The 132,270-nt window shown below is 39.3% G+C and overlaps 12 protein-coding genes, 3 long non-coding RNA genes and 1 pseudogene across 15 annotated transcripts; 8 read left to right on the top strand and 8 right to left on the bottom strand.

Moving 5' to 3' along the window:
- Positions 1 to 4,157: 4,157 nt before the first annotated feature.
- LOC143883957 (alpha-terpineol synthase, chloroplastic-like) lies at positions 4,158 to 8,531 on the top strand. The gene is made up of 7 exons (XM_077387290.1): positions 4,158 to 4,388; positions 6,023 to 6,281; positions 6,370 to 6,742; positions 6,872 to 7,090; positions 7,257 to 7,395; positions 7,505 to 7,753; positions 7,875 to 8,531. Exons 1-7 carry the CDS (start codon positions 4,245 to 4,247, stop codon positions 8,175 to 8,177), a joined length of 1,686 nt encoding a protein of 561 aa, XP_077243405.1. The 5' UTR covers positions 4,158 to 4,244; the 3' UTR covers positions 8,178 to 8,531.
- Positions 8,532 to 10,952: 2,421 nt separating this feature from the next.
- LOC143883958 (small ribosomal subunit protein mS78 (rPPR3a)-like) lies at positions 10,953 to 12,345 on the bottom strand. The gene has a single exon (XM_077387291.1). The coding sequence runs from the start codon at positions 12,247 to 12,249 to the stop codon at positions 11,095 to 11,097; it is 1,155 nt and encodes a 384-aa protein (XP_077243406.1). The 5' UTR covers positions 12,250 to 12,345; the 3' UTR covers positions 10,953 to 11,094.
- Positions 12,346 to 12,904: 559 nt separating this feature from the next.
- Positions 12,905 to 13,858, bottom strand: LOC143882449 (uncharacterized). Its single transcript, XM_077385939.1, has one exon. The coding sequence runs from the start codon at positions 13,856 to 13,858 to the stop codon at positions 12,905 to 12,907; it is 954 nt and encodes a 317-aa protein (XP_077242054.1).
- A 40-nt stretch (positions 13,859 to 13,898) lies between these two features.
- On the top strand, positions 13,899 to 22,322 carry LOC143882448 (transcription factor ABORTED MICROSPORES-like). Its single transcript, XM_077385938.1, has 5 exons — positions 13,899 to 13,938; positions 14,066 to 14,241; positions 15,933 to 16,115; positions 21,986 to 22,162; positions 22,245 to 22,322. Exons 1-5 carry the CDS (start codon positions 13,899 to 13,901, stop codon positions 22,320 to 22,322), a joined length of 654 nt encoding a protein of 217 aa, XP_077242053.1.
- A 9,743-nt stretch (positions 22,323 to 32,065) lies between these two features.
- LOC143882554 (uncharacterized) lies at positions 32,066 to 32,998 on the bottom strand. Its single transcript, XR_013252265.1, has 2 exons — positions 32,461 to 32,998; positions 32,066 to 32,311 (listed from the first exon to the last, which is right to left on the bottom strand). It is a non-coding gene; the product is annotated as an uncharacterized LOC143882554 (long non-coding RNA).
- A 14,797-nt stretch (positions 32,999 to 47,795) lies between these two features.
- Positions 47,796 to 48,999, bottom strand: LOC143882447 (protein FAR1-RELATED SEQUENCE 9-like). Its single transcript, XM_077385937.1, has 2 exons — positions 47,938 to 48,999; positions 47,796 to 47,846 (listed from the first exon to the last, which is right to left on the bottom strand). The coding sequence occupies exons 1-2, from the start codon at positions 48,997 to 48,999 to the stop codon at positions 47,796 to 47,798; spliced, it is 1,113 nt and encodes a 370-aa protein (XP_077242052.1).
- A 60-nt stretch (positions 49,000 to 49,059) lies between these two features.
- Positions 49,060 to 50,332, bottom strand: LOC143882446 (protein FAR1-RELATED SEQUENCE 5-like). Its single transcript, XM_077385936.1, has 2 exons — positions 49,266 to 50,332; positions 49,060 to 49,177 (listed from the first exon to the last, which is right to left on the bottom strand). The coding sequence occupies exons 1-2, from the start codon at positions 50,330 to 50,332 to the stop codon at positions 49,060 to 49,062; spliced, it is 1,185 nt and encodes a 394-aa protein (XP_077242051.1).
- Positions 50,333 to 54,191: 3,859 nt separating this feature from the next.
- LOC143882553 (putative terpene synthase 11) lies at positions 54,192 to 61,409 on the top strand. The gene is made up of 8 exons (XM_077386027.1): positions 54,192 to 54,382; positions 57,056 to 57,326; positions 58,596 to 58,968; positions 59,780 to 59,998; positions 60,087 to 60,225; positions 60,318 to 60,566; positions 60,947 to 61,238; positions 61,273 to 61,409. Exons 1-8 carry the CDS (start codon positions 54,206 to 54,208, stop codon positions 61,311 to 61,313), a joined length of 1,761 nt encoding a protein of 586 aa, XP_077242142.1. The 5' UTR covers positions 54,192 to 54,205; the 3' UTR covers positions 61,314 to 61,409.
- A 459-nt stretch (positions 61,410 to 61,868) lies between these two features.
- Positions 61,869 to 62,507, top strand: LOC143882445 (fasciclin-like arabinogalactan protein 21; annotated as a pseudogene).
- Positions 62,508 to 64,350: 1,843 nt separating this feature from the next.
- LOC143883955 (uncharacterized) lies at positions 64,351 to 66,574 on the top strand. The gene is made up of 2 exons (XR_013252613.1): positions 64,351 to 66,096; positions 66,183 to 66,574. It is a non-coding gene; the product is annotated as an uncharacterized LOC143883955 (long non-coding RNA).
- Positions 66,575 to 71,565: 4,991 nt separating this feature from the next.
- LOC143882552 (uncharacterized) lies at positions 71,566 to 73,186 on the bottom strand. The gene is made up of 2 exons (XR_013252264.1): positions 72,565 to 73,186; positions 71,566 to 71,900 (listed from the first exon to the last, which is right to left on the bottom strand). It is a non-coding gene; the product is annotated as an uncharacterized LOC143882552 (long non-coding RNA).
- A 13,347-nt stretch (positions 73,187 to 86,533) lies between these two features.
- Positions 86,534 to 94,575, bottom strand: LOC143883953 (multiple organellar RNA editing factor 9, chloroplastic-like). Its single transcript, XM_077387288.1, has 5 exons — positions 94,094 to 94,575; positions 87,337 to 87,434; positions 87,178 to 87,243; positions 86,907 to 87,074; positions 86,534 to 86,811 (listed from the first exon to the last, which is right to left on the bottom strand). The coding sequence occupies exons 1-4, from the start codon at positions 94,471 to 94,473 to the stop codon at positions 86,938 to 86,940; spliced, it is 681 nt and encodes a 226-aa protein (XP_077243403.1). The 5' UTR covers positions 94,474 to 94,575; the 3' UTR covers positions 86,534 to 86,811; positions 86,907 to 86,937.
- A 2,764-nt stretch (positions 94,576 to 97,339) lies between these two features.
- LOC143883952 (uncharacterized) lies at positions 97,340 to 116,652 on the bottom strand. The gene is made up of 13 exons (XM_077387287.1): positions 116,455 to 116,652; positions 116,187 to 116,314; positions 112,741 to 115,477; positions 112,530 to 112,637; positions 112,343 to 112,443; positions 112,133 to 112,223; positions 111,786 to 111,896; positions 111,575 to 111,640; positions 100,146 to 100,205; positions 99,505 to 100,062; positions 98,750 to 98,869; positions 98,528 to 98,647; positions 97,340 to 97,873 (listed from the first exon to the last, which is right to left on the bottom strand). The coding sequence occupies exons 3-13, from the start codon at positions 115,411 to 115,413 to the stop codon at positions 97,808 to 97,810; spliced, it is 4,074 nt and encodes a 1,357-aa protein (XP_077243402.1). The 5' UTR covers positions 115,414 to 115,477; positions 116,187 to 116,314; positions 116,455 to 116,652; the 3' UTR covers positions 97,340 to 97,807.
- Positions 116,653 to 120,166: 3,514 nt separating this feature from the next.
- LOC143882443 (F-box/FBD/LRR-repeat protein At2g04230-like) lies at positions 120,167 to 120,994 on the top strand. The gene has a single exon (XM_077385935.1). The coding sequence runs from the start codon at positions 120,167 to 120,169 to the stop codon at positions 120,992 to 120,994; it is 828 nt and encodes a 275-aa protein (XP_077242050.1).
- Positions 120,995 to 122,113: 1,119 nt separating this feature from the next.
- Positions 122,114 to 124,268, top strand: LOC143882442 (uncharacterized). Its single transcript, XM_077385934.1, has 3 exons — positions 122,114 to 122,344; positions 123,587 to 123,763; positions 123,903 to 124,268. The coding sequence occupies exons 1-3, from the start codon at positions 122,114 to 122,116 to the stop codon at positions 124,266 to 124,268; spliced, it is 774 nt and encodes a 257-aa protein (XP_077242049.1).
- A 1,800-nt stretch (positions 124,269 to 126,068) lies between these two features.
- LOC143882551 (putative F-box protein At1g49610) lies at positions 126,069 to 130,981 on the top strand. The gene is made up of 4 exons (XM_077386026.1): positions 126,069 to 126,217; positions 127,429 to 128,360; positions 130,181 to 130,354; positions 130,488 to 130,981. The coding sequence occupies exons 1-4, from the start codon at positions 126,151 to 126,153 to the stop codon at positions 130,848 to 130,850; spliced, it is 1,536 nt and encodes a 511-aa protein (XP_077242141.1). The 5' UTR covers positions 126,069 to 126,150; the 3' UTR covers positions 130,851 to 130,981.
- Positions 130,982 to 132,270: the final 1,289 nt, after the last annotated feature.

Genomic DNA, 132,270 nt, shown 5'->3' with positions numbered 1-132,270 from the left:
ACCCATTGGGACATCTTATAAAAACTCCAGAACGGCCTTTCATCTTTTCCTTCTGTCCCATTTCTTCCCGTCACACTCACCATATATATTCACATGAGTAACATTTGGCCTCTCAACGGACCCAGACTGATCCGTTGGATCACACTTTATATGAGTGGGCCATCTAAAGATGATGTGGGTCCATTGCACTGTCTCATTGGAGCAAGACCCAATCCTCAATCCGATGAGACTCACATTGTCGAAAAGTCTGATGGAGTGTGTCTTGCATCTGAATACATTTTTGCCTTTGTTTTTTTTAGTAAAGATGATAAAAATACCCTGAACCAGACTGACCATTGTCCCCTTAAGATGATTGTGTTGTGTTTGGCCTCTTCTTTCTCTTATCGGTCAGAGCAATAATTCAATAATGAAACTAAAAAAAAATCTAATTGGACTGAATCAAGAACAATGAATTACCCATCACGTAAGCTGATTTAACACAGGTTGAAGAGATTTAATACTAGAATGGTGAGATTATGATGTTGTGAATATTGCGTTGACTATAAACTGCATGTACTCAAACACGCAAACTCGTAACCCCCTTTACATGATCTTGGTCCTGTGCCACATGAATGCCTCCTTTGCAAGATCAATTCTACCAAAAATCAATCATTTAACTTTTTCTTTTTATGATGTAAGGTATCCCCACCCCAATTTTTCGCACGGGACTATTCCCTACGGATGCATGCAATCACCCGTAAACCACGCCCATCTGGTGAGCCCCGGGGATTCAAACTCGCGTCAATGGGGAGCATACCCATGACTTTAAGCCAAAGAGCCACACCCGTACGGGTTAATGATTTAAGCTAAAGACGACCTATTGATCAAGATTCTAGATCATTAAGGACCAACTGTAACAGGCTAAAGTTGGGGTTGTCTTGCCGATAAAAAAATTCGAGCAAGTACATTTGACATGTATGGGTCTAGATCAAGCACTTGATATGTATGGGTCAAGAGCTATGTACCACTTTTAACTCTCTTTGTTTTTGTTGTGGCCACAAGTTCTTGGATTCAGACTACAGGATGGTTGTAGTGGATCCTTTTTTTTTTGGCCTTTAGTGAGGATTCGAGCACTCATCCTTGTTTTAGTGAATCCTTTTTTTTTTGTTACCAAACAGATTTCTAAGTTGGCTCTGTTTCTCCGAAGTAAAAATGGACATCAATTTTTACGTTGAAAGAAATGGAGTTACGTAAACTATACACTTGTTACATTAATTTAGGAAAAAATAAGCCAAATAAAAGAAGAAGATAAGAAACAAAACCTGCAAAGATTCTTGCATTGTATGTGATTCATGTGAATAAGTGGTCCTGGTGATTGGTTTGCCGTCAACATCTCTCTCTCTCTCTCTCTCTCTCTCTCTCAACCTTAACACTTATTCGCCACAGGATCAAAATAAGGTAAATATAGCATAATGATTTCAGCACAACCATGTTTTGATAACATGTGCTCATGTATCTTGTCTTTTAGCAGAATGGACATAAATATAGCAGAATGATTTCAGCACAACCCTAGCCCAACACTAGATCCCATTATCTCGGCCCTAACCCGCCCTGACCCTGAGTCAGGGCTGGAAAACCTCAACCCATTACCCACCCTACAGGATATTGTGCTGGCCCTGGCCCGCCTTGATTGGCCCTGATTGGGCAGGGCAGGGCCGGGCCGGCCCTAATTGACCCTAGTGCAAATACCGGTTAAGAGTGCCAAAAATAAAGCAACAACTTATCTTATGGAACAAATGATCAATAAACAGAGAAATGGAACAAAATAAGACAATTTGAATTCAACATGCAGGCAACAGAGACAATTAATAATAATAATCTAAAGAAACATCAATCCAAGATAATATAAAACATTGGCAAAAGAAACATGCACAGATGCCGAGCCATCGCGGTCGCCCGCCCTTATCGGGCGCCTTTTTTATTTTCAAATTTCTTACCGTCGCGATCGACCGGCCCATGGCGGTCGCCCGACGAGGGTTACCTGTTCGCTCAAAAATTCGGCTCAAAAACCTATCCGCGGTAGACTGACCCACGGCGGGTCAGGGTACCGGAGGCATTAACCCAAAACCCACCCGACCTGAGTCAGGGTAAAAAAAAAATGAACCCTGACCCGCCCTCAAGGTTAGAAAATCCAGCCCTGACCCTGTTCGGGCTCAGGACGGATAGGGCTAACAGGGCCAAACTTGCACCCCTAGTTAATTGGATATCTTGTACGCTTCGTCATCCTCTTTCCAAATATCCCTATTAATAGCAGTTATGGTACTCGTACTATGCCATTGTCAGAGCAGCTTGCAAAACGAGTAACCCGTTTTAAACTTCAAATATTCATAGCCAATGTTCATACTCATAAGTTATGCCTAGACAGTGGGATGGTCCTCTAATTTTTTATGACTTTAAATATTATTTCCAGGGTATTTTAGTAAAATTAATTTATATATATGTATTTTTTGAACGATTCTGATTTTTAGTATATTTTTAATTCATCTCTCTCTCTCTCTCTCAAGTTTTCGCTCACCCTACTGGTGACACTGGAACTCACCCTCTTCATCACTCTTTTCTAAAATTTTAACTGTATAAAATGTAAGTAGGACCTACTAGGACACTCTGATGGACGGTCCGATTTGAAATGGACCGTGCTCAAGACACGAGAAGTAGAATCCAAAGAACACTCCAAATTAGATCCGACCGATAAAATATTTGAATGGATCGTCATTAAGACATAGGTGGATCCGATCTGAAGTGGATCCATTGACACCACTTGTCCACTACTAGCGACCCTCTATTACAAGAATGAGCCCATTCAATGGCTTAAAGATAGGGCGCTGATATCCCAACCCCCCCTCCCCCGGACGCTAACGCTAAACGTTAGGCTTTAACAGCTAACTCTAAACAGAGGTTATATTCCTTTTTTTTTTTTTTTTAACTTTTATGACGTAGTGTGTCCCCACCCCCTTGAATCATGTAGTGCACGTTTCCCACCTCTAGACCTCTCTCTCTCTCTCTCTCTCTCTCTCTCTCTCTCCACAACAGGAACAGTTGATGGGCCCCAAAGTTCTCCTCCTTGGTGCCCAAATCAAACCCACTATGACAGTGTACCGTCCAGACCATAGGATGATCCAAGCTGTCCATTTGATAGGCCACATCGTAAATAGGTTGTGTCCCAAAAAACCATTTCCATATGATGATCCTAGCCCTCAGATATAACGAGAAATTGCTTATTATGGAAACCTCTATAGATTGGAGGGTTGTGATCATCCTATGCAAATGCTTTTTGGGGCACAACCCATTTACTTTATGGCCCATCAAATGGACGGCTCGGATCATCCTATGGTCCGGACGGTACACTTCATTTTCAAAAATATGGGTGGGGCCTAAATTGGGCCCCATAGGATGATCCAAGCCATGGACAGCTTGGATCATCCTATGTTGTGGATGGTACGCTTCAATTTGAAAAAATCAGTGGGGCCTACGATTGGGCCTTAATGTTACTGTATGACTAACTCTATAGGATTATCCAAACCATGGACGGCTTGGATCACAACCCTACAATCTATAGAGGTTGCATAAGATGTAGTTTCTATTTAGATCGGAGGGCTAGGATCGTATGGAAATGATATTTTGGGACGCAACCTATTTACGTTTATGGCCCATCAAATGGACGGAACTCTCTTCAGAAAATGATCCTTGTTTTACTGCGCTCGTGTCACAATTGAAGATGCTGTTTTTTGTTACAAAATGGATTACCGTTTTGCTAGCTGTCCTCTCATATCAATTTCATGTCATTATTTCTTCATATTTAAGAAAACAACATGGTAGGCACAGGGAACAGGGAACACCTTCATCGTGTTTCACGAATGGATGGTGCCATGAAAGGAGCACATCTGGTGCACAGTGATCAAAAGGGGCTGCCTATATCTTACGCGAGAAATTTGAACTTAGATTCATAACAAAAATTACAAATAGGCACAGGGAACAGGGAACACCTTCATCGTGTTTCACGTCCCTCTTTAGTCATTGATGCACATACAGTGGGGTGTTCCTGGTGATCAAAAGGGGCGGATATATCATTTCCCATGTTCAAATGATAAACTGTATTTTTTTTTCAAAAAGTATCTCTCTCTCTGCATGTGCCTATAAATTCTCGGCTTTAAGGTCTTTACGTTGCCTAGAATAAAAATAGGATATAGAACTCCCTCCACGTACTCATGGATGTTTTGAGTTGCATTTCTGGTTGCCCTCCCACTCTCACTTCATTCGATAACGGAAAACCAGAGGTTGCCCGAAGGTCAGCAGATTATCTACCTAGCATTTGGGGTGATCACTTCCTTACACTCTCTCAAAATACTGAGGTAACTTTGTTTTTTTTTCTCTCCTCTTTGAAAAATGGCAACTCAGAATGCGGGCTCTGCCTTTACTTGATGGGGTTTGACACGGTAATGAAGCATGTAGTTGTTGAAGTAGAGGGAGAAATTATAATAAAGAATCCCTATAATTACTCAGCATCAAATAGGCTTAAACTGTACCAAACCTGAATTCTAATGAAATCTTGACACTTTAAAATCCCTAAGCAAGATGGTATGAATAGTAAATTTTGACTTGAAACATAATTTTGACCCTCTAAAGGGCTTATTTTTAGGGAAAAAACTTCGCTCCAGTACGGTTAGGATTAGGGATGGCAAAATTGGCCGAACTGAACCGGAACCGAGCTGAAACCGAATCGAAAATTCGGTTTCTTTTTGGTTAACCAAACAGATTCAAATTTCGGTTTAGGGATCAAACCGAACCGAAACCCAATATTTCCAATGATTATGAGACGAGCTTTGGATTTACCATCAACTTAAATGGGAGAATAATGGTATATAGTGTTTGGATGTCAACCCTAGAGAGAATAGCGGTAGGGGGTACATTACGAATACAGAGAGAAGAGAGAGGAAAGACAGAGAAAGACATTGAAAGTGAGAGAAAATCATCATTTCTGAGAAATTCAAGCAAATTTCCTCCTTTCTTGTTGATTTTGGCTTGAATTTTTTGAGGTGACAAGGGTTGACAAAACCTCTAATTTTGTGTTGATTTTCTTTGGGTTATTGTATTTTTCTGTTTGGCCCAAGGTGAACCCGAAACAACGCGACTCTACCCGACCAGATTCAGGTTAGATGGGTTGGGATAGGGTTGAGAGATTTAGAGGCGGGTTGGGTTAGAGTTGACCATCTTAACCTGAGGCTCGGGTTAGGGTTGGCCTCAACCAGATCCAACCCGTCCCGAATTGCACCCCTATGTTTTTCTCTGCCTTTAAAACTTAACGAAAACATGAGGAGAGAGAGAGAGAGAGAGAGAGAGAGAGAGAGAGAGAGAGAGAGAGAGAGGGGAGGTATCATTTCCCAAAATAAAGTGAAGTAAAAGTCTAAATTACTATTTCATCTCTATTGACTTGGGAGGAAACTTAAAAGGCTATTATTTGAAAAAATTCCTTGTAGGCAAGGAAATTATAATGAATAGTGCATGACAACCAAACACCTGGGAAAAGAAAAATGACATCATTTTACTTTTCTTTCTCAGACAAATACTGTTTCAGTGGCAACCACCCCTTGGGAATAAGATTATATAATGTCAAATAAAATAATTATGCGGTTGGCTTTAATTACAACCCCAAATCCGTGCAATAAAGGGATCTAATCTCCTTACCCTTCGTGTTCTTAGTTCTTAGTTCTTACATATACGGCCCTTCATTATTAAGCTTCTTCCATTGATTCTAACTACTTGTCTTGAATTGTAACACCAAGTGAAATTGGTTTATGTTGGAAGTGATTCAAGGTTTAAAGATTAATTGATCGATGTGTTCATTATTTCCAATAGTTTAGACTATAAATGATAGTTCCCACTCCGATACTAGTTCATGCATCATCGTGTGCTATGATCTTACTAACTTGTGTGTTGTTGGGCAGTGTCGTGCTTTGATCTACCTAACTTGTGTGTTGTTGGGCAGTGTGATGCAAATGTGATTCGAATTGAGAAGCTAAAGAGAGATGTGACGGAATTGCTCCAAGAAACAAACAATTCATTGGCTCTACTCGAGTTAATCAATGCCATTCAACGTCTAGGGGTGGGATACCTCTTCGACAAGGAGATCAAAGGTGCCCTACACACCATATTTGTTACTACCAACAAGGGCTTAGAGGAAGATCTCTATGCCACCTCTCTCCACTTTAGGCTCCTTAGGAAACATGGTTATGGCATCTCACAAGGTAAATCTTTGTCCTAACTTCCCAATACTCGTAAACATTTAATTCGTTTGATAGTTTGGCCTAACTTTGAAACTTTTCTGAGTTATAGATGTTTTTAAAAGATTCAAGGACGAGATGGGTGGTTTCAAGGCAAGCCTTCGCCAAGACGTGAAGGGAATGTTGAGCTTGTACGAAGCTTCGTACCATGCTTTCGAAGGAGAAATCATCTTGGATGATGCTAAAGAATTCACAATTAGGCATCTCAAGGACCTTAAAGGGAAGATTGACCCAAAACTTTCCAATCAAGTAGAACATGCTTTAGAACTTCCCTTGCATTGGAGGATGGTAAGGCTAGAAGCTAAGTGGTACATAGAGGCATACGAGAAAGAAGAGCTTCCAAATTCTATTTTACTTGAATTGGCAAAGTTGGATTTCAACATTGTACAGACAATACATCAAAGTGATCTGAAGGAGACATCAAGGTAAGGACTGAATCTATGATTGCAATATAGAGCTTTTATGTTTGATCCAATCTTATAGAGAAAATACATATTGTTACAAAGTTATAAAAAATTTTGGGATAGTAAATTTGTTCTTCCATGTCTTTTAAGGTGGTGGAGGAACCTTCGTCTCCGAGATAAGATGTCATTCTCTAGGGATAGAGTGGTGGAGTGTTTCTTTTGGTCTCTAGGAGTGATGTTTGAGCCACAATACCAATATTGCAGGAAGGTGCTTACAAAAATCTTCCAACTAATAGCAATTTTGGATGATATTTATGATGTCTATGGTTCTTTGGATGAGCTTGAGCTCTTTACGGATGCGATCGATAGGTTAGTCTTGATCACAACATTCTATTTTTTTTATTTTTTATTTTTGGATGAGGATAGATCAAGTGGCAAGGTTAAATGACTCAGTGATGTTGAACTAAAATCCCTTATAATTTTTCAATTTCAAAGCAATAGGGTTGAATTATTTTTTTGATTGAATTGCTTTCAGATGGGATGTTAACGCAATAGAACAGCTTCCAGATTATATGAAGATATGTTTTCTGGCAGTCTTCAACACTGTTAATGAAATAGCATATGACACCCTAAAAGAAAATGAGTGGGATATCATTCCATACTTGAAGAAAGGGGTAAATTCATCTGTCCTTCCTGGTTTATTTTATTTCAATCTTAATTCCATATCACCAATTTCTTGTCCAAAATATTTAAACTTATCTAGAAACTGTATGTTTATTGTAGTGGGCAGATTTATGTAAATCATTCTTGGTGGAGGCTAAATGGTGTAGAAACAGATACACGCCCACATTTGAGGAGTATCTCAACAATGCATGGATTTCAGTATCAGCACCACTTGGACTAGTCCATATTTATTTTTTACTTGAACAGAAGATTCAAATAGAAGCACTACAATCCTTAGCAAACTATCCAAATTTCATACGTTGGTCATCTATGATATGTCGACTCTGTAATGATTTGGTTAGTTCGGAGGTATTCAATCTACACTTTCCCTACAAATTTACAAATTCATTATGTATACACTTTTTAATTCGAATTGAACATTAAATTGGTCAAATTGTTCATTTCATTTTGTATCTTTTGATGAATATAGGTAGAGATGGAGAGAGGTGATGTTTCATCATCTATCCAATGTTACATGCACCAAACTGGAGTTTCAGAAGAAACTGCTCGCAAGCATGTAAGAGCAATGATTAGTGAACTATGGAAGAAGATGAACAGAGACTGTGTTGCTCTTTCTTTGTTTCCCCAAACTTTTACTGATGCAGTTTTGAATCTTACACGGACGGCCCAGTGCATATACCAATATGGGGATGGCTTTAGTGATCCAAACTGCAAGACAAAAGATCATATCAGATCATTGCTTGTTCAATCCATTCCTTTGAAAGAGAGGTAGCTTTTCCATTGAAGGAGAAACAGCTTTGGTTTGGTTTGTGTTGAAGATGGGGCTCGAGGACTTAGTATAATCGGGGTTCTGCCTCCCCATAGATGTGAATGTGAATCTGCAATCTCTTTTTGCTTTGAATAAAATTATTTTTCTTGTTCAATCCATTCCTTTGAAGGAGAGGTAGCTTTTCCATTGAAGGAGAAACAGCTTTGGTTTGGTTTGTGTTGAAGATGAGGCTCGAGGGACTTAGTATAATCAGGGTTCTGCCTCCCCATAGATGTGAATGTGAATCTGCAATCTCTTTTTGCTTTGAATAAAATTATCTTTCTTAAAAAAAAGTGTGGAAGATGGGTTAGCTATCAACACATGTTTATGGACGTGGACATTTTTTTTATTTGAAAAGTTTTTTTTAATGGTTTTTATTTGAAAAGTTACCATTAATTAAGAGAAGATTACAGGTGCACTTCAGGGAGTAGACTCCCTCACTCTGCCACATCTAATTTGGTTAATCTACAGGTGTACTAAGGGTGAGCCTTGGCGCAATGGTAAGGTTGCTCCATTGAGACATGGTGGTCACAGGTTCGAGTCACGGAAACAGCCTCTCTGCAAAGCAAGGGTAAGGCTGCGTACATCTAGCCCTCCCCAGTCCCCGCAATGGCGGGAGCCTCGAGCACTGGGCCGCCCCTTTTTTTCACTGCAGTACTAAGCACCAATAAGCGACATAGATCTAAACAGTTGACCAGTGAAAGAATTCATTTTCAAACATTAGCTCAATTTTCATTAATCTCTATTTCATCCATTCTGTAAAAAAAAAATTAAGACCACTAAGAATCATAAAATTTGTGCAATTCATTCGCAGATCATAAAATTTGTTATGAGGGCAAGAAATTTCAAAGTTGCCACATAAATTATTCAATTTTGAAGCATACTCATAAGGAATAGTTATAACTGATCAAAGATGATAAGACCCGCAATATAGTTAATGTGACTAAGAATTCCACAAGTAAACATGGACTATTCAATAGCTAGACCATCATTCAGATAATATATATGCAGACCAGAGATTTTATATGACGAACGAGCGGGCATGCTCGTATTCATCATCCCACCCTTGATATTTGATCTGCTAGACCCGTCAAAATTGATCTGATACACTACTGTCCGATCTGATATTCCCAGATAAAAATACAATTACATGATAAACAACTAAAAACACGACTGAGATTTTAAAAAACACTAGATTGTTATCAAGCTGTGCCTTATGTCCTGAAAGGTGTTGGATGAAGTTGTGCTATGAGAAAAGTAAATAGAAGTTAGTAAAATAATAAATCATTTTAATAAAATAAGTACAAATAGTGAGCTTACACTAGCCTTAGCGAGTGCCGAAACAGGGGACTGCTGATTTACCCTGATATTTTGCCAATGTAACTCGATTTTTCCCAATTTACTTGGATTTTTGCTAATTTATCACTTTCTGCAGCTAAACTCAAAAAAAGTTAGTGGTAAATTTGTGTTATTGGTGAACAAATGAATGCGTAAAGCTATCTTTCATTAATGGTGGTTAATGATAGTCGACGAGACAGGAGGGTGGAAGGGGTGCACTGACTAGTGAAGGCAACCGCGGACAGCGACAACAACGAGGGAAAGGGCGGCGAAGGGCGGAGTGAAGAGTAAAGGAGTTTCTAAACAATCGAGTAACAATCAGGCCCTATTAAATTTGTTGCATCCATCAAAGAATATGAAAATCGAACTGATACATGAACTACTGAGTAGGGAAAAGAATTAATAATGAGGCTATATAATGTCAAGAAGTGACAATTATTTCAAATGGATCACTCAAAAGTCAAATAACACTATGCATATTGAGAGATCATAGTTACTATGCAACACCACCTCGGTTTTGGTTCAGATTCCAATAAATGATGCAAATTGTGGCTATGATACGCATTTTCCAAGAAGTTTAAGGAACATTTTTCACAAAATGAGAAAGGTGGTGCCCTTGTACATAAAATGTGATTCTCAATCTAAGGCATTTTATACTTGAGAAATGTTGATCAACATTAGCAGCTCATCATCTCGGGGATACAAACAAGATATATATGGGTTGGAGTTAACCAAAGCAGATAATCAATACGTCAACATTGATGTATATTTCACTAATTTGAAACAAAAAAGAGCTCGAGCATGCAGCATGACTATATATACTCTCCAACAAACTCAACCAATGTAACATGCACACAAACCTTTTCATAGCATACAGGCTCCAACATAAAGACTCAAAACAAACACAACAGTAGTAGCATTAGATTATACTCTCCAACAGTATCAACATAAACTCATAGTTGTACACAAGCATACATAATCTCCAATATAAGAACACAGAGACAGCACTATTATTGGATATGATCATGCTAGATGAAACTTAAAAAATATCTTGGGTTTGAGATCAGGTACCTTTATTAATAAAGATAAACAATGCTCTGCCTTCCATTGTCAGTGATAGTAGATCCCTTCGAAAATTTTCTTGCAAACATGAAATGCATTCATAATTCATATACACCCTACAATTTATAAGCATCAAACCTAACTGAAATAGTAAATTACATTAATTAAACCTGCAAAACAAATGATAGTCCGATACAAAAGACTTGATTTCATAAACTAATCTGATATTCCCACTATCAAGAGTAACAAACCCATGTTCTTCAACATATTTTGCAGATATGAAATGAAATGCAATGTGAAGTCATCTAGTGCTGCAGGTAATATAGAAAGCCCCACACCAACAAGAAAGGAAAATGTAACATTGAAAACCTCTTGGAAGATGGCAACTGCAAATGCATTAACCAAACAAAATTATAAGCACAAGTAGACAATTTTTACTGATCAGAATAGTTTAGATACGAGATCATAGAAGAAAACAATCTCATTCTGCTCCAGAAGGCACTTTTAAGCGAGAACGATACTGGCTCATTGACAACCCGAGCTCAACAAGCGCCTTAGCCTCTTCAATCCTCGACTCTTTGGCCAACCCATCAATCACACCTTGCAAGACCTCCACACTGACGAAAGGGTGGCGATTTAAACATTCCTTGCACAACTTAACAGCCATATCAAACTCCGCTTTCTCCCAAAGACAAGGAATGAGGGTCTCAAATGTGAATTTATTCGGGGCGCACTCATTTACCTTTAATTCACTATAAATCCTCTTTGCTTCCTCTAAATTCCCATCATCGCAAAACACTTTAATCAAAGCATTATAACTAAACGTATCAGGTTTCGGCCCTTCGCTCTTCAATCCATCCACTAATTTCACAGCCTCTTCTATCTTCCTTTCAGAAACCAATGCTTGCAATTTATAATTAAAACTAACAATATCAGGATTACAATTACACTCTCCCATTTTAGCCCAAATCTTCTCAGCATCGGAAAACCGACTCTCCACATAAAACCCTTTCAAAAGCGTATTAAACGTAACCAAATTAGGTCTTACCCCATTCTTCTCCATCAATTCCAGCACCGAAAACGCATTATCCAAAGAACCCATCTTCCATAAAGATTGAACTAAAATATTATACGAAATAACATTAGGATCAACAGATAATTCTGAGGGCAATTTGTGGAAAATCTCACCTACTTTCTCAAAATTTTTCGAATCTAAAGCTGCGGTGAGAAGGGCATTGAAGGATTTTACCGTCCGAGGACATTTGAATCCACCCAATTCATAAAACATCTTTGAAGCGTGATCGAACATTCCGGATTTTCCATAGAGTGAGATTAGACGGGATGCAAAACCCTCTGAAGAATTGTCTAAATATTTTTTCTGGTATTCGAGGATTTCTTCAATCAATGAGAATTCCTTCGCGAAAGAAAGGCGTTTGATTGCCACATCGTAGAGATAGCGAGTGGCTCTGAATCTTTCATCAGAAGAGGATTCCTTGAATTTTTCTACTAGGGTTTCTAAGTTTTTTTCGCGTATAATGGGAGACCAGAAGCTTGTGTGAATAGATGGAGAGGATGAGAATCCTCGAGAGAGAAGAAGAAAATTAGGGTTTCGCATAAGGCGAGAGAAAGACGACATTTTTTTTTTTTTTTGCTCAGAGAGAAATGAGGGTTCTGAGATGGTGGGCTGGGTTAGGAACTTAGGGTTTAAGGAGGGTTTTTAGGGTTTTGGTGAGTACATGCCTACATGAGTACATGGATAGAGATAAAATACAAAACTTGTAGTGCCGTTATAAAATTAGGGTACTGCGGATATTAGCTGACAAAATGTAACGTGCGCTGAGTTTGGCCATCCAGGGATTCAAAGTGGGTCCAGGTGTGTTGCCGAACGGCAAGATTGAGGCATGCAGAAGGGCTTCTTTTTAATCTTGTTTGATCAATGGTTTAGAATCGGCCTATCAGAGTGGGGTCAAGGATAATAGGGTAGATTTGTGATTGAAGGACTCAATTACCATACATGTGGTAGATGTTGGTTTCCTTCTTAAATGGCATTCATTGGGCCCCACTTCTGCCTCATTTTTATATGATTGGATCGGTTGATCCTAATGACAACCAATAGGATGGCTAAATGCAGTAGGCTGGCCCATAGTTAGCAAAACTCCGTTTTAAACTCCCTTTTTTTCTTTTTTTTCTCTTTTTTGAAAAAACGAGTTTTATTGGTGTGCCGTTTAAAACTTTCACAACGAATAAAACTCCGTTATAGGATGGGACCATCGCTTTACACCTCATATTTTTTATGGGGTGGGGCCAATCATTTTACACCTAAGGTCTTGATGGAGTAGGCCCACCATTTTCCAGCTCGTGAATGGCAGCAGGTGGGCTACAAAGAGAGTAGCATCCCAGGGATCCCCTGAACTGCTTCGTATAATGCCCCCCACGGATCTTCCATCGGAGCTTAGAGACGCATCACAATTCAGCTTCTGATGGAGCCCATCCGGCGGAATCCATATGCAGAATTTGGTGAGCTTTTGTTTATGAAAAAGAGGGAGGTTAAAATGTGATGCGATCTTGATCGCAAGATCACTCGAACTATCTTGAAGCTTCAGGTGCAGCACTTTGATACGCGTGGACAGAAGAATGCTACTGAGAATATCTTGCTTGTGGGAGGCCTTACCTTCAAACACTCTTTGGTTTCTTTCAAGCCAAATAAAGTAGATGGTAGCAGAGAATGCAATTTTTGCAGTGGTAGCAACTTGAGTGTTTCCTTTAAATTTCTTCCGTATCCACTCCTCTTCTGCAATGAGGGAGGTGAATTGCTTTTTTCTATTAGAAATCCCTCGAAGGAGGGAACACCATACCAATGCCGAGAAAGAACAAGAGAAAAAAAGGTGATCCCTCTTTTCCCGGTCAGATTTACAGAGAAGACATCGGGAATCAACAAAGGAAGAAAGAAAATGAAGTCTATCTTTTGTTGACAGTTTGTTCTGGATCGCTTGCCATGAAATGAATCTGTGCCTAGGAATGTTGCCTAGAAACCAGATTGAAGAGAACCATTCAACCTTTGGGAGATGAGGGCGAAGAGAATTCCAGGCACTTTTTACTGTAAAGATCCCATCATTTGTTTCTTTCCAAATCAGCTTATCTGAACTATTTGGGGTGAGAATTGCAGATGAGAGTTTGTCCTTCATCTCTTTTAAATGTGCTTTGTTTTGGATATCTGCCCAGTAACCTCTTTGAATCACCTCCATAACAGTAGCGTTGTTTGGGATACGGTTTCTGATGGTCCCAATGGACAAGGATGGGCATATAATTCCCGATGGGAGCCATGGTTGGTGCCAGAAGTTAACATTTGATCATCCCCAATGGCCTAGCAAATGAAATTTTGAAGGGATTCTCGGGCTTTGAACATGCTTCTCAGTGCCCACGAAGGTTTGCTTGGCATTTTTATTAACCAGAAGTTTCTGTTTCTTACGTATTTGACGAGAAACCAGTGGTTCCAGGGAGTGTCTCTGTTTTGAAGAAGGTTCCACACATGCTTCATTTGGAAGGCACGGTGCTCAACACCAGAGTAAAACTGGCCACAGTGCTCAACACCAGACATATATGGATTGAATCTGATTCCGTTCATGTTGTGCGTGTTGCAAGGCATCCAAAAATGTCCGTGGAGGAGCTTAGGGACTATGGATTCAATCACCTCGATCCTTCAACATTTTGACTCTTGGGATATATCTCACTCATGGAGAGAGGCAAACAAAGCTGCATATATTCTCTCCAAATTCGATTATCAATGTAAGGGTATATCGATCCTCCCCAACTTTAGGTCCCCCCCCCCCCTTGAATGATGTAATCCTCTCCGATGCATTAGGAGTTGATTATGCTAGAATGTAATCTTTTTCTTTTTTAATATATCTGGTCGGGGTCCGCCTCAACCCCAGCTTACCTACCAAAAAAAAGAGTAGGCCCACCATCTCTACCCAAAGTCCCAAATCCATGGTGAGGACCACCGCTTTACTCCAAATGTTAATGATGTGTGTGGGGCTAACCATTTTACATCCATCCATAGCATTAGGCCGCAGTATACCACAAAATTCGCATTGATCAAGTAACCCTAATAGCTAATGAAGCTATTTCGTGAAATATACATTGGTCGTTTTTGTTTTCTACCATCCATTAAAATCGGACGCTTAGTATCAAATCATTGCACGTAGATTGGGGAAGAGTTGACCCAAACTTTTTAACTGGTACCTATGGTTTCAACCATGGTTTTAAATTTCGACCGAAATCCGAAATTTCGGTGGAGGCTGATAACGAAATTTGCCGAAATTCCGGATTTTGCGAAATACAAAATTTCGGTTCGAAATTTCAAGAAAATGTCTTTTTTAAAATAAAAAAATTGTTACAAAATTTCAGCCGAAATTTCGGTCCTTAATTTCAAATCGAAATACCAAATTTCGCCCCGAAATTTCGGATTTCGGTGGGGTCCGAAATGAGTACCGAAATCGAAATTTAAAACCTTGGTTTCAACTAAACACAATGTTTTATTTTCCTTTAGGGCCCATTTGGATTGCACAAGAAAAACATTTCTTGCGCAATAATTTTCTCTGGATTTTTTTTCTTTGTACAATTTAGAGCCAGAAAAACATTTCCCTAATCATGCTTATTAAGAGGCAGATACTCTCCAAAAGAGTACTCTATATAAGCACATCTTTAGCATGATTGTAATCAATTCAAGATTAGTGGAAATCCTAAATGCTACAAGATTAGTGGAAATCAATTCACGATTGATTTCATTCTATGTTTATCATGTAAATACTCTATATAAGCACATCTTTAGATTGATTGTAATCAATTCAAGATTAGTGGAAATCCTAAATTCTACAAGAATAGTGGAAGTCAATTCAAGATTGATTTCATTCTATGTTTATCATGTAAATGCTGTACATAAGCACATCTTTAGATTGATTTTAATCAATTCAAGATTAGTGGAAATCCTAAATTCTAAAATATGTCCAAGAAATCAATAGATGAGAGGAATAGAAGAACTGAGCTCAACAACAGGCTCCTTGCCCTGCATGCTTTAGTTCCAACTACCACCAAGGGAATCACAGGCCCATTTAGAGAACTGATTTTAAGTCCAAACCGATTATTGGACTCAAAATTGAGTTTAATTCTGAATCCAAAAGTTGGTTTTATCAATTCTCAGAATCCAAAACGAACAGGGCCTATATTCCCAAGACTGATTATTTTTGGGCTTTTATTTTTGTGTTTTCATCTTGAATTCCTTTCGGCATTCACTCATCATCCTTGACTTATTTGATTTAGAAGAATAAAGAGACGATACTTGACGATGCATCCAATTATATCAAGGAGTTGGAGAACCAAGTGAAAACCCTACAGGAAGAACTGTTGGAAATTTCAGATGAAGATATAGGCAAGCAAAAGACTGCTAACAAAGAGATTGCTAAATGTACAATTAATCAGGGACCTGGGATGGAAGAGAACAAGGTACACCGGATATGAAAACCTTGTTCCAATTAAAGAATTGTTAATTTTCTAATAATTTCACTAAACTTGGATGTTTTACAATGAAGCAATGAGGGTTTAAATAGAACACTCAAAAGGATAAACATAGAAAGATATAATCTCAATCTAATCTACTTTTCTAACAAACCTACCTACATCATTTTGCCACCAAACCAAATCAAACCTAATATTCTAATTTATTTAGCTTGCCCCATCTAACCTACTTACTAATTTGATCTAATTGCCTCATCAAACCAGATTACCACATTTAACCAACATGCCTTTTGAGGGTACTGTTGATGATAGAAAACAGAAACTTGTTGCTTCAAGGCGTGATATCACTTTCCTTAAGACAAGATTCGCCCCCACTAGTAGTGTGCAAAGGGGATCCGCGAATTGCCTCCAAGATACAATGAAGCCTAGTAGGGAAGCCCTACTAATGTTTGATGACGCGTAGTACTAGCGGAATCAAACCCGAAATGCCCTTCCGAAATTTCAAGCCTTAGAGAAATCTCTAGATTCTGTTTCTGCAGAAAAACAGTATCTAGAACAGTAAACAAAAGAAAAACAGTATGTAGAAATACTTGGGGATTTTTGTAGGAGTGTAGAAGAGAGTGTAAAGTCTGTCAGAATTGCCAATTCGATTTTTATGTGAAATGACTGAAGTTTGCACATTTTTATAGACCATCTGGTGTCTTTTCAGTGTGAAAAACACCTCTACAGGGTACCTTTCCAGAATGTTTGAAATCTGACCGTTAGATCGCACCCATTGATATTGAATGGTCCTGATTGATTCTAGAGGTGACTGTTGGTTTGAGTAAAACCTCTCTCCAACCCAGTCATCGTTAGATCAACCATCTATGGTGTGGATCACACCCCCTTGGCACATGACCGTTGGGGGAAGGGACACAACCCATTTGATCACACCCTTTGACCGTTGGAGTCATGGGCCCGTTGGGCCGACCGTTAGGCCCGAACCGAAGCCCAACCCAACTGAACCATTTCAGCTTGATGGGCCTGCGAACCATTTGACCCACGCATCCGACCGGTCCACCTTCATCTTGATCCAACGGTGCAGATCAAATCTGGAAAAATTAAAGGCTCCAATCGCTCCTCGCGAAGTTGCGTACGTGCGAAGTGCGCCTAAAAAAGCGCCAATAAAGCGCCACTATGCGCCCTATAGCCCATTGCCCACGCCGCGCGCGCGCGTGCGAACGGTGCGTTGCACCGTCCCGCGGGTCCAACCATGGGTTCAACCCAATGTGCAATCAACAAGATTTAGAAAAGGTAGTGCTTTATAAGCCATTCTCTTTCTTTTCTCTCATCCGATACGGGACTATCTTTTCAACTACACTTCTACATCCTTTTGTAAAAGCAAATATTTCCAAGAAAATATTTTCTTTTTCCCAAACGCTTTTGATAAAACATTTTCCAAAACACTAAAACATGTAATATACATGATTTTGAAAATGCAAAATCACTAACAATCCCCCACCATTTTCAAAATCAAAGAAAATTTTCTCATCAGGCTTGGAAATCTTATACATAGATGAAGGTATCTCTCGATTTGAACCTTCACTTAGTGAGGACATATCAAAGTTAACCAGAATTGCATAGTAGACGTATCTTTGAACTAGCTATTCTATTTGGTTAACCGGATACGTCTCACACATAAGATTTCACCTCTTTGGGCAATTTCTAAAACCGACACATGTACTGGCCTTGTGTCTATATCTTGGTTTCATGAGTGCTCTAGAGACTAGCCAGGTCTCATAGGAAGCGGCACCACTTCCACACTCACATAGGTAGGCTTATCAAGAGTGCCCCTGTAACTAAAACACTCCAACACTATGTTATAAGCCTATTAAGAGTTTAAATACTCAGCCTTCTCCTTTTAAACATTACAGGTACCAAGCACTTTACCTTGGGATGGCAAATAATACAGATTATAGTGCTTGCAATCACTCCATATGATGTACTTGGACTCATTGAACTCAAGACTTGATGTTTATTCAAGTGTTGAGTTGATATTCCATCATTGGTGACTATTGGTTAATGGCTTTAACCCCATCTCTAATGATGTTTTACACACCAGATCTCTTGCAAGAGCTTTAGTGAATGGATCGGCCAAGTTTTGGCTCGATCTCACAAAATCAATAGTTACTACTCCATTAGTAAGTAATTCTCTTATAGCACTATGTCTAAGTCCTATATGTCTGGACTTACCATTATAAACATGATTATATGCCCTTGATAGTGTGACATGACTATCACAATGGACATAAATCGATGGCATTGGTTTAGACCATAACGGAATTTCTAATAACAAATTCCGAAGCCATTCCGCCTCTTTACAGCATGCTGCCAGAGCTATAAACTCTGCTTCCATAGTTGAAGTTGTTATGCATGTCTGTTTCTTAGAGGCCCAGGAGACTGCTCCCCCACCAAGGGTGAAAATCCACCCACTGGTTGATAAATGGTCTATACGCTCAGTTATCCAACTAGCATCAGAGTATCCTTCTATTACAGTTGGATACCCACTATAACATAAACCATAGTCTATAGTTTTCTTTAAATATTTTAAAACTCTATAGACTGCATTCCAATGAGAAAAACTAGGATTACTGGTAAACCTACTAAGTTTACCTACAGCATATGCTATGTCTGGCCTAGTACAAGTCATAGCATACATAAGACTACCAATTACACTAGCATACCCTAGTTGAGAGATAGTCCTGCCAGTATTAAGATACAACTTTATATTTGGGTCAAAAGGTGTTGAAATGGGTGAACATTCAAAATGGTTAAACTTTTTGAGAACTTTCTCAATATAATGTGATTGTGTTAGAATAAGACCATTATCCTGTCTTATGATTCTAATACCCAAAATCACATCAGCTTCACCCATATCTTTCATATCAAAGTTTTGAGAAAGATATGATTTAGTACTTTGAATGCTTTCAATATCGGTACTAAAAATTAACATGTCATCAACATATAAACAAATAACAACACCTTTGCCACCCTTAAATTTACTGTATATACATTTATCTGACTCATGTATCTTATAACCATTTGACACTAAGACTTTATCAAATCTTTCATGCCATTGTTTAAGGGCTTGCTTAAGCCCATACAAAGATTTGATAAGCTTACATACTTTATGCTCTTGGCCTGGCAGAATAAATCCCTCAGGTTGTTCCATATACACTTCTTCATCAAGTTCACCATTTAAGAATGCGGTTTTAACATCCATCTGGTGAATGTGAAGTTTGTATATGGAAGCAAGGGCAATCAACACTCTAATGGTAGAAATCCTAGCAACAGGTGCATGTGTCAAAGTAATCAATACCGGGTTTTTGAGTAAACCCTTTGGCAACTAACCTTGCCTTAAACTTTTCTATGGTCCCATCTACTTTGATCTTCTTCTTGAAGATCCATTTACATCCTATAGGTTTAGACCCAGGTGGTAGGTCAACCAAAATCCAAGTTTTATTACCCATGATAGAATTCATTTCGTCATTAATTGCTTCTTTCCAAAAAGCAACATATTATGACTTTATGGCTTCTCCATAGGTTTGAGGGTCACTTTCTATGCTTAAGTTTAACAAGACAGAACCTTGGAGTTTTTCCCTTGTCCCTTCTACCAGGTAGGTTACAAAGTCAGGGCCAAAACTCCTATCCCTTCTATCTTTTGAACTTCTTCTTATTTTACTAGGTTGTACACTAGGTTCACCAACTTCTGTTTGTGATTCTAAAAGATGATCTACAAAAGTTATAGGTTCAATTTCTTTAGGAATTGAAGTGAACCTATTTTCATAGAAAAATGCATCTCTAGATTCAATTATGGTATTGACATCTATGAAATCATTAGGTTCTATAACTAAGAACCTATAGGCCTTATTGTGACTAGCATATCCCAAAAAGATACACTCAATACCCTTTTCACCTAATTTTCTTAACTTAGGTTTAGGGACTTTAACTATAGATCTACAACCCCAAACTTTAAGGTAATTTAAGTTTGGTTTCCTTTTCTTCCACAATTCATAAGGGGTTATATCAAATTTCTTACTTGGTACCCTATTCAAAATGTGACAAGCTGTAAGTAAGGCTTCACCCCAAAAACTTTTATTTAAACCAGAATTAACAAGCATAGCATTAATCATTTCAGTAAGTGTCCTATTCTTCCTTTCTGCTACACCATTTTGTTGTGGTGTATAAGGGGCAGAAGTTTCATGGACTATGCCTACTGATTCACAGAAATGAGGAAAGTGATATTCACCACCTCTATCTGATCTGAGACATTTAATGCTTGTTATACATTGGTTTTCTACTTCAGTTTTATAAATCTTAAATTTTTCTAAAACCTCATCTTTATGACTAAGTAGATAAACATAACAGTACTTAGAATAATCATCAATAAATGTAACAAAGTACTTTTTACCTCCCTTCGTGGGAACACTATGTATGTCACATACATCACTATGAATTAAATCTAACAAGTTAGAAGTTCTATCTACTTTAGGAAATGACTTAGTGATTATCTTGGTTTGCATGCATGTTTTACATCTATCTACTAAGTCATTTTCATATTTAGGAATTAAGGTTAACTTAACCATATCATTCATTTTCCTAGTATTTACATGTCCTAAACGATTATGCCATAAAGATAAAGAAGAATCCAAAACATAAGCAAAGACATTCACTTTATTGATATTAAGTTTGAACATCCCTTCATACATCGCCTAAAAAAGCGCCACTATGCGCCCTATAGCCCATTGCCCACGCCGCGCGCGCGCGTGTGCGAACGGTGCGTTGCACCGTCCCGCGGGTCCAACCATGGGTTCAACCCAATGTGCAATCAACAAGAGTTAGAAAAGGTAGTGCTTTATAAGCCATTCTCTTTCTTTTCTCTCATCCGGTACGGGACTATCTTTTCAACTACACTTCTACATCCTTTTGTAAAAGCAAATATTTCCAAGAAAACATTTTCTTTTTCCCAAACGCTTTTGATAAAACATTTTCCAAAACACTAAAACATGTAATATACATGATTTTGAAAATGCAAAATCACTAACATAATCTACCACCATGATTATCCAACGGTCTAATTTCAACTCAATCCAACGATGAGATCCCCGATATTCTAACAAGAATAGTCATGTTACAGAATTAATTTACACCCAAACTAGGTGGATAAAGCATCATCCATGTCAGGTCCTCCTTGGCCAAAACCCGAGAATGGGGCCGAATGATCCTATTAAAGACTCCACATTTTGGGTGAATTGCATAAATGATAAACCCTAATTAGGTCTAGCAACTTTTTACTTATGCTAACAGTAATTGGATTCTGAAATGACTGTAAAAGCCTGCACCAAACATATTTACAAAAAATTGGGTGTTAATTGTGCCTTTTACTACCATCAAATTTTCTTTGAACAGAGGCCGTTCTATAGGAAACAAGTTCACAAACAAAATGGTACCCCACCTCGGTATGTTTTGTGTAGGGGTGCAACTGGGGGCGATTTTTGGGAATTCGAATGAGCTTTTACTATAAATTCAGGTTGGGTTTGGGTTGATTCCAATTCATTTTCTTGCAAAGGCTCAACTGGGCCCGACTCAAATTGCACCCTTAGTTTGGTGAGTGCATGAAAAACAGGGTTAATGCTCTGCTTATTGTAATTAAAATGCTTGGTCAAATGGATCTTTGAGAGCTTTAGATCACAGCTAATCCAAAAAGTTTAGCCCATTACTTAGATGGTTATAGATGTTTTGTGCATGTGGTTTCATTGCATAATCATAGACATTCTAATTCGTCAAGATATAAGTTAATTTGTTGTTCATTTGTACAGGTAGAGGTTGAGGTGAATCCTATAAATGCTAGTAAGGTGGTCATAAAGGTTCTTTTTGAGAATAAGAGAGGGGTGTTTCTAAAACTGATAGAGGCCATGAGTGTTCTTGGCTTGGAAGTGACCAACATCAATGTCACACCGCATGAAGGTTTCCTTTTGAGCATGATTTGGGCAGAGGTGAGTTATAATACTAATAGAAAAAAGATTTCATGTGCTAAACCCTTTACTAAATCTATTTTTGTTTTCTTGTGTGTTTCAGGATATGGATGGTAAAATGGTTCAAAAAGAACGTATGAAGGAATGGTTGCTGGCAGCTGTTCATTGTTTCAATGTTTAGACATTTAATTAAAATCTCAAATATTGATGATGATAAATACTATTATGAAAATGAAAAATGGAAAAACTTCCCATGACCAAATTATATTGAAATATCAGAAAAATGATAGTCTTATATCTACTTCTCTAAATATACATAAATTTGAACAGTATGTGTGCAGTGATTTTCCAGTTTTTGATATTATTGCTTTCTTAGGGTTTTTTTTACTCCTTTGAATTATATTCTCTTCCTTTGAGAATGGTATTTGCACCTGGCACTCCCACTTTATTGAAATTTTTTAAAGGAAAATGATATGGTAACCGAGAGTAGGACCAATGGGAGAGACCAACAATGAGAATGTGCCATGTGTGTACAAAAAACACCTATTAGGTGATATAATGGCCATGACCCATATGTTCAGTTCCTGCTAGATTGTAAAACCGGTTTTCCTAATTACTCTTTCTGGTAACTATGGCTAGAACCGAAATTACGAGACACATAAATCTTGGTTGGCCTACAAGTGTAATATATGGTACTCTAAAATATGAATATGTATAAATGAGAGAAATTACTAGGTGAGAGATTGAGAATCATCTTCAAAGGTTTGTCTAAATCTCTTATACTCCTTGTTTTTGTTCCATAGTGGAAGATTAGATATTGCCTCTGACATAGGAATCCTTGTCTAACCACCTAAATCTCTTTGTTCTTGGTTGTGTATGCTGTGTTTTTATTTTTTATTTTTTATCCTGTGTCGTTTTATTTCTTGTTATGTGTGTAAAAAGATATTCGTAAAATCACAACATTCTTAAGCTATCCTTTTTGTATGAGGTCACAAGTGTCCATCATCTCCATTTTGAAATGATCGAGAAAAATAGTAAGAAAAATTGCCCATGTCAATCCTAAAAAGTAAACTGATTTTTGTGGTGCTCTGTCACGAGGAAGGCTAGATGATCTCAATTCTATGAATCAAAGGACTAGGCATAAATTATCACATATGCACATCTAATGCTCCCATAATTGGCTTCTTGCATTAATTACATTTATCCGTAAATTGTGGAAATCTTCGTATAATTGAAAAATTCGCCAATAATCGAAAATTCGATGACCGAGCTGAAATTTCTAAAATCCGAACCGAAACCGAACCAATTAAAAATTCGGTTATTCGGTTATAACCGAATAGTGGGAGAAAAAGAGGGAAGAAGCAAAATCTCGGTTTGGATCGGAGGGCTAGGATCATCCTATTTGAAATGATTTTTTGAGCACAACCTAATTAAGTTGTGATCAATCAATGGACGGTTTTGATCATCCTACGGAGTGCCCATATAACACTTTTTTTTGAAAAAATAATGGTTTTTGTCATAATTTCGAGTATTCGGTTAACCGAATTTTTCTTGAGATAACCGAAACTGAAACTGAATAACCGAATTTCCAAAAAAAAAAATAACCGAAACCAAACCGAAAAGGAAAAAAACTGAACCGAACCACCAAACCAATTCGGTTCGGTTCGGTTATAACCAAATAATGAACACCCCTAAAATCAGGTGGGGTTGAGCCCGGTTGGCTCGGGTTCACCTTGAGCCAAACAGTAAAATACAAGAACCCAAAGAAAATCAAGATAAAATTAGTGGACAGAAGTTGGGTTCGGATCAGGTCGGGTTGCCAAGCCCTCAACCCTAACCCAACCTGAAATTAAAACTGGGTTGGCTTTTGCCATTCCTAACCCAACCCAACCCAACCCAACCTGAGGAAATGCCAACCCAACTCGTGCCAAATCGGGCTGAACCCGTCGGGTTCGGGTTGAGCCCGACACAAGGTACACCCCTATTTTCCATAGTCAAATCTTGGATAAAAGGGCTAGATCATCTGATCAAGTTGTTAGTTGCCCCTCAGATCAACGGATCTGATTGCAAAAGCGAGGAAGACGTTGCACCCCATAAATATCTTTTGGGTAGAAGTTTCCTTTTTAGCACGGGTGCTTAGATAGATCGTGTCATCCATGTGGTAAGAAGTTTCCTTTCATCAGAAGTTTCCTTTTCCTAAGTCGACCGTTGCAGAACAGACGGAATAAGTGGCTCTTCCCGCTTAAACACTTTGAATATTGTAACCCCCTATTTTTACTTAGACACCCCTATATGCGGTCAGTGATCTCGCCTCTTTTTATCCCTCCCTCAGGACCCTCACGCGTCCATTTCCCCGCTGCCTCTCTCACCCCTATATGCGGTCACTGATCTCGCCTCTTTTTATCCCTCCCTCAGGACCCTCATACGTCCATTTCCCCGCTGCCTCTCTCTCTCTCTCTCTCTCTCTCTCTGATTTTTTATCATTCCTCAGAAAACTCGAAAAATGGGAAAACCCTAAAATCTCGCTCCTAGCTTTTTTCTCTTTGGCCCGATGAAGATTTCCCTCGCCTTCTCTCTCCTCTTTATTCCTCTCTCTCTCTCTCTCTCTCTCTCTCTCTCTCTCTCTCTCTCTCTCTCTCTCTCTCTCTCTCTCTCTGCTTTGTATACCCAGGAAATCGATCTCTCCTCACAAATACTATCTCGGATGATGAGGGTGGATGAGATCAATGAAGAACCCTACAGCTCGTCTCCGGTGTATAGCCCCTTGTTCTAAGATTACAACTTACTCAAACACCTCTCTCAACAACACCCGGTATCTCTCTATCTTTCACTTTTGCTATGAAAAATGAGGGTTGAATTTTCAAGCAATTGCAAAGCACTCAATTCGGTATCTAGAAATCGATAGATTTTATTTCGCAAAATTTAGCTTCTTTAGCTTTGTGAATGAGAAGAGGAAAAAGGGGGCCTTCGCGCATGAGCCACCAAGTGGACCCGGTAGGCTTTTGGCTATAGCACACATGCGCATTGGCCGGCCTGGTGCGGCCGGCCGCGCATGAGTCAAGGTTTTTTCTTGCCCTATATTTTAATTTTTTGTTTCAGTCCGTTAAAACATTACCTTTACCTTCGCCGTTCTTAAAAAAGAACGCCGACGAATAACTGGGTAAATAACGCCGCCATTATTTTACGAATAACTGCGCCGTTCCTAAACGTTGTGGCTGTTGGGATGCGACATTTCGCATCTGTAACGTCTTTTGAACGGCTCTTTTATTAAAGGGCGTCTTTACTACATTAAAGGGTGTGTTGAACGGACACGTTTTAATTTATAAAAGAGAGGGTTCTCTGTGTTTTCTTTAACAATAGACCGAAAAACCATTACAGAAGTTTACTGTTTCTTCGTGTTTATAAACGGAGTTTTCTTTCTTCCTCTTTCTATTTTACATATTTTGTTGGGCAATTGGAGTGTTCGGGTGGTTCGAATCTCTTAGATTGTACAGTTCTTAGAGATCGACAGTGCGTCGGGCTGTTGTATCATGGGGGTGATTACGTCAGTAATTTGCTGCATCGGAATTAGTTTCCGCAGAGGCACAAATTCACATTAAAGAGAGCGACATAGTCCGTGCCTTATCTCGCCGCATCGGAAAAGGTTTCACTAACATTGTTTGTTTGTTTTTCTGTTCCTCAACAGAAATCTGGTGAGCCGTATTATTCCCTAAATCCTCAACACTATAGAAAGTCATATATAGTCTTTACTACGCTCCCTGCATCTAGTTTCAGAAATTTGGACTTTCTTCTTCACATTGAATCCATCTAATACCATCATCGTTCTTCACCTTTATGCAGATGGAATCATGCTCACAGGCATCGTTTTAAATTTTGGTCAAGACTGGAACTGAAATTGGCGAAACGTGCCAAATTTTGGGCCGAAATATCAGAAATTTTGTCAATTTCTGCGAAATTTGAAAAAAAAAATTTATTTTTATATTCCTTTCCCAAATTTCATCCGAAATTATCAAAATTTCAGCCCAAAAAATCGACATTTCGTGTCTTTCCTGAAATTTCGGGATTTCGGCTGAAATTTCGGTTTCGACTAGGTTCGAAATGTATGCCGAAACCGAAATTTCAAACCATGCTCACATGTGACATCCACTGCCTTCTCTATCAATTTATTCCCTGTCTTGGAGGTCAATTTGCTACAGAGGACCTTGGTAAGAGTTGATGCTTACTGTACCCCTTCAGCAATGCAGCTCTTCATCTCTTTTTTAATGCAACCCAAGTACGAGCTTGATTTATTATACATGGACATACTTGGTCGCGAGCCATGTTCCACTATAGTTCATAGCAAAGTTTTGAATTTCGGTTTTAGTAGCCTCAGCAATAAAAACAATTTTGGTTTTAGTTGGAAATTTTGATGAAGTTTCCGTAAAATTGCGAAAACATATAAAAACATATGCAAATAATAGAAATTATAGATTTTCATTCAACCAAAAATAATAGAATTTAAAGATGAAACTTTGGAAAATGCTTGAATATACACAAATACACACTTAGAAATCATCATATAAGCAAGATAACCATCCATAATAGTTTAACAATATCGAATATCTAGTGACTTGCACAGATGTTCATATTTACATACCAAATTTCTCATATGTATTATATAAATATTTAAACATATTACAGGAGCCACTATTATTCATATGCAATGTATATAAATCTAATTATGTAATATGTACTGATATAGTATCCCACTATTATACTTATGATTTTGGTTTGTGTATTTCAATCATTTCGATTTCAGTTTCAGTGGGGATTGAAACATAAACATCTGGGTCGTTTCATGTCGATGTCAGTGAAAATTTAAAAACACATGGTTCATAGTAGATTGACGGATATCCATTTTCGGAGGAAATTCCTCTTGCAGTGCCTAACACTGGCACCACCTAACATACACTATGTATTAGGGGTAAAATCCATCCATTCAATAAGCACTGGACACATGGCACCTAGCCTAATTAGACAACTAAATTTGCCTCTTCGATGACAAGGGCAAGATGGTCTCTCCATCCCAACAAATAGCAACCCCGAATAAATCAGGAAAGTGCCCTAGGGAACAAACCGAACCAAGCACGGCAGCTATCCTAAAAGATCAGTGATTAAGATAGAAACTGGTTCCCATAAGGAAACCTGTACTTGTAAAGATAAACATGGAAGCTAATTCCATGGGGAAGTCGACCAATAAGGAAAGACTCCCACAAGGGCAAATATCTCAAACTTCCTAGGATTCCTCCTCTACAATTAAGACCCCCACTCGTTCACATAAGCAAAGACTGTTACTCTGCTTCATTACTGCTTAGATCTCCTTCTTGTTGCTGATTTCTAACATGAGCGTCAGAGTGGCCTCCTGGAGTCCAAACTCCGGTACCCCTAACACATGTTCTCTAAGTGCAGGATGAGCACATATTGAAGTTATTCTGGAGCACGTTTCGACCGGAGCAGATTTCGGCATCAACACTATGTAGTAAGTCAAACCTGTCAATTCATGCATGTTCATGAGCAGTTTGTCAAATGTACCATGCGGTAGCTTAAGTGCGCCCCAGGTTTTAGTCTCAGGTAAACGACTTACCCTTTGTCTCTTATGACTACATACTCACATGTTTACTGGCTTTTGTGTCTATATTAGTTTTAATCTTCTTTCTTGAGGATCCAAGAAATAGTAAGACCGGGGAGGGGCACCAAACAAATGGGTTCTCGCCACAGCATCACAAGTGACGTAACCCAGGCCCTATGTATAGGGAAATTAAAAAAAGTAGATTTTTTTTGCTTGCACACATGACACATTCCCATTGTTGGCCTCTCCCATATGTCTTACTCTCTGTTTCCTATATACTCCACTTGTTTGTCGTTTCCTATGTACTCCCTATATATATATATATATATATATATATATATATATTTTTTTTCCTACATTATAGCAGAAGAGAAATTAGAGAATTTTTTGAATATTTCCAAAATTCTGTGAGATTTACACGTCACAGTTTTTGACTTTTTTGAACAAATGCACCCATTCAACTATATAATTTCAATCTTACCTCATATACATGTAGCTTCTGTGTATACCTCCTCTTAAAGAGAAAGATATACACTGTAGATGTTTGACTTTTTTCCAGTAATTGTCATAAATTACTACATGTTGTTCGTATTTTTTTGGTAATTTAAAAACTTTGTAACCATTTATTGGTAATTTGTCATTGAAAACTTTATAACTTTAGCTTATTTTATTTTTTTTGTCATGATTACTTTTTTTTTTTGCTACCAACATTTGCCATGACATGCGCATCTTTGCACGAGGATCTTTTATTTGTAATTACTACTTTTTTTTTGTGTTTGCTAGCAACAGTTGCCATTCGCATCTTTTCACCGAGAAAATTTCAATCCTACCCCCCTTGATGCTTTTAACAAAGGCACCCATTATATCAAATAATTTCAATCCTACCCCTCCTTTATGCTTTAACAAAGGCACCTATTAAAGCCATATAATTTCGATCTTACCCCCTCCTTTATGATTTTTTCATTCAAACCATAAAGGGTGATCTTGACCATCGGATTTAAGATAAGAGGAATTATGGAAACATCTATAGATTGGGGGGCTAGGATCGGCCTACGGAAATGATTTTTGGGGCACAACCTATTTATCTTGTGTTCCATCACATGGACGGTTTGGATCAACCTATGACGTGGTCCGTACAGTTCTTTGTCGGCCCGTGCATCGCACGGGGTTTTTTACTAGTATATATATATATATACTTTGGATCACCAAAACAATGTGGGCCCACTGTATTTTAAGCCGTCGGTGTAGCTAACTTAGCTACACCGACGACTTAAAATACAGTGGGCCCACATTGTTTTGGTGATCCAAACCATTCATTTGATAGGCCCTCACATTGATAGGGTGTGCCCAAAAAATCAGCTCCATAGGATCATCCCAGCCCTTCAAACTGTGAAGGCAAAAATTGATAGATTTGTGAAGGTTTTTACACGTCCAATTTTGCCTCCACAAATCGTAGGGTTGGGATGATCCTATGGAGCTGATTTTTTGGGCACACCCTATCTATGTGAGGGCCTATCAAATGAATGGTTTGCATCACCCAAACAATGTGGGGCCCAGTGTATTTTAAGCCATCAGTGTAGCTAAGTTAGCTACACGTATGTGTAGCTACACTTTTCTCTCTCTCTCTCTCTTTATATATATATATATATATATATATATATATATATATAGAGAGAGAGAGAGAGAGAGAGAGAGAGAGAGAGAGAGAGAGAGAGAGAGAATGGTTTCTACACACAAGTGTAGGTAAGTTAAAGTTATCTATCTACACACTAGTTTAAACTACTGTGGAGGCCTACATTGTTTGGGTGATTCAAACCATTCATTTGATTGGCCCTCACATAGATAGGGTGTCCACAAAAAATCAGCTCCATAGGATCATCCTAACCCTTCGAACCATGGAGGCAAAAAAATGGACAGATTTGTGTAGATAACTTATCTACACTTGTGTGTAGAAACCGTTTTCTCGTGTGTGTGTGTATTGTTTGGGTGATCCAAACCATTCATTTGATTGGCTGTCACTAGTGTAGATATATAAACGTCAATTAAATTGTATTTTTTTCCACTGATTTTGCTTCATATATTATAGGCATTATAGTTCTTGTGAAATACACAAATATGTAAATGTGACTCGTAAAAATACCATTATAAAACCTGGAATCACCTCGTTAATGTAAAGAGCTTTCATTTCCATTATTTGAAACAGGTGTTTATTGTTCTGTGATGATTCTTTTGAAGTCTTTTTCCAGAGATCACACGGGAGTTGAAATGTCTCCTTCAAAAGGAATAGAAGCATAACGCTTTGGGCGAAATAATTATTGTTTCCTTCCAGCAATTCAAATGCGCATGATGAGGGCTATTGGATTCGTTCGCATCACATGAAAATTATCTAAGATATCAAAGACCCCTTATTTCCACGGAAATTTCGGAGACACATCAAATATGTCGGCCACGATCCTAGCTAAATTTGTTGGTGGAGCAGCATGCACACGACCATTTTTATTTTTATTTTGTTGTCATAGGTAAGCTGGGGATTGGCGGGGACCCCCCTACCAGTTTATTAATGAAAAGAAAGGTGGTACATTTAAGAATGAAAGGCACCATTCCTATCCTAGGGGTGCAACTCGGGTCGGGTTCAAACTGAAAAAGGTCTCGAGTCGGGTTGAGTTCGGGTCAGGTCGGGTTGAGTTTTCCAATGCGGGTTGAGTTCGGGTTCAGGTTGAGGGGTTGGGCAACCCGACCCAAGAGAAACCCGACATTTTTTTCTCGTTTTTTATTTAAGTAAGCTTAAAAAGTCAGGTTGAACTCCGTTTGGGTTGGAAAATTGGGTTCTTCGGGTTGGGTCAGGTTGATCCTCATCGGGTTAGAGCTCGGGTTGGACAAATGGGTTCCTCGAGTCGGGTCGGGTTGGCCTCAACTCGACCGAACCCGACCCGAGTTGCACCCCTACCCTATCCTTGAGATACACTCATAGGGAAAACAAATGATTCAAATGATCCAAAAATACTAGGAACCTATGAGCAAACCTAAGGCGAAAAACAGATTTCATGTTCATCAAGATTAACTTCATGAATGATTCTGATGCAAATGCTAGTATGGGTAGATAGCTTGAGCGAATTTGATGGCCCTAATGATCTGGAGGTCTTTCACAAGACTTCAATGAATGGGGAAATGAAATCGGCATGACCATATTTTATAATTGCACAAACTGAGCATGATTTTTCCTTTTTAATTGGCTTGTCGGAGCATTGTGGGAACTGTATTAAACTTTGTGGGAACTGTATTAACCTTTGACGGCTCTTTAAGTAACAAAAGATAAAAAGATTTCGTGCAATTATTAAAACATGGCTGTGCTGATATCATTTCCCTAAATTTAACTTCTAAAGGGCAAGTTTGGTAATCATAAAATTATTTTTCATGAAATATTTGTTTATAATGCAGTGTGTGTGTGTGTGTGAGAGAGAGAGAGAGAGAGAGAGAGAGAGAGATGCTAAATATTAGAGGGGGAAATAAAAACTGAGGAATATTTTTGGGAAAATTTTGTCTTTCCACAATTTAGAGGGAAATAATATGATTATTGTTAATTTGGGTCATGTTCATTTAAGATCATGGCAATCGATTGTGAGTACAAAAGCAATTATTGGACTAAAAAAATCATAAATTGAACAGGGCCTTAGAGGGATATTATAATAAATTGAAGGTCCCTAAGGAAAATTGAACAGGGTCAGTTTCAGTTATCATTTTCAGTATGTTAAAAAAAAAGTAAGAACATTTAGAAATATTTCCCCCATTTTTTAGACTTTACCAATCTATTCCACTCCAGATCTACAGAAATAGCTGCTTTGGCTTTCCCTCTGCCATCATTTGTTCTGGAAGATTTCCTTTTGCCGTGATTGTTGATTTATACCACGCAAATTGAATTTGCAACAGAATGATGGATTTATTCAAGAAAAGTTGAATCAATATCTTGCAGGTTGTTTTTAATGTTTTAATTTTGTTTTGCTTATAATATCCTTAAACTTTCTAAACAGCAGCTTCATCTTGAGGAAGTAATCTCATCGGGGAAAAGGAAAGAAAATAATTGAAAGTATAGAAAAGAGGGGGAAAGAGATCCAGACGTTGATTCCCACAGGTTCTGATGCTTACCAAACATCAGAATTGGAATGGAGATTCCATTTAACAAAAGAATCAGAATATGAAAGGAATGTAATGTCTATCCCCATTTTTTATTCCTGCAATCCAAACGCAAGGGAAGGGATAAACACAAACACGTACAGTCCTCTTCAAAACTGAGAAAAAACTACTTACACAAACTTGGATAAAGAAAGATCTCTTGGCAAGCTTTCATGTACGATTCTCAAAAAAGAAAACAAAGAAGAAAATTCTACTAGCCTTTCCTATCCCTAATCTTGTTAGATTACCTAATTCAAAGCTTCAATTTACACACCAACCATCTTCAAAAGAGAAAAACAGAAGACTATTAAAAAATATAAAAGCAAACAAATCATCTCTTTATCGTGACTCTTGAGATCCCTTCTCATCCACATTCTTTAATGAGAACTCTCCTGCATGCCAAATAAATTTTCAGTTAAACAAAAGATCCAAAACACCATTATAGCAATTAAACACTAAAAAAAAAAAAAATCGAAATGGAAATTAGCAAAAAAAAAAGAAAGATAGAAGAACGCTGTTCTCAATTGGGGGAAAATTATACAGTAAATCAGTTATCGACATGAATCAAGACTCCTTCGCCTTCCGGCCGACAATCAGGCGGATCTTCGAAAAGAGAGAGCGAGAACTGTTTGTGAACAACACCAATGTCAAAAAGAATGAGACCTGAAGAAGGGTCATCAAGGATGATGTCTTTGACAGGGAGCCACAAGAAAAGCTCTTCCTGAGCAACACCCATAACGCCGTTAAGTTTGCCGTAGCTCAGATTTCCCTTTGTAACGCTCTCGAAGAAGACTCTGTCCTCGAATTTCGTCATACAAGGGGTTTCGAGAAAGACCTCTAAGTTTCCTTTTTCATCGAGGGTGAATGATTTAACGGGCTTTGGGAAAAGGCCTGTGGGCAATCCATTGGCACGGAGGATATCGTGGATTGAATCGGAACTGGAGATTGGGATGAGGGTGACGAGGAGAAACCTAGAGCATAGTTGCCTGAAAACTGCTTGGGCGGGTGGGAAACTCGTTTCCCCTAAAACGTGGGAAACACGTTTCAGAAATGTTTCCGAAATATGATAAATAATTGGAGAAATGTTTCCGAAATGCATAGGAACATATGAGAAACAGAAACTTAAGTAAATCATGTGTGAAACGCACGATAAAAGTATGCAACACTTGTAGAAAACGCATGTGAAACGTGTAGAAAACATATGTAGAACTTACGAAAATCATTTTAGAAAAAACACATCAAAAATTGTGGAATAAATATTAAAAAAGAAAACAATAGCATATATTGTAAGCAAAATAAAAATAAGAAAACTTCAAATAGAAATTTGAAATTAATTAAAATCTAGAAAAACACATATTTCGTGTTTTTTCTCGTTTCTCGTTTCCCTTAATATTTTTTTCAAGCGTTTCATGTTTCGTTTCCCACCCTGGTAACTATGTCCTAGACGGTGTGAAATGGGGGACAGTTGAAAAGGAAAAGGGGATTTTGGCATGGTTGTTGAGAAGGAGAAAAATAAGGGGAGGAAGGTTTAAGGCGGGTTTAAAAGGGAGGAGTTCTTATCGTCAAATTCGGGAGTGACGCATTCCCTCACCCTCTTCTAATGGGATTCTCACGATTGTTTAGGTTTCTACTAGTATTCTTATGACTTCTAGGGCTTCATTGAGATTCTTAGCATTTCTAGGTGTGGACCCCTATCCGAGAGGACGGGTGAGGGAACGAGTCTCTACATCCTCAAAGATCTCCACATGTGAAGGAGAGCTCTACCAGGGAACTCTCAAAATAGGTGCCACTCTCACAGCATAGCATGAGTGGCGATACAAAACGAATGAGATACATCCTGATCAGGAGCCAAGGCTTGAAACCGAGATGTACCTAAAAATAACTCAGAGTCGTCATCCATGGATACGCCATGGAACCAAAACAAATGCTCTGTTTGCAATAGATAACCAGAGATACAAAAGGTCCGTGCCTGGTGACGAATGGAGAAGGTCTGAAGAGCACCCCCAATTCGCCCGAGTGCGAACACTTGGTCTCTTATGCCATTTATTATTAACTTCGAAGAATTTTGGACGAAAATCATGTGAAATGGGAATAAATATGAAAGAAGTGTGTCACCTAAGCATGACTCGGGGACGAGATAATAATCATACACAACATAAATGAAAGAAGTGTGTCACCTAAGCATCGCTAGGTTATGTGTGACATGCCTAATGGGTGTCTAAGTTCTGGTGAACAAACACATGCATGCTACAGCTAAAGGTATAAGGTCTGCGCATGAAAGTAAGAAAACATAGCAAAAAACACATTACATAACAAAACAACAAATCCTAAGACTCTAAAACGATTTAGCCCGAGTCCTCGGATAGTCTGATATTCATCCAAAGAAGCCTACGTATCCCCGCCTTCACGAGAATCAGAGCAACGTAGTTCTTCGCGCCTATTCTAAGCTAGGATGCCTAAGACACCTAGACCTCTAACATATACTCGACCTAAAAAATCGGCTAGTTCTTAAAGCTTCTTGAACGATCATTTAGATTTCAGTGAATTGTAGATTTTAGGACACCCTATATGCCTTAAATAAATGTAAGTTAGCCTTAAGCTAATGCAGGTGGTTCCTACAACCTATGTGTAACTAGGCTGTGCGTCCTAAGGAAAATATTAGGATCACTAACGCATCTTAGACCTAGTCATCAGTCGGCGATGTGAATCGCCAACTGACCGGACGAAGGTGCTCCTATAACTCTAGGACGAACCCCTAACTCTAAAACAAACACACACAAGCACACAACAAATCAAAGACAAATCCCTAACTCTAAAAGAAACTCTCTATCTAGGAGAAACTCCTAACTCTAGAGGAAGAGCTTTTGAAATCAAGGCTGTAAAGTTGTTTATTCAAAAAGGTTTAAAATGCTATTTACAAAAGTTTGGTTGGACTTGGGATATAAATCCCAAGCTGCACTACGTACCTCGTGGAAGAGGATCAAGCCAACGTAGTTCAAAACGAACTCTCCTAACACTTCAAATGATTTGACGGTTTTAATGTTTTTCAAATGTTTTTGATATTTTTTAAAGTTTTCAAATGTTTTTGAGTTTCAAATTTCTAATGTTTTTGAGTTTTCAAATATTCCAATACTTTTGGACCTTAAAATGCTTTCACTCTTAAAGGGATCACGCAAGTAATACCATAAACTAGGGCAAAACCCTAAATCTAAAGGGGAAATCCCGAACAAGCAACTAGCGTCTCAAAGAGACAAACCACAACACGTAAAGAAGTGTCCCAAGAACAGAGAAAACGAATCTAAGATCTCAAACGAGCAAAGCTCTAATAAGACTGAGTTAGTCTCTAATAAAAAAAATTCCTAACTAATAACACTAGGGAGGGAGTACAAATGAATCAGAGACTCTCTAATAACACTACAAAGTCAAAGACTCGCTCTAAAAGAGGAGGCCACTCTTACATGAGGCTAGGTAAGCCTCCTAAAGGGGGAACTCTCTATATGAGACAAGGCTTGTCTCTGAGACACAAATGACGTAAACAAGGGTTCTGATGAGACTAGGCAAGTCTCCTATATACAAAGGAGGGCTCAAAGTATCCCTATCATCGCCCCCACTATGAGGGAACTGCCATAGGGTTTCACATACGACTACAGGACCAAGGGAAATTCAACATGTACCTTCTTGACTTGGGGAACCGACATGAAGACAAGGACTGAAAATTAGCAAATCAATTTGGGTCCTCGTCCCAAGATTTTGAAGAAGAGAGTATTGACACAACTCTCCAAGCCCTAACAGAGGAGACTTCATGTTGTAGCACCGAGGTCGACTATAACACAAGTAGATTTGGAATAGAATGAACGAGAACCATACTATTGTGAAATCATGCAAGACCGATTTTAATGTCTTGATCAAAACTATGTTACATTGATCATTCCAAAAACTACCAGATTCCAAGTTTCTACAAATCAGCAGACTATTTTTATAGATTTCAAGAAGAGATTATACAAATCCACCATGGAAGAGAAAACATTTTGATTCTTGTATCATTCAAAGCGAGATTAGGCCCAAAATCATTTTCTACAAAGCCACTGATCAAAAGCTATTCATGAATTGCATACAACACATGACTGAAAATATCTAAAGGAGGAAAAGTACACCCAAATTGCATAATTCAGAATCTGTCTCAGAATCAAATCTCCAAAATGTTAATGAATGGTAACCTTATCAAGGAAATCACCACGATAAATGCAACAGCATGTAACTTTAATAGACCAAACATACTCTAGGATCATCAAAAGATCGAGCCACAAAACAATTCAACTGAACCCTCGACATGGGTCTCCTGTGAAAGCAGATGATACTTGTATCATCTGATTTCCTACATCAAATAGGCATACATCACCTCTTAGCATTTACAAACCTAGCAAAGTGCCACAATGTTTCCAAGGCATTCAAAACCCAATTGAACAGAAAAAAAATGGAAGGTGGAGCTGATATTAACTTCAAGAGACTTAGAGAGGATACTTGACAGAGGAGAATGTGAACTATGACCATGAAAAATGTGGTGGCAAATGACAAATAGCTAATCAATATGCATGAGTCAATCTTCAAATGAACATTACCAAATGGCAGATGGGCAGTCCACACAACTCTGAAATGCATGGAACCAAAATGACTACTCAAACGCGGCAATTGAACCTCATTCGAAACCAATCGAGCATTTACCTTGAGCTAATCATGAATCAGATACATATGTAGAAATCAAAACTTGAGTAAAACTGAAATCACAACCATATATACTCCAAGAGGATCTAAAAACATTTTATGGAGTAATCTGTACTCGAATGGGGAATTTTCAAAACTACCTATATCAGCATCTTGAACCGAACGACAAAGGAGCGAAAATATCAAATTTTATACCTAGATCACCTCGGGCGAGGATCAAAATTGGGTGAAAACCAGTTTCTAAAATTAAAACCTGTATGCTGCACTCCCAAAATTCCATAAAAATTAATCATAAGAAGCCCAAATCATACTTCAAATTCAAGGCCAAGTCTAAGATCATGATAACTCCCTTTTTTTTTTTATCAAAAACATCAAAGGCACAAGCCACCCATAACAATCACACAAAATTCATGGTATAGAATTCAGAGAAGCGTAAAACAAAAATTCCTGAACATAACAAACATCAAAGGCACGATTACACACACAAGATTAGACATGGAATGAAATTGCAGGGAGAATAGAAAACTGATATTACCTCTTGGTTATGCCCTCTCTTCTTGCCTCCGTAATCACCGAATCGAGCGATATTGCCGAGATTGTGAAAATTGGTGGCTGCTATGGGGAAGAAGATGGGAGCAGATTTGAGGTGGCTGCTATGGGGGAGAAGATGGGAAATGGGAGAAATATAGGTTGATGGTGGTAGAGGTGGTGAGGATTGGAGGAGGTGATGGCCGGAGAAGGAGATGACAAAAATGGGTTTTGAAGAAGATGGGGTAGTGGCTGTAAATAGGGGGTTAAGAAGAGGGTTTCGAATTCTTTTGGGGAGAGGGGTTGGTCGGATTGCAGAAATGGGTGGAGATTGGAGATGGAGGGATTGGGTTTGGGTGGCAGAGGGGGTGGAAAATGGGGTTCTTGATGGAGGGTTTGAGGGTAATAATGGAGGGAGATAGAGGAGATGGGTTTGGGTGGTCGAATTAGATGGAGGATATGGTCAAAGAAAATGGAGTTGGTGGAGGTGGAGATGGGGTTAAAAATGGAGGAGGGTTTGGATGGGGTTTGATGGGGTTTTGGTGGAGGTGGAGATGGGGTTAGTAGCGGTAATGGTGGGTGATGCGAAGAAGATGGGTAGCTTTTCCGGATTCCGACGAGGTGTGGTTGGAGAAAAGAAGATGGGTAGGGTTGGGGAAATGGAAGACGGCCAGCGAAAATGGAGGAGGCTTGCCAGATTCCGGCAAAGTTGGCGAAGAATCCCCTTCTTCCACCCTCTCTTGCAGCTGGAAATGAGGTGGATTAAAGGGGTGATGGCTGGCTGGTGGGCGGCTTGCCGGAGATGAGGCCGGAGGTGGAGGCGACTCTCTCTCCCTCTCTCTCTCTCTCTGTTTTCTTTTCTCCCACGAAGATGAATAAAAAAAAATCCTTCTCTAAACCCTAGCTCGAGAGAATATAAAAGGGAAATGATAAATTTACCTCCCCCCAATCCTCCATGGACAACCACTATATAGTGCATTCCTCACAACTTTTAACCTAAGTGGGGGGGTTGTCCAAGCAAAAGCAGGGGGAAATATTTTTGAGAAAATATCTTCTCCTCCCTTTTGATCCTAGACTTTAAATCAACTTTTTGTTTAAGGGCTGGGATCAAAGGAAGCGTAACCACCTAGGAAGCTTCCAAAGATTCTCCCCTAACTAATTTTGTTACACACTAATCCGTATACCCCCCCGTATCTCCCTGGACAACCCATTACAAAAAAAATTGAACTGGTTTTCTAGGTTCCAGTGCACCCCTATTTCTGGCTAAATCGCCACCCTTATTCCTACACTACGGTACACCACAAACATCGCCCGTCTGCTAGGCAAACAGCGACGAATTCGGATGAAATTTTACGAAAACTTTAGTGGGACCCTATCCTACCTTAGGAACAAATTGGGGGCGCTAAAACACTAGTTTGATAGGGTTCCTGTCCTGACCGGGCTTTTAGAGTTCGGTCAAAATGGGGTGTCTACACTAGTATTTTCATAACTTTCAGCCTCTTTTCTGATTTTTTATATCCGAGCACATGATCAACACCACTCATCATTGGTCTTCACTCCAAAGCGACAAGTGTCAGGTTAGTTAAGGGCAAAACATTTTTTTAGCCCGGAAATTTATCTAGGAACGCACGGCATCACCTTAAAATTTTACTGATATGAAAAAATAGTTACAAGCAAGGTTTTAAATTTCGGTCCTTCCGAGAACCAAAATTTCGGCCAAAATCATGAAATTTCGGTCGAAATTGGGTAAAAGCCCTCGAAATATCTTTTTTTTTAAACTGAAATTTCAGTCATTTCTGTCAAAATTTGGTAAATGATTAAAATAATATCAATTTATCTATTATTTCGCCGTAATTCCGACCGAAATTTGATACATTTCGGTTTCGGTGAAATTTCGTTTTGGTCCTGGTCGAAATTTAAAACCATGGTTACAAGAGGAGGACATAGAACCTTGCCTTTAACCCATCATGATGCAAGAAAAAAGGGGGGGAAACCCTTTTAACCCCTGTACAATAAACAAGCAGCGACATTTATTAAGTACAAATATAAGGAATACATAACTGGTCGCATCTAACAGTTCTAGAGTTCTTGGGGAGGATGTGCTAAATGGATAAGGTTGCAAATAGTTTAATAGTTCTCAGTTATTTGACAGTAATTGAAGGGCGATGATAAATTCGCTCCACCTGTAGGATAATTTGCACCCCTTTAAACGTCACAAAGCATTAAAAGTCTGCCACATAATTCAAGTTAGAGGGGTGCGAATTATCCTATAGGGGGTGTGGATTTTTCATCGCCCTAATTGACGTGCCACAATACTGATCGCCAAATCCAGGAAGTGTAAGAGCAAGAGAAAAATAGATGGTCATGTTTTGCTAAGTCCACCCATGCACTTTTTGTTGGATTTGTCATCTGCATTCGGCTTCCATATCACTTTGTTTTGTCTTATTTTGTTCCCTTTCTCTGTTTATTGATCATTTTGTTCTATATGATAAGTTGTTGCTTCATTTTTGGCACTCTTAACAGGTATTTGCACTAGGGTCAATTAGGGCCAATCAGGGTGGGCCAGGGCCAGCACTAAGCCCTGTAGGGCGGGCAATGGGTTGAGGTTTTTCGGCCCTGACTTGGGGTCAGGGTCGATATATTGGGATCCAGGGTTGGGCTAGGGTTTTGAAAAACCCGACCCTGTTGCAGCCCTAATTTGGGTACTTAAAACGGTTGTGGCATTCTGATAAATAATGAGAGTAGCTCGACTGTTCTGCTAGGGTTTTAAAAGGACATGGTTGTAATGTAGAATGTTTTGGGTCTTTTCAAAACTGGTTGCCAGAACAGAAAGAAAAGTCACATGCTAGAAATAAAAATACTCTCCTTAAGACAAGCAAACACAAACCTAGAAAAGGTTTTAAAACAGGCACACAGGTAAAATCGTTATCTGGGATTTACACGTCAGCATTACTCTTTGGGAAATGTTATCAGCACTACTATATTTTGATGAGGACACTCCTCACTTTATTAAAAGTACGGTATGGCCCGCACCATAGGATGATCCAAACCGTCCATTAAATGGGCCACAACCTAAATACTAGGGGTGCAAGTTTGGCCCTGTCAGCCCTGACCCGCCCTGAGCCCGAACAGGGTCAGGGCTGAATTTTCCAATCCTGAGGGCGGGTCAGGGTTCATTTTTTTGGACCCTGACTCAGGTCGGGTCGGGTTCTGGGTTAATGCCTCGGGTACCCTGATCCGACCCGACCCTAAGTTTTCTATTATAGAATTGAACCATCTATGCATATTTCTTTTGCTAATGTTTTCTATTATCTTGGATTGATGTTTCTTTAGATTATTATTATTAATTGTCTCTGTTGCCCGTCATGTTGAATTCATATTGTCTTATTTTGTTCCCTTTCTCTATTTATTGATCATTTTGTTCTATATGATAAGTGGTTGCTTTATTTTTGGCACTCAAGTTAACAGGTATTTGCACTAGGGTCAATTAGGGCTAGCCCGGCCCGGCCCTGCCCAATCAGGGCCAATCAGGGCAGGCCAGGGCCAGCACTGAGCCCTGTAGGGCGGGCCATGGGTTGAGGTTCTTTGGCCCTGAATCAGGGTCAAGGCGGGTTAGGGCCGAGATAATGGGATCCAAGGTTGGGCTAGGGTTTTGAAAAACCCGACCCTGTTGCAGCCCTACTAAATACGTTGTGCCCCAAAAATCGTTTCCATAGGTTGATCCTAACCCTCCGATCTATAGAGGGTTAGGATCAACCGTCTAACATTCGGATCGGAGGGTTAGGATCAACGTATGGAAATGATTTTTGAGGCACAACCTATTTAGGCTGTGGCCCATCTAATGGACGGTTTGGATCATCCTATGGTGCGGGCCATACCGTACTTTTAATAAAGTGAGGAGTGCCCTCATCAAAATATGGTAGTGCTGATAACATTTCCCTACTCTTTTACCATTAACCCCTTTGCTGATATCTAACATCTATCTCTGTGAGAAATTATTTGAGGGTAAAATCGTAATCTACATACAAAAAGTACCGACACGGGTACCTGTCTATGACAATTACGGAAGAAAACTACCAAGAAGAGCTAAAGACATATGACAATTACAAAAGAACTACTCTATATTACGCATGCAGGCCCTTGCAAAATATTAACGGATTCCGGGCACCTGAAGAGGAACAACAATTATGGAAACCTCTATCGATTGGAGGGCTAGGATCAACCTATGAAAATAATTTTACGGGCACAACCGATTGATATTGTGTTCCATCACATGGACAGTTTGGATCAACCTATAACCCTCTATAGATTGGAGGGTTCGGATCAACCTATGAAAATTATTTTTGGGGCACAACCTATGTAGGTAGTGGCCTGCCATCTAATGGACGGTTTGGATCATCCTATGGTGCGGGGCCATACCGTACATTTTAATAAAGTGAGGAGTGTGATCATCAAAATACGGTGAGTAGTGCCATTATAAAATTTGGTAGTGAGGACATTAGCACTATATATAATTTGAAACCATCGTTATTACTTGGATGTTCCCACGCGGGTCGGGTTCAACCCGAATTTGGGTTGGGTCGGGTTAAGCTTTTTCGCAAATCGGGTTGGGTTGGGTTGGGAAAAATCAACTCGAATTGGAAATCGGGTCGGGTCGGGTTGGGCTGTCGGGCAACCCGACCCGACCCGAAACCCGAATTTGGGTTCCATTTGAAGAAGTTCTGTATATGTGTTTTTCTTTTTCAACATTGAAATAGTCTCCACAGTCCACAATGGACGATTTGGATAATCCTATGGTGCGGGCCATACCGTACTTTAATAAAGTGAGGAGTGTGATCATAAGAATATAGTAGTGCGGATAACATTTTCCTTTGTTAATTGTTAGTCCCTGTTTGGTTTGGATTTTAAGAACCAATTGTGAGTTAAAAACTGATTATTGGTGACTCACTATTGGTTCTCAAAATCCATAACAATCCGGCGTGAGTTGAGGTGGTCAACAATTGGTACCATATCAAATCGGGTCAACCCGACCCGACCCGACCCAACCCGAATTGAAAATCAGGTTGGGTCGGGTTGAACCCAGTCGGGTTGGAAATCGGGTTGGGTCGGGTTGAGACCCAAGTTGCACCCCTAACGATGACGAAAAAACAACTTTTCCTTATTCACTATGTGCGGGTCAAATTACGGAAAGTTTGATATTATGAATGCAGGACACCTGTAAAAATATTGACGAATTATGGGCACCTTAAGAGGAACAACAATTATGGAAACCTCTATAGATTGGAGGGCTAGGATTAGCCTATGGAAATTATTTTACGGGCACAACCTATTTGTGTTGCGTTCCATCACATGGATGGTTTAGATCAACCTATAATGTGGTCTGTACAATTCTTTGTCGGCACGTGTATAGCACGGGGTTTTTTGTAGGGCTGGCAATTTCACCCGGAAAAGTGGGGATCCGCCCCGCTTGGGGAGGGGATTCCCCGATTTGAGTGGGGAAGGGGAAGGGGAAGGGGATTTAAAAAATTCCCCGATGCGGGGAAGGGGAGGAGAAGGGGATGGAATTCGCCCCGCCCCACGCCGCCCCGCATTAATGCCATTTTTTTCTTGTAATTTTTTAAGTGTTTTTTTTTTTTTTTGGGAAAACTACTAAAAACCCCTTGGATCAAAACTTATCTATAAGATTCCCCAAAATTTTCATAATTTCCATTAATACAGTTTTGTCCCTGAAATAGCTTTTTATGTTTTCTTTTACCCATAATCCATTGGGCATTGTCCCTCATTATATTAGTATATTACCCTTGGAAATCCCTAAAATCTCTCCATCGAACCATCAATGTAAGGCAACATTAAATTCTTTGAAAATCTCCCTCCCCTAAATAAAGGCAACATCTCTCTGATGAGTGATGAGATTTTATATGGTGTGCGCTCGTATAGTCCATTATTTTTCAAAAAGTAATGTATGGGCTACACCATAGGATGATCCAAACCGTTCATTTGATAGGCTACAATTTAAAAGTACTTTACAGGCCACGCCATAGATAATCCAAACCGTCCATTTGATGGGCCACAGCGTAAATTGATTGTGGCCCAAAAATCATTTCCATAGGATGATTGCAACCCTTTGATCTATAGAAGGTACCATAATAGGCAATTCCTCTATAGATCAGAGGGTTGGGATTATCCTATGGAAATGATTTTTGGGCCACAACCTATTTACGTTGTGGCCCATCAAATGGACAGTTTGGATTATCCTACAATGTGCCCATCAAGTGGAAGGTTTGGATCATCTTATGCCTATGGTAGTATGGTGTGCCCATCAAATGGACGGTTTGGATCTTCCTATGGTGTGGCATGTACAATACTTTTTGGCAAGTGGGATTGGGAATTAGGGATCTGCTAGGGACTATTGATCAATTAAATGAATCTGAGAGCAACCACCTTTGTCCCCATGTTAATAAAATGAATAAGACAAAAGATAGCCTATGTGGGTTGTGTGGCTACTCTCACATGCAACAACCAAGCCGCAACATGCCTGAAGTGATTGTCCCTAGCAAATCTTTAGTTTTAAACCTAACATTTAACAAAGTAAAGTGAGAAAGTAAAGTGATTGTCCCCGAAGGATGCGGGGCGCGGAAGGGGAGGGGATGGGGATTAGATATTCCCCGTGGGGAGGGGAGGGGGATTCCCCACCATCCCCGCAGTGGGGAGGGGCAAAATTCCCCGCATAGGGGAAGGAGTAGGGGACCCCAACATCCGGCCCCGACCCGCCCCGTTGTCGGCCTTAGTTTTTTGCTAGTATATATACATATATTTATATACATATATATATGAGGAAAAAGAGTATGCGCTCGACCGTTTTCTCATTTCATGAGGTTGAAGAGAGAGGGTTTGTCTCATTGGCTGTTGAAGTGGGCCCATGCGTATGAGGAGAAAGAGTTTTTTTTTTGTTAAAGCTGCTGAAGCAAAGAAACCCAAATCGATTCCGACGATTCATGCGGTTTCTCCTCCCACAGGTTAGCAAAAAACCCCAAATCATTTCCATAGGCTGATCCATGCGTATGAGGAGAAAGAGTATATCTTGTTAAAGCTGCTGCAGCAAAGAAACCCAAATCGATTTTGACGATTCCGACGGCTTCTCCTCCACAGGAATCGTCGGCTTCTCCTCCACAGGTTAGCAAAAAAACCCCAAATCGATTCCGACGGCTTCTCCTCCCACAGGTTAGCAAAAAAACCGAAATCGTCGAGCAGCAGCACCAAAGGAAAAAAACCCAAATCGAAGCCGACGGCTTCTCCTCCCATAGGTTACCAAAAAAACCCAAATCGAAGCACCAGCAGCAAAGAAAAAAAACCCAAATCGAAGCCGACGATCCATCCGACGGAAACGCTCGAACGATCTTCTCCTCCCACAGGTTAGTGCCTTCTTCCTCTTTTCCTCCTTTTTTTTATTTTTTCTCCCTACGGATTTCTCTGTAAAGAAGAGGGTTTTTCCTTTTCTTTTTTTTTTGCCTAAGGATTTCTCTGTAAAGAAGAAATTTCTTTGCTACGGTTTCAGCTTTATTTTAACTTCTCTCTCATTTTCTATCTCTTTGCTGCAAAAATCTTGCAGAAATTTTTGATTTTTGATTTTTGATTTTTTCAGCAGGAAAAACCCAAATCCTCGAGGTCTCGAAGCCGACGATCGTCCCTACCCAGCCGGAAAACCCAAAACTCCCGTCCCCTCCGACGATGGGTTTTTTCAATTCTGCTCAGTTTGTATGATTATAGGATCAGATAAACTATTTGTGACGGGCCCTACCATGGATGGGCTTTCACACAAAATTAACAATGATCCAACAGCTATTATTCATCAAATTAATGATTTTTTTTCTCATTTGAACGTTCGAAAATGAGCCAGACATTTGACAAGTTGGATTGTTTTTTGGGATTAATTTGCTATCGTTCTTTAGGAGCGAATATTAAATTTTAATGAAAACGTGAGAAGTGCCTATCATTTCCATTTTTAACTTTCTATTTGTGGGGCAGTCGAGTGTTCACATGTATAGTGATGGGCTCAGATTGGTCCCACTGAATTTGAGAACCGATTGCAAGTCCAAAAGTGATTATTGGACTAGAAAGTAAACACATATTTGTGTGTGATGATCAGTTTTGGGCTCACAATCGATTCTCAAAATCCAAAAGTAACAGGGCTTTGGTTCACGAGCTTGGAAATATTTGATTTCCTTTCTCCTTTCACTCAACTCTTCACTACTTAGTCAGTTCAAAGTATAGAAGTAGCCAAAAGATGCCCCTGCAACGTTTCCAGTCTACTAGCTTGTTTTGCTCAGGAATTGCTCCACACTCAATGGGGGCAATTAGATTGAATTTGTACTCTGATGCCACTTCTTATTCTCAAGTAGGATCTGAAGAACACTCCGACATCAATCTGACCAATCAGAAATTTGAATGGACCGCGACTATCAGATAGTTGGATCCAATCAGAAGTCGACCTGTTGACAGCAGAACCCTGTAGGGAGCCAAATTACAAATATATAATTTCCTTTAATTGGGGTTGTGGATTTGAGGGGCCACTACTACTTTATGGGAGTCGATTTATCACTGCCCAGTTATTTTTAGTTTCTCTTTTGTGTAATCTCCATCTTGTGTTGGGTTGGCTGCATCACTGTATGTCCATTATAGATCATTGATCAAATGTGATGAAAATGATGTCTTTTAAGCCATTGATTCTTGTGGGCCTCATTGTATTCCGTTTGGAAAATAATGACAGGACTTAAATCACCCTTGATTTGACCCTTTTAAATGTGTATTTATTACCTTTATAGGCGATTTAAGCTCCTTACATTTGTCTTTTAGTGGACGTGGCTCTAATGGTTAAAGCCAATCCCGTTTCCTAGCAGTGCCCCTCTCTTAAATAAGATCTCTCTTTTGCATCAGGGTACAACTTGAGTCCGGTCAAGTTGAGCTCTTGCTAAAAAAAAATGAATTGGATTCAAAACAGTCACTTATTGAGATGGGAGATAAAATTCCTAAATTTGTACATTCATTAAAAACAATGTGATAACATTGAGGCCATGTTTGGCAACCATGGATTCCCCCCCCCCCCCTATGTTGAGAGAGCGCTACACCCTACAAATAGAAATTTTATTTTCCTTGTTTTCTGCCTTTTCTTGCCCTCTCCCTACTTTTCCTCCTCCCATCCTCACTAGCCCTCTCTCGCCACTTGTTAAACTAATTTTCAATGAGAGAGAATGCAATCACATGGAATTAAATATAATCAGATTAGGCCCTGTATTGGATTCTAGGAAAAACACATTTCTTAGGAAACTTTTCTGTTTCCACATTTTAAAAGCATATGATAAATTTTAGCAATATCATTATAATTTTTTTCATGTGTAAACAAGCAAGGGAAAAGCATGGAATTTTGGACAAAATTCTTTCTTCAAAGCATTGCAGAAAATTCCAGCAATCCAGACAGGGCCTTATTACACTTCAAATTGGATCCCTTGAAAGAGAAATGTGAATGTCATTTGCCCAAAGGAAAATGATTTCAGCGCTCCAACCACCTCGTGCATCAGTGCCCTGTTAAGTATTTGTTCATGTTTGTCAATTTTTGAACAGCAAGAAAGAACATGAAAGAAAATCCAAGACCCATTTTTAGAACACTACATTCTGTTAGCAAGAAAGGAAGTTTCGCATTTTTGTTGCCATGATTCATAGAAAACTGATAATGGCACACCTCCCATCTCCATGGATTGAAGGCAAGTGGATCTTCATAAGTTGCAGGATTCAAGTGGACGGCTGGAGGACACACCATAATCGCCCATCCTGCTGGAATTGTATATCCATCTGTAAACATTACTCACGTAGGTAAAACAGTCCATTATAGTTACAAAAATATTCATGTGTTGTGCATGATTTAGACTTTTGAGAATCTAGATTATAGTTACAAACATAGTCATAACGGATTTGATGATTGATCACCATGTGGGCTATGTCCACTAAAACACAATCCGAACCAAATTTACAGCCAATAGACATGTCTAGTAAAATCAAAAGAAAACCAAACATAAGAACCATATCTAAGTAGAAGAGGAAGTTGACCCGGCAGAAGTTGTTGACGCTAGTGAATATCCGTGAGAGCTGGTCTCCTCTTCCCCTTTTTGTACGCACCCAGTACTGCCATGTAAATAGGCATGAAGGACAACATCTGCCTCCTGCCTAGTCCCATATGATTGATAACAAGCTCCACTGAACTTGTTGACCTGAAGATGGCAATCCTGCCAATTTTCAAATACACCAATCTGCCTTCCCTTGAAAACAACGTAGAACTTTTGTTTTGCCATTCACCTGCAGGAACGCAAATTCAAACAATAGCTATATGGATAAAAAGAAAACAAATGCGATATGTGGAAGACCTAGAAAAGAGAAACAGAAAGCCCAATTAAAGGCTAATCAAGGTAATAAGTAGTGGACCTATAACAATTATTGCTATGACAAAGAAGAACATTTAAAAAAAAATCCAACCATTATACTAATATCAGCAACAGGGGGAAGGGTTGGTATCTCATACCATAAAGAAGCGTACAACAACAGTAGTACAACAGCAAGAGTCTAACTTTCTTCATCTTACTCATTTCCATCTTGGGTATCGGCATTTTGCTGCTCATTTGCAGCCACCTATTAGCAAGCACAGTAGTAGAGATTTAAATCAATAAGGAAAAAAACGGAGCATAATAAATTGACAAGACCAATAATAACGTTTCCAAACCTTAGTCCTCTTTTGACAGCTTGTTCTGTAATGTCCATATCCCCCACATTTTGAGCACTGGCGTTGCTGTTTTTGTGCTTGAGTGGCCTCTATGCCAGATACATGACGCGTTGCACGCTTTGGCCTGCCCTTCGTCCTTACAACTTCAGGGTCGCGAATTGTAAACCCAAGTATTTGACTGGAATCAAAGTTTGACAGAGGTATTTCACTGGGACCAATGTTTGACTGAGGTATTTCACTAGGACCAATGTTTGACTGCACTTGGCTACCAACTGTTACCAAGTCACTCTGCGGAGAGACAATCTCCTTCTCCTTCTTTTCAACTTCTACAGCAAGCTCTGTACAAAAATCAGTCATCTTCTTGAAGAGAATCTCGTCATTACCAACTTTTTCAATCAGTTGCTGCCATGTTGACATTAGACACCACCTCTTCAGTCCATTCACGCCACTAGTATCTCCTTGGGTTATAGATGTTGTGCCTCCAGCTCGATACCTTGCATCAATTGACCACCTCTTTAATAAATAGCGTTTGGGGATAGTAGGTACTTGCTTTCTATCCATAACGTGAAGGATATGTCTGCATAATATTCCTTCCCTCTCAAACTTAGCACATTGACATGTCGCAGTTACATCGTTGGAACTGTCAAACAGAACCCTAAGGTATTTCTTCTTGTCATCTGTCCTGATTCCTACATTGTATTCCACAACATTGCCGTTCTTTCCCAACTTGTCTTTCCATAAGGCAAAATTACCCATAATCTCATCTTGGAATATGGTGAACATCTTCTTTGTATAGAATTCCCCAGCCTTTAGTTCCAATGGGCTGGTTGTGTTCATTTTGGCAATTGTATTTTTAGACTTAAAATCTTCTTCCAATTCGGCTTTACGCCGCTCAACCAGTGCCTTGTCGTATTGACCCAAGAATTCAACTAAGGAGGTGTTCTGGTTAACATAACCATCAAAGAAGGAATTTATGCTTTCACTCCGTTGACTAGATGTCATTCCTGCTGTGAATGTGTCTCTCCAATAAGTGGGAACCCAATGCTCGCGGATATCCCACATTTTTCCTAACCAATGACTTTCACCAATGTCATATTTATCAACCAGAGATTTCCATTCTGTCTAAGAATCCTCTATTTCCCTCCTGTAAAACCAGTGATTGTAATCCTTGTAGAAATCAGTGTCGACATCTCTCATGTCCTCAAGATGCTTCTTTATGTGCCACGAACAAAACCGATGCCTGGTATGTGGAAATACTTTTCGAATTGCATTTCGCATAGCCCCGTCCATATAAGTTATTATAGCACCTAGAGCTTTACGAAACATACACGAGCCACTGCTCAAATAACCAGGTGAAAGTCTCCTCTGTCTCGTCCGCAAGAAGTGCACATCCAAAAAGAGTCGACTCCCTGTGATGGTTAACCCCAGTGACTGCAAACGGCATTTTAAACCTGTTCGTTTTATAAGTCATATCAAATACGATCACATCACTAAACGTAAGGTATGCTTGTCTTGCCCTGGAATCAGCCCAGAACATCGAACGCAAAGTTCCATTCGCGTCTAACTCCAACTCAAAATAGAAGTTCGGGTCTTCAGACTTTCTCTTTTGAAAATGGTTCGCCACTATCACCGCTTCTTTACCCATATTATTCTCCCTAACTGCTCTCAAATGGGCAATAACTTGATTTGTTGAGACCACGGGAGCATTGGAAGTAGAGTTAATGGCATTCTTTATCTGAGCAGGCTTGAAATTGCTTCCACTGAGTTGTTCAATCAAATTCTTACAGCCTTTGTTTTTACGGAACTGACTATGTGAACGATGCATTTGCGTTTTAAGTGGTGAAGTAAGGTCATGAGAATGGACGTCGTCAAATGTTGTAACTTTCCACTCTTTATCTCTCAATTTGATGATCATCCTTGCTTTACAATTCATTCTGGCAAGGCAACGCTCCCTCAAGTCCTTAACATCATCTCTCTTTTCCTTATCCTTTTTCTCTCCCTCTTTATTACATACAAACGTTCTCGATATCACCGTCTTTGTTAAATTTGATATGGTAGTACTAGATTTTCGTAGTCCAAAACCAGTAGCATACGCATAAGCATTGTAGAACTCATATGCAGCTTCCCAAGTTTGAAAAACCTGATCCTCAAACGGCATATTCGCAATACTATCTTCACCGACAACCTTGTTGGGAGTAGTAACTGTATGACTACAACCCTCATCTCCGTCTTTTCCATCAGTAGCCTCCCATTGTAGATCATCATCATTGACATTCACCCCATCATTAATGTCAATTATATTCCCATCCCATACTAAAGTATCATCGTTCAGATTAAACCCATTGTCACACTCAATTAAACCATTTGCATGTACGTCGTCAATAGAGGGGTCCATATTTTATACCTAAAAAACCAACATATACATGGCCCATTAGCATAATAAGAAATGGTAAAATATTACAGATATTTTCTACTGTGTGTCTTAAAGTAGGGTTATAGGGGTACATTGAAAGTAGGGTTGCAGGGGTACGTTCAGGTGTAGGGTCAGGGTTGGGTATCCCGTGCGCAGTGTCGAATCTATTGGATTATCCAACAGACCGTCTTACGTGGGAATTCCCGAGGGTATTTTGCATTCGACGAGTACGCTCAGTAAGTTAACAACTCATTACATAAGCAGAATAATTGAACAATCCGTAAAAACACTGATTCATCAAAAAACCCTAGCAGAACCTCAAAAAGATAAAAAATAACTGAGAATTGAGTATGACAATAAGCTATGAGCATAAGAGAAAACCTAAAATAGAGAGAAAATAAAAAAGTCCTGCAACATTCATGATTTTTGCAGGAAAAAAGGAGAAAAAGAGAGAGAAAATCAAAAATTTGTGCAACATTCATGATTTTTGCAGCAATAAGCTTCTATGTTAAAATTTTAAACAGGATTTAGGGTTTAAAGTGGAAGGAGGTTTCATGAAAAAAAATGCCCTAAATCGATTAGCTTTTACCAACCCACTGTACAAAAAAAAAAAAAAAAAACAGAGAGAACCGTTAGAAATTAAGCATCAACAGAAGAAAAAATTTAAAATATAGAACCCAAAGGGGGTTTCATGGATTTATGGTTTCCAGTCGAAGGGGGTTTCATGAGAAAGAACCCTAAATCGATTAGCTTCTCAGCAGAAAAATAAAAAAGAGAGAAAATCAAAAATCAAAAATTTCTGCAAGATTTTTACAGCAAAGAAATAGAAAATGAGAGAGAAGTTAAAATAAAGCTGCAATCGGAGCAAAGAAAATTATCTCACAGAGGATTTGGGTTTTTCCTTTCTCCTTTCCTTTCTCCTTTTTCCGGCTGGGTAGGGACGATCGTCGGCTTCGAGACCTCGAGGATTTGGGTTTTTCCTGCTGAAAAAATCAAAAATTTCTGCAAGATTTTTGCAGCAAAGAGATAGAAAATGAGAGAGAAGTTAAAATAAAGCTGAAACCGTAGCAAAGAAATTTCTTCTTTACAGAGAAATCCTTAGGCAAAAAAAAAAGAAAAGGAAAAACCCTCTTCTTTACAGAGAAATTCGTAGGGAGAAAAAATAAAAAAAAGGAGGAAAAGAGGAAGAAGGCACTAACCTGTGGGAGGAGAAGATCGTTCGAGCGTTTCCGTCGGATGGATCGTCGGCTTCGATTTGGGTTTTTTTTCTTTGCTGCTGGTGCTTCGATTTGGGTTTTTTTGGTAACCTGTGGGAGGAGAAGCCGTCGGCTTCGATTTGGGTTTTTTTTCCTTTGGTGCTGCTGCTCGACGATTTCGGTTTTTTTGCTAACCTGTGGGAGGAGAAGCCGTCGGAATCGATTTGGGTTTTTTTTGCTAACCTGTGGAGGAGAAGCCGACGATTCCTGTGGAGGAGAAGCCGTCGGAATCGTCAAAATCGATTTGGGTTTCTTTGCTGCAGCAGCTTTAACAAGATATACTCTTTCTCATCATACGCATGGATCAGCCTATGGAAATGATTTGGGGTTTTTTGCTAACCTGTGGGAGGAGAAACCGCATGAATCGTCGGAATCAATTTGGGTTTCTTTGCTTCAGCAGCTTTAACAACATATACTCTTTCTCCTCATACGCATGGGCCCACTTCAACAGCCAATGAGACAAACCCTCTCTCTTCAACCGCATGAAATGAGAAAACGGTCGAGCGCATACTCTTTTTCCTCTCTCTCTCTCTCTCTATATATATATATATATATATATATATATATATATATATAGAGAGAGAGAGAGAGAGAGAGAGGAAAAGGAGTGTGCGGTCGCCCGCACCAAGCTTAGGTACGGTCGAGGGCCCCCAACTCATGTGGGTCCACTTTGTTAGGATGATCCAAAGCATTCATTTGAAAGGCCCTTACATAGATGGGGTATGTACAAAAAATCAGCTCCATAGGATCATCCTAACCCAACCAAAAGTAGAGGGGAAAATGGACAGACACTGTTTGCCACAAATATGCCCATTTTTTCCCTCCACTTTTGGAGGGGCTAGGATGATCCAATGGACCTGATTTTTTGTACACACCCTATCTATGATGGGGCCTTGCAAATGAATGGTTTTGATCAGCACAAAAATGTGGGACCCATGCGTTTGGGCCCTCGACCGCACAATCTTATTCCTCATATATATATATATATATATATATATATATATATATATATATATATATATATATATATATATATGGACATTGAAGGGTCGACCGCACATTAGCTACACGTATGTGTAGCTTCACTTAACTCTCTCTCTCTCTATATATATAGAGAGAGAGAGTAAGGACATTGAAGAGAGAGAAAGAAAAATAAAAATAATTGAGTGAGCTGCTGATTAAAGCAACCGGATCCATATGTGTCTTAGTCTCTTGGATTCGTATCCACATGTGACCTGTGTCTTAGTCTCTTATCTTGGATGATTCTGAGTGTTCTTACTTACTCTTTTTAAGTAAATCGGATCCTTCGGTTTTTGTTTGTTTCCTCTAGTGCTGGGACTGGGACCATGTTGGTGCTGGGACTTTTCCTCTTTCTTCGATTAACAAAATCCTCATTCGGAAAAAAAAAATTGTTCTAATTGAATGATACAAATCTTAGGAACCCACGTTGATACCTACGTCCTACTAACCTGCCATATCATCAAAGAAACAAAGAAAATGAGTGGAGAGAAATGCACAAACTCAAGGACAATGTGGGAGTATGAAACCTTTTTTTGGTGATGTTTCTAAACTTTTTTCTTATTTATTTTAAAAAGAGGTGACCAAAATATGATCCACAAAGAGAAATGTCACGAGGTTATAACCATTCTCAATGAGAGAGAGATTGTTATGGAAACTGAAATGTAACTTCTAAAAAAAGGCACAAAGTTCCCAGATTGCATACGATTAAAGAAGGAAAATGGAAATAAAAAACCAGAGAAGTTCATATTTAATTTGATCAGTGTTGTACAAAGAGATATATGAAAAGAGTACCTAAGAAAGTCGATTTCTTTTGGACACTAACGGTGTAGGTAACTTTGGCACATTGAGGAGTGTGGGAAGGAATATTTCGGACTGGAAGATATGTTTTCCTAGAGATAGCAACCTTGGATTTCAATATGATTCATTTAAATGTCTATACCATAACATGTTAGGGGTAGCTAAGCATGTCAAGATGAGTCCCATTAGGGATTGTTGGGTTGGTCTAGCTGAGGATCCCGCCTGTTGGGATGAATCGGTACAATGAATGATCAAATTGTGGAGATTTAAATGATCAAGGCAGGAAACACAATTAAGGAGACAATAAACTAAAGTGAAAATAGGAATTAGGCAATGCGAACCAATTAATGCTTTATCTTAAAAACTTATTTTTCCACTTATGCAGTTGGCTACATGAAAATAAAGTCCCAAAAATACAATGACAACAACTATAGATCTAGGGTTGCACCCAAGTTCAATAGTGAATTGGTACGCTGGCACTTGCCACGAAAAATATCCAACATGGCCTCCCTTTGTCGGTGCAACGTTAACATTTCTTATAAATAAAATAAATAATCTGTTGAGCTATCCCATTGAACTCTTTATATTATTTCAAGTTGGGTCCTATCCTTTGCTCTCCATGGGAAACGTGATAGTCATTCCATAAAATAATATTGTTATAGGATACCCTGTTGGAAAGGTGATGTTGCAAGCGTAATCACGTGGAAAGGCTTTGTTAATATATAGTACGCAAAACTAACAAGAAAAATACTCAAAACTCATTTACTAAGTAGAGGAAACAATGGCTGGGTTGAAAGGGTGCTATATTTCTTCTCCCTCTCTGTTACAACAACTCCGTGTTTGTAGAAGGAAAGGCTTTTCAAATTCATGGAGAAACCTCTCAATGCGTGCTCACGAGGGTTATATCCCCCTGTTCCAAGATTACAACTTACTCAAACACCCCTCTCAACAACACACGGTATCTCTCTATCTGTCACGCTTGCTATGAAAACCGAGGGTTGAATTTTCAAACAATTGCAAGTACCAGCTGACGCTGGTCAATCCGGCATCTAGAAATTGGTAGATATTATTATGAAAATTTAGTGGGATTTTGGTCATTTTGTCATTTTCCTGTTAATTAAGATCAAGAGGAAAATGCAAAATAAAGAGATAGAGTTACCACTTCCAAAGCTTCATTCAAAAGAAGTCTTTCTTATACTCTGTAGATAAATGTTTCAAATTTCAGTGAAAAGGAAAAAGTTACCTTTTAAAATGACAAAAATGCCGATGTTGCTCGATGATATGTTTTGATTGGGTGGGTTCCACCAATTCAACCCAAATTAGGATCCAATTAATGTTAAAGAATATTAATAATAATAAGAAAATGACAAGACGTGAAAGAGAATACATGATTTACGATGGTTCAATTAGACTATCTAATTATGTGTCTTACACTCTTATTACCTCATGTGGGTTACGAAACCCTTCTCAATTACCGCAACAATCCTATCTAATCCAACGGCTCAAAAACAGAGCCACAACTCAACAATAAGAAATATCTTTTTGGGACTCATCTCTCTACCGTTGGGTAGGGCTGCAACTCGGGACGGGTTGAGGCCAACCGGACCAAGCCTAAGGAACCCATTTTCCCAACCCAACCCGACCCGACCCAACCCGATTTGCAATTTCCTCAACCCGATTTCCAATTCGGGTTGGGTTGGGTCAGGTTGACCCGATTGGATATGGTACCAACAGTTGACCACCCCAACTCAAGCCGGGTTGTTTTGGATTTTGAGAACCAATCGTGAGTCACCAATAATCAGTTTTTGACTCACAATCTGTTCTCAAAATCCAAAACAAACAGGGACTAACAATTAACAAAGGGAAATGTTATCCGCACTACTATATTTTGATGATCACACTCCTCACTTTATTAAAGTAAGGTATGGCCCGCACCATACGATTATCCAAACCGTCCATTGAGGACTGTGGAGACTATTTCAATGTTGAAAAAGAAAAACACGTACAAAACTTCTTCAGATGGAATACAGTAATATTAATATAAACTAGGATCATATGTATATTTTGGAATTAACATCACTACTAAATGGGAATTTGAAATTTCCAATTCGGGTTGAACCCGACCGGAGTTGCACCCCAACCGTTGGGTCCCATTAGATTCTCCAAGAATACGTGATTTACCCAATTCAAGTGCCTCTTACTCTTCTTAGCTCATGTGGGGTCGGGAACCCACAGTGTGTGTGTGTGAGAGAGAGAGAGAGAGAGAGAGAGAGAGAGAGAGAGAGAGAGAGAGCGCACGTTATTTTCCTCCTTCAATTAGATAATCCTTACCATTTATTTATTTTGGTTAGGTAAGCTGAGGTTTGTCGGGCTACTCTTCTTACCTTATGTAAGAGGTAAACACTTCTTGTGGGGAAGTTGCTTTGTTTGCTAAAATATGGGCCAGGATACCTCTACAAAATATTTAGGAAAACACTTCTAAAATCGGATTCGGGGTTAAAAAGAGGGCAGTGATAAATTCACCCCTGAAAAAAAGACGTGAAAATGACCGGAGGATTTGGCCATTCTCACCGATTTTTTTTCAGTTGTTGGGATACGTGCTGTCATTGTTTGCCTTTTTCGTTCCTTGTCTAGGAACCCGTGCTCTGTTTTTTCCTTTTTTGGGTAAATTGCCGACGGGGACACAAACAACTGGAATTGCCAAAGACGACCCAATTTTGAAATTTTGTTAAAGAGGGTTGATAACCCCTTTTGAGAGTTTGATAACCCCATTTTAGAGACTTGATAACCCCCATGTCGTTCCCCTCTAACAATTTTTCAAAATTGTGTCCCCTATTGGCAATTCTAGTTTTTTTTTTCCTCCCCCGTCGGCAATTTTCCCTTCTTCTTTTTTATATTTGATATAACCCCTTCTGAGAGTTTGATAACCACTTTTAGAGACTTGATAACCCCCATTCCGTCCCTCTCTAACAGTTTTTCAAAATTTTGTCCCCCATTGGCAATTCTAGGTTTTTTTTTCCAGCACGTCCGTTTTCCTAGAAACACTCGAATATTTACATACATTCTCATTGGCAAGAAATTATTGGTTTCAGCGTGCACGGTCGTCTAAGAGGTTTTCAAACCCAAATCGCAATCTTTAGAATAGTAATTCACAAAGAAGCAAATGTACATTATCTGAATTCAAAACAGCTCTATAAATCATGTGGCATGTCTCAATTCAAAATTCCCAAATTCAATCACTAACTTAGCAGAGCTGACTTGGCATTAGTTTTACAAAGTCAATCAAAAACTCATTTGATTCACCTGAGTCCATAGAAAACTCATCGCGTCAATCAGACTGTTTCGAGTCGACTTGGTTTTAACTAAGGCGAGTTCTTGTCCGAATACGAGTTTTGAAATACATGTTACCAGGTCTAATCCTTATTCTTAATTTGCTTGAGGACCTTGATATTTGATGTTGGATCAAATGTCAAGGTCGGTGCTTCCGAGCATGCCCGCTCGGGCACCATTTAATTTGAAGCAAAGTAATATTTTATTTATAAATAATGTTTATAATATTTTTAATTAAAGCTGTGTATATTAGTTACATCTCTCTCTTTATATCTCTGATGATCTTTTTTCACTGTTTAAGATGTTAGCACCAGGACCTGATTACTGCACAAAAGGAGTAGAAGAACTAAAAGAAGAAGCCAAAAGGAAATTAACTAGAGAAAATAATCCAACGGATATCATGAAGCTGATAGACAACCTTCAACGGCTAGGAATTGCTTATCATTTCGAAGAAGAGATTGATGCTATTTTGGATGAGTTTTCTGTTAGAAAAGATGACGACAACGACGATCTCTTCCTCACCTCTCTTCGGTTTAGATTGCTCAGACAACATGGCTACAATGTAAGGCCTGGTAAGTGATAGTTTTCCCTTCCATTTTAACTACAATAAACAGATTAATTTTTAAGTGGTACGCATTTAACCCATCAAGGTGATAAAAGCAAGCTAGCAGCTAGGTAATTAAGATTATAAGTGTTAAGATTAGCTTTGCATTTAGACAAATGCCAAGAGCAAGTTTTTCTGGTAGCTAGATAATTAAGATTACAAGTGTTAATATTAGCTTTGTATTTAGATAAAACGCTCTGATTAGATGGCTCAGATTGTCTGATCAATGTGGTTTTTGCTTCATAATCCATTCACAGGAGACACTTGATGGATGGTCCATATCGCTGATCCTCAATCTTTTATGCCCTGTTTTAAACATAAGGCTGTTTGGTGGTAAGAAGGAAAAATCTCGAAGGAAAATTATTTTTTCTGGATTTTAGATAAATGCAGGAAAAAAAGGGAGATGATATTTTCACTCCCCGGGGAAGTACGCATGCGCTTCCCTTATAACAGTAATTTGACGTCAAAAAGCGTTAAAGTTGCCCACTGTTCACGTCAAATCACGTTATAAGGGGGCGCATGCGTACTGCAGATGGGGTGAAAATATCATCTCCCAAAAAAAATTCCAAAAATAAAAAATTTTCCCTGTTTTACCATTCAAAAAAAAATTCCCTGTTTTCAAGAAAAAAATTGCAAACAATTTTCCCATGCAATATTACTTTCTATGGTAAACAGGTTTTCCATAATTTTTTTTCCCTAAATACCCCCTTAAAGAATCCCAAATAACTCAAAAATCTTGCATTTTTAAAAGAGTAGTGCTAGGGAAACCGAGAGTAGTAGGACCTAAAAGGGGACCGAACAAATTGTTTCACGCCACAACATCAGTAGTGAAGTGAGCAATCCCTTAAGTTTAGGAAAATCATCAAAAAGTAAATTTTTCTTTAACACATGGCATATTTTCATTACAGGTCCCGTTTTAGGTCCTACTCTAGGTCTCCATATCATTTTCCTTTTTAAAATAAGTTCAAATTTACCTAGTTTAACAAAAAAAATCCCAATTTAAGGCGAATTTAACAAATAATCCATCAATTTTAAATATTTTTATGTTTCATCTGAAATTCAAAATGATTGAAAATGAAATTGTCTTGAGAATTGAAGTCAGAGTCACATCCTAATCAAGCAATTCATGCACTTACCAATCATTCCATGAACATCATTTGCCTTGCCAAACAAGTCCCGAATCACGACTTTGTAACTATGCTAACCACTACATCGGCTTTGGGTTATTATTAAACAGACGTATTCCACAAATTCATGGACAAGAAGGGGAAATTCAAGGAATCCTTGATCAGAGACACACTGGGGATGCTAACTTTATATGAAGCTTCTTACTTGGGGGCAACCGGAGAAGATATACTACAACACGCCATGGAATTCTCCACAAATCACCTTAAAAAACTACTACAAAGTTCCGATTGTCTTCTTGTTAGAGATATCAGCCGTGCCTTAGAGCTTCCAAGGCACATGAGGATGGTGAGGTTGGAAGCTAAGAAGTACATTCAGGAATGTGGCAAGGAAAATTCAAGCTGCTCTGTTCTCCTCGAGCTAGCAACCTTGGATTTTAACGTGGTTCAATCCCTGCACCAAAGAGAGATGGTGGAGATCTTAAGGTGAGTCATTTATAAGTATTTGTTAGGCGTGCAACTTGGATCAGGTTGGGTTAGAGTTGGGAAAAGCCAGAAAAGCCAACCCGATTTAATTTCGGGTTGGGTTAAGGTTAAGGCCTTGGGAGACCGAATCCAACCTCCTTCCTTTAATTTTATCGTGATTATTAAAAATCTTAAGGTTATGTTTTTCTTTGGTATTTTTTCTGTTTTTGTCAACTCGACCCTGTTAAAGTATAAAAGAATAAATAACGCCTTCTTCAAGGCTTAAGCTTTTTGAGTAACTAGTCGTTTCACATGATATCAGAGGAAAGGTCCTGTGTTCAAACCTCCTTGAGGTTAAAAATTCGTATCCAATGGTCAATTCAAAAGTGGGGCCACATTTGCCACGTGTAGGCTAACCCAAAGAAAGAGGAGCCACATGTGAGGGGGAGTGTTAAAGTATAAAAGAATAAATAATGCCTTCTTCAAGTCTTAAGCTTTTGGAGTAGCTGGTCGTTTCACAGACCCAAGGCCTGAGTAGGGTGGGTTTAGGGCTGAGGGAATGCTATCTTGGGTTGGGCTAGGGTTGGTTTCAACCCGACCAAACCAGGCCCAAGTTGCATCCCCAGTATTTATCCTATAATCACAAGGTTTATTTCTTCGCTATGCTATTTCAAATGAAGAGAAATTATATGGTGCCTGATCGGGCACGTACAAGGGCAGGGCATCTGCCCTTGGCACCGTATAAAATCTCTCAAATGAATGTCTTGAGTGTCTTGTGCTTGAAATTTTGCATTTGATTTTATGAGTTTGGCTACGGTATTTGACAATTTAGGTGGTGGAAAGAAATGGGTCTTGCTGAGAAGCTTAGCTTTGCTCGAGATGAGCCATTAGAGTGCTACTTGTGGACTGTTGGGGTATTTTGGGAGCCTTGCTTCTCACAGTGCCGGATTGAACTCACCAAAGCCATTGCTCTTTTAACTGTCGTTGATGATATCTTCGATAAGTATGGATCGTTGGATGAACTTGTCCTCTTTACCAAAGCAATTCAAAGGTGTGTTTAAGGACGCTCTTTTATTGTGGGAAATAATAGAATGATTTGCTTGAACTGTTGTACACAACTAGTCTGACTCAATTTACAGTTGGGAGCTTGGTGCAATGGAGCAACTTCCAGAATACATGAAGATTTGCTACATGGCTTTATACAACACCATCAATGAAATCAGTTACAAAGTCTTCAAAGAACATGGTTGGAATATAATCCCCCCTCTAAAGAGAACGGTATTTAAAGTTTACATTTTTTTTTCTCTTATTTTGTTGGAGCCATGCAAAAGTAATCTAAAACTTAATGGTTTAATTCATTTTGGTTGCAGTGGGTAGATTTAATTGAATCCTATTTAGTTGAAGCGAAATGGTTTCGCCAAGGATACGTTCCAAGTCTCGACGGTTATCTCAGTAATGGTGTTACTTCCGGAGGAACATACATGGCTCTTGTTCATGCTTTCTTTCTTACGGGACGGAAAATCACAAACGAAACTATAGGATTCTTAGAACCTTATCCCAGGCTCTTCTCTTGTACGGGAGAAATTCTTCGACTCTGGGATGATCTGGGGACATCCAAGGTATGTTAACCCTAAAAGATTTTAAAATTGTAAGAAAAATATGAAGAGAACCAGTTAATATATTAGGTGCTTTGCATTCTATTTATAGATGCTTTTATACGAAAGTCATGAAATACATGTGCAAAATTAAGTAACTACTAAGGGGAATTGCTAGCGTCCATTGCAAATCCCATATTTGAAATTCAAAACTAAAGACAAACTACTCGGTTGCCTAATCTATCACCCTAATGATCCAACAGTCATATCTTTGAAGATTTGATATATTTTAACAAATCACACATCTTATTTATTCTAACAAATCACACACACTAGCTTATTCGCCATAATTTATGGAAGGAATTAAACAACCAATATGAAGTTGTTTTGATGAAATGTTGCAGGAAGAAATGGAAAGAGGAGATGTAGCTTCAAGCATAGAATGCTACATGAGAGAAAATGGAATTTCCTCGGAGGAAGATGCAAGACACCATATAAAGCAACTCATTAGTAGCTTGTGGAAGGAGCTAAACAGCGAACTGATTTCTTCGTCTCCATTGCCCCCTGCTATCGTCAACGCTTCTTTGAACCTTGCAAGAACTGTTCAAGTCATTTATCAACATGGTGATGATGAAAAGGTTGCAGGGGTTGATGATCATGTGCAGTCGTTGCTCATCAAACCCATCATCCATGAAGGTGAGAGGCTTCCACGCCCTCAGCATCCATGAAGGTGAGAGGCTTCCACGCCCTCAGCTTCCTCTCCTGGTTTAGAGTTAGGAAGGACTCAATATACTTCAATTGGAACTTCCAGTTGTGCTTGCGATGATTTTTCTTCTAGATGGGGAGGTCTTTTCTTTGATTTGTTAACTAGATGATGCTAGCTCGTAACTACTCTGGAAGGACAAACCCTCTCGGAAGCTACTTCAAATAGAACTTGAAGATTTCTAATTTAAAATGTTTAGCAGTGGTGTAAATGCTATGTTTAAAACAATGCATAGCATTAGTAATGTATTAGACCCGCTTCATGAATTTATAAACAGGCTATCTATTGAGATTTTATTTATTTATTCATGAATTTATAAATGCTCTTGGTAACAACTGGTGGTTGGCAATAGAGGGCAACGTGGGTCGTCGGGTTCAACCCAATTTAGGGAAATGATATTCACACCAACCCCCCCCCCCCCCCCCCCCCCCAACGGATAAAATCCCCCCTCTTAAACGGTTTCTGTGGGAATGGTTCACAGCTTGAGGATAAATTCACCCCCTTTGACGTTTTTCTTTGCCTTAAAACTCAACGAATAACGTTCAAAAAGAGAGAGGAGGGGGATGGAATTTACAAATTCAAACAGGAAAGAAAGATTGTTGGAGATTAATGGGGTCTTGATTGCCCACCCCATTAGATTCATTGAAGGAACTTACGCAATTCATGGAGTGCTTGCACCGTTCTTTTCGCGCGAGAATCTCATTCTATAGCCCATTTGCAATGCGACTTCGAGTGGATTTTTGAATTCCACAGAGGTAAGAAACAGAGTACCCTGGACCCAGATTATCAGATTACTGGGGTATAATGGGTTTATCTCTTTTTCGATCGGATTGCATTTAGTTCTTGATGGGATTCTTCAAATTTTCATGAATTTGAGCTCTGTTACTATCTTTGCTCCACAAGATAATGGGTTCACATATGTTGCTTCACCAACACCGCTGCTTGAAGGGATTGTCAGGTTTCATATACTGCCTCAGAGATTTTCTTATCGAGAATTGGCTCTAATGAAGGAAAAAACAGTTCTTTCAACTCTTGTTCCTAATCAAGATCTAAGAATAACTAACGGGTTGAATTTCAGTGGAATTCTTTCAATTGATGGAGTCGAGGTCGTGGAGGGGGATATCTTCTTATCTAAGGGGTTTGTGATTCATGATATTTCTCGACCTTTCAAGATATTGAAGCTTTCATCAAAACCCAGCTAGATGAGTTTCAGATTGATGGGTCCTTTGAAATTGCCTTTTAATTTTTGTTGTTCTTGACACTCCAGTTTTCTGTGATCTTGATCTTTCTTTTTTTTCAACCGTTATCAGTCGTCTTCTAGTGCCAGTTACATTTTTCGCGTCACCAAATGTTTGAAGTCTTCAAGTCCCTTTGGATCCTTTTTCTGAATTGCTATACTAAATTGATTCATTTGACATGTAATTAATACTGAATTAATTCATTTTACATGTAATTAACAAATCTCTCTCTCTCTCTCATAACCATATGCCCACCCTAGAGGCATATTTTTTTGGAGATTCTTACTTTTTTCCAAATTTCAAATGTACAAATGTACAATATAGGTAGGACATAGGACACTCCCAAGGCATAGGACTCTCCCAAGGGTGGTCCAATTCGAAAGGGAGCGTGACCCAAACTCTGAAAGGGATCCGAATTGGAATGGTTGACACCCACAAAAATGCCTTTTTGCGTGGCTGCCTACAAGAGGACTACAGGGAGCAACCATCGGGCTTCATGGACCATGTTTGGCTTAAACATGTCTGCTAGCTATACAAAGCCATATAAAGTCTTCACTAGGCTTCCTACGACTGGTTTCACAGATTTGTACTTTCTGTTTTTCACATTGAGTTTGGTCAAAGTGAAGCTGATACATCCTTATCTGTAGTGAATTCATCTAAAAGTAACAGCACCCTCATTGTTCTCCTTCATGTAGATGGAATCATGCTCACAGGTGACAACCATTACCTTCTCTATCAATTTATTCATTGTTTTGGAGATCAATTTGTCATAAAGGACCTTGGTAAGTTCAGTTACTTTCTCGGAGTTAAGGCTCAGTGTACCCTTCACCTCTTTAATAATGCAGCCCAAGTACAAGCTTGTTTATGATACAAGGACATACTTGGTCGTGAGCCATGTTCCATTATAGGTCATAGGGAAATTTTAAATTTCGGTTTAAGTCGGAAATTTCGATGGAAATCCTGTAAAATCGTGGGAACATATAAACATATGTAAATAATTGAATTTATAGATTTCATTTCAAACATTAAAGATGAAACTTCAGAAAATGCTAGAATATGCACAAATAAACACTTAGAAATCATCACATAAGCATGACAACTATCCATACATAATAGTTTAAAATATTGAACATCTAGTGACATGCACAGATGTTAACATATACATACCAAATTTCACACACACACAAATATATATATATATATATATATATATATACTATAATAAGCCGGCTGGGAAGTCAGGCTTTTTTTATTATCTTATTTCCTACGTGGAATTTTGTAGGCATTTTTGGTCACCGCTTTCCGGTCAAACCCTCACAACAAATTCTGATTTCCTTCTGTACCCGCAGAAGTTTTTTTCATTTTCCAAAAAATCGCATTTAACACGTCGATCACTTTCTCTCCCTCTATTCCCTTAGTTGCAATCTCTATCCATTCGTGTATGCATGGGTAAAACTGTCCTTTAATGTAGCATCCAGACTTGGGACAAACTCTATCTAATACGTGTCCTCTCTCTCTCTCTAATACATCAGATATATTTTTCTATTTATACTACTTTCTATCTAATACGTCTCTCTTCCCCAATTGTCTCTCTGGCTGAAGGTTGTCGCAGACCCTCTCTCACCACGCGAAATTCCGTTTCCCACTCGATCTCGATTCTTCTACCCCAAATAGCATTCCACCTACGATTTCAGGCTTGGAAATCCCTCTCAATCGAGGTACGAAAATCCGTGATTCGAGGGTTCAGATCTAAAATTTCACGAAATTTTGGGTTTTGAAAGTTTTTTTTGCTATTTTTTTTGCTTTTAGATTTTGAAACTGAGACCGACGAAGGTACAGTCGGTGATACTAAGAAATAAAGGATTTCAGTTCACTTCAGATGGGACTTGAAGTTTTCTCATTAAAAAAAAAAGTACTGTAAGTTTAAGGTTTGATTCTTATGATTTTGCTGTGAACTTACATTTTGCTTCCACACTACAAGTTCGACTATGCTTTGTCAAGTGATTTTTAGGTCTCTCACACTATGTGTTGGATCATCTTATATAATGTTTCTTGCTTTCAAAGTAGAGAGGGTTGGGCTACTTATTTGTAAATAATATTATTTTATGTTAATTGCATTTTGTAAATAGAGGCGTTAATGAGGCCACTTTCTAAGCCATTAACTATATCTTTTCTAAAACTGTTTGGGCATTAGTCGGATTAATTTTAGGATTTATTTGGAGGTTATTTTAGGAATGTATGAAAACCTCACTCTATTGTACACACATTCATTCTTTAATAGGAAATCCATTATGATGCCTTAATTCATATAATCTTTCACATTTTAGTCACCAAATACTATCTATATAATGAATATGCTTCCTCCAAGCCATCAATGTAGTGGTGGTGTTCTGAACACCGGGCAAATACTTGCATCTGCTACCCACCATTGGTATGATGAAATGCCTGAGTGAGATGAAATGATATGGACGACTATAATTACTGTGTATATAATCTCAGGGGTTCAAATGGTTCGCTTCTTACATGCACTTAATCTAATTTATTGTTTGTTTTGCCTTTGATTTGAGTTTCGATGATGGAATTTTGCGAGACTCAATAGTTTTTTGGGAGTTATGTGTATTGTAAAGGGTTGCACTCTCTTTCAATGTTGGTTTAGCATGTGTTGTCTTCTCATTTATATTCTAATAGCCGTACATTTACAAATAATCCATCCTAATTTTACACATGTCCAAATGTTATTTCTCCCTTCTCTTTGCAGAAGGTTTTGGGTTTTTAGTTTCTTTTATAATTTTAAAGATTTTTTTTATTCCATGGTGCTCTGTTGCTTGAAAGTCAGTTTGGCTGTTGGAATACTTTTTGTTCGTTTGAATTATTTCCTTTTGTCTAATATCCGTTTCCCCCTTGGTTTGGTTGGAATTTTTGGTAGTTAGTCGCATTTGTACTTGGAATTTGGTAATCATTTGGTTTACTCTCTGTTTCAACGAAGAAATTTTGCTTTTATGCGTTACTCTCTTCTCCATTTTGGGGGCTGATATGGTTTCCTAGAGTAATTGATTGAGGGGAGACTGGCACAAGATATATATATATTTTTTAAATAATACTTGCTCACCAGTCACACTTGGGTAGGCTATATAATACCAGTTGAGCTTTTCTTTACCATTGGCATAACTTTCAATCTATATGATTTCCTATTTTATGGACTACTGAGATTATATATCGCGTACTTCCATCTTTTTTAATGATTACACCTGATTTTGGATTTGTCTGTATTGTTATCTATATACTACTTGCATTTTTTTTCAAAAATTTACTAGCTTTATCCTTTGTACTAATATTTGTTTTACCTATTGGACTAATAACTGATTTACCTCTCAATGACTGGGCAAACTGATTGTGTTTTAGAACCAATTGTTTCAATTTAAGTAAGCTTTGTGTCTATTAAATATTGATATTTGCAAGGATTTTGGAAAGCCTTCCTTTGGCTATTGGATTGATTTTCCTTTCAATGGCAGGGTAGTTTGGTTAGATTTTGGATGCAATTGTTTCAACTTGGGTAAGCTCCAACTATTAGATTCTTATATTTGCCAGAATTTTGAGAAATCTTATTTTGTGAATTGGACTGTGTTGATCCATCTTTAGTGGCCAACTATCAGCCAAAAACTTGGACTGTCAATTGCTTTCTTTATATTGGAGGAGAAAAATATCTGTCTTATGTTCTTCCCCAACTTTAAAGGCCAAGTTGGGAATTAATCTTTGGGCTTAGGTTTGACTCTAAATACCTTCCAAATGAACTACAAGTGCCAATGAAGTAAATTGCGATGAAGTTGGACATCTTCAGCTCCCACGATATACTAATTTCTAGATCTACATGATGAAGGCTTTTTTGAACTTAATTTTTATTTGTAAGTAACTTCCAATGCAGAAAAGCTCCTACTATGTCTACTGATATAATAACCTCTACAGACCAACACAACAAATATTGGTGTATGCTGTTAAGAATGAGTTGAAGATGCAACATTAGCTTGGATTGATGGTCAAGTCATCACACATAAAAATAAAAACATAAATTGAGTTGACATGTCACTCATTTCAAATGTTTAATTTTGACACTTTGCTCGTCTACTACTATAAGCTGGGAGGAAAAGAGGTGAATTTTTTCCATTTTTTTGAAAATTATATGAGAATTACACATCACTTATTTTGACTTTTTTTAACAAATGCACCCATTCAACCCACATATTTTCAATCCTACCCCCTCCTTTATGCTTTTTAATCTAACTACTACATATCTATCTACTACTATAAGCTGGGAGGAAAAGAGGTGAATTTTTTCCATTTTTTTGAAAATTATATGAGAATTACACATCACTTATTTTGACTTTTTTTAACAAATGCACCCATTCAACCCACATATTTTCAATCCTACGCCCTCCTTTATGCTTTTAACAAAGGCACCCATTAAAGCCATATAATTTCAATCTTACCCCCCTCCTTTATGGTTTTTTAATAAAAAAATCTATAGGGTGATCTTAACCATCCGATTTAAGAGGAATTATGGAAACATCTATAGATTGGAGGGCTAGGATCAGCCTATGGAAATGATTTTTGGGGCACAACCTATTTATGTTGTGTTCTATCACATGGACGGTTTGGATCAACCTATGACGTGGTCCGTATATACTATATAGCAAAAGAGAAAAGAAGAGAATTTTTTGAAAATTCTATGAGAATTACACATCACTTTTTTTGACTTTTTTTTAATAAAGGCACCCATTCAACCCACATATTTTCAATCCTACCCACTCCTTTATGCTTTTTAACAAAGGCACCCATTAAAGCCACATAATTTCAATCTTACCCCTCTCCTTTATGCATTTTTAATAAAAAAATCTATAGGGTGATCTTAACCATCTGATTTAAGAGGAATTATGGAAACCTCTATAGATTGGAGGACTAGGATCAGCCTATGGAAATGATTTTTGGGGCACAACCTATTTATATTGTGTTCCATCACATGGACGGTTTGGATCAACCTATGATGTGATCCGTACAATTCTTTGTCAGCCCGTGCATCGCACGGGGTTTTTTACTAGTATATATATATATATATATATGAGAAAAGTATTTATAAGCTCGTGCTTAGATAAACTTATCTAAGCACATGCTAAAAAACACATGTGGCCCACATTTTTTGGGGGATCCAAAGCATTCATTTGGAAGGCCCTTCCATGGATAGAGTGTGTACCAAAAAAGTGGAGGGCAAAAATGGGTAGATTTGTTGACAAACAGTGTCTGTCCATTTTCTCCTCCACTTTTGGATGGGTTAGGATGATCCTTTGGACCTGATTTTTGGTACACACCATATCTATGTAAAGTCTTTCTAAATGAATGCTTTGGATCACCCCAAAAAATGTGGGACCCATGCTTTGTGGCACTCTAGCTCATATAGGCTATATGAGCTCAAGCTCACAAACAAATCTGCCCATTTTTGCCCTCCACTTTTGAAGAGGTTAGGATGATCTTATGGACTTGATTTTTGGTACACACCCTATCTATGATTGGACCTTGCAAATGAATGGTTTGAATCACCACAAAAAATGTGGGACCCATGTGTTTGGGCACTCAAGCTCATATAAGCTTATATGAGCTCACGCTCAGGAACAGTTTCCCAATAATAATAAATATTTAGACATATTACATGCACCGCATAAAATAAATAGAGGACGAGCCTTGGCGCAATAGCAAGGTTGCTCCATTGTGACCAGGTGGTCACGGGTTCGAGTCACGAAAACAACCTCTCTGCAAAGCAGGGGTAAGACTGCGTACATCTAGCCCTCCCCAGACCCCCACAATGGCGGCTCTGAGCAGCCCTATTACATGCACCACATTTCTAACACAATTTAGAGAAATTATATGGTGGCCAACCATGAAGTCCCTTGAAGGCGGTACGTCAAACGTACCACCCTTGATATTGGATCCAACAGCAGCACACCCAAAAAAGTGCACTGTTGTTGGATCATATATCAAGGGTGGTACCGCTGTCACGGTACTTGATGGTCAGGCACCATATGAAAACTTATGCAATTTATATAAATATAATTATATAGTACATACTGATATAGTATACCACTATTATACTCACGATTTTGGTTTCTGCTTTTTGGTTATTTCGATTTCATTACTCTCCTTTCCTATACATAAACGTCAATTATGTTGTTTTTTTCCCCACTGATTTTGCCTCGCATACTATAGGCATTATAGTTTAAAACCTGGACTCACCTCCTTCTCTCCGAAATGTAAAGTGCTTTCATTTCCATTATTTGAAAGAGGTGTTTATTGTTCTGTGATCATTCTTTGGAAAAGTCTTTTTTATAGAGATCACACGGGAGTTGAAATGTCTCCCTCAAAAGGAAAAGAAGCATCACGCTTTGGGCGGAATAATTAATGTTTCCTTCAATCAATTCAAATGAGCATGATGGTGGAGATATCAAAGACCCTTTATTTCCACGGGAATTTCGGAGACACATCAAATATGTTGGCCACCATCCTAGCTAGATTGGTTGGACTGTTGGAGGAGCAGCATGCACACGACTTCAATGAATGGAGAAATGATATCAGCACGACAATGTTTTATAATTGCACTAACTGAGCATGTCTTTTCCTTTTTAATTGACTTGTTGGAGCATTTTGGGAACCGTAAGAACCTTTGACGGATCTTTAAGTAATAAAAGACAGATTTCATGCAATTATTAAAGCATGGTTGTGCCAATATCATTTCCCTAAATTTAACTTAGGGAAGTAATATATCCACCCCTTTTGATCACTAGGAACACCCCCCTATCAGTGTTTGTGGCAATCGGTCCGAGAAAAATCTCAGAGATCCAAGAAGCCTATAAACAGCAGGTTATTCCTGTTTTTAGTGTTGTTTTGTTTTAGGCTTTTGGAACTCAATTTTATCATGTTAAATGAAATGTCATGAGGGTTCCACAATGATGGAACAAAAACAGAACTTGCTATTTTTAAATTAACTAAAACATGCATAACAATACTTGTATATGACCATTCAAAAAAAAAAAAAAAAAGACTGAGTTAGTCTCTAAAGAAAAAGAGAAAACAACTAAATGGAAAGATAAACTCTCTAACTAAAAGACAAATTCCTAACAAGTAACACCAAAGAGGGGGTGCAACTACATGTAAGACTTGGATAATCCCCTATGGATGAGGCTAGGATCAGGCCAAAGGCTTTCATTAATACACACTTGGGGTTACAAAGTTTTTTGATGAACACTCGGGCTTATAAAGCTTTTCAAAAGTACAAGAACATGGTTCTGCTCAAAATCTTCTGCTTCATTTCTACCATGTTCCTACATAGAAAATTAGGGACCCGTCCCCACTTCCCAAAAATCTTTGGTTTTAGACTGGTTCTTGAAACCGGGTCTTCAGCAAAGATACCTCGTCAATCAACTCCAGAGCCATCCGTAAAATGATTAGATCCGATAAATGATAAAGAGATGTACTTGGTAAGACAATTAGATCCGTAAAATTGGAAAAATGTCCTGATTGGTGACTTTAGAGTATTAAATTCATGTAAAAGTCCCTCTATCATGGATTTATATGTTTTAGGTAAACTAACTCAAGAAATGGAACAGATGAAAGTGCAGAGGCCTAAGATGTTCGACGTCTTTGAGCTAATGATCTTCTCGTATGAACTTTTAGAGCCCTCTTTAGGAATCCTTACGTCACGATCTAGGTTTTAGGATGTTCTAAAGTTATGAGTCCAACCTCATCACGGCCGATTGATTGAAATGCACGTTTAGTGCGAAGCCTCTTAAGTTTCGGTTCGGATGTATTTATTTTCTTCCGGATGATGAATTCAAATACGTCCGGTCTTTATTATGGCGGGGGGCATTGAATTCTTCTGACATAAGAACAACAGTTTAGTCATTGATACACTGACAGAGGGGGTGTTCCTGGTGATCAAAAGGGGTGGATATATCACTTCCCTTAACTCATAAAGGCCAAGTTTCACAATCTTAAAATTATTTTTCATGAAATATTTTTTATAATGCGGTGAGAGAGTAGGAAGGTGGGAAAGAGAAACTTCGGAGGCCATGACTGATGATAGAGTGGGAAATGCTAAAATGTCAGGGGGAAAAAATAAAGAATAATGATATTCACTCTACCATGTTTTGATAATGAGGCAAACTCACCTTGTCTTTTATTATTTAATCAGCTATCAAAGGCTATTACAGGTCCCAAAAAGCTCTCTGCGGCCAATTAAAAAAGTATAGACAAGGCTAGCTTGCCCATTATCAAAACATGGTAGTGCCAACATCAGTGGCCAAAATAAATAATTTTTTGAATGTGTTTTTGTCTTCTTTTTCAGCTCTTCCCTCAACCTCTTCTCATCGACAGCCTCGCAGGCCTCTCCCCCTCCCGCCCTTCGTCACAGTTGAGTACTAATATTCCATGGAAAAAATATTCTTGTGGCAATGATAAATCAGCACGCCTTCTAGGATAATTCACACCACTCAAACTTGAATTAACGTTAAAAAGCTGCCACATACCCTCCTTTAAAGGGGTGCGAATTTAACATCACCCTAATCATGGTAGGCCTACAACTTAGCTCGATTTTTGGGAAAATTTTGTCTTTCCACATTTTAGAGGGAAAAGATATGATTGTGGTTAATTCAGGCCATGTTCATTTAAGATTATGGCAACAGATTGTGAGTCCAAAACCAATTATTAGACTCAAAATCATAAATTGAACAGGGGCTCAGAGGGATATTATCATAAATTCTAAGGAAAATTGAATAGGGTCGGTTCCAGTTATCACTTTAGTATGTAAAAAAAAAAAAAAATGTAAGAACATTTAGAAATATTTTTCACCATATTTTAGACTTCACCATTCTCTTCCACTCCAGATCTAAAAAAAGAGTTCTTTAGTCTTTACTCTTTACTATGTCATCATTTGTTCTGATAGATTTTCTTTTGTCATCATTGTTGATTTATACAAGGCAAATGCAGCAAAATGCTGGATTTATTGAAGAAAACAAATATCAAACGCAAAGGAAGAGATAAACACAAACATACATATATACTCTTCAAAACTGAGAAAAAACCTACAAACATGGATAAAGAAAGATCTCTAAGCTTATTATCAAAAAAGAAAAAACTAAAAGAAAATTCGACTAGCCTTTCCCATCCCTAATCTGTTAGATTACCTGGTTCAAAGCTTCAATTTACAGACCAAGCATCTTCAAAAGAGAAAAAAACAAAAAAAAAACAAGCAAATCATCTCTCTTTATCATGACTCTTGAGACCCCTTCTCATCCACATTCTTTAATGAGAACTCTCCTGCATGCCACATAATTTTTTTAGTTAAACAAAAGATCCAAAACACCCATTAAACAAAAGATCCAAAACACCCATTATAGCAATTAAACACTCAAAAAGAAATCCAAATGGAAATTAGCAAAAAAAAAAAAAAAGGAAAAAGATAGAAGAAAGATGTTCTCAATTGGGGAAATATCATACAGAAAATCAGTTATCGACATGAATCGAGACAAACCCAAAATAAAAGAATAAAGTAAAAACCTGAATCGATTATATTAATGCACATCCATAAATACAATGCAAGCATCATTAAAATCCCAAACGCAGCTTTAGAAAAACGAAGAAAACCAACTTTTTTTCTGGAAAAAAAAAGAAGAAAAAAATAGAACAAAAATCCTGATCGATCATTAACAAGAACCCAAATAGAAATAGGAAATAAAGACCGGTTTTTCAGAGAACCCAAATCAGTTGGATCAATATAAAAAACAAAAACGAAAAAGAGAAAACAGAAACCCTAAAAACCCTAGTAAAAACGGATCTTGACGGACTAGGAAACCCTAGAAGAACCAGAAAATTGGCAATCTTGAAGAATTCATAATAAAATTCTCATCTTAATACCATCAAAACCCCCAAAATTCAAAACTATTTCAACTGATCGGATCAACCAAAACCAAAACCCCTTCACCTGAATTGAGAATCGAAACCCCTTCGCCTTCCGGCCGACAATCAGGCGGATCTTCAAAAAGAGAGAGCGAGAACTGTTTGTGAACAACACCAATGTCAAAAAGAATGAGACCTGAAGAAGGATCATCGAGGATAATGTCTTTGACAGGGAGCCACAAGAAAAGTTCTTCCTGAGCAACACCCATAACGCCATTAAGTTTGCCGTAGCTCAGATTACCCTTTATAACGCTCTCGAAGAAGACTCTGTCTTCGAATTTCGTCATACAAGGGGTTTCGAGAAAGACTTCTAAGTTTCCTTTTTCATCGAGGGTGAATGATTTTACGGCCTTGGGGAAAAGGCCTGCGGGTAATCCGTTGGTAAGGAGGATATCGTGGATTGAATCGGAATTGGAGATTGGAATGAGGGTGAAGAGAAGAAATCCTAAAAACCCTAACCCTAGATGGTGTGAAAAGGGGGACTGTAGAAAAGGGAAAGGAGATTTTGGCATGGTTGTGGAGAAGGAGAAAAACACGGGAAGAAAGGTCTAAGGCGGGTTTGAGGTAAAGAAAAGGCGTTTAAAAGAGCGGGGTTCTTAGATGAATTTACTGAAACACCCTTTCTTGGTCGGATCCGATAAGTTTAGTTAATGACATAAAAAGCCGTCATTCCATTTGGTTAATGAAACTACTCAAATATGATAAGGGGAGTCATAAATCGACTCCTAAATATGATAAATCCACTCCCATGTGTCTTTCTCTCTCCTCATGGTTAGAAAAAGAAAGAGGAGAGAGAAAGACACATGGGGAGTCGATTTATCATTTTGGGGGGTCGATTTATCCCATATGATAAATGTACAGCTTTCTTTTATTGTTAGACAGCTTTTACCTTACGATTTTCTTGATAACTATTAAGTATATAACTTATTATATAGACGTAAATTTCTGTTTAGGAATTAAATATATTAAAATTTTAAGCCCTAGCTCTATTTTTACCTCATAAATGTTTAGTAATAAAAGCACAAGTTTGGGACAAAGGCTTAGTTGAGTTGAGAAAAGCACAAGTTTGGGACAAAGGCTTAGTTGAATTGAGAAAAGCACAAGTTTTTAAAATGAATAGTGCATATTAAATAAAGGGAATTGTTATCAGCACTATTATATTTTGATTATCACACTCCTCACTTATTAAAAGTACGGTATGGCCCGCACCATAGGATGATTCAAACTGTCCATTAGATGGGGCCATAGCCTAAATAGGTTGTGCCCCAAAAATCATTTCCATACGTTGATCCTAACCCTCCGATATATAGAGGGTTAGGATCAACCTATGGAAGTGGATCCCTCTACAAATCGAAGGGTTAGGATGAACATATGTAAATGATTTTTTGGGCACAGTCTATTTAGGCTATAGCCCATCTAATGGACAGTTTGGATCATCCTATAGTGCGGGGCCTACAGTACTTTTAATAAAGTGAGGAGTGTGATCATCAAAATACAGTAGTGATGATAAATATAGATTATTAGAGTAGGAAGATGAGGAGCCCCATTCAAACGTAAATTATACATGGAGCAAATGATGAGGTGCCCCACTACGGCAATTGCCTTAATGGCCAAGGATAGTCTGGTAAATTCGCTCAAAGGGAAAAGGTTGGAGGTTTTCTTCGGATTCCTGATAAGGCCAAGGACAAATTCGTAATTTTAATAAAAAATGCTTTGGTAGAGGGAATCGTGGCAGATAGTCAGCGAGAAAAAGCGGAGCAAATGAAGGAAATTTCCAAATAAAATACAGCGAGAGGCTCATATCATTCTGTCCTTTTGCGCCCTCGTCGTAGAGAAATTACGCACGCTACCTTGTTTTAATAATTGCACAAACTAAGCTCGTCTTTCCTTTTTAAATTGATGAATTGGAGCTTTTCGGGAACTATATTATAGTAACATTTGGCAGCTGTCGTTATATTATAGCAGGATGGGGGTTTCACTGTTCACGCCCAAAATCAGGCAAAAAAAAATCAGGAGGCAAAAAATCAGGGTGCAGATCTCCTAAAATCTCTGAGTAACTAACCAACTTCTCCAAAAACTTAAGCTAATGGAGAAAGGTGTTATTTATTGATGGGGTCCAAAATCTGCAACCACTCGGCTGTTGACACGTGGCCCTCACAGGGACCACTGCAAAGCCAACACCTGTCCCTGCTAGGTATGACACCTGGACCAATCAGGGACTTCCACCTGCCCCTCCTAGGTATGAAACCTGGTCCATACAGGGGCTACCACCTGTCCTGGACAGGTGGCTCAGAATCACTATAAATAGCCTTCACTTGTGCTAAGGTGAGGGATCTGAGACCAAAAACCATAAGCTTTCTGCTCTGACATTGCTCTGCACTCTTGCTCATACTGACTTGAATGTCGAAGCGCCCGTCCGGAGCAACACTCCGGTTTGGTCTTCTGACCCTTTGTCTTCTTGTCTGTGCCCTTGTGCAGCGCAGGACTCCACTAGCCCTTCAGCTGTGGCTTGTCAGATCAGCCCTTCCGGCCCTACCATAACCTGTTACCAATTTTAGACCTAACAGATTTGGCGTCATCCGTGGGACCCCGGAACAAAAAGATGTGCGTAACCTCACTCAAGCAATGGTAGGGAAGACCGGAAAGCATGTGCCAACCTCCCGGACAACCCGGGCTACGGCCCCCCGCGAAGGAAGAAGCGAGCGACTGGCCTCGCAGATAGAGGTCGAGGCGGTACGTGAGCAAAGTCCGACTCGCTCGGACCGCTCAGACCCTACCCCGACCCCAAGGGAGATGCGGGCCTTTTTCCAAGAAATGACCGTTGTTATTGCGCAGTTCAGGAATCCGGCCCCCGCACTCCAGCAGCACCCAGTCGAGGCTTCTCAGCCCACCCAGAGGAGGGGAAGCTCCCACAGAGAGCACACGCCTCTGCCCCGGGAACAGACTCGTCATTCCACAAGACGAGATCACCTCTCCCGGGACAAGCATGTGCGCCCCAAGCCTCGCCTACATCACCGGTCACGATCTCCCTCCGTACAAAAGCATGGCAGCATGAGAGTCCCCATATACGGAGAGGGATCGCGACACCGGCGAAGGAGTCCGGCCAGCCAGTCCGGCTCTGCCATGAGCCCGCCAGCAAGAAGAGAGAGGCCCGTCCACCGGGCTGAGAAGAGGGACGACCCGATGTTATTAAGGATCCAGCAGATGGACCACCGGATTGAAGAGCTCGCCAGAGAGCAAGGCCGGCCTGCCTCCCGGATCTTCACAAGCGCTCCCCCATTCACGGACAGAGTGCTCAGCGCGGCAGCCCCCGCGGGCTGGAAGATGCCGCAGATTTCGCAGTATGACGGGACCACCGACCCCGTGGACCATTTGGAGACTTTCAGGACTACAATGCTCCTCCACGGGGCGTCGGATGGATTCCTTTGCCGGGCATTCCTCACCACATTGACGGGGGCCGCGAGGGACTGGTACTCGCGGCTCAAACCCAGGTTCGTGGACAACTTTGATGACTTTGGGGACGACCTGGCCCGTCACTTCATGAGCAGCAGAAGACCCAGGAAGACGACGGCTTCGCTGATGGCCCTCAGGCAAGGAGATGATGAGGCCTTGAAAGTGTTCGTTGGTCGCTTTAATAGGGAAGCGCTTCAGGTTCCCAACCTGGATCCCTCCGCGGCCACGAACGCCCTTTTGACTGGCGCCCGATCAACTGACTTCAGGTGGGCAGTGGCCCGGCGCAATCCGCAATCCCTCGCAGACCTGATGGCCGGGGCGGAGGAGTACATCTCGGTGGAGGAAACTCTTGCCGCCCTGGACTCTGCTAGCAAGAGAAGGCCTGAGGAGAAGAACCCTACCAAGCAGCGTAGGGATGATAAGTCTCAGAAGAAGGAGAGAAGCCCTTCCCGCAGGGAGAGAAGCCCTTCTCGCAAGGAGAGAAGCCCTTCTCGCAAGGGGAGAAGCCCCCACCCGAGAGAGCATTACACGCAGCTGACCGCGTCCAGAGCACAGATCCTGGCAGCCATTCGGGAAGAGGACTTCATCCGGTGGCCGGAGAGGCAGACCTCGTCGGCAAAAAGAAACATGACCCAGTACTACAGGTTCCACAAGGACCACGGTCATGACACCAACGCGTGCCCTCATTTGAAGGAGGAGATCGAGCAACTGATCAGCAGAGGGTACCTCGGAAGGTACTTGAAAAATGATGACAACAAAAGAGAGCGCAAGGACAAGCCGAGGCCCAGAGGCAAAAGCCCCCGGAGCGCTCAACCTCTGGGCGACCGCATTCAAGCTCCGGCCCCGGCCAGCCCCCCTCCTCAGGTACCTCAACCTCAACCTCATGGTGTTATTGGTACCATTTCAGGAGGGCCGGCCGCAGGAGGGACCTCTTCATCAGCCCGCAGGAGTTATGCCCGGCAGGTCAACGCCGTCCATACCTGCAGCAAGAAGGCCAGGCTAGAGAACGAGATATCCTTTTCAGATGCAGATCTCGACGGCCTGATCCTCCCGCATGATGATGCCCTGGTCATCACCATGCTGGTGGCGAACTGGGAAATGAAGAAGATCTTGGTTGACAACGGGAGCCGCCCTGCCAGTCCTTCGCCATGGTGAACTTCTTGGTGGTAAGGCCCCATTTTGACCAAGCCCTAAAAACAAAAACAAGACAAAAAAAAAATGAAAAATGCCTGAGCAGCTGGACCCGGATAAGTCCTCGAGAAAAGAAAAGAAATAAATAAATAATAATAACCTATGAATTAGCAACTTAAGGCTCCCGCGTTAAATCTTGGGTAGTTCGAGACCGTAAGTGGGCCTCGCGAGGTTTCGTCGAAAATCCGCCGGAATTTATCCGTATAATAGGGTTCATTTCGAAAAATAGTGCAGAAGGGGGTCTAATTAGTCAAGTCAGGGGGTGCCCTAGGCAGAAGAAAAGCAGTGGAGATAAACCAAAAGAGGGTTGTCCCTGGGAAAAAGAAGGAGCGAAATTCGTGCGCTCATCAAGGTTGGGTTTTGGTGCTCTTAGAGGATATTGGTGTGCCAATATCTCCCCCCAAAACCTAACTATATATGGCAAAGAGAGGGGAGAGAAGCCCTAATTTTCCTTTCACCCTCATCATAAAATATAAAAAAAAGAGGGAGAGAGGGAAAAAGCTTGAGCCGCTGCCTCCACCACCGCCTCTCCCAACTCCGGCCACCCTCCATCTCCTCCCCTCATCTGCCACAACCTCCACCACCACCTCAAACCCATCACCATCCTCCTTCCCCGGCAAGCTTGCCGGAATCCGGCAAGCCTACTCCCACTCCATCTTCTTCCTCCACTCATCTGTCATTTCCCCATTCTCACCTTCACCTCCAAATCTCACAACCACCACCACCCACCGCCAGCCCGAATCCAGCAAGCCCCCATCCACAAACCTTCTTCTTCCTCTCTACCCCCATCCATCCACTCCAGTCGGCCGGCCACCGCTCGACCAAACCCACATCTTCAACCTCCACACGGATTTTTTGCAAAACCCAAAACCCACGTTCACCTTCTTCTCCGGCGAGCTTGCCGGAATCCGGCAAGCCCCCAGCCTTACCTCCTTTTTCTTCCCTCCACCCAAATCACCACCGAACTCCACCCAAACCACCACCGAACTCCAAACCCAAAACCCAAACCACCCTCCTCCACAGCCACCACATCAAAACCCATTTCAAAAAAAACCACCACCACCACCCAACCCTTCGAAAATCCTCCACCATCCTCCACCTTCACCTTCCTCAACCCCCAAAGCCGAACCCACTTTCTGCATCTCCCAAAAACCGAAACCCATATCCTCCATCCCACCATCTTCGCCGGCAAAACCCATCCTCGGCCATCTCCGACCAACCACCGCCTCCACTCAAATCCGTTTTCCCCTTTTCACCCACAACCTCTGCAACCACCGAGCCACCACCTCCACCAACCCCAACCTCTGCGAATCCGGCCGATTCCGACCCAAGCCCATTTTCCCCATTCCCTCCTCTTCATTCAACAGATAGAGAGAGAGAGAGAGAGAGAGAGAAAGAGGGAGGAGCTCCGCCACCATCAACCTCCTTCTTCGTCGGCCACCCTCTCTTCCACGGCAGCCACACCCCAAACCCCTTTTAGCTTTCTTTCTCTTTCTCTTTCTATTTCTCAACCTTCTCCTCTGTTTCATCAAACCCCCACCCCCTAAAAAAAAGAAAAATCAGAGAAAGAGCTACAAAAGGGAATTGAGGTTTTCAAGAGGGGAGGTCTTTTTCCATTTTGCTGAAATTACAGAGGGAGAAAGGGGAGTTGCAGAGGGAGAAAGAAATCGTCCATGCTATGCTGGTATGTTCTTGTTGACTGTGTATGATGCTCCCCCTTTGTCATTTTAAAGAAGCATATGGCTTGGGCCGTTGATTTCATTTATACATTTATATCTCCTTTGCATTCTCTTCTACAAGCTGATTCTGTTCAATTAAAGCTTGACCTATTTCATCTGTTTTGCAAAACCAGCCATCGTGCTCCTCCTTGGTCTTTTCTTCGGTTGGTTGGTTCAGCTCCTCCTAGGGGAATCATAATGGTCCCTTGGTAGTAAAGGGGAATATGGGGTTTTGTTTTGGGAATTAGTTTTCTTGCTTAGGTTTGTGATCTCAAGCCCCCACCGGTTTCCTTTCGTTCCTCCTCCCGACTATGCTTCAGTGTTCAAGATTTTGTAGGATTTCTGTGATCTTCATCTGCTCATGTTTCCTTAGGAATTTCAGAATCATCTTGTCTTTCGAGATCTACACCAGTTCTTCGAGATTACTCTCTTACTCTCTTTTTTTCTATGATCTTCTTCGAGTCTAGGGCGATCCACTGATTTTAGGAGCATTCTGCCGGGTTTAGGCTATGACGGAATGCTTCTTGAGCCAACCCCTTCCCTTCCTGCCTTAGAGTTTTCGCAGGTTAAGGGATTTCTTCCTCTTTAGAGTCAGTCATAGAGAGTTTAGGAGTCTGTCCTACCATCCTAGGGTTTGGGAGTCTGTCCTACCCTTGTAGAGTTTAGGATTCTGTCCTTCCATCTTTCGGAGTCAGTCTTCAGCATAGGAGTCAGTCATTCAGTCTTTCAGGAGTCTGTCCTATCATCATAGGGGTTAGGATTCTGTCCATCCTCTCATCAAGTCGCGTAAGTTTTATCCGCTCTTGCAAGGTATAGGATGCTGTCCAACCCTTGCAGAGTCGTGATTCTGTTCATTCCCCCCGCAAAGCATGGGATACTGTCTAACCTTTGCGGGATATCAGGAGTCTGTCCTCCCCTTGTGATGATAGGATTCTGTCCTCTTGTGTCGAAAAAAATCAAAAACATCTGAAAAATCAAAAATCTCAAAAATCTCGAGTCATTAGAGTGTAGTTAGGAAAATCTCGTCCGAACTACGGATGGCTTGATCCCTAGCTGAGGGGTACGTAGGCAGCTCAGGCGTGCAGCTGGCATCTTGAGTTCAGTCACAATTTCCGTCACTTCACCATTTTTGTAAATATTTCTCACATTTCCGTCCGAACTACGGATGGCTTGATCCCTAGCTGAGAGGTACGTAGGCAGCTCAGGCGTGCTGCTGGCATCCTGAGTTCAGTCACCATTTCTTTTAAATCGCCATTTTACAAATATTTCTCACCTTTTCGTCCACTCAAGTTCAGTCAAACCTTTTTAATAAATATTTTCAAACATTTCAAAACAAAAGCAAAAATGGGCAAGGATGGTGATTGTCAGGTCACTCGGAGCCCTCTTTTTATTCCATTTTCGGTTTTCATCGTGATTTTCCGGTTTCCATCGGTTTTCTGACGTTTTATCGGGTTTTGGGACGGGCGATGACGTAGCATGGCCCCTTTACAGGGATTGCCCTCGCTGAGCCCAACGATAGGTCATGACGATCGCGAGACTTTTCCAATCTTCAGCAGATTAGGATCGCTGGGCTTGATTCCTTTTGAATCGCCCTCTGAGCCTATCGTGTGCTCCATCTTCTTTCCCCTGGCATTTTTTGTTCTCACATGCCGTTGATTTGCCGATTTCTTTCTTTTTCTTACACCTTTTAGCTTGCTGTATGCTTATCTTAGATTTCTCATGCATTCTAGTTTGTTTGTTCTTTTAGCGTGCGGTCGATTGCCATTTTCTTAGTCTTATCTCTTGCATAGGCTCGCATGCTAGTGTGTTTATCTTACTGTTTTGATTGCTTAGCTATAGCGTTTATCCATTCGTCTTAGCTTGATTATCTGTCTAAACTTAGATATTTGCTTTCCTTATCTCATTATATCTGTCATTATCTGTTTAGCTGTAGCTATGCATGCGATTGTTTATTGCTTTCTTAGATATGATGAGTTAGGATTAGATGCGATGAGTTAGGATTTGGATGTTCACTTTCTTTGCCCATCCCCGGGTCATGCATGCTTAGATAGACGTTATCTCGGGGATGATGGTTCCCATTTCACATGATTTTTGCCCAAAACTCTTCAAAGTTAATAATAAATGGCATAAGAGACCAGGTGCTTGCACTTAGGCGAATTGGGGGCGCCTAACCCCTTCCCCATTCGTCATCAGGCACGGACCCTTTGTATCTCTGGTTATCTGTTGCGACAGAGCACAGCATGGGATCCAGGGCCCACTTCCTTGGATGGCGACTCTTTCTTTGTTTAAGGTGCGTCTCGAATCCGGGCTAGTCCCCGAATCGAGAGGTATCTCACTTCACATCGCCGCTCATGCTGTGAGGGGCACTCTTTCGAGAGTTCCTTGGTGGAGCTCTCCTTCACGTGGATGATCCCGAGACTCGCGTGGGGGCTCGTCCCCCCGCCCCTCTCGGATCGGGGTCCACACCTGCATTGGTGGTTCACCTCGGTTCGCCTCTAAATGGCTGTGAGCCAACTCCCGGCCAGGAGAGTACGGGGGCCAAAAACCACCCACAATGAAATCCAAGTTCTTAAACTGGGGTTAAGGAGCCGCTTGGTTCACTCCGGTACAATACTATGGCCGGACAGGATATTTTTCCTGGTCATCACAGGCCGACCAGAAAATGAGGTCATCACAGGTCGACCAGAAAATGAGGTCATTTTAGGCCGACCAGAAAATGAGGTCATCACAGGCCGACCAGAAAATGAGGTCATCTCAGGCCGACCAGAAAATGAGGTCATCTCAGGCCGACCAGAAAATCTGGTCATCTGAAGAAGACAGAAGACCCCGGCCGAGCCGCCCAGAAGGCTTAGCCGGACAGGATATGACGCGTTCGCTAGAAGACAAAATTCTGCCCGGCCGAGCTGCCCAGAAGGCTTAGCCGGACAGGATATGACGCTTTCGTTAGAAGACAAAATTCTGCCCGGCCGAGCCGCCCAGAAGGCTTAGCCGGACAGGATATGACGCGTTCGCTAGAAGACAAAATTCTGCCCGGCCGAGCTGCCCAGAAGGCTTAGCCGGACAGGATATGACGCGTTCGCTAGAAGACCCCGGCCGAGCCGGACAGGATATGACGCGTTCGCTAGAAGACAAAATTCTGCCCAGCCGAGCCGCCCAGAAGGCTTAGCCGGACAGGATATGACGCGTTCGCTAGAAGACAAAATTCTGCTCGGCCGAGCCGCCCAGAAGGGCTCGCCCGGACAGACCTCCAGTGCAAATTCTGCCCGGCCGAGCCGCCCAGAAGGCTTAGACGGACAGACCTCCAGTGCAAATTCTGCCCGGCCGAGTCGCCCAGAAGGCTTAGCCGGACAGGATATGACGCGTTCGCTAGAAGACAAAATTCTGCCCGGCCGAGCCGCCCAGAAGGGCTCGCCCGGACAGACCTCCAGTGCAAATTCTGTCCGGCCGAGCCACCCAGAAGGGCTCGGCCAGACAAACCTCCAGTGCAAATTCTGCCCTGCCGAGCCGCCCAGAAGGCTTAGACGGACAGACCTCCAGTGCAAATTCTGCCCGGCCGAGCCGCCCAGAAGGGCTCGGTCGGACAGACCTCCAGTGCAAATTCTGCCTGGCTGAGCCGCCCAGAAGGCTTAGACGGACAGACCTCCAGTGCAAATTCTGCCCGGCCGAGCCGCCCAGAAGGCCTAGACGGACAGACCTCCAGCGAAATTTCTGCCCTTCCAGGCCGCCCAGAAGGGCTTCGATTTATGGCAGTAAGCTTTCTTGCTTCTCCAAGCCGTCATAAATGGCTCGGAGAACCAGGGGGCAACTTATGGGGTCCAAAATCTGCAACCACTCGGCTGTTGACACGTGGCCCTCACAGGGACCACTACAAAGCCAACACCTGTCCCTGCTAGGTATGACACCTGGACCAATCAGGGACTTCCACCTGCCCCTCCTAGGTATGAAACCTGGTCCATACAGGGGCTACCACCTGTCCTGGACAGGTGGCTCAGAATCACTATAAATAGCCTTCACTTGTGCTAAGGTGAGGGATCTGAGACCAAAAACCCTAAGCTTTCTGCTCTGACATTGCTCTGCACTCCTGCTCATACTGACTTGAGTGTCGAAGCGCCCGTCCGGAGCAACACTCCGGGTTGGTCTTCTGACCCTTTGTCTTCTTGTCTGTGCCCTTGTGCAGCGCAGGACTCCACTAGCCCTTCAGCTGTGGCTTGTCAGATCAGCCCTTCCGGCCCTACCATAACCTGTTACCAATTTTAGACCTAACATTTATCTTTTATACTTTGACACTACGGACCACACTATAGAATGATCTAAACCGTCCATAGAGGTTTCCAATCCTTCCATTTCTATTGTTGCAATTCTTTCTAATTCAACGCACCTTAATCTCTTAATATCATCAACCCTTCCCGTTCCAATGCCCCAAAATCTTCTCTTTCTCAGCCTACATCAAAATCCCTTAAAATCAGCACTAAATGCCTTTCCCCTCAAAATTCCTCTCCTATAACTATTTGCCCGTCATACATTCCTCTATAATTACTCATTCGACATTAATGTTTCCTTCTCCCTCTTTGGTGCAAACTCTGTGATAGGTACCCAAAAGTAGACTAGAAGAAGGTGAAATAATGGTTCGTTTGGGAAACCATTCCCTCGTACAATAGCACGAAATTAAGTTGAATTCTTCTCCACCTTTTCCATTAGGAGATAAGAAAATATAAACGTCTACAATGATCTCAAGTTTCAACACACTAGGACTCTACAACCAATCAAAATAAAGGATAAATAAAAGAAAACTAAAGGAAAAAGTACACATAGACCCCCTGTAGTTTCAACTTGTATAAGGTAGGCCCCCTCAGTTGACGGTTCATCCACAGATTGAAGGGTTAGGATGATCCGATGGAGCTGATTTTTTGGGCACACCCTATCTATGTCTGGGCCCATCAAATGAACGCTTTGGATCATCAAACAATGAGCGCGGGGGGTGAATGCGTACTGCAGGAGGGTGAAAATATCGTCGCCCCTTTTGTTTTTTGTATTTTTCTGTTTTTGTCCTAGGAGCCCAACTCGACCCACGGCTTGAGTTGGGTGGGTTTAGGGCTGAGGGAAAGCTATCTTGGATTGGGCTAGGGTTGGTTTCAATCCAACCAAACCAAACCATGCCGGTTGGAAACCAAACCATGCCAACAATTTCAAGGAATGCTATAATCACAAGGTTTAATTCTAGCTATGATATTTCAAATGAACAGAACTTATACGGGGCCTCATCGGGCACGTACAAGGGCGGGGCATCTGTCCTTGGCACCGTATAAAACCTCTCAACTGAATGTCTTGAGCATCTTTTGCTTGAAAATTTGCATTTGATTTTATGACTTTGGCTACGGTATTTGACAATTTAGGTGGTGGAAGGAAGTGGGTCTTGCTGAGAAGCTAAGCTTTGCTCGAGAAAAGCCATTAGAGTGCTAGTTGTGGACGGTTGGGATATTTTGGGAGCCTTGCTTCTCACAGTGCAGGATTGAACTCACCAAAGCCATTGTTCTTTTAACTGTCGTTGATGATATCTTCGATAAGTATGGATCGTTGGATGAACTTGTCCTCTTTACCAAAGCAATTCAAAGGTGTGTTATTTTATTGAAAGTCTTTTGTCATGGGAAATAATAGAATGATTTGCTTTACACCTTGTCTTCTTTATATATGTGTGACTGTCGATGTGGTGGTGGACCACCACCTGGATAGGCTATTCTAGAAATTTGTGCAAAAAATATGTACTTTTGTGGATTTTCCCGTTCCTAAGGGTGAGCTAACACACACTTTGATGTTGTGGCTAAAACCCATTTGTTCGGTCCCATAGCAATACACTTTTAACACAATTGTCACCATAGTGGCAGGGCGACTGTAGTCTGTTTGCCCAACCAACGTTTGGGGAAGGATAATCCAGTCGGGGAAAGTTAAAGCGTGAATGCCCTTTCGAACCAAAAATGCATGTTAGATTATGGGGGCAGCCCCCTCTCTCTGATACACAACTAGTTTGATGCAATCTACAGATGGGACCTCGGTGCAATGGAGCAGCTTCCTGAATACATGAAGATATGCTACATGGCTTTATACAACACCATCAATGAGATCAGTTACAAGGTCCTCAAAGAACATGGTTGGATGCGCTGTCCGGCACCATACAAAAATCTCCTATTTGTAGAGGCTTTTACATGAAATACGTGTGTAAAATAATGTAGGCAAAACTACTAAAACTGCTTATATTTGAAATTCAAAGCATAAATAAAGAAATTAGAAATTAAATAGCTACTAAGTTGCCTAATCCAACGGTCATATCTTTCCAGATCTGATTTGATATATTCTAACAGATCTCACACTTGTTCTTCAATGTTGCAGGAAGAAATAGAAAGAGGAGATGTAGCTTCAAGCATAGAATGCTGCATGAGAGAAAATGGAATTTCTTCTGAGGAAGATGCAAGACACCATATAAAGCAACTCGCTCGTACCTCGTGAAAGGAGCTAAATGGCGAAATACTTGCTTCATCTCCACTGCCCCCAGCTATCATCAGGGCTTCTTTGAACCCGGCAAGAACTGTCCAAGTAATTTATCAACATGGAGATGATGAAAAAGTTGCAGGGGTTGATGATAATGTCGTTGCTCATCAAACCCATCATCCATGAAGATGAGAGGCTTCCACAGCCTCAGCTTCCTCTCCTGGTTTAGAATTAGGTAGGACTCGATACTTCAATTGGAACTTGAATATTTCTATTTGCCCATGTTCCCAGGAGTGCCAACAATCTATCTCTATCTTAGAGACAGATTGTCCAAAATCAGGGGCCTTGCGGGATTCCTTGTACGTTGGGCAAGCATTGCCCACCACATATTGTAATCTTTTCTCACTTTTAAAATAGTTATCTTTTGCTCAGAACCTTAAGATTTCAATTTTGAGGTAATCAAAGGGGTTTGTGGTTCCCGGCCTTTCAAAATATTGAAGCTATTATCAAAAGAAGCCAGCTAGATGAGTGATACGCATATAAGTGCATAGTATCCCGAGGACATAATGGGGGCGACCTTGTAGCTTTTTTTTGCAAGGTGGCCCTTCATTTTATCATTCCTCAAATAACTTTATACTGAAAACAGACATTGATTCACGCATAAAAGTATCATATCCTAATCTCTGGTCAGTTTATCGTCAACACAGGCATGTGAATTCAACAACTTGGTGAGTTAGAAACATAACCACTTATAGCTAACATTGTAACCTGGTTACAGTCCCATGTAAATAAAATCGACACTTTCAACCCGAGAAAGTAGACCATTGTAATCAAAATATACAGAACATTGTAATCAGCAGGTTAGCAGAACATTTTAGCGAATACATGTAGTCTTTGGAAAACTTATAAAAAAGGGGTAAATTTTCTGAGGAAAATATGAGCAATGATAGATACAAGGGAGCCCTTGCATAAAGAGCCGCAAAAGGGCTCTTCATTGGATCCGCATCATTTTCAGTTACATTTTAAAATCGGTTGAAAAGGTAAAATCAGTTACATTTGATGATGTGATCCAATCAAAAGCCCTTTTTGGATCTTTATGCATGGGCTCTCTTGTATCTATCATTGCTCCATAATGTAACTACAAAAAAATGGTTAATCAAATATTCCTTGTGTAGCAGAAACCAGTCTCACAAACTTACTCATACACAACATTTTTCTCCAAATGGAAACTACACTGAGCACCATAGTAGACAAACATCGACATGCAATTAACCATGGCATCATCAATAGAGCATGTCTTTATCTATGTTTCAACCATTATGTATGACAGTCTCTCTAACAAACTTAAATCACATTAACTAGCAGTGAGTCATGCTAGATACAAGTTCACAATGTACCATCGCACTCAAGAGCAAAATATCATTTACCTGCAAAAGAACAGAAGATGAGAAAGAAAATCAAAATTTTAACTCGCAGAATAAATGTAAAATTAAAGCATGATAGAAAATGAAACTCAGGTCACCTCGTCCAGAGGAAGTGGCAGACTCAGACCCCTACTGTCTGGATTTTGATGGAGGGGCATCCCTCCGCCTTTCATATCTTCTGCTCTCGTATTTTGAACTATTGCGCTGCTTTGGTTGGTAAGTTGGATATTTACATGGGATTATTTCCCCATTTATGTATTTATCTCCTGAAAGAATAAAAAAAGAAAAGGGAAACAGAAAAAATTCCATTAATCAAGAGGGAAAAAAGAAAAGAGAATAAGTTCTAAGTATGTATGGAAAATAGGGAACCTCCGTAATCCTTATTTTTAACATCGATGTACGAATCTGGCAAAACCCAAAGAACTCCAGGCAATCCTGTGAAAAAATGAGCATAACTTCACCCTCAGATACCGATGAAAAATGTAAAGCAAGAAATTTAAGAGAACCCAAAACCTATGGATCACTTACCCTTGAATTTCTCTGATGTTTCTTCATCTACAGTGCATTGGAATCCAGTGTAAGTAGTAGTGCTAAAAGCATACATGTTCTTCTTGGCTTCTTCCATACTGCAAAAAGGAAAGCCCATGAAAGACGAAAGCCAGCGAAGTGAAAACCAACTCATAGTTACCCAAAAGTCAATTTGCGTAGAACATGGTTTAAAATTTCGGTTTCGGACCCCACCAAATTTCCGCAAAATCCGAAATTTTGGTCCGAAATTTGGTAATTTGGTCCGAAATTCTGGACCGAAATTCCGAAATGGCATTTGATCGAAATTTCGGTCAGAAATTCGGTAAATGGCGAAAAATGAAATTTTGGTTTCGGTCCTTGCCGAAATCCGAGATTTCGGTCGAAATTTAAAACCATGGCGTAGAAGTACCCGCTTCCAAAAAGTCCGAACCTGGGACAGGTACGACACGCGTTCACATATTGTAAACCAGTTCCTAATAATTACACCAAAATGCATTTCCCTCTTTGGCTCACTGCTTACACTGTCAGGTGATGCATGAGAAGTTTGAGATAGAGAAGGGAGAAAACCCAAGTAGAAATCACAAACATGGCATCAAATGTCAGGAGTCTTGATTGTCCATCGCTTTCTCATCAAATGTCCATGCATGCATATATGATTGTGGCATTTCCTCATACCACTGGATATATGTAGAAAAGTAGAGATATGATGACTTGAGAGAATATAAAGGCGTTCTTGCCTTGAAGCAGCAGCTGTCTTGTTACGTCGAGGCACTCCCCAAGTAAGAAACATGTGTCGTTTTCGACCATGGATGGCTTGATTCTACATATCGCTTATTGAATTGAATATTTCCTTCTTTTTTTTGAATGGTAAATTTCATTAAAAAAGACGGAGGCGGCCAGTATGTACAACTGAATATTTCCTATTGTCCTCTTGTTACTGCGAAACAGCAGTGACAATAAGTCAAAGGAAGCAAAATGGCTGATATCAAGGATTAGGGAAATGAAGCCTGGCTGGAATGCCCCTAGACATGCGCAGTCAATGAGACTGATTTTTAAGGCATGCCTGCATTAAGTCTATAGCCATGTCCTATTTGGTGTGAGCTTTTATGATAAGAGAAGGGGGGGGTTGTACATGGAATGGAAAGAGGTGTGGTGACATCTTCTCGCCAACCCAATATTTTTTTTTAAAGATGACAATTTTCATTAATCAGAAAGTAATTACATAGATTGAAGACCAGTAGTCCCCCATACATAATATTTGGAAGGTCAAAGGATATTAATCCAATGACCTAAGGAATTCTAACCAAAACTATCTCAAAAAAACTTCCCCTGGTATTCATTCCAATACAAAAAAACCTAATTCGTTTTCACCCTCGGCCACTTCTCAGCACCCTAGATTAAAACCCAATATTCAATTGGACTGTACCTTTGTATTTTATAAAGTTACCTTTTTCTAAAAAAAAATAATGGGGGTGGTTGTCTAATGAAAATATGCTAAAAAGAAGGCACGTAGTAGAAAATGGACAGGTGGAACAAAGAAATGGACCTAAAATATACACAAGAAGGTTTTCATGGATCACATACACGAGTAGTATGCTCATATTATGAGCACTAAAATGGATGGAGTGGAAAAAAATATTGTGATTAGTAAAATCAACTAGGAAAAAGGCAAATTGAGATCAAGAATGAAGTAGAAACTGCTCAAGTTATAGAAAGTAGTAGTGGTAGTGATACAATGTTAAAGAAGTCGACATTAATGAAGCAAGTCCATTTTCTACTTCAACTACAACATTTTAGCCCAAGTGGCATTGAGTTCACTATTGGTGGACAGGAAAAATTGGAGATTCTTTACGCCATGTTCGTTTTAGATTGTGGGCTCCAAACCGATTTGGACTCAGAATTAAGGGCCCGTTTGGATACCTCATATTTTGTATTTGGATTTGGAATTGAGTTTTGAATACAAAATGAATAGATCCGCCAGCTCATGTTGAGGGAGACAGAGAGGGAGGGGGGGGGAGGGGAGAGGTTGAGGAGCAAAGAGAGTGAAGGAAACTGCCAGATCTGTGGATTTCTAATTACTTGTCTCTGCAGCATATTTGGAAATCTGATTTTTTCAATGTGAGTAGCTGATTTCGAAATCCAAGGATTTGACCGGATCCAAATCACAACACAAAATGGGCAGCAAATGTGAGAAATCCAAATCAAAATCTTCTCGGCATCCAAACAGGCCCTAAACGTAATTTTGAGTCCAATAATCGGTTTGGGGCCACAATCCGAGTCACAATCTGAAACGAACAGGGCCTTAGCATGGTGTTCTATTCTTTATGGCTCTGTTTGGTTGCAAAATACATAGAAGACGGCTGGGCATTCTTGGGAATATGAAACACCAAATGTTGTTTGGTTGTCAAATTTTAGCACAAATTCCATTGGACTTCTAGACATGGAGGAGACATCATTATTAGCTTTTTGCTTAGGTGGCGCCTATGTGGCGAGATTGTCCCCTCTCCTAATTTTCCAATGCAAAACCTTCATTTTGGTGGATTTTAGAGGGGAGAAGAGTAGAATATATCTGTCATGTGTAATCATTACTTTTTTCTCTCTTTCTCTCTCTTCCCTTTCTCTCTCTTCTACTATTTATTTTGTTAATGACACCCCTCCATTCTCCACATGCTTTGACATCCAACCAAACACACTACCAATATTCCCCTAATCTTCTCTAGACAACTCTACACATCTCCCATCCTTGTCACCTCCTTGTTGACTACTACTTCCACTAAAATCCCAGCTAACCAAACAGAGCCTATATGCCAAGAGGATTCCACCTTATTAAGAGCCCTGTAAAGCTGTCTCCATCATTCTAGAGGACAATTAGTTGAGCTGGTTGAAGCATTATAAAGAGACCTAAAAAACTGTCTCCATCATTGAAGAAGACAATAACAAGTTAATTAGATTGTAAGAATCAAAGAGTTGCGGCTGCTATGGAACACATAAGAGCACAATGACCTACCTATGGTGTTTCTAATAAATCTTATGAACGGATGAATGTGAATTATAAGCCTTTGGTAAATATTTTGGCTTCAAATATGAATGGATTTATCTTATTCAATGCTCATATTTTTCAGACTACATAAGTCAGGAAAGAATATTACTGAATATTTTTTAATAGAAACAAAGTTATAAATGTAGTGGGGATCAAGGTTTAAAATTTCAGTTTCGGTACCGGTTTCGGACCTTGAAATTTCAAATTTTCAAAGTTTCGATCGAAATCTGGTACAAAAAAAAACAATATTTTTTTCATTATTAAATTTCGGTCGAAATTTCGGTGAAATATTAAATTAATATTAGAAAAAAAACAGATTTTTTATGTCAAATTTCAGAAAAACCGAAATTTCGACCGAAATTCCAAAATTTCAGCCGAAATAAATGACCATTTCGGTTTTGTGTGGTTTCGGTGTCGGTCTCCACCGAACGAAATTTAAAACCATGGTGGGGATAATACCACCAATTGTAAAGCAATCTTGGTCAAGAAATTATGGGTGTGTATCTGCACATTTTGTGGTCTTCATGTGTCATTATACACTAGACTTGGTATTCAAAGATATACCAAGAGCACGGCGATGGTTAGATGTGACATATAGTAAATCAAAAGCACTGCCTTGACTGCTTTCGTATCAAAGTCAAAGTTTAAAATTTTAAAGGAAGCAAAGACAAGCTTCACTCTGCATTGAATTGCTTGGAAGCAACTTGTCGATGTTAAGATATCTCTAACATTCATTGTTGCACGTGATGCTTAGAAAGCAAAGGTGCCTGACCCTGATAACAAAATTCGAGGGATTTATAGAAGGATTGGATTAGATATTTGGTTACATAGTTTTTGGGATTCCTTAAACCTTAAGTTGAAATTTATGAATCCAATCTACTAGATGATAAAGTTCACATATCAGAGGGCGGGGGGCGCACTAAAAAAGGTTTACAAAGAGATGAACAATATGACAAGGCATATCAAAGATGGTTTGTTTGAAAAATCAAAGACTTAGCAAGCAATAGAAGGGATCGACCGATCGAATTAATGTCTGGCTTTACTTGCATATGCCCTCACGCCAAACTTTTATGATCCCTCATATCTTGCTCTTCCAGCTCCAGGAGGCAGGCAGAAAGTGTTTTTTTATCATGATGACGTTGTTATGAATGATCTCACGAAAGCATTGAGTAAATTAGCAAGAAATGATGAAGCTTTTGACATTTTACACCGAATTTATGAACTTTGCAACCAAAAAAGGGAAGATTCCCTACTTTAATTGGTCAACGAGATGCAAAAAATCCAAGAAATTCAGTTTTAGAGTGATAGAGGTACTCTTGTGCTAAGAGATGTGGCTAGTAAAGTTCCTTTTCAACCCATTAGCACCTCATTAGCAAAAACGAGTTGGAGTGTCATTGATGATTGTGCGCATTGTTTTGAAACTCTTACGATTTACGGTTCGATTTACGATTCGTAGGCAAAACGACTTGAATCCCATGAATGAATCTTAATTTGTATGAATCTTACGATTTTTTATTGAATCTTACGATTCGATCGTAAATCGTACGATTCATACGATTTATGCGATTTATCCAAATTAAGTTTTGTATAAAAGAATATATGTATTTCTTTCAAAATACCTCATTTCCTTTCTCTATTACAAGAAGCCTATGAAATCCCTCTCATTAGAAGGAAGAAGACAGAGGAGGAGTAGGACTTCGAACGAATTAAACCAGTTGAGCACAAAGCATTTGTTGAGAGCATTACTCACAGCGAGGTGGGAGTCGACGTGGGAGACTACCATAATAAGGACAACATCGATTCCCATCTTTTATGATTGATATTTGTCATTTGATGTTTGAGACTTTGAGAATTGATATGATCTTATGTCCTTTTTTAAAGATTATTAACCAAGATGCATGGGTTTGGATGAGAATTGGTTGATTAGTATGTGTCAAGTTTGTCAGCAAACAATTCATATTACGATATTGAATGCTAATCATGGTAGTTTCTGTTTGAGTTAATGAATTTGGATGAAAAATGAATAATTGGCTATTTTTATTCTTTAATTTATTTATGATTTTTTATTATGCATGTTTTTTTTATATTTTTGAATGAATCTTACGATTTACAATCCGATACGATTCGACCCCGATTACGATTTACGATTCGATTCTGATTTTCAAAACATTGATTGTGCGGTTTAGTTGGAGAATAGTACATCGCCAGACATCAATGACGAGGATGACCCATTTTGACAAGCATGCCGACAAATTTTGACACCGTCATATATTGGTCTTGTTATGGTTATGTCGATAGATTTTACGCATCCTGCTCTTCCACCACAATGTGGCATCCATAACACGTTGGCTTTTTTGTATTTGCTTTCTGAAAAAGGAATGTGAGAGGTTGGTGAAGGCGGCCTTGATCAGAGACCTAATGAGAGACAATGGAACGGTGGCAACAATGAGATCCTCTTAGGTCTTCTCTAGACATGGGGCGTAGCCAGAGTTGAGCGTGCATCAAGGCTGGTGAGGCGGATGATGTTGGTCTCACTGTTGACGACCATGACAGAGATAAAGCCGATTTCTGGGAAAAGGGCCAACAAGAGGCGATCCAGGCAAGTATTCCATTGATGCCGACAAGGAGGTGGGCAACATCCAAACCCTCTTATTGAAGGTAATGTAGGGTTCGATCTGAAGGGTCGATAGCTTCTGCTTCGCATAGAATGATGTGGCTGACTTCTGTAGGTAAGCATGAGGACGATTGCCTCAAAAAAGAAAACGAGCTATTTCGGCCAACAATCCCAAAGGGAGGGGAGACATGCAGTAACAAGAGTTTGCAGTTGATTTCCGTGCCGTTGAACCTGCCGCCATTCTGCCGATCCCCGAAGAAAATAGTGATCCACTGGCCATCAATGTTGGTAAGTTGGTTGTGTCTGCCAAGCAAAGTCTGTTGCCTCAAGATGGAGTGCAACCAATGGCAGAGAGAAGAGGCAGACTTGCAGTTATTGTGATTCCTGGCGGTGTCGGAGGTAGGGATTAGGGAAAAAACGTAGCCGGTACGGAAGGAGGCACTGGTGGTGTTAGAGGGGATTGCATTTTCAGTGGACAGTGGGAAGAGATGGTGGCCGAGCAGACGGAGAATGGAGCTTGAAGGGTTATGCTCAAGGCGAGGTCGGATCGACCCGCTCGGATAGATTGTAAGCGAGATGATTTCACTAATCTTGGATGCTTTACAATTAGCCACCCAAATGAGTGTTTATACAAAACACTCAACGAGATAAAACATCAAAGGAAATTACCATCATAGGAAGTGATTAGCACAACCATAGGGAGTGACAAAGATAGAATTCCTAATCTAACCTAACTACTAAATCTAGTTTAGTTTCCTAACCTTATACCCAAATAATTCAATGGTCAGATCTAAATGGATCTAATATATTCTAACAATGATGATAAACATGTTTCTTTTCTGTAACACAGAAATTGAACAATTGCAGTCACAAAAAAGACACTTTTGTTCAGTCAAGAAAAAATTAAAAAGAAGCAATATAATAAAAAACAACAACATGAACTCCAAGAGCACAATTTTCCATGATAGAATTTACATCAACTCACAGATTACTTGACTCACATCAAGTGACAATTACAATAGAAAATTTTGCATTTATAAAGGAGAAAAAAAAAACAGAAGAAAGAAAGAGAAGGAAAAGCCCTAGAAAGATGCATTATTTACCTTCCCAAAACAGTAGCAAGGGTATTTAGATAGGTGTCAATCATCTGCTCTCTCGTTGGGACGGGATCTTTGGGGAATTCCATGACGATGAGCCAGTGATTGTAATCGCATCCAGGCAGTAAGATCGTCTCTCTCGGCTCGTTACTGCTGCTCCGGCGAGAAGAATAATCTCTGTCGATCGCGGCTCGAATCACCGGCCGAGAACGGTGACCGGAGAAAGAGGAAGAAGAAGGGGAGAGGGAGAGGAATCTGAAGGGGTTTGCGAGGGAAAAACGAGGAACTGAAGAAGAAGAAGAAGGTCTAGGGTTTTGATCTCGAAGGTTGGAACGGATGGAGGAGATTAGGGTTTTGGGGAGAACGGAGGCGTTGATTGTCGCCATTTCCGACGAGAGAAAGAGAAAGAGAAAGAGAGAGTGAGCAGTGGATAAGATGGAAACAGTAAAATATTTGGGGCGGATATTTTCTAGGTTAGGGTTTTTGTCTTTGGAGATTCTGGAGAGAAATAGGGGTGTGAATGGATCCAGACAGTCCGATGGACTATCCGAACTGATAGTATGTAGACACACGAAGGATCCATGGACATATTTTCTTTTTAGTGATTTGCTAGGGACCATCCCAGAAGGCATTCCACAGACCAGCTGTTGCGTGAGAGAGCAGCCACATAGGCTCACTTCTTGTCTTATTTATTTAATTCATCCAATGTGGCTGCCCTCTCATGCAAATGCCCATAGGACAGTCCTAAATCTGATTTTATTATATTATTTTATAAAACTACACTTTAATTTTTACAAGTCACCCATTTTTATTTTTATTTTTGAAATAGCTTGAAAATAGTGTAAAAGAGGGTTCATGATCAAGGCTGTTGCATGTTGTTTCTTAGATTTTAAGTAAGAAATCCATGTTTTAGAAATCTCTTCCCCATCGTGAGATTTCTAAAAACCTGAAAACTAGGGCTGCAACTCGAGCCGGGTTTTACCCGACCCGAAAATAGCCTGGGTTGGGTTCAGGTTTCATGGGTTTCGGGTCGAGCCGGGTTCAGCATTCAAAAGCCCGCATAAATCTCGGGTCGAGCCGGGTTTGAAGGAGCCCGACCCGACCCGACCCGAGTTACATAAGTTATAGTATGTACATTTTTTTCTATTGTTAGTTAAAAGTTAAAAGTGAAAACCCACGCACCCACTGTTATTGTATGTGAGTGTAATTTCTGCTTCTATGAGTTGAGTTGATTCAAGTGTTTGATTCAGCATTGTTTGATTGTAATTACAACATTGTTTGATTAGAGCATTGTTTGATTCAAGTGTAATGTGAGTGTAATTACATCATTGTTTGATTCAAGTATAATGTGAGTGTAATTTCTGCTTCTATGAGTTGAGTTGCCTTGCCAAACAAGAATTTTCCTTAAAAAATTGCGTCAACGTGAAAAAACCCGACCCGACCTGAACCGACCCGAGATTTATCATGGGTAGGGTCGGGTTTGGGAATCGTGGGTTTTCCGAAAAAAAAACCCAACCCGACCCGACCCGAGTTGCAGCCCTACTGAAAACATAGGACAATCTCCTGCAATCCTGCTCTCGATGTCGGAAAGAAGGGCTAAAAAACATAATAGGACAGTTGGTCTCTTTCTCCTCTCATCTCCCATCTACAATTTAGGAAATCCAAGATTCTAAACATAGGACAATCTCCTAAGTCTCTAATTCATTGCCTCTACCAGTGCGGCTGGCTATATCGCCTTCATCTTCTTATGAGAAGTTTAGCAGTTTAAAATGTAAGTTGGACATGCTAGGACACTCCGATAGACTGTCCAATTTGAAATATATCATGACTGAGACATGAGAAATAGGATCCAAAGAACACTCGATAAGGGATTTGAATGGATCGTGACTAAGATATAGATTGGATCCAATCCAAAGTGGATCTGTTGACATCCTTTAAGTGAAACACTGAAAAGAACATCACCCTTGATTCTTTCATAATGATCGAATTTTGGCGAGTGTGCCACGTGGATGGGATCAGTCCCGTTGATTTGGTTGTCGAAAATTAGCCAAGCCCCTGCCATCGATCTCACATTGATCGGATGATCCCATCCCTTTGATCTATTAGACCTCATTTAGGATGCTGCTAAGAGAATCTAAGCCATTAGATTTTATAGGCCTCAATCTTACTAATGAGATGTTCGTGTATGGCATGGGACCAGACCATTTGGGTTACCTTTTATGATCGTCGACCAGATCAATGGTCCGGTCCATATTACAAAGATCTAATGTTGATGTTAGAGATTAATCATAATAATGATCTGCTGTGTAGTGAGACTTCAATCATAAGAATTGCAACATTTTATTAGGGGAATCTACTTCAATCGGATCCACCTATGTCTTAGCGGGTCCCTTATTGGTCGGAGGGTCCTTTTTAGTGTACTTTTCATATTCATATCATACTTTTTGTGCCTAGTTTACAATCCATTTCAAATTGGACAGCTAGTTCATCAGTGTCCTAGGTCCTACTTATATTGTGCACAATTTAGGCTTAGGGTTAGAGCAGGGAAGGGAAGGAGTAAGCTATAGGCAGAGAGAGGGGATGGTCATCAAAACAAAAAGAAATGAAACATTATCTGATGTTTTGAGTAAGGTTTTTACTCCCATTTTTTTTTTTCCAACATAATATAAGAATTAAAATGGGTCTCTCTATAGAAAATGGGCATAAAACAAAATTTACTCCCATTTTTTTTTGCAACATAAAATTCATTTTACGCACGCCCATTTTACACGGTAAAATGGGCGTAAAATGGGCGTGTAAAACAAATTTATGCTAAATTTTTCACTTAAAATGTGAGTAAAAAAATTTTTAAGCTCATTTTATTATGTCGGAAGGCTTAGAGAAAATGTAAAATGGGCGTAAAACAAATTTATGCTAAATTTTTCACTTAAAATGTGAGTAAAAAAAATTTTAAGCTCATTTTATTACGTCGGAAGGCTTAGTGAAAATGCTTAAAGAGTCCAATGACTAATTCAAAAATAAATCCTCAAAGGCTCTTGACGACTAATTTTTAAAAAAATGTAAAATAAAGAATAGAGTGCCATAATTGGAAAAAGGGTGTGGGTGATATCATTTCCCTTAATTAAATTCTAGTTAAAATATGAAAAAATGAAAAAGAAAAAGAGAAATTGTCTCCACTGCAATGGTTTTTGGGCATCGAAGTAGTGCAAGACACTACAGATACATCTCGATCTGGCCCAAATGTAACTGATCAACCCAAACCATTGGAAAATTTCTTCAATGGAAATTCAATTAAAACTCGCTGTTTAAAGAGTGTTTCAATTCATCCACAAGGGATAGATTTCAGATTCATCTCAGGCCACCTGGTACAATTTGGCTCTACTCCAAAGTTTCAAGAAATCATTTATTTGAGACCAGAAGGCAAAAAAAGTAAAGAAAAATAAAAGGAAAAGCTTCTGTTAAGAGGTAGACGGGTCATCACCGTAGCAATGGCAGGTTCCAAGCACTCGCCTCTGTGATTCCCAAAAAAATACAACACTGTAACCAGCCAAAACTCCGGTAACCAAACGCTCTTCATCTTCTTTCATCAAAACATATAAACTGCACATTCAAGGGTCTGTTGATATTGGCAATTTTCTACTCAGTGTTTGGATATTATCAAACGAGACGGACAAAGCTGCAGGTTGCAACGATGATGGTTCCACCTCTGCTGTTTACAAGTCATTGTATCTTGAAGAGAGTTTTCAGCTTCACGACCAGTTTCCATTCCTCTATAGACAAATCTTCCTGTACATCACAATCAAGCCCAACAAGTTAAGTAAACGGCAACAGTGCATTTTCAATTGTGGGAATCTTCAAAAGATTTCATATACATGGAGAACATATTTTGCGTTTTTCGATCATTCATTAAGAAAACAGGCACCCAATAAGTAGCTAATTATCTTGGTATGCTTGCATCAAAAACTAAAAGTTCTTTTTTTCAAAATGACAACTATGATGATATATTTTCAAGGGGGAGATGGAGGGGAACTATGGTTGAGGATTCCACAGACGGAATTTATCTGGGCTGCCCATGGGAATGCCAGCCCGTGGAGAGTGGCTGACATTATTAATGAAATAGTGGATGTGTGTATCATATCTCCATGTACCTAGACTAGCCAATTATATGGCAGATACCCTGCCAAAAGGGGCAATTAACAACAATGCATATGGCAACATCTACCTCGAATGCAATTGTTGTTTTCATTTTAATAAAATTTGTCTCAACTCAACTCAACTCAATAAAGCCTTTGTCCCAAACTAGTTGGGTCGGCTAAATGAATCCTTTAGAAAAAATTCATGAATTTTAATAAAATTTGTCTACTGTTTCAAAACAAAGTAATAAAAACAATAGTGGCTGTGTATGTGTGCGTTTATATAATGAGAGTTATGTTATTTTACCCTGTAATTGGCTTTGAGAACATCTATAGAGTCCCTTGAGATTCGGCTCACAAGCTCATCATCGATTTCAAAATGCCTTCCATACATCTTTTGCTGTTCTTCAGGGTTGCTGCCAACAATCTGCACACAGAGCAGAGCCAGTTATCTCAAGCATACCCAACTCATAGTAGGACTAAACAATTCATGAAACATATCAGCCCTCTGACACGAGCTCCCAATTACCTTTATGGCAACCTTCTGGCCTTTCTTGGCCACATCTACCTGTTTATGGTTGATCTCGATAGAAGCTATCCTTCCGATGTCAATATATTCCTTTGAAGGAATACAAATCGGAGTTCCGACCTGCGTTTAATATGGGTACATAAACAACTTATAAACTTAAGTAAAAATCATCACATTGGGTCTTCATTAGAATTACAGTTTTATGTCTTAGACTCAGATTGGCACACATGAATGTATATGGTCCATTGCTTGGAGTCTAAAGGGTTGATCGTGAAGCAAAATTCCATGCTTCACTCATAAGGAAGTTCAGTTTTAGAAAAGTTTAATCTTCAATTGGTTCAAACCATACTTCGCAAAACGTGATTCGGCGAAAAAAAAAAAGGGACAGAAAAAAGTTGGATTTAAAACAGTACTGGTTAAAAAACAGAAAAAAAGTTGGTCAAATAAACAAAAACAAGAAAAAAATATTTAATACGCATAAAATTTTGTCATTTACAAAATACAGTAGGGATAAAATTGGAAAGTTGGCCAAAAAATGCACTTAATACTTTTTAAAACGTGTTTAATACGTGTCCTCAAAATAACGGAGTTTTTTTGCTGTAAAAGTTTAAACTGAGTATTAAACGGCAAACCCACAAAACGCGAAAAAAAGTTTGAAATGAAGTTTTGTTCAAACAAACCAATAAAGATTCACTCTTATGTTGTTTCCCTGTTAATTGGAGCAGGAAACTGGAGTGAATGGTCAAGAGAAGTACCTTTGCAATTCCTTCAATAACATCAACGCCCAAAACAATTGGGTCCTTCTTGTTGAAAATGCAGTTTGGCATAATTTGGAGAACACAGGGGAAGACTGCTTCTTCTGCAGCATCCTTCTTCTTTTCTTCTTTCAGCTTGTCAATGTAAGCCTTGAACTGATCAAATAGGTGATATATAATATCCGCAATGAATATCTTGACACCGGTCTCATCTGCGAGCTCCCGAGCCTCAGGGGTAACTTTGACATCAAATGCCAAGATAGTGGCATATTCCTTATTCCTCTCAAGCATTACACTAGCCTTCATAACGTCCCTCTTGTGTACAGGACCAATGTTTATACCACTGACTGGAATATTCACAGCAGGGCTCTTCAAGAACTCTAACAATGCCTCCAGTGAACCAAGGGTGGAGGCTTGCACACATACACCCTCCCCACTCTTGTCAATCCTGCTCATAACACTCTTCATGTCTTGCATTGCCGATTCCTTTATGTCATCCAAATCATCATCTGACCCCACCACATATAGCGCAGTTCCTGCAATGGCATGCTCAAGGCCCTGCAACCAAACACAAATTTCAAATCCCATTGTTTTTAAACATCAAAAAACTCATTTAATGAGAATACTTAAGCTAATGTCACCTGTGCAGTAATCTTGATACCCTGTGCGGCCTTAAGCTCTTTATGGTGCAGATAAGATCCCTGAGTATATCATAAAACCAGAAATTCAACATGCATTAGAAAACCAATATTTGAAAACAGCCAGGCACATTGAAAAAGAACCATGTTTTTTTTCTTTGAGAGAGCAGAATATGATTCAACTCCTTCCGTTAATATATAAATTCATTTAGTTGAGCCAAACAATCGACTGAACCATATGCAGTGAGATTTCACTAAGGCGTGAATTCAAAACACAATACGAAGCGATGCATAAAAGACTGAAACCAGCTTGCAAATCCTTATCTCAAACATAATAATCATGGAAAATTAGGGCACCAGAAAATGATGTAGTGCAAATCCATACGTCCTCTAAACCAAAATTTGGAGAAGGATGAGCTTTGAAGAAAGATTTTTTATGAATTTTGGCGATTTTATTTTAATTTTTGGAATATTTTTGTTGGGTTTTAAAATGTTTTGAGTTTTGGGAAAAGATGTGATTGTTTGAAGGTTATAGAATATCTATTTTGATTTGAGAAGGTTGAAGTTGAAGTATGAAGGTTGAATCAGGACTGGTCTATAATAAAAACAGTGCAGGTCGGAAGATGATTTTTATAGGAGATTCGGGTTATAGCTTTCAATGAAATGTTACTATTTTTTGTTCTGAGGATATCCTAGCTTAATTAGGACTATCTTATAACTCAGAAGTGTCTTAAAGCTGGAAAATGACGACGATTAGGCCTCTTTACTGTGAGAATGTTTTGGACTCATAAAAGGGCTAATCTGTATAAGGGAACTTGGGACTAGTTTTGTAACTATAAACCATTATGGGAATCAAAATTTATGCAAATAGGTTTGCCTTTTTCTTTATTGTTTTCTCTTTGAGACAACATCATAACTTACATTCCTTGTAAGTTATTGAGCTACGCACTTGATTAGTTTGGGGTTGAATTTAAATTCAAACTTGTGATTATTATTCCATTTATACTACACCATATTTGGTAGTAGCCTAAGTTCAATCTTAGGATTTATATTTGGTAACACAGCCGGGAGGGATCAACGAGAGTATCAATTAATGTTATGATAGTGGTAAAATACTGATGGGGACCATCCTAAGGCCCATATTCTAATTTTTAAGTGACTTAGGAGGGGTACCAAAAACATTTGCAAGGTTTCTTTAATTCGTAGGTGCTTAAAATGAGGGACAGATATTTGTTCTTTTTCCTCCCTTTTGTTTCTGTTTTGCTTGTATCTCTTCAGGTTGACTGTCTTAGTCGCCCTCTCATTCTTTTTAATAAATTTTTTTGCTACCGTTCAAAAAAAATGAGGGACGTATATTTATTATGAAAATATTAAATGATAAGGGCATTTAATTTATTTGTAGTTAGGGGTGTCAACGGATCCAATTCAGGTCGGATCCACCTATGTCACAGTCACGATGCATTCAAATTCCTTATCGGTCGGGTCGGAGTCGGATTGTTCTTCGGATCCTACTTTCCACGTCATGATCACGATCCATTTTAATTCGGACCGTCCATCGGAGTGTCCTATTATGTCCCGCTAAGCTAAGTAAACAATTAATTATTAAAAAAAGAGATAGAATGGCAGTCCACTATTAGTGTGTCTCTATACATTTTCTTCACATAAATTAAAATTTTATCTATGTTTAATCTATGTGTATAATAATGCTTGTAAACAATAAAACTAATCAAAATTACCTACACAAATATAATGTATAACTATTATCAAAGAATATGATGCATAAAGAACAAAACCCCTCTCTCTTTTCCTTTGTGAAAGTATGAAATGAAAAGACTGAAATGAGTGAAATCGCATTCCCATCTGATTTATTAAGTGACGAGAGGTTTTGACCAAAATACCCTTCATAGAACGGTTAGCACTAACAAAATATAGAGGGTATTTTTGTAAACCATTTCGGATCGTGACTATCCAATGGACATCTATGGCGTGCCCATACACAATCCAAAATTTTTCAGATCCGAGATTTGATGATCCGAAATATGCCCATGGATCCTATTCATATGTTTAGATCCCGTTCATTAACGTTCGGATTCGGACGATCCATCGGACCGTTTGGATCCATTGACACCCCTATTTGTAGTTAATCACTTAGGCTGTAAACTGGCCACAAGGGCTCACATTGTAACATAAGGAAGTCCTTGTATGTGTGGGACATGAAGTGGATTGGTTTCCATAATATTTTTTAGTCCTAGTTTATTTGTAGTAGGATTAGAGTGAGTCCATGTAATGGGAGTCCTTAAGTCATTAGAAGTTGACAGTCTTGTTACTATTGGTAGAAAATAAGAGACCTAAGAGTGTTAAGAATTTCATTTTAAGAAGAAAAGTATATTAAAAAAGAGTCTTAAGTTGATTGGAGTCCTAATAGGGGTAGGAATTGGGGTTTACAACTTTGATTTGAGTGAGGTTTAGGAGTCCTAATTCTCCCCTAATTATTTATTTCATAGGGTTTGAAGTATCTATAAATTGTAAAGGCCTTGGGCTCTAGCTGTCATGATATGATTGAGTTTATACTTCTCTCTCTCTCTCTCTCTCTCTCTCTCTCTCTCTCTCTCTCTCTCTCTCTCTCTCCTATTTAATTTAACGGAGCATCGATCCTCCCTCCCCGTTCCCTTTCTTTCTCTTCCCATAAAAGTAATCTGCGAACACAAGATTTGCATCAAGTTGGAAATAGAGCCTAGGTTCGAATGGCTTATCGGACTGGCAAACTATAGTAGGAAAATCCGAGCCTATATATTGTAATCAATACACTATGAGGATTAGAGACATCTAGGATTTTGTGGAGTTAATGAATGAGAATGTCTTTTTTTTAATGGCCACAATTTCATTCCAAAGAAAAGACCGAGATGGTCAAATACAAACACAACAGAAGAAGAAAGCAAAAAACAAGAAGATACAGGAAAGATTAATGGAACTCAAGGCGGCAAAAAATTGAACTTCTCTAAGAGATGGCATGCGAACCCCTTCCCTGGCTAGCTTATCCGCCACCCTTTTGGCAGATCTCTTATATGGCAGAAAGAAATACTCAAGCTACCCAAAATGTCTTCAATCTCCACAAAAAACTCTACAATCTCCATGGGAACACGCGCAATCCACTTAGCCAACAGATTACATTAATGCTTTGTTTGGTTGCAAGAAGTTGGCTGGGAGATTAGTAGTAGAAGAAGTCAAAAGGAAGAAGACAAGCATGGAAGATGGGGAGAAGAATAGGGGAAGATTGACCGGTGTGTTTGGTTGCGCGGCAATCCACGAGAAGATTAGCGGAAGATGTAGGGATGCCATTACTAAAATGGAGAGTGGAAGAGAGAGAATGGGAAGAAAGAGAAAGAGAAAGAGAATAGAATAAGACAAGAATCTCCTTGAGATCTTCTCCTCAAATTCCACCAAAATGGTGAAATTTGGGGAGAAGATTGGGGGGGGCATCTCCGCGATGTTGTCTGGCGGCCAAAGTGCTAAATGGCAACCAAACATGCTTTGGGGAGATCTTTGGAAGATCTCAAGCATTTGAAACTCCTACAATCTCCCCAAAATGAGCAACCAAACAGGGCATAAGGGAATCCCCTTCTACCACCACTCTATCCAAGTTCGCAAGTCAACTCAACTAAGCCTTCGTCCCAAACTAGTTGGGGTCGGCACTCTATCCAAGTTCTCTCCCACTAAAAACTCAATGCCTTGAAAGGTCGCACGCACTTTCGCCTCACTTGAGTCGACTACTCCTATGGGGCCAGGAAAAGCCCAGTTAACATCTCCCCTCTCATTTCTTAGGACTCCCACTATGCCAGACGGGCCCGGATTTCCAATACTAGACCCATCAAGATTAAATTTCATGGCCCCTGAATCCGGCGGTTCCCACTCCTGCACGATCACATGTCTTCGCTCTGAACTGGAACACACCTCCCTCCACGCATTCCATAAATCAAAAGTGGAAACAAAATTAAAGCTTGGAAGAGATTTTACCCAATGAATGAGAATGTCTTGATTTGGTAGAAGCGTTAGTAATATATTGATGACAACAAAATCTAGGCAATGAACAAATGATTTTCATTACCATGATAACTTTTGCCAGACGCTCCTTAGAGTAATGGCTAACACTAGATCAAAATTCAGGCCTAATAGAAAAACCACCTATCGTTCGTTGGAGTGATATAAGGGTTCAATTTTTGACATGGTTTTCTCCGAAGATTTTTCAAGAATGTAAAATACTACAAGCTAGAACGAAGAGGAGAAAGCCAAGAAAACCAAAGCTTACGTGATAGACCTATATGCTTGTTTAAGAATCTAGAAGACTTGAAGGATGGACATGCCTAAAGAAGCATAAGAGAGGCTATCAGTCAACTGCATGGATTTAAATTTCCACCAAAATCGACATTAAATGATCGAAATATTTCCGTTTCATTCCTCATTGAAACACATCGAAATCGAAACACATGCCGGAACAAAAATTGTAAGTATATTAGTGATAAAGTATGCCAGTATGGTTCACAAGGCTATATTTATATGCATTGCATGTGAAATGTGGTGCAAGTATTATGTATAAATATTTAAAAGAATTACATGTGTAATCTGATATGTACGTTGTATGAGTTCAATATTGATAAATTGTAATGAGATTTTTTCTTTATGTGATAACTTTTTGAGTGTATATGTGTTTATTCTGGCACTTCATGAAGTTTCATCTTAAATGGCCATCATTTGCATATATTTCCATACATATGCATGATTTTATACGATTTCCACTGGAATTTCTATTTGAAAATGTCATGTTTCTATTTTCGTCACAACTGAAATGCATATTGAAACCATGGTTTTAAATTTCGACCGGATTTCGGTGGGGACTGAAACCGGTATTTGGCGGAATTAGATATTTCGCCATTTACCAAATTTCGGCCAAAATTTCGAGAAAATGCAATTTTTATTTTAAAAAAAAAACGTTTTCAGTCGAAATTTCGGTTTTCCGAATGTCTGAAACGGTTACCGAAACCGAAATTTTAAACCATGATTGAAACCAAAACTTGAATCCAAGCATGTCTGAAAGAATTAGCAGCGCGAAAATCACTCCACTCAAAGGCTAAAGCAACGAACCGACGATCATTCCACTTAAATCAACAAACAAGAGTCGTATTGTTGATCCAATGACAATTTCGATAGTACGTGGCTTGCTCACATTACTTAAGGATTCAGAAAGCGGTCATCATACTTTTGAGTTCTGATTTCGTCAAAAATTAGAGCGTGAACACTACTATCAGATAATCAAAATGACAAGTATTATCCAACACGCCTCGAAAAGGCAGATCGTTCGACATAGACAGTAGGAGATTCAGATAATGCCAAAGGAAGCTCTACAAGTTGCTAATAGTAGATAGGAAAATCAATTAGAAGAACTTACAAGGCATTCAAAGAGAAAACAGCAGAGAATTGACATGGAAAAAACGTTAACAGAAGAAAACACAATTTTTTTATTTGCGTTGCAGGAACTACAATGTCATTTCAAAGAACTAAATATGCTCCAGCTAAAAGAATGGGAATCTACGAGAAGAGAAGATGCATAGATCCAAGATGATATGTTTATCGATATGCGTTCAATGAAGTCACAAATTATAGCATTTGGACCCACAAGATGAAACGCCTATCAATTAAGTTCTTAAATGACTACAAGGGCCCACATTGTATTATAAAAGAGTCCTTGTAATTGTGGGGCTTGAAGTGGGTTAGTTTTCATCATGGGTTTGAAGAGTCCTAGTTTATTTGTAGTAGGATCAGATAGAGGCAACATAATGGGAGAGCTTGATGCATTAGATCATTTGACACTTGTCTTGTTACTATTGGTGAGAAATAGGAGTCCTTAGAGTGTTAAAAATTATGTTTTAAGAATAGAAGTCCATGAAAAGGAGTCTAACATTGAAAAGAGTCCTAGCAGGGGTAGGAATTAGGGTTTACAACTTGATTTGGATGAGGTTTAGGGGTCCTAATCTTCTCTGAATCATGAATTTAATGAGGTTTGAATTTTGAAGTATCAATAAATTGTAAAGTCCTATGGCCTTAACTACTATCATATGTTAGGTTGCCAACCATTGCTCTCTCTCTATTAGATTCGCACATTACTTTTTTGGGAAGGGAAAGAAGGGGAGTAGAAGGAAAGAAAGGGAACGACGAAAGAGGACTAATACCTGACAAGTAGATACTTATGGATCGTATTATGCGGTATGGAGGACGAAGCATATGGCTAAGAAGAGTTCAAATTCATCCAACATACTAACGAAGATCAAGAAAATTATGAAAAATTATCATAGGGAATTCATGATCCAGACTCCTCTGTGTATCTAGCTGAATGATTCTGACTTTATGGGGAGTAATTTCAATGAAAATTAGATCATTCAAAATTCAATGAAAATTATGACGACAACAAGTCTACAAGAAAATTTCGATGAGCGAGTTTACGATACACATTGATGAGAGTCATGAGACCATGAAAAAGGATAAAAACTACACATATGATGCTAATTTAGTGAAAGACATCAATGCCAATAGTGCGCCAAGAATCAATGGCTCTGGCGTGCATGTCTTTTAGGCTTTTAGCATCTCGGTTCCCTCGCTTTGCCCATTTTTAAAAACAAAAATAGTTGCCATAAAAAAAAAAGGAATTACAGCTATTGAACAAAGAAGAGGAGGCTACTAAACTCATTGTTCAAAACATGAAGACAATCTAATAGGGTTATTAATTAGTCAGAGACAGATTTTCTCCAATCGATGAGGAATTGATGAAGCACAAATATAGGCCCTTTAAACTAAAAATCAGAGAATGAGTCTGACCTTCTAAGAAAGATTTTTTATGAAATTTTGGTACTTTTATTTGAATTTTCATAATATCATTTTTTGGACTTTAGAAAGTTTATGTTTCGAGAGAAGATATGGTTGCTTGAAGCTTCTAGAGTTTCTATTATGAATTGAGGTTGATGTTAAAGTAGGAAGGTTGAATTAGGGCTAGTTTAAAATTAGAAATTGGTTAGGAAAGAAAGTAATATTTTTATAGAAGATCTGGAAAAGTTCTCTTTAGAAAATTTCTATTTTCATTCTAAAAGAACTCTGACTTAAGACTGGTTTAGAAGTGTTTTAAATTTGGAAAGCGTCTAGGATTAGGAGGTATTGCTTTGCAGGTAGGGCTAGTTTAAAATTAGAAATTGTTTAGGAAAGAATGTAATATTTTTATAGAAGATCTGGAAAAGTTCTCTTTAGAAACTTTCTATTTTCATTCTAAAAGAACTCTGACTTAAGACTGGTTTAGAAGTGTTTTAAATTTGGAAAGCGTCTAGGATTAGGAGGTATTGCTTTGGGAAGGTTTTAGTCATAAAAGGGCAAGCACAGTCTATATAAGATTATAAGGTGTTCTTGGCTTTGTTAACCAATAGCTTTGTCTTTCTTTGTTGTTTTCTCATTCTGACAACACCATATCTTACCCTGCTTGTCATTTATTAAGGTATGTACTTGGTTAATTTTGGGTTGAATTAAAGTACAAAACATGTGCTTGTTATTCGATTTCTACTGCTCCACAATAGCATGGTTCAACACTCACTTATATTGCCTACCCACACCAATATTATTAGGGAAGTAATATTCCCACACCCTTATATCAATAATGGAAAGACTTTGACTGTGGGTTTGTACTATCCTAAAACTAGGCCAATATTAGTTGCCCAGCCAGTTGAGAAAAAGAGAGGGAAATGGGAACGACAAATAAGCCAAATTGCCAAAACAGGTTTTACAGTGTGAAACGTGTTTTTCAGTAATTACTCTTCTTTAAGGTGGATTTCAAGTTCAACAACTGGTTCAACTGAGAAGGCAAGCATCTAACAAACAGGAATTCTCAATGGTTGATTCAACTGAAAAACAGTTTATATAGTAGTTGGCAACAAGTTCAAACAAAGGTAATTTCTGCACTCAAAAACGAGCATAGACAACACAAAACAGTTCTCCACAAGGACCACAACTGATTCAAACCAAAAAGGAGGTTTTCAAGATGAGAACAAGACCTTCAAGATCAAGGAGAATTATGGATGGCTATACCCTAGCTGAGAGAGAAGACGGAGAGACGAAATTATGTGGGTTTGTGTTAAATCACTTGTTGTGCCATCTGTTTTTCAGCCCCCTCTCTCTGTATGCAAATTTATGCAACTTCTTAAACTCATGAAACGTGACTCCAGGCTACTCAACCTCTCCAACTCCAACTTTCATGGCGGTTCCAATTCCAACTCTTGGGACTTCACTACAATGGCCCCCACTTTCGCTCTATACCTTTACGAGCACCTAGACTACACCTTTACAAATGTGGGTTTTTTGTATGGGAGCAGGGTACATTGGCTAATGGTGGACTCACATATCAATAGCCTCAATGTGTTTTACCCACCACCACCACCTCCTCGAACCCGTAGTGAGTTTCCAAGAAGGGAGAACTCATTTTGCCTTCTTTAGTGCTTGGGCCTTGATAATAGCAGCAAAGACAAATGCTTCCAAACAGAGAAGGCATTGATAATAAAGAGGTTTATTGCCATTCAAAAAACTAGAGGTTCATAATTGAGGAACAGAGGAAGTAGGGGTTTGGTTATGTAGACACTTGAGCTTGGATTTCAGCTATGTTGCATGGATTCGTCGCCTCCCTCTGCTGAATCCGTGTCGACACGTCTCCGCATCCGAATCGGACATGGATTCAAGTGGGACACACCCGGATTCTTGTCGTAGCCGTGTCCTGAATCGTATTTTTTCGAGCGAATCCGATTCATCGTTGTCTCTTTTGAAATGTGAATCCTGTGTATTTTCCCTTTAGACATTTTCTTCTTAACTTTTTTTATATGAAAGCACAACCCACACTCTCTTAATAAAAACCCTAGCACCCCGACCCTCGAACATCGACCCCCTTCCTCCAATACAAAACTTGCCTCAACCCTCTACCCTCAAATTTTTCATGAATATATATGCATAGTACACACACAAATATATAAATATATAAAAGGATTGTACGCTCGAGTGTACCAAGCTTATGGTACGCTCGAGTGCCCAATCACATGTGGGCCCACTTTGTTAGGATGATCCAAAGCATTCATTTGAAAGGCCCTTACATAGATGGGGTGTGTACCAAAAATCAGCTCCATAGGATCATCCTAACCCCTCCAAAAGTGGAGGGGAAAAATGGGCAGATTTGTGGACAAACGGTGTCTGTCCATTTTGACCTCCACAAATGGATGGGTTAGGATGATCCTATGGAGCTGATTTTTGGTACACACACCATCTATGTAAGGGCCTTTCAAATGAATGCTTTGGATCATCCTAACAAAGTGGGCCCACATGTGATTGGGCACTTGAGCGTACCATAAGCTTGGTACGCTCGAGCGTACAATCATTTTCCTCTCTCTCTCTCTCTCTCTCTCTCTCTCTCTCTCTCTCTCTCTCTCTCTCTCTCTCTCTCTATATATATATATATATATATATATATATATATATATATATATATATGAGGAAAGTGTTCTTGCGCTGCAGCGCAGGGAGCTCCCTGCGCTTTAGTGGCTTATAAAGCCTCCCATTCGTCACTTTTTGTGGACCCGCAAAGGTGGACCCGCTATACGAACCAATGGGAGGCTTTATAAGCCACTAAAGCGCAACATATATATATATATATATATATATATATATATATACGAAATTTTAAAATTTTTATTTTATTTAAAAATTACCGAATCTGAATCCTACTTTTGGGGGTTTGCCGAATCCGACACCTAGAATCCGTGTCAGATCCCGACACGCAAATCCGAATCCATGCAACACTGGATTTCAGAGACTCCTAGCTTTTATACTTCTTGCCTCAAATTCAACTCAATCCAGTGATCCCTGCTACTGATGTTACTCGTACTGTAGTACAATCTCACTCTTTCTCTCGCTCTCTCTCCATCAACCTTCAAGCTCTCTCCGAAATCCATATTCTCACGCAACCAAACCAAATCAAAACCAAATCCCAAAACCGAGCCAAGCTTCTTCCACTCTCGATCCACCACCCATGGCAAGATCAACAATATCAACACCTCCATCCACCAACTCAAACCAGAAAGGGAAGAAAAGCAAGCCACAGTGTTCGACTCCAAAGAATTGTCTGTTTCCAAACATTCCCATCCTACAACTAAGGAAGACATCCTCCGTCGTTTTACAAGACATTGAACATGATAAGCAGCAGCGCCCCCCCCCCCCCCAAAAAAAATCCCACACACCCGAAGCTATCACTGCAAGCATAAAAGCCTATTCGCGGTAGATAAATGGATGCTTCACCATTTCTTTCTAATTTCTACAAAGTACATCTATTAGCTGGAGAAAAGAAGTTGCTTCTTAACTATATCACATGTATTAATTTTTCTACCATCGTTGTCCAGGAGAAGACTTTGATACAAGAGGAACGACAACTCCCCGAACATGTGCAAGAGGGGAAATGGGTCCCTTGCCTTCAACCTTTTGAAGCATGGTGTAAAGGGGTGATAATTTGGCTTACACGGTCTCCTTTTATAGGCCTACTGGAGACTCAATAGACCATCTAGGAATAGAGTGCCTTCTGAATCTCTAGAGATGCATCGAGAACTCTAGTAAGCCTATAAGGTTCTAGGAGGGTCATCGACTGTTTGATGATTGTCAAGTGGCACGATCCAGACCGTTGGTATTAGAGGAAGTAGCCTAGAAATAGATGAGGACTCCCCATTGGTAAATCACCTCTGACCCTTTGAAACCTTAAAGCTTTACAAAGTGCAATACCATTCTTCTCCTTCACTAATGTGTGCTTCCTTGTTAATGTCTAAGCGTTATATCTTGCCCTGGGTACAAGGCTCGTCCTCCTAAGGTAGGCTGACTCGAGGCTAGCATTGGGGATTGCAAGAGTGTCACACGGTTGTGAGGCTATGGAATTAGAAGGCCCATGACTATGGTCTTTAACTATCCTCATGCACATGAACCATCCTAATGATCAATACCAGTTCAAAGTTCAAATCATCTAAGAAGCAAACCGAGATAAGAGGTTTCTCCCATTCTATCATTCAAAAATATAATAATCTCTTAAACCAAATATAACACAAAGATCACCAAAGGGGTCTTAATAAATATAGATTTAGATATAAAGATAAATTAAAATATAAAGAGTGAGCATTAATATAAGTAAAACACCAAGAACGGATGTCAAGAATATATAGTTAGATAACATTGAAACAATTTAACTGCATAACACAAAGGTTATTGGCATTCAACTGTAGTTCTTCACTTGTTCTTATTCAATATCAGTAATTTATACTTCAGTAGTTGTGATGGAAAAATGAGACGAACAAAACAAAGGATTACCATCAAGGACTCCTCACCTTCACACGAAGCTCCTTCATTGGATGTGGTGTCAGTAAAGCTCGAATGGTAGTAACAATAGGACCCTAGAATGGAACAACGGACCATATGTAAGAATAGGACCCTAAAATAGATCAACTGGTCATCTGTAGGAAAGAAAGAAAAAAACAAAAAACACAAAACATCTAGTACCAAAATTTTTTGGACAGTGGGAAGGATTGGATGACTTACCTGCATGCCACAAACAACTATCTGATCCCCCTCATGAAGCATGCCATTAACTAATACAACATCAATGGTTGTCCCTAAGCCTTCAATAACCTTAACCTCCAAGACTGTGCACTGAAGAATAGTTGCAAAATGCAAATTATAAGAGTAATGGAACTAACAGAATAATTAGCAGCAGAAATAGACTATCATCTACGATAATGGCCAAAGCTGAAAAGTCAAAAGAAAACAAAGTAAGCGGGATAACCAAGAACGTATCTGTGACCTATCCATAATATTTATCCTCAAACCTATGGTAAACATGCCAATTTTAGAATCAAAACCATTACTTCCATTGAGAAAAACCATACCTGCACTTCGCTTACAAACATAAGCTTTTCCTCCATAGTTTTCTGCGTCCACTGCACCAATAACAAAAGCATATCTGGGATGCCCTCGCCACTGGAATATAACACATAAACTTTAGAAACTCGGATGGAAAATGAACAACTCCCATTTCACAACCAACAACATATCCAACAAATATAAGTTAGACGCAGACTAAAGTTCATGATATACACCTGATTGCACTTGTAGGGACAATACTGAATGTTTCCCCCATTTCTCTATTTTTGTAGTACAACTCGGTATTAAGTCCCTGCTCCTTAAACTGCGTGATAATCTGAAAACAGATATAAAATAATAACCATGGTTGCCTCAAGTCACAAGCCCCAAAACAGGAAAAAAATGCTAAAGATATAAAATGACCCCAGTAAGCCTTGATTTGAACTCCATTTGAACGTCATTAGACTGTTGCTTCATAGCCTTCACAATAGGCGCATTGGGGCAAGTCTTCCATCCATATAATCTGTCAACCTTTGAGATCAAAATGCAAAACGAACATAAGCTTGAAACCAATGATGCATATTACAGGTCAACGGAAGCTATTGTAAATTGTAAAGTAACTATTAAATCCCACCTTATTCAAGGCAACGATGAACTCAGTCTTACGCATCTTCAAAAGGTTAAGTGATTCAATGGTCTGTGGCTCTAAGCCATGCATTATGTCAACGACTAAAATCGCGATATCACATAAACCTGAACCTCGTGAACGCAAATTCGAGAAGGATTCATGTCCAGGAGTATCAATGACTAGAAGACCAGGGACCCTCAACTTTGCATCAGCTTTAAGCTCCTTCGTTCTCTCCCGTATGTTCTCTGCTGGAAAATATGTCGCACCAATCTGCTGTGTAATACCTCCAGCCTCACCCTCCTGAACATTAGTGCGTCGAATGGAATCAAGCAACTTGGTCTTACCAGTATCGACATGACCAAGAATGCAACAAATGGGAGACCGGAGGTCATCCGCGCTCCTTTTCGAGAGAGCCTCTGCCGTCCGTGCCTCCCGTTTTGTCGTAAAATCTTTTCCCCTCTTCCTTTCAGTGGCTTCACCTTCACCTTCACCTTCATCATCTCTACTTTCTGTATCTCGACTCTTCACAGGTGCATGAGGGACAACCTTTTTAACAGCGGCAACAGTTTTTGTAGGCGCAGGAGGTACCTCCAAATCAACAGAGGCCGGCTGTGCTAAACGCTTGGTTTCTTTGGTTTCTTTCTTCACCACAGGTTCCTCCTCTTCCTCGGAAAACGCACTCTTAACAGGCAATGTTAAAACTGCATCATCCCAGCTTTTTGCATCCCACTCATCATCATCATCATCATCATCCTCTTCAATTTTGTTATCCTCAACCTCCGGCTGCTCGACTTCCACTTTGTCCTCGACATCTCCCACTTCCACTTTGTCCTCGACATCTCCCAGCATAGAGTCCTCTTCAACCTTCTCAAGATCTGATGGATCAACCTCAGGATCGATGTGTTGCTGCTTTTCCACAACCTCTGTGGTTTCCACGGCCTTTACCGCAACCCCATCATTTACCTGAGTAGAAGAGGGCTTTGCCTTCTTTGTTTTGTAAATTGGCCTTTTAGTTGTCACTGTAGCACCATCAGCAGTGGGAAGGACACCAGCCTGAGCAAGAAACTGATTCCTCATTGCCTCTAATCTCCGGGCTTCTTCCTTCTGCTTACCAGTCAGAAGCTTACCCTCTTGTTTTTTCTTCAGAAGTTTCTCTTTTTCTCTCTCCTTTTTCCTGCGTTTCGCCTCCTCCGCCTGCCTTTCAAGCTCCTCTAGCCGGAGACGCTCCTCTTCTTCCTTCTTCAACCTCTCCTCTTCCTCTTTCTTCTTCCTCTCTTCAGCTTCTTTACGTCTTGCCAGTGCCTCCTGCATTTCTCTAACATGCTTTGGGAGCTTCTTGTCAGAAATTTTAGTCTTCGTTTGTTCTGGTTTTTCTTCCACTGCAGCAGTGGCGGCGGCGGCGGCTGCTTTCTTCTCTTTTTCCTTTTCCTTCTTCTTTTTCTTCTTCTTTGCAGCTGCAGTCTCACCACCTTCAGCTTCAAGATCGTTCTCCTCAAGCATAGCCTCAACAGAGCTAACCTGTTCAGGCTGAACTTCAGATTTCTCTTCTGATGGAGCGACAGGTTTTGGAGGTGGCGGAGCCTCACCGAGCTCCGCAAGAATTTTGTCGAGGTCGTCTTCCTCTTGGGCAGTCCTTCCACTTTTCTTCTTATTCTTCTTTTGCTTCTTGGAAGTGTCAGCTGTGTCCCCAGCCCCTTGTTTATTAATTTTTGAGTCAGCGTCATTGCTTACTGCCGCTGCCTCATTACTACCACCTCTCACAGAAGATTGTTCTTGTTCAACTAGGTCATTATCTTCTTCTCTGAGAGCAGCATCGAAAGTAGATGCTGTAAACACGCTATTAGTCTTCTTGGAAGATTTGGATGGCTTCTTCTTACCAGAAAAAGTAATCAACGGGGGATCATCTTCATTCTCTCTACTTTCACCTGTAGCATCGTTCGGAGAATCAATGTGAGGTTGCTGCTTGGATGCAGCTGAGCCAGTATTATCTTCATCATCGAAACTAACCGCAGAAAAAAGGCTATTACTCTTCTTAGAAGATTTTGACGACTTCTTTTTACCAGAGAAAGAAATCACGGGGACATCATCTTCATTCTCCATCTGATTTTCACCCATTGCAACATCAGTACCATCGTCATCATCACCAATGGCATTGAAACTAGACCCCGTAAACAAGCTGCTACTCTTCTTAGACGATTTGGATGGCTTCTTCTTACCAGAGAAAGCAATCACAGGACCTTCGTCGCCTTCTTCATTACCATCACTCTCCTCCTTACCAGTTTTTACATCAGTTTTTTCAGTTTCATCTACATCGTTATCCTCTTCAAGTGCATCAAAACTAGATGCAGTAAATAAACTGTTATTACCCTTCTTCGATTTCGGCTTCTTCTTACCAGAGAAAACAATGGCAGGGGAATCATCCACTTCCTCATCTAAATTGGTACTTTTCTCTTGGTCATCATTAGATTGAGCCTTAGATATTCCCTTCTTACCCTTCTTTTTCCCAGAGAAAACCGGGGCATCGTCTTCACGGTTCTCTTTCTCAAAATTCTCCTCCGACAATTCCGTACTGATGGAGTACTCGTCGTCATCAATAACAGGCCCTTTCTTCTTGGATTTATTTACAACAGCATTTACCGGGGTTTCATCATCCCGGGCAACCGGCTTCTTCTTGCCCATTTCAGGTGCACGGTTTATTGTCTACAGAAAAAAAGATGCTGAAAACCAAGGACCAAATTTCACCCTGCAATTGCCATAAAAAATACAATATTCAGACTACTAAGATCTCTATTGATAAAAGTGCGGAAAAAAAAAGATAAAACCAGAAACCAAATTTCACCCAGCAATCGTCGTATAAAATCCAATATTCAGGCAAGAAAACCAACTAACTAAGATCTAAATTAGCAAAAAGAAAGACAAAAGTACCGAAAAAAAAAAGATTCTGAAACCCAGAAACCAAATTTCACCCTGCAATCATCATATAAAGTCCAATTTTCAAGCAAGCATACCAAACCAAATTTCACCCTGCAATCGTCATATAAAATCAGGCAAGCAAACCAACTACTAAGATCAATAGTAACAAAAAGAAAGAAAAAAGTAGGGAAGAAAAAAAAAAGATTCTGAAAACCAGAAACCAAATTTCACCCTACAATCGCCATATAAAATCCAATATTCGAGCAAGCAGACCAACTAGTAAGATCTATATTAACAAAAATAAAGATAAAAGTGGATTCCAAAAAACCAAAAACCAAATTTCAACCTGCAGTCTCCATATAAAATCCAACATTCAGGCAAGCAAACCAACTACTAAGATCTATATAAACAAAAACAAAGATAAAAAGTAGAGAATTAGATTTAGGGCAGGATGAAATCCAAATCAAGCAAAAGAGAAAGAGAGACAGTATCATTTGATCCAAAATACAATAAACGCAAATAAAGGATAGGAAGCTTACTAGGTCTGATGATCAAAGATCTGAAAGAGGAACAAAAGGAAGAATGCTTCTGATGATGAGGATGCCCTAATCTGATCTGCTGAAAATCAGGGACTGCCAGATTGCAACCGAGAAACTGAGCTTCGAATCTGCCAAAATCAATAACGAGGAGAAGAAAAACGAGGTTAATAGATGAAAAATTAAGACGAAAAGATCAAAGAAAAAGATTCTACGATTGATTTCTTATGCGTTTTTTTAGGGAAGAGAAAGGGTTTTTGTATGAACTGACCTAGATTTGCAGTGATTCTCCGATTGGCGAGCTAGCATCTTCTGATTAGAGTGGCGGTCGGCGTTTGGGAATTTATAGTGGGTCTCTGTCTGGTTATGAGGTTGGAACTTATGAAGATGAAAGAGAGGCCTCAAAGGGTTTGAGCTAGGGTTTGGATTTTATTTTATTTTTTTTCCCTTTTTCTTTATGCTTTTTAATTTAGTCTTTTGTACTAGCGATGTATATGATACATAAATTAGTTTTAAGTTAAACAAATAATTAAGAACAAATTAGATGACAGATACTGATATTGGCACTGCCGTGTTTTGATAATGGCACTAACCCGCCAGCTCTTCATAGTTACTAGAATTCCCAAAAAGCTCTTATAAGCCAATTAAGAAGAAAAGATAATGTGAGTTGGTGCAATTATCAAAAATGTTAGTGCCAATATCAATAGCCAAGATAAAAGTGTGGTGATATAGTCTTATGGCTGCACTTTTACACTAAAGAGGGCTGACACCGGTTAAAAAAGGGAGCCGATATCATATAGAGGAAAAGGATTGTACACTCGAGCGTACCAAGCTTATGGTACGCTCCAGTGCCCAATCACATGTGGGCCCACTTGTTAGGATGATCCAAAGCATTCATTTGCAAGGCCCTATCATAGATAGGGTGCGTACCAAAAACCAGCTCCGTTGAATCATCATAACCCCTCCAAAAGTGGAGGGCAAAAATGGGCAGATTTGTGGACACACAATGTCGGTCTATTTTGACCTTCACAAATGGATGGGTTAGGATGATTCAATGGAGCTGATTTTTGGTACGCACCCTATCTATGTAAGGCCTTGCAAATGAATGCTTTGGATCATCCTAACAAAGTGGGCCCACATGTGATTGGGTACGCTCGAGTGTACAATCCTTGTCCTCTATCATATGTCATTTTCCCAGATAAAAAGAAGGAAAATAATGTACTCCCGTTTACGAATTTCGATGGCAAGAATTTTGCTGGAAAGGAAAAATATTTCTAAAATTTCCTACATTTCTTAGACATGGAAAAGATAATTGGAACCAACCCCATACAAATTTTATTTAGAGGGACTTGCAATTTATGATAATATCCATCCAAACCAACCATAATCATACCATTTCCCTCTTAATCATGTGAAGAAGAAAAAAACTTCTCAAGAAATGTTTTTCTTGCAATCCGAACTGGGCCTAAAGAAGAGCATATTTGTGTTTCCAACTAAGAATATAGATGAACCGTGAAATGGAGACAACCCTATTTATTTTAGATTTTAAAGTCCAAAACTAATTATTGGCTAAAAAATCGATTAATAGTCCAACACTGATTATTGGACTGAAAAATTCGTTTCATTCTGAGTCCAATAATCAGTTTTGGACTTAAAAAAGATTATGAAAATCCAAAACAAACCCGGTTAATTTATTTAGAACCTTATAGATGTAAAGTTCCTCGACTATTTAAATAACTTATAAATGCAAGTTTTTATTTGCGTGTTAAGGGATTTGCTAGCCAATTTGAGGAAAGTGCGACTGGCTTTTGCATGTGAGAACAGCCCCTTAGATGAATTAAATGAATAAGACAAAATGTTTAGATATGAATAAGACAAAATTGGATTTATGACTGGCTAGAAAATCCCACATTTATCCAGAAATCATAATATAACCAACTAGCTGCTAAATTTATCACAAAGATGATCCAACGATCGAATCTATTGAGATGTGATATATTCTAAAATGCCTCCTCAAATGTATGTATACTAGAATCAACATACGTTTGATTACAATAGATTATTCAGTGATCGATGTAAATAGAATCTTCTAATTTTATGCGCACCCATCGGAGGTAATGGTGAATATCTGCTAATAATGCTGATTGATGCTTGTTGAATGTCTATTGACGATAGTGATTAATGCCTATTGCAGAAGAAGGTGTCGCTCGCAACAAGAGCCGTGAAGAGGGTTTATGATAGCTAATATGTGAAAATATATCATTACATCAATGGGTTGGATGGGCCTCAAGCCTCGGTGGCTCAGTTCCTGTGGGTCGGTTTATGTACTGATCCTCGTGAAAATAGTTACTATGGACCCGATGCCATAGAAAAGAGTGAGACATAATAGGAGAGTCGCCACAAGTCGATTTTAGGTATTGATCATAGCAAAAATTAGAATTACACTTTTAAGCACACACTTCAAAGAAGCCGAGGCACCTCAATCAAATAGAGTAGCTATTACAGGCACGCACCTCAATTGAGACACTTCAATTGAAATAAACTAAAGAATTAATTTCTCTCGGATGTTAACTCCACCTCTTGATTATGTTTATTTTTTTAACCAAATGTTGGAATATGGTGGAATCGAAATAATATACCAGTTCCATTGCCTGATTCTGACAATACAAAGCATGCCCTTAGAATAAAAAAAAGTTGTATGTTGGTAGGTATTTCTTATGAGTGTCAAACTCTAATGGTCCTTCCTATCACAGATGGTGGGTGTGGGTGATCCTCAGGAACCTATGCTTTAGGGTTTAGGAGTATTGGGATTTGGGGTTTTAGGGTTTAGGGTTCCCAACGACAAGATATCGCTCCCATTGAAGTTTTTTTGTCACTTGGAACCGCGTTTACCCGATGTCCCATCATCTTGTCATGACCGAGTCGTTGTCGTCGCCATGACCAAACTTGATGTTGCACTTTTGATTTGTGCTCTGCTCCGCAACCTCCATCTCCATAAGCATCTTCTCCCCTAATGAAATGAAGGGAGGATAGAGTGATCGGAGTTGCAAAAGTCAGTTTAAATATAAATAGTGGAAATTGCATCTCCTATATTTTATCAGACACCCTCCACGCTTATGTCTTTAGCAAAACAACACACCCCATTGTCCATAAGTGAAATATTTATTCCATATTCACACCCCTTGAAAAATCTCTCCCTTTAAATCCATTAATTATCATTGCGCCTTCCCATTATCATACCCCTTGAAAAAACTCTCCCTTTAAATCCATTAATATCCATTGCACCTAATTAAATCTTTTATTATACCTTTTTCTCAATCCAAATAGAAATCAGAATAGGATGCTGATTCCGAATCCCAATTTGAGCAATCCAAAATGGAAATGATTATTTGGGAATCATATGCATCAAATTTCTAACAATATTTTTCTTATAGAAAGGGCACACTTGTTTCAATTTTTTTATTCTTTTCCTTCATCTTGACTGAGAGCTATATATAAGCATGGAAAAGCTCTCTTGCAAAGAATAACTTGCCATTTTTCATTTTTCAACTTAGCAACATGCTAGTCTAAACTTCATGCACAAGACCCCCCAAAATCATGTGCACTTGCCAATCTTAGAATTGCCAATGCAAGGCCACACATATTATAAACTTTCCAAACAAAGTTGATACCTCAGTAAATTCTCCAAAGCTCTCTAATCAAGTAATCATTAATTGATCCCCAGCTTTGATACCATTTGTAGGGAATCTAACTGGGTAGAACTCACCCCTAAAAGCTAGCCGTTAGAGGGAGGGTGCCCATTCCCTTATAACCCATCAACATCCATTTCACATGTCCGATGTGGGACTATTGCTTTTGCGTGGAACCCCGGCAGTTTTACTAGAAGTAAAAGCTTTCACATTTAACTTGTTCTTCTTTTTTATTATTTCCTTTTTCTAATCTTTTGAACCGTTGCTATTTGTTTTCCAATCTTTGATCTACTGATGTTTCTTCTTGTAACAGAGAGTAGCAGGCAGGAGACTTCCAGCAGAGGCATAGAAGAACAAAATCACGATCAGATTAGCCATTTACCAGATTTCATTCTCTGTCACATCCTCTCTTTCATGCCCATGAAAAATGCAGTCAAAACAGGCATTTTGTCAACAAAGTGGAGAGATTTGTGGACTTGGGTCTCCACACTAGACTTCCAATATCGTCAATTTGCGGACAGAGGAAGGATGGATTTCATTAATTTCGTTGACCGATCCCTAATTCTTTACAATGGTTCCAATATTCGGAGATTTCATCTCTCTTTTGACTGTGACGAGCGATTCGCTTCTTACATGGATGTATGGATCCGTTTTGCAGTAAGAAGGCAAGTTGAGGAACTTGATCTGGACTTGGACGAGGAAGTAGCAGCTCATAATCCGTATGATCATCGTTATATGTTGCCCCATTGCCTCTATAACAATTTAAAATTAACGTATTTGAGGTTGAGATGTTGCAACATCAAACTGAATGATTTCATTTGTTGGAGATCGCTCAAAGTTATATCTTTAGAAGATGTGCAATTGGAGAAAGAGAGTTTTCATTTGATTCTATCTGGGTGTCCTTTACTCGAAGATTTAGTTATGGTTCAATGTCGTATCTGGAGTCAATTGAATAATTCCACTCCAAATCTTAAGAGCTTGACTGTTAAATATTTTGATGGGAGGTTGATTATTTCTGCTCCGAAACTCCGATCTCTGAATATTTGCGGGTTCTTGGATAGCACAGCGTTTTCTCTTACGAATTTTTCGCTGTCGCTGCATGAAGTCATCCTTATGTCTTAACTTTGAGGACCAATTTAATTCTGCTTGGGTTGACTGCTTTCCCAACAAATTGAAAGTCCTTCTCGACAGTATTGACCATGCGAAATTTCTTACGATCTGTGCTTGGTGTATTCAGGTATCTTGGCAGTTTCATTGGTTTATTGTTTTTTTTTTTGTTTTTTTTGAAAGGCAACATAGTAGTGTTACAGTCCTAAGTGGGGGCCCGCCCAGGTATGGGACTGGGTGAGACCCAGCCTGGTATGGGACAGGTTTAAAGGGCCTTGCCTAAAGCATTCCATCAGCTCTGGAGCTTTTGGCGTATCGGTAAGGTACCTAACAAGTAGATTAATAACTGCTTGATCAAAAAATAAAATGAAAAGGGTGTCTCTCGAAAGTGAGCCGCTGTAATTTTCCTTTCTATTTTCATTGAAACCTGTTGACTCAAGGTTCCGATTGAGCTACGGGTTCCACCCTTTTGAAAATCCATGCATGTCCTGTTAATTACTTTTAATGGATTTAACCAATGAGTCCTATGCTCAGGATCCATAACCATAAACCCTAAATCGTACCGTATGAAGTTTATAGATGGGATTGATATTATGGGTTTTGACGAAAACATACTAAATTGATGAATGGTGGGCTGATCTTAAAACTTTTGTAATGTTTAGTGAAAAGTGTTGAATCAGCCCCCCATGTATTTGGCTTGCAATTCTATGCACACTGTTTCTACAGCCAAGTCCTATATCCATATGCAAAGTGCAAACTGCTGCCTTCCGCTCGCCTTTATTTTTTTTCTGTATTTCTTATGTTAGTTGTCTGTTTTTATGGTTCAGGCTTTATGTTAGCAGCCTTGGTGACAGCTTGTCCCCTTCGCTTTGTTAATTTACCTTTGGCTTATGAATGAATCTCATCACTTTTTTTAAAAAAAGGGTCCTATATCCATCTTTTCCCCAAAGATAATGCTACTAAATAGAAATGCAATACCTTCTTCATTTTAACTTCCAACTTGCACACCACAATTTGTATCATTTTAACTTCCAACTTGCCTGTATGATTTTTGGATGCTGATCCTTCAACAGATTGATGGTGCAGATCAATTATTGAACCGTCCAAGATTGATGGTGCTTATTTAGGGATCAAATGGAAGGGAAGCTGGAGGTAGAAGGGGATTCTTCAAATGTCATTTCTTGGGTTCAAGGATCGAGTATTGGTCCATGGAGATTGGCTAAGTTCTTGGATGAGATTAGTTCTATGTGTAATGAGAGTTTCCTCTCTTTTGTTCATATCCCTAGGAGTGTTAACGATCTAGCGGATCGGTTGGCTAAATCCGGGGCATTAAGTGATACAGTTTATTCCGGTCTCCCCATTGATGTGAATCTGTTATCTTTTTTAATCATCTAAATGTAGATTCCCTTCTTTAAAAAAATTATGTATTGCAGTTCAGTTGTGCCCTGGATCATTCCTAATAAGATAATCATAATAGACAATAGCAATTCCATATTTCCCTCGTAGAAGTAGGAAGACCATGAGTGAACCTTGGAACCCATATCCTTGCTATAAAATATATTTCTGAACCTAAACATTGACCTGCATTAGACAGATGCCTCTTATTTTTTATTTGATATGCTTTCTATGGAATTCATGAGTGTTTGCATGCCTTTTAGAGTGTCTCATATGACATGGATGTGGCACTGATAGATTTCATGGCTGTTTGTGAAACTTGAAGACACTGTCAAGCATCTCTAAGGATGTCCCAATGTGCATGCCTGAGGAATTATAAGAAATTCTTTTGATTATTTATGCCACTTCATTAGTTTATTTGATATGCTTTCTATGGAATTCATGAGTGTTTGCATGCCTTTTAGAGTGTCTCATATGACATGGATGTGGCACTGATAGATTTCATGGCTGTTTGTGAAACTTGAAGACACTGTCAAGCATCTCTATGGATGTCCCAATGTGCATGCCTGAGGAATTATAAGAAATTCTTTTGATTATTTATGCCACTTCATCAGTTTACTATTTCAAACTATTTGCTTAACAGTCTCGGAGTTCGACCATCTCGGTCTTCTCCTTTTTTTAATGAAAATTCTACCATTAAAAAAAAAACAGTCTCTTTTTAGAAATTCATTTGGAAATCCTATCTCCTTGCTATTGTCATGATTTCACTAGAGACATTTGATAAGAATAAATTCAGTTTTTGAATTTCACATTCTCACCAAAGAAAATCATATTACACACATATATAGTCTTTGAAGAGAGGGAGCTTGACACGTATGAATTTTGACTTTCTCCATAAATTAAGGAGATAGTGAAGAAATAGTGATAGCTGTGGAGAGATAGAGTCCTCAAGTCTCGACTTGTTTTTCTCCAAGAAATTTCCAAGATTGGGTTGGACTTCAAAAAACAAGCGTGAAGAGGTGTACAAGGCTGGGTATGACTTCTAATAACGATACTATGGCTGAAGGACCTTTTTCCTAAAGTCCAAAGAGGAGAGTAATTACGAGCTTTTAACTTTCATTTTGCTCGGAGTAGAGATGAAAATTCTTAACAAGCATGCCTCTTTTTTTTTTCCTTTTGTCATTTTTTCACAAATTGCTGTTTTGTGTTAAGGTGGCGTCTACATGGGAGGTAAAAAGATTGGCTGTGCCCTTCCTTAAATGTGAGTGTTTGGTATTCGAGTCAGAATTGGGGGAATGGGAACTCCCCGGGATACTTAGTTTCCTGAAGAGTTCACCTGATCTTGAGACTCTCATTATAAACATAACTCGCACAATCACCTTCGATGATGTGAGTACCTCTCAATCATGTGCCCCGCTCATTTTGCTTCATATTTTGGCCATTAATTTAAATTTCATCCATTTCAAGATCCATACTTTATACTTCATTAAAGTCTAAACTTTAAACTTTAATGCACTTTCATTTTCAGTATGACAAAGAATTTACAAGGACATATGATTTTGAGCAAAGAGAATATTGGAAAATGCAGAAGTCTCCTTTCCCTTGCCTGGTACACCACCTCAAGAATGTTGAGATTCGTGGATTTATGGGAGCTGTTCGAGATATGAAGATTGGAAATAGAGGACTTACCATTGCGCATAAAAAGAAGTTAAAGCTAGTGAAATTTTTGCTGAAGAAAGCGTTTGTCTTGGAGAAAATGACTATTTCCCTCACCGAGAATTTGTGCTTCAAGGAGGCAGCAAAAAAATCAGCACTTGTAATGAAGATAGCTCAAGAAATTACAGGCTACCCTAGAGCTTCTTCTCATGCTGAAATTTTATTCTCATACATATAGAACAACACTGTTTTTTTATGTTGTTTTTTCTTATCCTTAATTGAATGGATAACTTAATTTCTCAAATCCACGACTTTATCTAATAGGCATTATCTGATACTAGATTGAATACATTTTCTTTTGCAGTTGTTCGTGTTTATCTGTTAAGCTAATCATAAACCCCCCCTCTCTTTCCTATTCCAAATCATCTTATTCTCTCAGTAGGTATCCTATTTCTTGGATCTTGCATATCATGGGAACAGCCCCTTATCGCCTCTACTACTATAGCCCTGTTTGTTCTGGATTTTGAGTATAGATTTTGGGTCCAAAACTGATTATTGGTTTCAAAAATGTGTTTAAGTCCATGAATCAGATTCTGACTTAAAAATCAATTTTCAAAATCCAAAACAAACAGGACATTTAAGATTTTGCGTCAATCGGAACATGGTCATGTAATCCACTTGTTACAGTCCCTTCTCTGACTTTCAATTTGTCTCTTATCACTGTGCAGCTGTGCTCAACCAACCACTCATCCTGAAGAGTAGCTCACTATCCAGAGCAGTCATAGCTCAAAATGCAGACAATGCACCATGAGTAAAAAACTCAAAACCAAAGGGGAAGTAGTGACATATTCTCATCTATAGTCATTGTGATGTGCACCATGTTGTATATTCATTGTGAAATCTCAGTAGAATAAATTTGGTTGGGAATGATTGTTCCAACCCTTTTTATATGCTAGACCTGAACTCAGTGATACACCCTCCTAATGAATATCCTTAAATCCTTGCTTGCTTATATGTGAGAATACAAAGTACGACGTGTGATGGGAGATTTAATTTCACATCCTCTATCAAAGGAAAAGGAAGAGGGCTTTCAAATAGGACTGTCATAAAATAATTCATCACCATGATAATTGATAAGCTCCACTTCAAATTTTATATACTGGATTCTCAGTTTATAAATTGACTTGTTGCAACAAAAGGGTTGAAGGGGACCTAATTCTGAGACAGTTCCTGGAAGAATTATTCGTGTCTTAGTTAGGGGTGGTTGGCATAAGGCTGTTGAAATAGCTGCTAGGGAAACCATGTAGGATGATGAACTATATAAGACACCAAGAACAGAGTAGGAAGAAGGAGAGAGATAACAAGAAGGAATTTTGTTTCCTCAAGTCTCTGCTTGAGGGCAATAAGCAGCATTTTATTAATAAAACAGGGTTGAAGTCTATTTTCAAAGGGATGTTTAAAACGTGAAATCACAATAAAATGTGAAATTTTGTTTTCTTAGAATTCCAAATACATTACAATGATAAATCACGGATTTTCAAATGCATTTTACAAAATGAAAAAATTGCTAAAATACTCATCTAATGAAAATTGGCCACAATACTCATATCTCATGGAAAATGATCAGAGTGCCCAGGTATCATGAAAAGATATATGGGTGCAGTAAAATGAATAAGGCAAAATACAGAGGGGGGCATATTTTTTGGGTGATCCAAAGCATTCATTTGATGGGCCCACAGAGATAGTATGTGCCCAAAAAATCAGCTCCATAATTAAATTTCGACCTAAGTCCGTCTGAAATTTCGTCGAGAACGAAATCGAAACTCATAATACTCGAATTCGTCATTTATTTAGGCCGAAATTGCGAAATTTCGGTCGGTTATCCTAAAATTTCATCCCAAATTTAAGGGATTTCACCCAAAAAATCTGGATTCTGATAATTATTACGGCCGAAAATTTACCGGAGATAAAATAGCCGTAATTTTATTTCGTCGGCTGAAATTTCGGTTTCGGAGTACGTTTGAGTGACGTCTCTCACAGTACAATTTCGGTTTACGGAAGGTTCCCGCAAAAAGAAAGCACTAATAATAAAGTAATAAAGGAAGCAAAAATCTATCTACATGCACGTCTTTGGAAAGAGAAGAGAAGAGAAGAACCCTCTCGATTTGTCCTCACCTTCAAATCCCGGTATGATCTTCCTCTTATTGCTCTGAATTCCGTTCCTGCGAAAATTTTGAAACCCTGATGCACATTCAAAATCTTGGTTTCATATCAAATTTCTAACAATTTTTGGCACGTTTGGTTCAATCACCATATGCCTTGAAGGGTGTTAGCTTAATTCTTGCATATTAGTTTCACCCCTGCATCATTCACGGGAGTTCTTGCATATGAGTTTCATCCCTAGATCATTCACGTTGGTGGGTTTCTCATTCGAATCATATGCATCAAATTTCTAACAATGTTTTCTTATAGAAAGGGCACATTTTTTTTCAATTTGTTTGTTCTTTTCCTTCACCTTTCTCCTAATGCTGTTATGTGGATTTTCTTGTGATGTATGTGGGGGTGGGTTAGAATGTAGTTTTTGTTTAGTTATAACTGTAGTTTTTATTTAGTTTTGGCGTATGGGTTTTAGCGTAGTGGGTGCTGGTTGTTGCTTATGTGTCTCTTAAGTGGGAAAATTGGTAGCTAATGTGTGACTACATTTGTGTTTGTATTTAAGTTCTTTATTTTAATGAAATGGGGGAGAAGAAGAGAATTTTACAGCAAAGGAAACTTTGTAGGAGAGTCATGGTTCCTCTCGACTCGAGCCATTAGGAGGTTTGGTTGCCTCGAGTCAACCTCCCTCCCCCTCATTTCTATTTTCTTTTCGTTTATTTGTGTTACGGCCAAATTAGGCACGTAACAGGAACCTTGCGTTTGACATGGAAATCTCCAGTCTTCAATTAGGAGATGAAAAACGTGAGTGAAGAAGAGGGACTGAGAACTATATGTGTGTATATATATATAAGCATGGAAAAGCTCCCTAGCGAAGAATAACTTGCCATTTTTCGATTTTCAACTTAGCAACATGCTAGGTCTAAATTTCATGCACAAACTCCTCCAAAACCGCATGCACTTGCCAACCTTAGAATTGTCAATGCAAGGCCACACATATTATAAACTTTCTAACAGAGGTCTCTAATCCTTAATTGATTTTAAAACAGGTTATTCATTACACCAACATTTTTTCCCTTTGTTTACCAGGAGTAAAAACTTTTCACATTAAACTTGCTTCTTTTTTTCTTATTTCCTTTCTTTAATCTTTTGAACAATTGCTATTTGTTTTCTAATCTTTGATCATACTTATATTTCTTTTTTTTTTCCGTATGATTAGTTGCTTATAGTTCTTCTTGTAACAGAGACTAGCAAAATCATGGCGGGGAGTAGAAGGCAGGAGACTTCCGGCATAGGCGTAGAAGAACAAAATCATGATCAGATCAGCAATTTACCAGATTACATTCTTTGTCACATCCTCTCTTTCATGCCTACGAAAGATGCAGTCAAAACAGGCATTTTATCAAGAAGATGGAGAGATTTGTGGACTTGGGTCCCTACTCTAGACTTTGACTCTCGTCAATTTGTGAACAGAGGAAGGATGGATTTCTTTAATTTCGTTGACCGATCCCTAATTCTTTACGAGTGTTCCAATATTCGGAGATTTCGTCTCTCTTTTGAGCATTTTGAAGGGCAAATGGCTTCTTACACGGATGCATGGATACGTTTTGCAGTAAGAAGGCAAGTTGAGGAACTTGAACTAGATTTCTGTTGTTTAGATATTCCTTATGTGCTGCTACCCCATTGCCTCTATAACTATGCGAAATTAACGTATTTGAGGTTGAGGATAAGCAACATCAAACTGAATGAGTTCATTTGTTGGAGATCGCTCAAAGTTCTATGTTTACAATGGATGATATTGGAGGAAGGTATTTTCCATGTAATTCTCTCTGGGTGTCCTTTGCTCGAAGATTTGGTTATAGATGAATGTGATCTCCACCCGAGTCATCTGAATAATTCCACTCCAAATCTTAAGAGCTTGACTGTTAAGAATTTTAGGTCGCGGAACTTGAGGTTGAATATCTCTGCTCCAAAACTCCGATCTCTGAATATTTTTGGGTTCATAGAGGGCACAGAATTTTCTCTTACGGATTTATTGTCGCTGCATGAAGTCACCTTGAAGTTTAAGGAGACAACTCGTTTTGATTGGAATGATCGCTTTTCCGACAAATTGAAAATCCTTCTTGAGACTATTATCCATGCCAAATTTGTTACCATCTGCTGTTGGTGTATTCAGGTATGCTTTTCTTGGAAGTTTCATTGGTTTATTGGATATTTCTTTGGTTTTTTTCAAAGTCAAAATTGTAGATTAACAACTGCTTAATCCCAAAAACATAAAAATGGTGTCTCCCGAAAGTGAGCCACTGTAATTTTCCTTTTTATTATCATTGAAGCCCGTTGACTCAACTCTCAAGGTTTCGATTGAGCTATGGGCTCCATCCTTTTGAAAAATCATGCATGCCCTGTTCATTACTCTTAATGGATTTAACCAAGTTCATCTCATCATAAAAAGCTGATGAAGTCTTGTGCTCAGAATCCATAACCATACACCCTAATTTCTGCCATATGAAGTTCATAGATGGGATTGATTTTATGGGTTTGGAAGAAAACACACTAAAATGATGAAAGGTGGACCAATCTTTACATTTTGGTAATGTTTAGTGAGAATTGTTGATTCAGCCCCTCACGTTTGTGTTGGTTATTTTCAAAATAAAATGGTTTTACAAAATAGTTATTAATATAAAAGCTTTTTGGCTTTTAAAAAGGGTGCCTTTTGAAAAAGGTAGAAAGGGGCCTTGAAGCAATTGTCATCACTACATCTGATTCTTCCACCACCATTTCCTCCAACAGTTTATTTGCTTGCCATTCTATGGACACTATGTTTTCTACAGGCAAGTCCTAGTGCACACCACAATTTGTATCATTATAGTTGTCTAGCCAGTGTGATTTTTGGATTGTGATCCGGGGACAGATTAATGGAGCAGATCAATTATTGAACCATCCATGTGTCTAATATGTATTGCGGGTTCAGTTGTACCCGATCATTCCTCATAAGAAAATCCTAATAGACAATTGCAATTCCATATTTCTTGCGTAGAAGTAGGAAGACCATGAGTGAACCTTGGTACCCTTATGCTTGCTATAAATCATCTCTTTCTGAGCCTAAACATTGACTTGCATTAGCCAGATACCTCTTATTTTTTATTTGATGTTCTTTCTATGGAATTCATGAGCTTTTGCATACCTTTTAAAGTGGGTCATATGACATGGATGTAGCACTGATAGATTTTATAGCTGATTGTGTTTGGAAACTTGGAGACACCGTCAAACATCCCTGTGGATCTCCCAATGTGTTGGGCATCTTGATGTTTCTGACCCCAGCATCCTATATCTATGTTTTACATTGATAAATGTGTCTATACAGGTTAACTTTTATAAAATAATATTTTCAATTTGTATATTTTAGTCTTTTTTACTTATTTATAATAATAATAATAATAATAATGATTATGATAATAATAATAAATGTGTGTGTACCTGGGTGCGTGGGTGCGTGAGGAATTATACGAAATGCTTTTGATAATTTATGCTACTTCATTACTTTACTATTTCAAAGTACTTGCTTAACGGGCTCTTTCTAGAATTTCAATTGGAAATCCTATCTCCTTGCTTATTGTCATGATTTCGGTAGATATTTATTAAGAATAAATTCAGTTTTTGTATTTCACATTCTCACCAAAGCCAATCACGCGACACCCATATGTAGAGTTTTTGGATTTTGACTTTCTCCATAAATTAAGGAGATAGTAGTGAAGAGAAGATTTCTCCACTTGATTTTCTCCAAGAGATTTCCAAGATTGGGTTGGACTTCTGAAAGCCAAGTGCCAAAGAGGTCTCCAAGGCTGGGTGGATTTCTATTAGCATATTACTATGGTTGAAGGACCTTTTTTTCCCTAAAGTACAACGAGTAGAATTAAGAGATTTTAACTTTCATTTTGCCTGGAGTAGATATCAAATTTTTTAACAAGCATCCTTTTTTCTTTGTTTTGTGTTAAGGTGGCATCTACATGGGAGGCAAAAAGACAGGATGCTCCCTCACTCAACTGTAAGTGTTTGGCATTGGAGTTGGAAATGCGGAAATGGGAACTCCCAGGGATAGTTAGTTTACTGAAGGCTTCACCCGATCTTGAGACTATCATTATAAGCATAACTTTGACAAGCAGTGTCCGTGTGAGTACCTCTCAATCATGTACCCAGCTCATTTTGATTTGCATTTTGACCATTTAATTTACATTTAAATGATTTCAAGCTGCATATTTTATATTTTATTGAAGTCAAAACTGTAATGCACCTTCATTTTCAGTTTGATGAAGAATTTATGAGGACACATGATTTTGTTCAAAGTGAATACTGGCAAATGCAGAAGTCCCCTTTTCCTTGCCTGGCACACCGCCTAAAGAGTGTGGAGATACATGGATTTATGGGATGTGATCGACCTATGAAGATTAGAAATAGAGGACTTACAAATAGGCAAGAAAACCAGTTGAAGCTAGTGAAATTTTTGCTGAAGAATGCAATGGTCTTGGAGAAAATGACTATTTCCTTCAGTGAGGGTTTTTTGAGGGAGGCAGTAAAAAGATTAGCACCAGTAGTGAAGATTGTTGAAGAAATTTCAGGCTACCCTAGAGCTTCTTCTCAGGCTGAAATTTTGTTCTCTTACAAATAGAACAACTCTGTTTTTTTTTCCCTGATGTTTTATCTTACCCTTAATTGGAAGGATAACTTGGATATTTCAAGCCAATGAGTTTATCTCATGTGCATTATCTCTTCCCTATTCCAAATCATCTTTTTCTCTCAGTTGGTATCCTATTTCTTGGATCTTGACTATCATGCGAACAGCCCCTTATCACCTCCACCACTATATCTCTGTTTGGTTTGCATTTTGAGAATCGATTTTGAGTCCAAAACTGAATAGTGGACTCAAAATTGTGTTTAAGTTTGAGTTCAATAATCAGTTTCTGACATAGAAATTGATTCTCAAAATCTGAAACGAGCTGGGCATATAATATTTTGTGTCAATCGGAACATGGTCTCCGCCATTAGAGGAAAAAAGGTCCTGTAACCCACTTGTTGCTCACAAGACCTTAGCTGACTTTCATTTTGTCTCTTGTCACTTTGCAGCTGTGCTCAACAAACTACTCCTGAAGAGCTATGTCCAGAGCAGTCATAGCTCAAAATGCAGGCATTTTTTTAAACAGTGCACTATGAGTAAAAAACTCAAAACCAAAGAGAAAGTAGTGACATATTCTCATGTATATTCGTTGTGATGTGCACCATGTTGCATATTCATTATGAAATCTCGGTAAAGTCTTGGTTGGGAATGATTGTTCCAACCCTTGTTTATATTCTAGACCTGAACTCAGAGATACAACCTCCTATGAATGTCCTTAAATCCTTGCTGCTTATATGTGAGATCTCCAACTTGTTTCAACAAAAGGGGTGATGGGGACTTAATTTTGAAACTGATTCAAGCCTTAGTCAAGAGTGGTTGGCATAAAGTTAATGGAATACCAGTGTTTTCATCTTTGCATTTCTCCTCCAACCTCTCCCAATAGCTGCTAGGAGCCCCAGACCTATGAACTATTGTGAGCCCTCAGGTAGACTTCCTCCATTTTTATGGGCATAACCAAAAATGGAGGAAGTCTGAACTCCAATAACTCCATAGTCTGAACTCTGAAAGAAGAAATGAAGAATTAGCTAAATTTGTTTCCAATCTAAAATATTTTTCTAAACAATATGGCTCAGAATGTATTCAAGTGACTTGTCATTTTCATTTCTTCTTAGATAACAGGGAGGAATTCTTAGATAAAAGAACAGAAGACCAAAGTATATGCAGACCAAGTAGGATGAACAATCGAGGACACCGAGAAATACAGGAAGAAAAAAGTAAAAGAAAATCGATTTTTTTTTTTCAGTTTCAAAAAAATATTTTTTTCTTCAAAAATCATGTTAAAGATAACAATAAATCAGAGTTTTATAAAGACTCTATATAAAGGCCCTGATCGTTTGATATTATACAGCCGGTGGTGAGCCCCCCAAACTGATTATTGGACTCAAAATTACATTAATTTTTAGTCTGAACTCTT

Source organism: Tasmannia lanceolata, unplaced genomic scaffold (assembly GCF_043159265.1).
Source record: "Tasmannia lanceolata isolate RefF3 unplaced genomic scaffold, GAP_Taslan_0.1 ptg000008l, whole genome shotgun sequence".
In the NCBI taxonomy this organism is placed as follows: domain Eukaryota; kingdom Viridiplantae; phylum Streptophyta; class Magnoliopsida; order Canellales; family Winteraceae; genus Tasmannia; species Tasmannia lanceolata.
The sequence above is the reverse complement of the archived record's forward strand: the minus strand, read 5'-3'. Positions and strand labels throughout refer to the sequence as shown.

Bases quoted from the DNA above. Each gene is read 5' to 3' on its own strand.
- LOC143883957 (XM_077387290.1), top strand. From the start codon at position 4,245: ATGGATGTTTTGAGTTGCATTTCTGGTTGCCCTCCCACTCTCACTTCA. The intron at 6,743-6,871 runs GTAAGGACTGAA...ATGTCTTTTAAG, and splicing joins GATCTGAAGGAGACATCAAG to GTGGTGGAGGAACCTTCGTC. The intron at 7,754-7,874 runs GTATTCAATCTA...TGATGAATATAG, and splicing joins ATGATTTGGTTAGTTCGGAG to GTAGAGATGGAGAGAGGTGA.
- LOC143883958 (XM_077387291.1), bottom strand. From the start codon at position 12,249: ATGTCGTCTTTCTCTCGCCTTATGCGAAACCCTAATTTTCTTCTTCTC.
- LOC143882449 (XM_077385939.1), bottom strand. From the start codon at position 13,858: ATGGAGGTGATTCAAAGAGGTTACTGGGCAGATATCCAAAACAAAGCA.
- LOC143882448 (XM_077385938.1), top strand. From the start codon at position 13,899: ATGGACAAGGATGGGCATATAATTCCCGATGGGAGCCATG. The intron at 14,242-15,932 runs GTGCGTGTTGCA...TATTTGATTTAG, and splicing joins AATCTGATTCCGTTCATGTT to AAGAATAAAGAGACGATACT. The intron at 22,163-22,244 runs GTGAGTTATAAT...TGTGTGTTTCAG, and splicing joins TGAGCATGATTTGGGCAGAG to GATATGGATGGTAAAATGGT.
- LOC143882447 (XM_077385937.1), bottom strand. From the start codon at position 48,999: ATGTGGGATATCCGCGAGCATTGGGTTCCCACTTATTGGAGAGACACA. The intron at 47,847-47,937 runs GTTTGGAAACGT...GCTTGCTAATAG, and splicing joins GCTGTCAAAAGAGGACTAAG to GTGGCTGCAAATGAGCAGCA.
- LOC143882446 (XM_077385936.1), bottom strand. From the start codon at position 50,332: ATGGACCCCTCTATTGACGACGTACATGCAAATGGTTTAATTGAGTGT. The intron at 49,178-49,265 runs GTATGTTTCGTA...TCCACATACCAG, and splicing joins TTATTTGAGCAGTGGCTCGT to GCATCGGTTTTGTTCGTGGC.
- LOC143882553 (XM_077386027.1), top strand. From the start codon at position 54,206: ATGGCTGGGTTGAAAGGGTGCTATATTTCTTCTCCCTCTCTGTTACAA. The intron at 60,567-60,946 runs GTATGTTAACCC...GAAATGTTGCAG, and splicing joins ATGATCTGGGGACATCCAAG to GAAGAAATGGAAAGAGGAGA. The intron at 61,239-61,272 runs GTGAGAGGCTTC...GCATCCATGAAG, and splicing joins CAAACCCATCATCCATGAAG to GTGAGAGGCTTCCACGCCCT.
- LOC143883953 (XM_077387288.1), bottom strand. From the start codon at position 94,473: ATGGCGACAATCAACGCCTCCGTTCTCCCCAAAACCCTAATCTCCTCC. The intron at 87,435-94,093 runs GTAAATAATGCA...TCCTTTTTGCAG, and splicing joins CTTGCTACTGTTTTGGGAAG to TATGGAAGAAGCCAAGAAGA. The intron at 87,075-87,177 runs GTTCCCTATTTT...TTATTCTTTCAG, and splicing joins TAAAAATAAGGATTACGGAG to GAGATAAATACATAAATGGG.
- LOC143883952 (XM_077387287.1), bottom strand. From the start codon at position 115,413: ATGGGCAAGAAGAAGCCGGTTGCCCGGGATGATGAAACCCCGGTAAAT. The intron at 112,638-112,740 runs GTGGGATTTAAT...TTGATCTCAAAG, and splicing joins TCATCGTTGCCTTGAATAAG to GTTGACAGATTATATGGATG. The intron at 100,206-111,574 runs GTGAGGAGTCCT...TGATATACTCAG, and splicing joins TGAAGGAGCTTCGTGTGAAG to GGATCTTATCTGCACCATAA.
- LOC143882443 (XM_077385935.1), top strand. From the start codon at position 120,167: ATGTTTCTTCTTGTAACAGAGAGTAGCAGGCAGGAGACTTCCAGCAGA.
- LOC143882442 (XM_077385934.1), top strand. From the start codon at position 122,114: ATGGAAGGGAAGCTGGAGGTAGAAGGGGATTCTTCAAATGTCATTTCT. The intron at 122,345-123,586 runs GTGAATCTGTTA...TTTTGTGTTAAG, and splicing joins ATTCCGGTCTCCCCATTGAT to GTGGCGTCTACATGGGAGGT. The intron at 123,764-123,902 runs GTGAGTACCTCT...TTTCATTTTCAG, and splicing joins GCACAATCACCTTCGATGAT to TATGACAAAGAATTTACAAG.
- LOC143882551 (XM_077386026.1), top strand. From the start codon at position 126,151: ATGCACGTCTTTGGAAAGAGAAGAGAAGAGAAGAACCCTCTCGATTTG. The intron at 128,361-130,180 runs GTATGCTTTTCT...TTTTGTGTTAAG, and splicing joins TCTGCTGTTGGTGTATTCAG to GTGGCATCTACATGGGAGGC. The intron at 130,355-130,487 runs GTGAGTACCTCT...CTTCATTTTCAG, and splicing joins CTTTGACAAGCAGTGTCCGT to TTTGATGAAGAATTTATGAG.